This window comes from Cryptomeria japonica, chromosome 5 (assembly GCF_030272615.1).
Source record: "Cryptomeria japonica chromosome 5, Sugi_1.0, whole genome shotgun sequence".
Lineage (NCBI taxonomy): Eukaryota > Viridiplantae > Streptophyta > Pinopsida > Cupressales > Cupressaceae > Cryptomeria > Cryptomeria japonica.
The window spans coordinates 300,544,791-300,688,969 of record NC_081409.1 but is presented as its reverse complement, the minus strand read 5'-3'; the positions used below and the strand labels follow the sequence as shown (position 1 = coordinate 300,688,969).

General features: G+C 36.5%; 5 protein-coding genes across 7 annotated transcripts in view; 4 read left to right on the top strand and 1 right to left on the bottom strand.

Annotated features, from left to right (window-relative positions):
* LOC131045767 (GDSL esterase/lipase At5g03610) overlaps positions 1-22,811 on the top strand; it is a 90,745-nt gene extending 67,934 nt beyond the window's left edge. The window contains exons 2-4 of one of the 3 annotated variants that reach the window (XR_009372605.1): positions 21,402-21,960; positions 22,043-22,129; positions 22,430-22,811. The gene's annotated coding sequence lies outside the window, so the exon portion shown is untranslated. Of the gene's footprint in view, positions 1-21,249; positions 21,321-21,401; positions 21,961-22,042; positions 22,331-22,429 lie in introns of those variants that run through there. The other 2 variants (XR_009372604.1, XR_009372603.1) reach the window with 2 other exon arrangements.
* Positions 22,812-25,858: 3,047 nt separating this feature from the next.
* LOC131045826 (GDSL esterase/lipase At5g03610) lies at positions 25,859-27,573 on the top strand. Its single transcript, XM_057979483.2, has 5 exons — positions 25,859-25,983; positions 26,062-26,244; positions 26,324-26,613; positions 26,695-26,986; positions 27,083-27,573. The coding sequence occupies exons 1-5, from the start codon at positions 25,926-25,928 to the stop codon at positions 27,382-27,384; spliced, it is 1,125 nt and encodes a 374-aa protein (XP_057835466.2). The 5' UTR covers positions 25,859-25,925; the 3' UTR covers positions 27,385-27,573.
* Positions 27,574-33,499: 5,926 nt separating this feature from the next.
* LOC131045766 (GDSL esterase/lipase At5g03610-like) lies at positions 33,500-99,166 on the bottom strand. Its single transcript, XM_059220612.1, has 5 exons — positions 98,977-99,166; positions 34,689-34,805; positions 34,269-34,558; positions 33,896-34,187; positions 33,500-33,801 (listed from the first exon to the last, which is right to left on the bottom strand). Exons 1-5 carry the CDS (start codon positions 99,164-99,166, stop codon positions 33,500-33,502), a joined length of 1,191 nt encoding a protein of 396 aa, XP_059076595.1.
* Positions 99,167-104,098: 4,932 nt separating this feature from the next.
* LOC131045835 (GDSL esterase/lipase At5g03610-like) lies at positions 104,099-105,732 on the top strand. The gene is made up of 5 exons (XM_057979492.2): positions 104,099-104,181; positions 104,269-104,451; positions 104,542-104,831; positions 104,915-105,206; positions 105,305-105,732. The coding sequence occupies exons 1-5, from the start codon at positions 104,133-104,135 to the stop codon at positions 105,589-105,591; spliced, it is 1,101 nt and encodes a 366-aa protein (XP_057835475.2). The 5' UTR covers positions 104,099-104,132; the 3' UTR covers positions 105,592-105,732.
* Positions 105,733-130,830: 25,098 nt separating this feature from the next.
* LOC131045765 (GDSL esterase/lipase At5g03610) lies at positions 130,831-136,682 on the top strand. The gene is made up of 6 exons (XM_059220611.1): positions 130,831-130,891; positions 130,973-131,155; positions 131,251-131,522; positions 131,603-131,894; positions 131,995-132,235; positions 136,484-136,682. The coding sequence occupies exons 1-6, from the start codon at positions 130,831-130,833 to the stop codon at positions 136,680-136,682; spliced, it is 1,248 nt and encodes a 415-aa protein (XP_059076594.1).
* The last annotated feature ends 7,497 nt before the right edge of the window (positions 136,683-144,179 follow it).

Here is a 144,179-nt window from a genome sequence, read left to right as displayed (position 1 = left end):
TCTTTAAAAAATATTGAAAATAGAAAGTCTATTATTAGTTTTTTTATTAATGAGCAAATAAATATATTATTTTACACCGAAGAAAATTGAATTTTCTATTCACTATTTTCAATGTGAGCCAATAGAAATAAAGAAAATTGATATTGTTTTATAGATGTGTAAAATATAAAATAAATATGGATTATAGATTTTTTCAACTAATTGAAAAATTGAATTGCATGAATGCAATAGTCCTGCTTTGGAGGAACTAATAATATGGAAAGTTAACTATTGAATATTTACAATTAGCTTCCATTTAAAATTTGATCAAGCCTAAACAATACTAAACAATTAAAACTTTGCAATCCAATATTTAATTTAAGTTTGTATTCAAAATTTAGAAGTTTACATTTACTAATATTCCAATTTAACATTTTATAATAGAATAAAAGAATAAAAATAATATAATCCAATATTACTCAATCATATTAATTAATGTTCATATTTAATTTAAATTTCTTTATAGAAGCTCACAACAAAATCCACAACATTATTAAGCTTACATTTCATATACAAATTACATTTAAGGGCAGGTCCCCATGTTGTTGCTTAGTTTATTTTGGCTAGCAGCAATTGCTCAACTTTTTAAGGAGAAATTTGTGGAGCAGGGGACCCCATGAATAGTAAAATGGCTGCTTAATTTCTATACAATTTCTTAAAATCCTTTTCATAAATGAAATTATTGCTAATATTTCTTACAAATAAAATTTATAAGCAAAATTGTAGGCAAATAAAAAACAGAAAAAAATATGGTGAAGCCACGTGTCATTTTTTTCAATAAGCAGCCACTCTTATTTTCAATTTTTAAGAGTTGTTGTTCCACTAAAACAGGGAAAGATTCCAATTTATCTATTTCCCTTAATTAGAATTTTACTAGGCAAACCACAATCATGGTTTCTTTTTTTAAAAGATTGAGAAGCCCTTCAAATCAGAAAACATTATTTATTTGTGAATAAAAACGTGTCTCGACCATATAGCATTGCTAAACACTTCTTTTTCTTCTCAATTTAAGCAACTAGTTAACTAGTCCATCCTTAACATATATCTAGATTTAAATCAATATTTCTTCCACCAAAAGGCTAAAACTATGAATTAAAATCATAATAGTCAGATTCGAACACTACTTTCACAAGAAACCAATGAATCTAATTTTCACTACTTTGCATGTGGACAATCTACAGTCAAAATACTAAACAAAACATCATAACATAATTCCAAACAAATCCACAAAAAAAGAAACAAATGTGAATAGGCTTAATACAAAAGTCCCTATCTTTTAATCAAAAAAATATTGCTCATTCACAATAATGGAAAAGGAGCAATAAATAAATAAACTACAAAATAGACTGTATTATTGTTGAACACACACTCTTTTTAGGTCGAAGCTATTCTGGCTCCAAAATAGACCTTTTGTATAGCATGATAGTGATGCGTTAGTTAATCCACATAATACTCCTCTCCATATTGAAGTCATTGTTTGTAAACACCGAGTCAAAAGAGTCCTAATAGATGGAGGAGCCAGCCTTAATATATGTACTTTAAAGCTTATCCGTGCATTAGGCTTCTCAGAAGAATCTATTGACCCTTGCAAGAAAATTACCATAAAGACATATGATGATGAGGAAAGGTCCTCTGAAGGCACAGTGATATTACCTATTCAAGTAGGCCCAGTACAAAAGGATACTATTTGTCAAGTCTTAGATATTGATCTAACCTACAATATTTTGTTAGGACGACCTTGGATACATGAAATGCAAGTAGTACCTTCTACATATCACCTGTGTGTCAAGTTTCCTTATGATGGACAAGAAATCTCCATATCTGCTGATCACAATCCATTTCAACATTGCAATACAATGGGGGCAGCCCAGGACAGTTTGGTTCCTCATAATAGAGAAAAGCAGCAACCTTCAACATTAGATCCACAAACAGCAAAATCCAACTCCTTATGGGGAGACTTCAAGCAGAAAATGCAAATCAAAGACCAAGGCATGGGAGAATACTCTTTGGAGCCTTTATGTTTGGCAAAATTGCCAACCTCACCTCGATCGCATGGTTTTCCTACTACATCAACACAACTGGCTACTCAGCCCATCACTAAATTTGATGGTACCTTCATCCAATTGGGTACTCTAGCACATGAATCAAAAGACAAAGATATTCTTAGCTGGTTATACAAAGATGAAGAAGAAAATCATAGAGCAGCTGCTCTGGACATTGTTCTACCAACACACATGTATGGAAAAGGCTACTTAATCATGAAGCAAATGGGATATGACGGTAAAGGACCTATTGGCAAACGCAAAGAAGGAGTCACTGCACCTATAGATCTTCCTTCACAACCTAGCAGAAACAAAGCAATATTGGGTTCTAAACTCACGTTCCTATTGAAACAGCCGCCTCACCTCCCTATCAAACCTCAATGGAAGGAAAAGAAGAAGTACAAAGAAGAATCCTGGCAGGAAGCACTTTTTGAATCAGCAGAAACAATCCGCAAGGCACGGGAACATCAAGATCAGAAGTTACATCAGAAAAAACTTCTAAGTCATAAGAAGGCCCTATCTGCAGCAATAGCTCATATTCAAACACCAATATCTCAAGAACAAATCAGGTCATCTCCAAATACCGTTATTCCTCCCCGAGGAAGCACAGTCTATGAACAAATCCAGCAAGTAGAAGACGGATCTGATACAGAATCTACAAAAACCCTCAAAATGGTAACCATCATCAAAGATTTGTTTTCACCATACAACACACCTGTTTACAGCATAGATAGAATCTGGGATGATGCCTATGAGACAAATTCCAATGAATATGAATGGGGTACCTGCTCCAATGCTACTACTGATATCCTGGATGATACTGATTCTATATCCCTTTCTCAGGAAGAACATAACGCAGAGGATAGACCTCTTGAATTTGGACCGCAACATATCTATGACGCTTAGGAAAGTGAACAGAAACATTATGAACAAGTCTATGTGGAAGATGATACCATCGAGGACCTCGACAAAATCCTAAATTTCTTTAAACCCAATACCCAGCATGATGAAAACTCTATCCTAACACTTACGGTAGCCGAACTTGATCCACCCAACGATTCCTTACCACTTGTCTTTCCTGACTTCATCGACTAGGACGAACCTGAAACAAATGATATACCAATTTTCCCAGATGATGCATCTATTGTCCATTACCTATGTACCATAAATCTGGAAACAGGCTCTACCAGTGAACGAAATAATGATATCTGTCAATCAGGGAGTGCCAAGTCTCTCAGTCGCAAAAATGCACCAAATAACGAATCTAATGCTGAAAACCAGTCAATGGTAGCTCTAGATCATAAAAAAGTAAAAATAAAGGACGCATCGGAGGGTGAAAACCTTTTTAAGGCACCTAACGATGGGAGACTTGACACTCTTCCTGAGCACTTTCATGAGCGATCGCCCATATTGATTGAACCCACTCAATCAATCAACATTGGTACCACAGAAACAGCCAGAAATATACATCTTGCAGAATCTCTGACAGAGGAAGAAAGATCGACATTCATCATCTTCTTTAAAGAACATCAAATCAACTTTGCTTGGTCATATGCTGATATGCCCGGAGTAGATCCACACTTAATTATGCATCATCTGTCCATCTCTACAGGAGTTAAGCCAGTCAAGCAAAAGCTACAAAAGATGAATCCACAGGTGGCACTCATGGTCAAAACTGAACTAAAGAAATTATTAGACGTCGGATTCATCTGACCCATTGACTATGCAGAGTGGATATCCAATATCGTTCCAGTATCAAAACCTGATGGTAGTATCAGAATATGCACTGACTTCAGAGATGTCAACAAAGCTTGTCCAAAAGATGACTTTCCTCTGCCAAGTATCGACATAATTGTAGATCTCACAGCAGGCCATGCAATGCTCTCACTAATTCATGGTTTCTCAGGCTATAACCAAATCAAGATAGCTCCTGAAGATCAAGATAAAACAGCATTCACCTGTCCTCGGGGGACGTATTGTTGGAATGTTATGCCTTTTGGCTTAAAGAATGCAGGGGCTACTTATCAAAGAGCAATGACCACAATATTCCATGACATGATGCACACATTTATGGAAGACTATGTGGATGACTTAGTAGCTAAATCCTTCACCAGAGCAGAACATCTTGGCATCCTAACAAAAATCTTTGATCGATTGAAGAAATTCCAATTCAAGCTTAACCCTAAGAAGTGTGTCTTCGGGGTTACATCAGGCAAGTTACTAGGCTACATAGTCTCAGCTAAGGGTATTGAAGTTGATCCAGCAAAGGTACAAGCCATTATGGAAATGTCACCACCACAGAATATCAGTCAACTCAGATCTCTACAGGGACGACTTCAATCAATCCGGCGATTCATCGCTCAGCTAGCAGATAAAAGTCTACCATTTATCCATTTGCTACACAAAAATGTACCATTCAAATGGGAGGCTAAGTGTGCAGAATCTTTTTATCAAATAAAATAGTACCTGATGAATCCACCAGTTCTAGTACCACCAGTCACCGGAAAGCCACTTATTCTATATATCTCAACAACAGATATTTCACTGGGGGCATTATTGGCACAAGAAGATCAACAAGGAAAGGAACGCGCCATATACTACATTAGTAGAACATTGAATGGCTATGAGCTCAATTATACATTTATTGAAAAAGCTTGCCTAACAGTGGTCTTTGCATCTCAGAAGTTCCGACATTACATGCTAGCACACACCATCAAGCTAGTTGCCAAAATTGATCCTCTCAAATATCTACTCAGCAAGGCAGCTCTTACAGGCCAATTGGCTAAATGGGTCATGATTCTCAGTGAATTTGACATCCAATACACAGAAAGACGAGCCATCAAAGGACAAGCAATTGCAGATCAGTTGGCCGAAGCACCGCTACCAGGCAAACAAACTATGGAGGTTGAATTTTCAGATAGGGACGTCCTTGCTCTTTCTACTAAACAATGGACCCTATACTTTGACGGATCCTATACTCAACATGGTTCAGGTGCCGGCATTCTGTTCATCACTCCTGAAGGCCACACTATGCCAAAATCATACAGACTTATGTTTCCATGCATAAATAATGTGGCTGAATATGAAGCACTGGTCATAGGCATCAAAATGGCCATAGAATGAAAAATCACAGAGTTAAAAGTCTATGGAGACTCACAACTGGTCATTAATCAAATCAATAACAACTATCAGACAAAAGACGACAAGCTACTACCCTACAAACGAATGGTGGATGACTTCAAACAGTATTTTGTGCACATCATCTTCGAGAAAATACCAAGATTGAACAACAAAGCAGCTGATGCAATGGCTACAATCGCTTCGCTACTACAAATTCTTGAGCAACAGAGTCGTTATGAGTTCCTGGTAGAGCAACTATTTTCCCCCGCCTATGACCACTCTGAATCCCATGTTATCTATGCCTTGACTGGTTCAGATTCTCCATTATATGGACCAATATACAACTATCTCAAGCATAATATCTTACCCATTGACCAATCCCGTAACCAAAAACGTAACTTTATCCGACAAGCTGCCCGTTATACCCTTACTGCTGATACTCTATATCGTCGAGGTCTCGATGCTACTCTTCTTCGTTGTCTTGATTGTAATGATTCCGATTTGGCTTTACACGAGCTTCATGAAGGTATTTGTGGCACACATTCAATCGGCACTACTCTTGCTAAAAAGCTTCTAAGGATGGGATACTACTGGCCTACAATGGAGAAAGATTTATATCACTTTGCCAAGAAATGTCCTAAATGCCAAATCCATGGTAATCTAATACATGCACCAGCACAGGAACTGCAACCCTTTACAACATCATGGCCCTTTTGTCAGTGGGGACTGGACCTAGTTGGCAAAATTCATCTGTCCTCTTCAAATGGACACAAGTTCATTATAACAACAACAAAATACTTTACCAAATGGATAGAAGCAGTTCCCATGACCACGGTGACCGGGAAACAAATTGCCTCTTTTATCCTAAATTATCTGATTTGCAGATATGGTATTCCAAGTTCAATCATCACAGATAATGGACGACCCTTCAAAAATCAAGATGTCCAAAAACTATGTGAAAAATTCAAAATCCAACATAGGTTCTCTACACCATATTATCCACAGGGAAATGGTCAAGCAGAAGCATCTAACAAGACAATACTAAAAATCCTCAAGAAAATAGTGAATGATGCAGGCAAAGATTGGCATGTACAACTCAATCCAGCACTTTGGGCATATAGGACCAGCATCCGCACACTTACAGGAGCAACACCATACTCATTGGTATATGGATCAGAGGCTATTTTACCCCTGGAGGTAGAGATCCCATCTCTCAGAGTCTCTTTGAAAGGCTTAATCCCAGATGAAGAGTATCGAGTTAATCGTCTACAAGAACTTGAGCTATTAGATGAAAGATGCCAACATGCTTATACTCATCTCAAAGCATATCAGCAACGCATGTGCAGGAGCTACAATCACAAGGTCATTCCCCGCAACTTCAAGGTTGGTGACCTAGTCCTTAAAGAAAATCCAAGAAATCAGCAAGATCGAGAAAAGAAAGGGGAATTTGAACCTAACTGGTTGGGTCCCTATGTTATCATATCCGTTTATGGATCAGGTGCTTATCAGTTAACAAATTCTGAAGGAGATGTGCTCGAAGACCCAACTAACAGCATTCATCTGAAAAGGTACTATACTTAAAGTAGCCTAGTGCATGGAAAAAGCCCAAAAACAAACAAAAAAATCAAAAAATCAAGAAAAAGCAAAAACAAAATACAATAAAAACAAAGGGTGAAAACCTGGTGAATAGGCGCCCTTGTGAAAGAACGGCTCCTCTATCTATTTCCATACCATTTTATCCATACAAACACTATCGACCATCACCTGACACTTAGCAAATATCCATTCAGGACATACTTCGCATAGTCAATATCCTAATTTGTCTATATATATCCTCCTACCACTCATACACCATGGCTTGGAATCACTGTATGTATTCACATTGAGAGGCACACTCAGCAAGGGGCATGTAAATCGTATCAATCTTGCAAACATTCAAAACATCAAGACTAAATGCAAAACTCAACAGCATGACATCCAACAAACAACACTACGCTTCATCGCAAAAACCAAAACAAAAACAAAACACGAAAATATCAAGGATGGATGATTTTCTGAAGTACTAAATGTTGCACTATAGCATAAAATCTTAACTAGTTTTGCATTTTGAACTTTGTGCATTATTGGATTCTCTTCCTTGTCTCACTAAATGCTTCACAGCTAGAGATCGTGGGGAGCTTCCAATATTTTCTTAGTCTTCTTTCTGGGAGGCGATCACTTGTACTATATGAATACATGCCTCGAGACGTGATACGTCCAATATCACTGACGGCTTGATTTCACTTCATGCATACAAATGATCAAATCTTGTCTATTTACGCAATACGCACTCAGGTCGTCTTGGTTCAATTATACCTTGATGTTTGTGCTATCTTGCAAAATCAAATATCATATAAATTTTTCTCAGGTCATTATGGTTCAATTATACCATTATGCTTGTATAAATTTTCAACATATCCTAAACAAATCAATGCTCAGTGATGATATTTACAAAAAAAGCAAAAAAATGGTTATATCGGATGGCAAATACAGAATGAGGGATGCTCCAAAAACAATTAGTTGCATATCATTTTATAATTAGTTGCATATCATTTTACAATTAGTTGCATACACATCATTCCATATCATTTAACATCATTTACATATCATGATACATTTAGCAGCATAAATCAAACATACATCTCATTTTCAAGATACATCTTACAGCATATAAAAAACATACATCCTGCATCATAACATTACATCATATATTTAAGCATTACATCATCACATAAAATAAATGCATCCATATTAACACATCACATGATCAAAAATGGTGTTATATATATATATATATATATATATATATATATATATATATATATATATATATATATATCTCAAAACTGATCAAAATGTACAAAATGTGTCCACACACTGTGTCCAGTACAACAAATAACAAACTGCTCAAAAATACAACAGAGACCCTGTCTCTCAAGTATGACTATCTCCTGACGAAGATGATCTCGCTCCAGATACACCCGCCCCTGGATCTCAAGGAGGGTCCTGTCTCGCTCCAGATACGCTCACCCCTGCATCTCTAGGAGGGTCCTGTCTCGCCGGCCCCGTCACACCTCGGCTCTTAGATCGTGTCCCAGCAGTTCGAGATTGACTCGATCTCGACTGTGCAAAGCTCTCCACTCGTTGATCTCTGCGTACTGCAGCCTCATAATGCCGCCTATAATACTCTACCTCCTGCACTCTCCGTGTCAGCTCTCTAAGGGTGTCTCTCAATGGACCACCCGTCGCTGCTCTCTGCACACTCGCCAAGGCCTCCTCCACTCGTCCTCGCCACTCTATCTCAGTATCTCTCTTAGTGGTCAACTGAGAAATCTACCACTAATAGGTCAAAATCTGTGCCTGCAGCTGCTGAACGGTAATCTACAGGGTCCGGATCTGTGCATCCTCCACATGACCTGCACTCGAACCCGCAGTGGTACCTATGCTGGAGGAACCCCTCCCACTCACCCTATCCTCGGTACTGGAGGTGGGAGTATATCTACCCTCCTCCTCTGTGCTGGTCTAACCATCTCCTCCTCACCCCCCACTGCAGCCAGTACCTTCGTCACTCTCCCCTCTCTCCCGGCTCCGATAGCCAATCCTCCTCTCCCCCTCTCAATCCTCCCCTGCCGTACCGCTCTCTCCACACCTCTACCTCCCCGCCTCCCTCTAGCTCCTCTACCTCCTCCATCCTCTCCATCATCTCCATCATCTCCCCCGTCTCCCTCCTCCCCATCCAAGTCAAACACTGGCCTCATCTCCTCTGGATCTGAGATCCTCGCCACTGCCCACGCAGCAAACAAACGGGTGAACTCATCTGTCATCCTAGCGTCCTGAATCTCTGGGGCATAGTCCCAGATTTGCCCCGCTATCCCCACAAACTCCTCCACGGCCACCGCACTGTCAATAGTTGGCCCCCAATCGGCCACATCCTGTTGCCTCTGTGCATACAGGCACGCTCCCCGAGGAACCCCCTGCTGGCGCCCGAACTGTTGCAAAACTTGGGTCACCACAAACCACTCAATAACGAACGGGGTCCTCCTAATCAGATACCATGTCATAAATACAAAGGGCATCTCCAGCCCATCCTCCACCCATACCTCGCAACCTGTATACGGCCTTCAAGTGACCATATCTATATCATCAAATATCCTCCTCCAATGCTCTAGTTTGCCCAGCTTACGCTGGACAACTAGGCCTCTGTATCCGTAGGCATATGCTACACCTACGGGCCTGTCTCTATCTGCCAGTGGCCTAGCTACTAGAATGTGCTCCCAGCACCATACCTGTAATAAGGTCACTCCTACTGACAAGCTACTATAACCGAGGTATACTACCTCGTGTAAACTCCTGTATAAGTGTGCTAGCATCGTTGACCCCCATGCAAACCTCCTACCCTACATCACCATCTCCTCCAAAACCAGTCCCCATCCCACCGAGAATCCCTTTGACCTACGATCAGGACAAAGGAATCCCCTAATAAATCCTGCCAGTACAGATGGCAGCGGTGCATAACCCAAATCCAAAAACTCCTGCTAGGGAATCTCGTACCCACAAACTGTGTCATCCTAGAAAATCCGGCGCAGTGCCTCTGTGCCACCCTCCTCTGACTTCTCATAAGGAAGGAGTGCCCCTACAATAGGAATCTGCAAAATCCGGTAGCAATCCTTCGGTGTCACTGTCATCTCTCCCGTGGCAAAATGAAAGGTGTTCGTGTCGCTATGCCACCTCTCTGCCAACGCTGTCAAAAGCCCCCAGTTCACAGTGAACCGAGGCATATCCAAAAGCGAGGTCAATCCACATCTCTCTATGATGTCCAAATCTGCTTGTGATAATCTCGGTATCAACGTCCACGGTCTCGGGAATCTCTCCCTCGACTGTACGACACCCAATCGCTCCTGTCAACAAACAAAACAAATCCAATATCAGTTTCCACATCAACACAAAGATATCAAAATCAAACTTACATCAACAACATGAAACAATTCACTCATCTACATCAAGTTCAAAAACCTATCATTTCATATCAACATGTAACACAACTCAAGTTCTCAAAAACCATATCAAAACTTGTAAAACAACTCAAGTACCAGCATCACATAAACTTGTAAAACAACTCAAGTTTCCCACCCATATCAGCTTGTAAAATAACTCAAGTTTCCAACCCATATCGGCTTGTAACACAACTCAGGCTTTCACATACATTGAACTTGACACAGAACACGCAACTACATCATATTTTGATCAACACAATAGATTGATATCTATATATAACTTGAAAACTCGCAAATCAAAACAAGTTATGCAAACACTCATATTGGGTAAATTCATCAAAACATGATAGGCAAACAAAACAAATTTTCAACTCGGGCAAAACTGCAAATTTTTTTCAGATGCGCTAAAACAGAACTTCAATGCGCTAAATCACACCCACGCGCTAGGCTGTCTCTCCTACGCGCTAATTTACCTGTTCTATGTGCTAGACTCTGTCTATGCACTACTCTTTTCTTCCATTGCGCTACCTAACCCATCCTATGCGCTAGACTCTGTCTACGCGCTAATCTATCCCTCCTAAGTGCTACCCTTTTAGCCCTATGTACTAGGTTAGTCCTACGCGCTAAAGCCCCTTCCCTATGCGACCCTCTATGGTCCTTATGCGCTAGGTTGAACCTATGCGCTACTCCATTGATGCGACGTGCTACCTAATACCTTACATGCGCTATTATCCATACACGCGCTAACCTAAAAGTTTTATGCGCTAACCTACAGTTTTCGGACGCAACCCCTAAATATAAACTTGATGCGCTACTTCACACTTCGCATGCGCTACTGTGGACCTTAGACGCGCTAAAACGTAACACCCGAACTTTGAAATTTAAAAAGTGACCAAAAATGACAAAACAAAAAATCAAAAAGGGGTAAAAAATGTTGACTTACTAGTGGTCCACGCGCTATAGGTCTCCAGTACCTCCGAACGCGCTCAAAACGGTGTCTGTGATAAGGAATCGACATTTTCTCTCCAGAGAAAATTCTCTTTCTTCACAATCAACAAAGCACAAATGAACCTAAATCAACCCCTTTTCCCCTTTTATAGGAGGAAAATGAAATTAGGGTTAGCCATAGGGACCTGTAATATGGTCGCGGTCTCCCCTATACCAAAACAGTTGTAACTTATCGGGAGATGAATCAATCTGCACACTTTTTACATACACGAAATCATACACATCATACGAACTTCATCAAATTAAATCAAAAATTTTCAAAATTGATTCATCTCCCGAGGGGGAATCACACATCAAATCTGAGGCACAACTTGCAAATCAAAAGAGCGACACAAAAATTACATTTGATCATAAAATCACAAAAACACATCATTTTCTTTGAAATAACATGTGCACACACGTCACTTCAAAGAGGGGCAAAATGTAAACGTATAAAAATGACCACATTCCTAAATGAATATTTTATGTTCATTTCTCTATTTAATTAAATCTAATTTAATTAAACTATCCACATTCCTCTATTTAATTAAATAAATTATTCAATTTATTTAAATTAAATTCACTATACCCATTTAATGAATAAATCATTTTATTCAATTAAATCCCCCTATCCACTTTTAATTAAATTCAAATTTAATTAAATAGTTATCTTTAATTGAATAAATCTAATTTATTTAATTTCTCCAAATTACAACCAAATTGAATGAATTAAATTAATTCAATTAAAACCTATTATCTCTCCATCCACTTGCAAAATCCCAAACCCCTTTCTAATCTCTTCTAGAATCTTCTAATCGCTTCCAATTAACCCAACCCCTTCTCTAAACTTTGTCACATCCCTAAGCAAAGGGAAGTCACTTCTCAAATGGCTCAAAGTCTTTGATAACCATTAAAGGTTTTCAACCTTCAACCACCAAAACCCTTAAAGTCTTTGAAAACCATTGAAGGCTTCCAACCTTCAACCACTTAATCCCTAAAGTCTCCAATAACCATTAATGGTTAAGTCAAACCCTCCCACATGGTTAAAACATTTGTTTTGACTCAACCTCTATCCAACCCAAGGGTCTCATCAGGTCATTAATGCTTTGACCATGATTATCTCTTAATCATTTGCACAAAGGTTTATCCTTGGATTAACTCTTAATCCAGTGGGTAAGTCTAACTTAGACTTGACCCTTAGCCTTTAGATAACCATGAGGTCTTCTCAGGCCTTTAATGCCTCCAACCTCTTCTCTCAACCCAATCCTATGTTGACACTTGTCACCATTTCATTGGTGCCAATTGTGCGCATGGATCCCCAACTTTCAAACTTGGCCCTTGATTAAACCTTTCAATCCTGACCATCCATTGCCCTGTTTGTGCTATAAATAGAGCTCTCATTCCTCCATTCTTAACAATCATCTTTCAAATTTGAAGCATTATACTTATGCTCAAATAATTTCAAGCTTTTTCATATCATCTTTATGCTCCTCATTTAGCCTCTTTTAGATCAGGAATTAGACTAAATATGCATGTTTAGAATAAGTTCTTTATCATTTTAGCTCAATCATAGATTAAATATATCATGTTAGGATAGTATTCATACTAATCTTGTCATCTTATCATTTAGTTTATTGCATTTTTAGCATCATACATAGCTTCACATCTATTTCATACTAAATTTAGCAAAAGCATCTCTCGTTCTCATATTTGCCATCCCTAAACCATTTTGCTCAGTGATCTGAGAGCAAAAACATTGGTTTGAGGGACATTGTGAGATAGAGAACTATGGGACCCTCCTTGGGAAGCTGAGTAACACTACGTCACTCCATAGCTTGCATCAAGAAGTCCTCTGTGTGTGTGTGGACAAGTCATTTAACATATTTTCACATATTAAGTTTTATCATCCCACTTTTCCCGCATACAATATTTTTAGTACTTTTTTAAAATTGTACATTGTTTTTAATCATTTTAATATATATAAAATATTTTTTTAATTTTTAAATCATAATTTAAATATTTTTCACTTCATCATTAGAATAAAAATGATTATTTCCATTATAGTGTCTATACTATAGTATATTATAATTAATAATAGGATTTTATTGAGGTTTAAGTTTTAATTAATAGTACATAAACACAATTAAATAATGTAATCTTGAAATAATAATGAAAAGGTATATTTAAGATTAAACTTAAGATTAAGAAATTTTAATTAAATCAAAATTACTTTTTTAAGAAAAATATTTTCACTATAATATTCATATTATAATTAGTAATAATATTTTATTAAGATAAAATTAATTATTATTACATAAATATAATTAAAATAATAATGATTAAGAAATTATGTTTATTATTATATTTATTTCACCGAAGGCATCTCCTACTATGAAATGGACGGGCTAATTTTTTTGGATTGACAGTTCAACCTCGTCAATACAACATGCAAGACAATTGGGAGAATCGTGTGCATCTATTGTTTTCACTGTCATCTGCAGTCTCCTCAAAAAGTACTACTAGTCAGTTCAATTTTTTGTGGTGTCTGCCCACTATCTAAACCAATATTTGATCTCCTCTATATTCATGCCTCCTCCATGTCACAATCATTTGAACCACTAGATTTTCCTCTCTTTGTCCATGCAATTACATCAAATTATTTTTGTACTACAGCATCTATATTCAAATTACAAACAAATCACTGAAGACTTCAGTCTCTACATTAAATGCAAAGTAATGATGCTTATTATCTCCATTAATGTTGTAGAGTGTCGAAGTGTATCTGTCATGGAGGGAAGAACTACAATGACTGCGAACTCAACTTAAGGCTTGCAGCCATCAAATTGACAAAATCGTTGAAGCGCAGAGATGACCGTCAAAGTTAAGTTCCATGTTTTACGCGAGATCTACATGGTGATAGCGATTAGCGACATGTATGATGTCCAAAAGAATCATGTAGCTATTCCCTCCTTTACTCATTATATACAAAAATTAGTATGATTATTATAGGAGTAAGTTGTTTATTTAGGTTAAAATATACGATCATACATAATATTTGGAGTCAAACATTGAAAGGGAAACCATTAAAAATATTGTTAAAAATATATTTAATATTTCAAGGTAATTTTAAGAGGATATGATTTAATAAAATACTAAAAAAAAATTTAAAACGTTTATTTAAAAACAAAAATTAATTTGTATTTTATTATAGAAATATCTATATATGATCTACAATCAACATATTTAGGCTTAAAATTAGTGACAATGTCTCAATATTGTATTTGAGGCTTGTTGTGTAATCCGGGTCAGCCCCCTAGTTCTCATTGCTTCTTTATCAAAAACATCTTTGTAGTGTCAAGGTACAATATGCATGTGTACTCAAAGATTTAGTTCAAAACAAAAATTCATTAAAGTTATAGAAGGTCCATTGTTTAATAATTAAATGATAAAAGTAGTTAATATTTTTGTTTTAGTAAAAGTTGTCTCTTTATGTATCACTTCATATATTTTTGCCTCTCTCTCTCCCTCTCTTTGCCTTTTTATATGTTTATCTCTTCCATATCTATGTATAGCTATCTCCTCTCTCTTTATCTCTCTCGTTTCTCTCCTTTCTCACCTAAACCCCCCACCCCCTTTTCATATTTTTGCCAATCTCTCCCTCTCTTTACCTCGGCATAACTTATATGAAATGGATGAGTTCTATTTGTCCATCAATGGTACACAATTGTAGAGAGATAGTGCAAGACAATTGCACTCCCTATAACCATTGATTCGTTTTCTATCATCGTCATCTCCTGTGTGAATGATGGGACTACAAAAAAGTGATATTTTCTACCATTCGCTTTCATCGTTTCCCTCTACCTCTCATTCAATTCATATCTATTTCCGAACGGCCCATCTGCACGACTTATTAGGTACTTGCAACTTCATTTTAAATTCTACTATTTTCCAATGATTGTTTTCTTTTACTCACTGTTTTTGTCGTCTCTTTCTTTTTTTTTCCCTCCGTGCAATTCATATTTTCGATTTTATGCCTTCTAATATATGCTTTGGTAGGGTTTTGTACATCTCTGGCAAACATGCACCCAAAAAATCACATTAGACTTTTACACGAAAGATACATTAGAAACTTTGACAATCAAATGTCCCAGGAACAACCTACCCTATAACAATAAAGACAATTTTTTTCATATCATTTATTTTTGCCCTCCAATATATTATCCAAAGTATATTTAGTCATAATTAGATTCTTGTAAGTGGACGCATATTTGACTTGAAGCTATCACTTATTCATTGAGAACTATTTTATACAATCAATATCATTTGGTAAATGGCCTACCAATTCACATGATGAACTACACAAACATATGCAAACAATAGACAACAATCTTCCTTCTCTCTATCCATCCATATTTCACCCTATCTCTCATCCTTTACATCTTTCTAGACCTCTATATCTAGATTTATTCACCTCTTTGTCTCCATCTCTTCCATTATTTGGTTTTCCCCTCTATTTTGATCCATCCATATCTCTTCCCTTATCTCTATCTTACTATATCCTAATTCAAAGATTTTATTTAAATCATGTTTGGATCTGCTTAAGTAGATACATAGCTAATTTGAAGCTATCACTTCTCTATTGAGACTATTGTTGCACAAACAACATCATTTTCTAAAGGTCTTACCAAGTGCCGTCACGTATTACACGTGTATAGAAAATAGACAAAAGATATTTGAATTGACCTTCCACACATTTTCGACGTACCCATTGCACACAAGGTGCAATTGCTAGTAATTATTTTATGTGATTATAAATTCATAATAAATATTTTTATTATGAAAGTACTTACACTTATTAAAATATAATATTTACATTTCGTTGAAATTTTTCAATTAAAAAAGAAGAAGAGCAAGGTATCAAATTTTTTAGTCCCTGTCATAAACTGCCAATGATAACTGCCACATACAGATTTCTGAGCCATTGATTTTAAAAATCAACGAACAAAGTTATTCAATCGGCTTGCATTGGTTGTAAAGAATTCTGAGTCATTGATTTTAAAATCAACCTGTCCATTTCATATAAGAAATGCCTTCGACATAATAAATGAAAAAAAATAGTTGATTCTGCCACTGCCACTGGATAGGGATTATCTTATCTTATCTTATCTTCGTTTTTGTTTTTATCAACACAAATTTTCAAATTTCAACAAAGGATAAATAAATTAATTGTTTGTTTAGGTCTCTGATCGGTACTGGCCAACGCCGATACAAAAATGCAACTTTTTTTTTTAGATAATCGCGTGCGCTAGGCGTCATTCTCACGATTGACGGTTATTCTCGTGCCGGTTTTAAAAAAAGTTCTCTCCAGCAAATTTCAGGGCAAAATTCTGCGTTGAGAAAAAATAAATAAATGAGAAAACAGTGTGTTCGCTTGGTGGACACGTTTTTTAATATATAGTTTTTAATTATTAAAAAAATATTATTAAAACTGTTTAAAAAATATGACGTTATTTATATTGACAGCCCAACCTCATCGTTTTTGACCGACATCATCTGTATTGACTATGTATCTGTGTCCATATCTCCTGAATGCTTTTATAATTTTAAAATGTATAAACTTTATAATAATTTTAGAAATAATTTCATTTTGTTTAAAAAGCGATTTTAAAGTAAATTGTGTCCTTTTCCATGAATTGCATTCGGCAATGTATCCTAGCAAGATAAAGAGTAAAGAAAAGGATTCCAGAGCAAATCTTTTCTTTACTCTTTATCTTGCTAGGATACATTGCCGAATGCAATTCATTGAGGTATTTTTTTCAGATCTGAGGTCTTTATTTGCCTGCAGAAAGTTCAGAGCATCTATTTTTTCTCAATTTGTGAGTTTATTACAGGGGATGATAGATCTGGTGAGACCTGTGGTAAGCGGGACAATCGACGTTGTGAAAGAGTTGTACGAAAGCGGGCTTAGGAATTTTGCGGTGAGAAATGTCGATCGGCAAAACATCCTGTGATTCAAAGTACGATGACCTTTTAGCTCTTCATACAAGTGTACTGAGGGAGAGCGTAGAAAGCCTCAAATCGGATCTGAAGGAATTGTCCATCATAATTTTAGATTTGGTGTCTGCATTTAATCATATCTTCTCCAATCCTGCACAATTCGGTACTTCAAAATCTATGCCTTTTGTTATGTGTCCTGTAAATCTTCGAAATCTCTGCCTTGTGAATAATACATCTGTTCTTGAAATTGAGTGACAGGTTTGGTGGATTTGTTCGTCCCTTGATGTGCTGAGAAAGCGGGGGTTGAAAGGTGTGGAGAGGTGGACGAAATAGGCAGGCCTTTGTATAAAGTGTGTTCTAATGTAGAGGAAAGGTTTCGCTGGGATTTAGGGGATCCAACACAGCGAGGATGGCATGCGATAATGTCTCTGTATAGTAATGCAGCAAAAGTGGAAAATGAAACAATGAGTTTTGTAGAGGGGGCGCCAAATGTTACTGCGTGGCTACGCTCACTTGGATTCGTTGCTTACAGTGTACCCACACCATTTTCACCAAGTTAGGGTTTTTTATGTGCAATTTGTGGATCTTTTTTGAGTACTTTCAGAATTTCGAACATTTATGATGCTATGCAAGAGGCCGAGCTTTTAATTTTTTATTTTATTTTACACGAGGATGAATTTGAGGGCTCTGTTATGAATAATTTGTTCGGTACAACTGAGCAACCCTCAGAAACCTGTAGTAAATGTCGCTGCAAAATATTAGGGGTTGCTTTCAATAAGGACAGCTTTGGCATCAAGCATTTGCCACTTGTAAGATTCGTCCTCGTCGATATGTGGTGTTTGATATTTTAGTCGTTTGCATTAAACTGGAATTAGTAAATGAAAGATACAAATATATATAATGGGTGAACATTTTATATTTAAGTAAAGAAGATTTAAACATTCATATTTATTCATTATTCTACTTAAAAATTTATTATATTATTGTATTGTAATTAATATTAAATTATTATGATATTATCATTATTATTAAGATATGATTATATTATTTATTTTTTATATTTACATTTTCATTAAATTCTTTACAAAACTTTAAAAAAGTAATATCAACTTTTTTATTATTATTATATTTTTTATTCTTTATTTCTTCTTATCCGTATCCTTATCTTTATTCTTGAGAAATAAGTGAATTTTATATAAGGACACTTTCAATTCCTTATAACTAGCGATCTCACCTTAGTGTGCAATTTTGGTTTATTTTTCGCATACATTTGTGCAATACATGTGATCAATTGGTAGGTCATTTGGAAAATTATGTTTTTGTGCAAGAAAGTTCTTAATGGAGAAGTGATAGCTTCAAATTAACTATGCATCCACTTACATGATCCAAATATAGCTAAAACAAAATCTCTAAATCAAGAAGATAATTAGGATCCATTAGCAATGGACTCGTGTTATGTTTCCAATAGGGAGACATGGAGAGAGAGTAGAAAGGGGGATAGAAAGAGAGAAATATAGAGGGGGAAAGAGAGAGACAGAAACAAAGAGAAGGGGGGGTGGATAGATAATGAGATAGATATAGAGGGAGATATTAAATAAATATTGAGAGATGGAAATAGAGGAAAATAGATATAGATATAGAGCTCTAGAAAGAGGGAGAGGAAGAGAAAGGGAGACATGTCTTAAAATAGTGGAGAAGAGAGGAAGATAGAGGTAGATATGAGGATAGAATGAGAGAATAAGAGATACAATTAGATACAGAGATACTGAGAGGTAGAGGGAGAGATAAAGATAGAGAGAGATGAGGAGATAGAGAAGGAAATATAGAGAGAAAGAGAAAAAGAGAGATATAGGGGAAGATGGAGAGAGAGATATATATATATATAAATGGTGAGATAAAGTGATATAGAGATAGAGATATGATATGGAGAGGGAGAGTGACTTGGGAGTGATAAAGATATAGACAAACAAAGAGAAGTAGTTATAGAGGTATAGAGTGGGGGAGAGAGAGAGGGAGAGAGAGAGATGGGTAGAGAGAGAGAGGGAGGGGAGGAAGATAGATAGCTAGGGAAGGGGAGGTATAGATAGGAGGCTATATAGAGAGAGATAAATGGATAGGGAGATAGAAGTAGTGAAATACATGGAGAGAGAGAGAGAGAGAGAGAGAGAGAGAGAGAGAGAGAGAGAGAGAGAGAGAGATTGTTTTAAATATTAAATCATGAATATGTTTTAATATCAATTTAGAAACTTACTTTTAAAATGATCCAACTTTAAATGAATATTTAGATTTTTTTTATTTTAATAGTAAATTAAGATTTTTATTTTATGTGCAAGTTTTTTATATCATTTTATAATATTTATTAGAAAAATACATACTAAATTACAATATTTTAAAAATTAAATTATAGTAATTTTTTATTTTTTAAAGATGAGATATTGGATATTTTTTAATATCAATTTAGAAACTTATTGAAATGATCCAATGGTTCTAAACATTGCAATCATCTTGCAAGTCTCTCCATAGACATGGACCATTGATCATAGAAGTCAAAGGATTTAGTTCATGTATAGGGAATGCCTTCAGCGTAATTAGTAATATTAGGCTGAGATCATTACAAATTAATTGAGTGGTGAGTGAGTGGAAGTCAAGATATAGTTAGCAATAAATATTTAATTGATTGCATGAAAAGAAAAGAAATTAAATTAAATTAAAAAAGGTAATAATAAAAGGGTTTTTTTCTTTTCATACATACATTTAAATGTCAAAAAATATACCTTTCATGTAATAAATATTTTATTATGATGAATACTTTTTTCTTAATTTTGACAATAATACTTAACATTTTTTATTCCTTTTAATAAGATCATAGATGTGAGAATCCCTTTGACCATTACATTAGTTCTCTTTTATAACTATGTTTTAACCTAGCATGATTTTGTAAAGATAAGACAAGAATAAAGAAAATTTAATATATATGAATATAATTGAAGACGATAAACTATAAAGTTGGCAATTCTAGTTTCTATAATTAATATAATATATATACAAATTAGCTTAGTACAAACCTACTTGGATTATCATAAATATGACATAAATGTACCAAACTTTAAGAAATGAATCACACATAAAATAGTTGAAGTGTTTATGAAATGCGAAGCATGCAAATGTGAGTATGATCATCACATGGTGAAAGATAAACTAAATATGGTTAATATTATTCATCCTAATTTCCATCTTCTAGTTCTATAGGAAAGGATGATAAGTATTCAAGAGTTTTATGGAAGAGTGGATGGAAGACACGTTGTTTTCCAACCTACTAAGAATCATTACCTTGAGAGAAAATAATTTGAAGCAAATGATGTATGAAGCTCTTTAGAAGGTTTGAAATCTCAATGAGAACAAAATATTGAGAGAATTAGTTATGCAATAGTACAAGTTATTTGCAGTCGACCCAAGCCATGGAAATGTGAGAGTAATCTATATTAGAGGAACAAATAACTGACAAGATATGGAGGCATGGTCAAGATGTGATAATCTGATTGCGAGATATGCACCTAATGAGGTTAATAATGAAACCAAAGATATCTACGCAAAATTGTAAGGATATATTAATTCATAATAGAATATCAAATGATTTGTGACCTTTAGGAGAATAAACTATAGCCTCCATTATAAACAAGAAAAGAAAAAATAAATATAAAACAAGTAACACTATATGGGATGCCTTTATTGAAATAAATACTTTCATTCAAAGGCTGATTTAGAGGAACAATATCGTATATGGAGGCATGCTTTGAACATCGTTTATAGGTTACATTTTTGTCATGAGTGAGGGTAATAATCACGGTCAAGGATGCTCCGTAGACAAAAGTCTAAATAGATTGTTGTCACGATTTTTGACCCTCCCAAAGAAGTCTTTAACCAGCCCTTCATTTCATTCTGGAAACGACAAACTTAAAAAGATGCTCTAAACTCAAACGAGGACGACTTTACTGTAGCCTCTTTACCTTATAACCTTAATACCTGGTCGAACAGACTAGACTTATGGACGCCATGTTTTCTCGCCTTCTCTTTCTGATGACCATTCTCTGTTTATTTGCAGGTCAAGTCTACAAATTATCAGTTCAAACTTCCCTCATTCTATATTCTCGTATGGTTTCCATTTAAATTGTTTGATTTGCAGGGAGAGGAATCGCACAGAAGGCTCAGGCGTTGTTTGTTTTTGGAGACTCTTATGCCGACACTGGAAATAGTAATCCATACAATCAAACTGTAAACGAGTCATGGAGACGACCATACGGTTTGACCTGGCCTGGCTATCCTGCAGGACGATATTCTTCTGGAAAAATCCAGACAGATTTTTGGGATAAACCTTCCTTCTACTTAGAAACCGTGTAATACCAGGATTTAAGCATTATGGGGCTTATCAATATGTGGTTGTGGTGTGTGCAGGGGATATTTTAGGGCTTCCCTCTCCCATAGCTTATGAGCTGCTCAGAAGTCATGACTGTAAAGCAACTGCGAAGAAGATTAGACGAGGAGTGAATTTTGCAGTTGGAGGAAGTGGAATATTTCAAGCCTACGGTTTCATAACGTTAGCACAACAGGTGAAGCAGTTTAAGAAGGTGATAGGACAAAGTCATGAGTTCGACTCTCACAAGCTCTCGCAGTCTGTAGTTCTTATCTCTCTTGTTGGTAACGACTACCTTGCATTCCTTGATAGCAGAAACGGCTCCATTGAGGTGATTCAAAATCTGAGGCCTTTATTCACCTTAAAATTCTTACAAAATCTAAATTTTCCTAATTTGTTAGTTTTTATTACAGGGAGTGATGGATCCGGTGAAACCTGTGGTAAGCGGGATAATCGACGCTGTGAAAGAGTTGTATGAAAGCGGGCTTAGGAATTTTGCGGTGAGTAATATTGTTCGCTTTGGGTGCGGGCCTCAGATCGGCAGAACATCCTGTGATTCAAACTACGATGAAATTTTAGCTTTTCATACAAAATTATTGAGGGAGGGCGTAGAAATCCTTAAATCGGATCTCAGGGAATTGTCTATCATAATTTCAGATTTGATGTCTGCAGTTAATCATATCTTCGCCAGTCCTGCTCAATTTGGTACTGCAAAAATCTATGCCTTTTTCTACGAGTCCAGTAAATCTTCAAACCTCTACCTTCCGAATAATACATCTGTTCTTGAAATTGTGTGACAGGTTTTGTGGATTTGTTCGTTCCTTGTTGTGCTGCAAAAGGTAGGGTTGATATGTGTGGAGAGGTGGACGAATTCGGCGGGGCTTTATATGAAGTGTGTTCAAATGTAGAGGAAAAGTTTCAGTGGGATATGTATCATCCAACACAGCAAGGATGGAATACGATAATGTGGCTGTACAGAAATGGAGCAAAAGAAGAGAATAAAACGATCAGTTTTATTGAGGGGGCGCCAAACGTTATTGATTGGGTAGAGTCCCTTGGGTTTGTGGCTTACAATATCCCCACAAGGATTTCACCTAAGTCAGCTTTCGATAGGAAATTTGTGGTTCTTTTGAATAAATACCATGTACCTTTGTGGGTCTTTTGAATAAATACCCTAACGAATATACCGTTGATATTTCAAGATTGAATACATCATGCATAAGCAAGAGACACATTTGCGTCAAGTCCTTGTCATAATGTTTTTGCATTGAAGTTGGAGTTATTGTACGTAATAATATTAAAATCTTGATATCATTAAATGATATTTTATAATTGTTTAAATAATAATTATAGTAATAAATTGCTTTAGAAAATTGTCAATTTTATCATAATGACTTTCCTATTGGTAGCTATTTTATGTCTTTTTTATTAACTTGCTAATGGGTATTGTGGTGAGTTATTGTCTATCATCAGGTCAAGTATGATCTGTGAAAAGTATGACCAAACATTGCAAGAGATTGAAAGACTTTTAGACGATGTCAATGTTGACATTCTTGCAGAGGCTTTGGACTTCTTTGTTGGATTGCATGCTCCATTTGGTAATTCAGAACATGATGATGATGAGCTTGTGAAAATCAAGCCTATTGAGCAAGTATCTCCTATGGAGGATGATGTTGTCTCTTATCAGCAAGGTGACGCTGACGTTTCTTCACCTACTAGAACTTTGCCTTCGAAGGTTGGTCCAAGTAATTGGATTGGTTTTTTATGTGTATAATCTTTGTATCTAGGTTATATATATACAAATGTAATTGGGATAGGTTCTTCTACTATAAACACAATTATACACGGTATAGTTTAGGTTCTCCATATGAACCATTTTGATGGTTTCTCTGGATAGGGTTGTCTACGTGGTTTTGGTTAGCGTTTTTGTCTTCCTATTAAATTTGTAGGGTTATTTTTCTTTTGTAAGAAATTATTATTGGTTAATAAAAGTTTAGCGACTTTTGTCACTTTTATTAAAATAAAAGTTGTAGTAATAGTATTAAAATCTTGGCATCATTAAATAACAATTTGAAATTCTTTAAATAATATAGTAAATCTTTTGACAAATAGTGTCGAGGAAAGTTTAACATTGAAGAATCTATATTTAAATGTTAACATATAAAATGGTTTCCCTTAGTAAGGAAACAAAAGATACATTGCATCTAGTGTCTTTAAGACCCACTATGAACTTATTCTCATGGCCATAAAGTGAGTCTTGCGAAACGAATTGAAAGGAATGCCAACACCATAACAAGCCACATCTAGACTTCCAAACACTCCTCCATTTCTTGGAGATCAAGAATTTTTTCATTTCCTTAAGTATTCCCCACCCTTTATTTTTTCTCCACTCTTCACTTTCTCTTCCACCTTCTTCCTCCATGCATATCCATATTTAATATAAACAATTCACTGAAATGCCCATTCTATCATAAAATAGGTCTTTGATGGATATCCCAATAGAGTATATATGAAATGTTCACATTGCACCATACACATCTAATTTTGAAAAGCTAACAACCTGGTCTAGATTGCCAAGTTCTTGAACAAGAAAAAAAAAAAACAAGACATAAGACCTTGTCCCTACCGTACTACTCCAGGTTTGACATGGTACAGACTATTATAGTGCAAGTCCGTTCATGACCAATAATCTCCACAATGGCATGGAAAATATACTACTGCTTTCATTTACCAAGCCCATTTGTCAAAACTTGAATAGATCTCATATGTCTAGGGATATGATGACTACTATACATAAAAACATATACCATTTAATGGCCTTCAATCCAACTATAACTAGGAATCTTTTTAATTCCTCCATCTTTTACGAATTTCCTTAAAATTATGAGCCTCATCCCATCTGCCCATTTCTACATAGATGTTTGAGAGGTAAACATAAGTCTTAGCACTTTTAGGATTCAAATTAAAAAGCTACATCAATGTAAATACTCTAAGACTGTTGATTGGTGATTTATAGGCATTGAGAAAATGCATGCAACTAGTACAGGTCTAACTGGCATCTGAATGATAAAGTTTAGTGTGTAGCAGTCAGTACTGTCAACATGTGCACATAACGATCACCTTTAGATGTAATTAATAAGGGTTACTCATATAATTGAAGTATCCGCAGCCCTCATCCACTAAACCTGCATGGCTGCGTGCACATGGAAGGCTTTTCTTACAATGTCAGGATTTCAGAGTGCTTCATCAGTTCTAACATTTTCAAAGCGTCCTTGCAAAATCCACTTTGTGCATATCTTGCAATCCTTGCATTCCATGGGATGGTATCTCTTTGAAGCATTATGTTAAACAGTTCACGTGCCATGTCTATGCTTCCACATTTTGGATGCATGTCTACCAGGGTATTGGCAACTACATCTGACCAATGCTTTGATGGATATCCATACCATGTTTTAAACCTCCCATTTTGGGACAGGCTGGAAAGATTCTGGCAAAGATTGGGAAATTTGATTTTACACCTCTCATTTTATAAGTCAAAGAACCAAAATGGCACTATACAATAGAGATTGCAATAGCTTCAAGTAATCATTACTTTCAGATTGTAGATTTAATGTATAGTAACTTTCATATGTTACCATATTCAATTTGGATCTTGAAAATATCATTTGGCTTAGACAATTGAGATTGTAGTGTAATATTTCATTTAATCTGCATATATGTTATTCTTATATTTCCTATTTAATGTATCCTTTAAACATTCTATAGATAGAAGCATCAATTTAATCTAGAACTTGAATTTGATGATTGCACATATGTTGCTATCAAATACAAAAACATGAATAGAATTGTGATACTATCTAATTAGCATTCATGACTAGACCTTGACTCCATTTTCTTGTTTTCTATTGACATAATCCTTGAAACTCTTATAAATGTGACTACTAATTTTATCCAAATCTTAAAATTTGATAATTATATCATCTTAAACTACAATTAGAAATTAAAAAAAAAATTATCATATAAAAAACAAAAAAAAATTCTAAAAATAATATAAAATTGTCATATAATATATGTATAATCTATAATATATTATTAAAAATAATATATTTCCTCATTTTGAAATCAACTCTAAATAGATAGCTGTCACGATTTGACAGACAGTGTCGACCACCAAATTTTGGAGTTTTCGCTGACTAGCCCTTCATTTCATTCCCAAACGACAACTTGAAAAGATGCTCTACACTCTACACTCTACCCTTCCCAAAGGAGGAAGACCTTAGTGCAGGCTGTACAGATATGGACGCCATGTTTTCTCGCCTTTCCTTTCTGATAATCATTCTCTCTTTATTTGCAGGTCACTTTTACAAATTATCAGTTCAAACTTCCCTCATAATGTAGTCGTACGGTTTTCATTTAAATGGTTGATTTGCAGGGAGAGGCATTGCAGAAAAGGCTAGGGCGCTCTTCGTATTCGGAGACTCTTACGCCGACACAGGAAATAAAGATCCATACAATCAAAGTATAAACCAGCCATGGAGAAGACCATACTGTTTGACCTGGCCTGGCTATCCCGCAGGCAGATTTTCTTCTGGAAAAATCCAGACAGACTTTTGGGGTAAACCAATCTTTCCACTCTCAAACGGTCAAAGAGCAGGTGTTAAGGGCTTATCTATGTGTGGTTGTGGTGTGTGCAGGGGATATTTTAGGGCTTCCCGTTCCCATAGCTTATGAGCTGCTGAGAAGTCACGACTGTAAAGCAACTGCAAAGAAGACTAGAAAAGGAGTGAATTTTGCAGTTGGAGGAAGTGGAATATTTCAAGCCTACGGTTTCATAACAGTAGCACAACAGGTGAAGCAGTTTAAGAAACTGACAGCAGGAAGTCACGGGTTCGAATCTCGCAAGCTCTCGCGGTCTGTAGTTCTTATCTCTGTGGCCGGCAACGACTACGGTGCATTCCTTTCTAGTAGAAACGGCTCCATTCAGGTAATTCAAAATCTAAGGCCTCTTTTCGCCTGCAAAAACTTCAGAACATTTATTTTTTGCAAATTTGTGAGTTTAATGCAGGGACTGATCGATCTGGTGAAACCTGTGGTAAGCGGGACAATCGACGCTGTGAAAGAGTTGTATGAAAGCGGACTTAGGAATTTTGCGGTGAGTAATATTGGTCCGTTTGGGTGCACGCCTCAGATCGGCAAAACATCCTGTGATTCAAACTACGATTACTTTGTAGCTCTTCATACAAGATTATTGAGAGAGGGTGTAGAAAGCCTCAAATCGGATCTCAAGGAATTGTCCATCATAATTTCAGATTTGGTGTCTGCGGTTAATCATATATTCTCCAGTCCTGCACAATTCGGTACTTCAAAATCTATGCCTTTTATTATGTGTCATGTAAATCTTCAAAACCTCTGCCTTCTGAATGATACTTGTGTTTTTTGAAATTGTGTGACAGGTTTTATGGATTTGTTCTTCCCTTGCTGTGCTATAAAAGGTGGTGTTGAAATGTGTGGAGTGGTGGACGAAATAGGCAGGCCTTTATTTGAAGTGTGTTCTAACGTGAAAGAAAAGTTTTTCTGGGATTCAGTCCATCCAACACAGCGAGGATGGAATGCGATAATGTCGTTGTACAGTAATGGGGCAAAAGAAGAGAATATCAGTATCAGTTTTATTGAGGGGGCACCAAATGTTATTGAGTGGATAGATTCCCTTGGATTTGTGGCTTACAATATCTCCACAATGTTTTCATCGAAATAAGCTTTTCATAGGAAATTTGTGTATCCTTTAAATAAATATCATGTACCTATGTGATTTCAGAACATTTCTTTAAAGATTCTCTGCAATAGAAAAGAAGAGGCCGAATTTTATTTTTCATGAGAATGAAATTTATAATTTTTTTAATGCAATAGTGCAACCCTCGGAAATGTGATGCTGCAAAAGTAGTATGGGTTGCTTTCAATGGTGAAGAACTCCTTTGGCATCAAGCATTTGTTTTTTGTCCTCAAGATATGCCGTTGATATTTTAGTCTTGAGTACGTCAAACTGGAATTAATAAATAAGATACAAATAATATTTGTATATTATGTGTAATCATTTTTATATGTATAAATCATGTCTAAGAGTTTGACATTTATAAATAACTAATAATCCCATCTTGGTGTTCAATGGGTACGCCAAGGAGGTGTGGAAGGATAATTAAAAGAAATTGGTCTATTTTATGTATATATTTGTTTAGTACATGAGATCAATTGGTGGGCCATTTATCAAATGATGTTTTTTGTGCAACAAAGGTCTAATTGGACAAGTGATTGTTTCAAATTAGCTATACATCCACTTACATTGATCCAAACATGGCTAAAATAAAACCTCTCAATTAAGAAGATCATTAGGATCATGTTGTTTTTTTTTTTGTTTTTTTTTTTAGAGAGAGAGAGAGAGAGATGCAAAAATAGACATGGTGAGATAGAGTGATAAAAAGCTCGAGATACAAGAAGATATAGATGGGGAGAGGGAGAGAGATAGAAATACAATAGAGAGGTAGAGAAACAAAGAGGAATTATAGAATAGAGATGTGGAGAAAGAGAGATAGAGAGGGAGAGAGAAAAAGGGAGAGATAGAAATATATGAGAAGAGAAAGAGAGAGAGAAAAGGAAAGGATAGAGAGAGAGAGAGAGAGAGAGAGAGAGAGAGAGAGAGAGAGAGAGAGAGAGAGAGAGAGAGAGAGAGAGAGAGAGAGAGAGAGAGAGAGAGAGAGAGAGTTGTAGATAGATGGAGAGATAGCGTAATATGTAGAGAGGGAGATATAACTTAATTAATAGAGAGGAGAGGAAGATAAGGAAAGATATAGATAGAGGGCGATATAGAGAGATAAGAGATTGATATGGAAGGAGATAAAGAGATAGGGAGAGAGATAGATAGGGAGGTAGGTATAGAGAAAGATATGGATAGAAAGAGACACAAAGGACTGAATGGGAGATAAAGAGATATAGAGATATATTGGAAGATATGGAGGGAGTGTTAAAGTGAAAAAGAGAGGAGGGGGAAGAGGGAGATATAGAGAGATATAGAGGGATACAAAGAGAGATAATGAGATAGAGGTAGAGAGATATAGATAGAAAGAGATATATAGAGGAGCGAGAGGGAGATAGAGAGAGTGATGGAGTGAATAATAGAGAGAGAAGTAGAGATAATGAGATATATAGAGAGAGGGGGAGATAGATATAAAGGGGGAAAGAGTGAGAGAGAAAGAGGGTGACAAAGAAAAGGAATAAGGAAGTATAGAGAGATGGAGAGAGACATAGAGATAGAGATATAGATAGAGATATGGAGGGAGAAATAGTGAGTGTGTGTATATGAGTGGGAAGGAAAGATATGGAGAGGGAGGGGGAGGGATAATAATAGAGAGAGGAGAGAGAAGTATAAAGATATAGAAAGGTGGAGTGATAGGGAGAAAGGGAGAGAGAGGGATAGATAGATGGAGAGGTAGGGATAGAAATGAGCGATGGATATAACTTGGTAAAGATAGAGGGAGTGAGAGAGATGAATATGTAGAGTGAGAGTGAGAAATGGAGGTAGAAAGATATAGATGTAGAGATAGAAATATAAAGATACAAAAAGTGATGTATAGAGAGAACACGAGAGATGAAGGGACATATGTAGTGACTAAGAGAGAGAAATATATAGATAATGAGTGATAGATCTCATTCCAAGTGACACCCATTAGATTCAAGTTGACAAACCAAATCATTTAATTGCTCTCTAAATAACATAGATTTCATGTTATAAAGCTACATTACTTCTTTCCAAAAAGATGATGAGAACATTCCTTTCCAGCTTAAAATAATTAAAAATTCATTAAGAAAATAATTTATACATGCTTAATTTATTTACTATTAAACTCAACATTAATTATACTTATCTTGAAATTGAAAAACTACTTTTTAATATAAATAAAATATAATATAATTTCAAATCATATAAATTTTATTATGATATAAAATTGATTAAAAAATAATTTTAAATATAAATAAATTAATAACAAATATAATAAAAAATTCCAAGGGGTTGAGCTTAACTGGTTAAAACACTGGGTTCTCACTGTGGAGGCTCAAGTTCAATTCCCAATAGGGACATTTGAAGTGGAATTCTAAGTTGTGACTCTTGGCCTTCCGTAGGATGGGAAAGGTCTTGGGGTCAATCTAATCAATAATAATAATAATAATAATAATAATAATAATAATAATAATAATAATAATTCAAAGATATGTAATGGGGATGGGGCCCCCTACTGTCTCCCCACTGGTTCATAGCTCTAGTCAAAAGCTATTCAGGATTCGACCAATTACCGAACTATATATATATATATATATATATATATATATATATATATATATATAAAATAAAAAATAATATAATATATATTTTATATATTACATCTAATTTTCTTTTAAAATATAATATTATTAATATTAAATACTAAGCCTTTTCCTATCGATGTTATTGTTATTAAGCAAAAGGTTTAGTTAAAAATCTTGGAAAAGCAAACAAAAAATTTTAGAATGTGAAAACGTTACCCAAAAATTTGAACATTGATGACCACCATTGTAAAATTGTTATTAATTTTTAAATATGTTATTATTAAGCATTGACAAAAAAATAGGTAATACATGGTAACCAACAAATAATATGTGAGAAAGACAGTAAGCCCCCACCTTTATTGACCTTTATAAGGGGTGTGATATTTGTAAACCATGAAATGAAAACAACTTTAGGCTTACTCCTATTGTCAATGAATGGAAAATGCAAGCAGACCCAATGACACCCAGTATTTCGACTATCTTGCATTGCATTCAGACAATATCATCTGTGGATGGGCAAAGTTAAATTGCTAACTTCAAATAGGATATGTCTCCAACATAAATATATATATTTTTAAATGTTATAGTTATATTTATAATTATGTGTTATAAATTTTATAATACATAATTAAATATAAATATTATAATTTGATGTTTTCTATTTTAAAGAATATAGATTAATATATAATTAATGAATAATATTTAATTTTTTTAATTACTTGTTTAGTTTATACAAAATTTAAATTATAAGAATATTTTTTAATGTTTGCTATAATTTATTTTATTATTTTATACTATACAAATTACACATACACATATTATACACACACACACACACACACACAGATATATATATATATATATATATATATCTGTGTGTGTGTGTACATACACATACACATATTATATATATATACATATGTATTTTTATATATTAGAATGTTTTTATGTTGACATAACCCATACGGGTTTTGTTCTCTCTAAAACGTGTACGGGATGTTTATTTTTATAACCCCGTACACGCTTTTTTTTCTATGAACCCCATACACACTTTTGTTTCTACAAACCTTGTACGTGCTACTAGTTACAAAACTCATACGTGCTTAGTGTGTTTAGGCTTGGATGACAAGGCTGAGGGTTGGGATTTTGATTTCCCTCCATTTCCCTCCTTTTTGATGTGTTTTGTCTTATCAAATTGGTTTCTCAACTTTGTCATCATCTGGTTTACACCTCATCAACTAGGTATTTATAAAAGTGCCACCATATTTTCACCCATCTTTTGAGCTTTCTAACCATATTTTCACCCATCCTTTTGTTGTGGTTTGGTGGTTTTCTCAACATCTAAGAATAAGAATTATGCTCATTGAGGTGTAGATCTATACATTTAATTTAAATATTCTTGATAAGTTTTTTATTTTTAAAGGTGTGTAGCCTTGTTCTTCAAATTAACACAGGCATATTGTGTCATCAATATTGGGATACACTATGTAAAGGGTATAGTTTGTAAAGAGAGAAGTGCTCATATAGAGTAATATCAATTAATTCATTACTTAAAGATTTTTTTTTTTTGGTTTAGTAGAGTAAAAATGGGAGATCCTACCAACTTCAATAATTGGTCCTTGGTTGTCCAACTTAAATATAGGTTTTGTGGATTGGCACTCTTGACACTTTGAAGACTATCCAACCTTCGAGATTTGAGATCCACAATTTAGATCACCAACATAACCCTATAAAATGACAATTTTTTTTTCTTTTTTATCACTCATAATTATTTCAAAAGAGTTAAACACAATCACATCCATGAGGCATTTTCCAAGAAAAGAATATACACCAAGTATTGACTTTTTTACTTAATTAAATTCATGCTTATTAAAGTGAAATCAATGATGGTCGTGATTTAATATTACTAAATTTCTTTTTTAGGTAACACTTATGATTTATATGCAAATTTGAAGATGCAATCCTACTAATAGCATGAAGAAAGTACAAAATAGCAACATACTACATATCATTGTATCTACTTTCTTATTTTAATTACTTCATTTTTTCAACATATGTGATTCACGTAGATCATGAAAACATGAAACTAGAGGGAAAATGTAGACGATTAAAGTGTAGACTTCATCCTTCTAACCTCTTGTTTTACAATTCTTTCTTGTCCTATCACTAATTCATTGTCCTACTACTAAAGTTTACATGTTCTAGACATATAAGATAGCATGCATGCATCCACGACTCTTAATGTCAATATCCTAGGCATACAATCCTATTAGTATGTATTTTTTAGGGTTTTCCCCTACTAGATTAGAATACAAGCATAATTTTTTCACCTAAAGAAAATCAAATCCAAATTCTTACCCCACCTTTTAAAGTTTACTACTACCAATACTAAAAATTCCCAAAATTGATTGTTGCGTATCATCTTATTTGTTAAAAAATCACAAATTGAGCACCTAGGATTTTGTTTTTAAAGGCAAGCCCCAAGAGATTAGTGATCATGAATAATTATAGCAAAGGCTCCCTTAAACGCATTATCAAGTAGATTCATTAGGCTTGTATCTGCATCAAAAAATACTAGCATCATCGTAGGTGTTCTTTGTCATTGTCTTCTACATCTCCAATCTTTTACACATTGACAAAACCCCCACAAAAGTTCCATAATTCAATCTACTCACAACAAATCCCCACAAGTTGCTTTTTGATACTCATTTGTCTTAGATACAAGTACACCCAAGCTAAATATAAGGGATCAATTATAATGATGCTTAAAACCACATAGATACCTATTATTAATTAAATGTCTTACCTATTATTAATTAGTTGATCTATATTGTATAGATCTATATATTACCTCTATACCTCTCCTCCTAAACTCCCACCAACTAAGAATGATAACTCAACAAATGTAATATATTACATTTAATATTATATTAATTGAACTTATAATTTACCAAATTCGATTATATTCATATATTAAATTTCCTAATCTTATCTTATCATTTAAAAAACCATTCTATATTAAAACATTATCATAAAAAGGGACAAATGTAATGTTCAGATTTTTTTTGACTTATTTTAATATTTACTTTCAAAATGAAAATACTCGTCACTATCAAATATTTATTTATTTATAAATGTCACTTACTCTTACGCATGATATCTGTATCTTCATTTACTAATTCCGGTCTGGTGTACTCAAGAATAAAATATCAATGGTGTATCCCTGAGGACAAAAATCTTATAAGTAACCATTAAAACAGATGCCAAAGGTGTTCTTCACCATTAAAAGCAACCTATAATATTTTATGGCAAGACATTTACTTCTGGTTTCCGAGGGTTCTACTATTGCACCAAACAAATTATTGATTTCATTCTCATGAAAAATTAAAAAGATTACAAAAAAATTCGGCTCCTGCTTTTCTATTGCAGAGAATCTTAAATGTTTAAAAGAAAAGCTGTTGAATCCTTAGGTACATGATAGTTATTTAAAAATCTACAAATTGGCTATAAAAAGCTTATTCAGGTGATAACATTGTGGACATATCGTAAGCCACAAATCCAAGGGAATCTATCCACTCAATAACGTTTGGCGCTCCATCAATAAAACTGATTGTTTTATTCTCTTCATTTGCTCCATGACTGTACAGCCGCATTATCGCATCCCATCCTCGCTGTGTTGGATGGACTGAATCCCAGTAGAACTTTTCTTCTACTTTTGAACACACTTCAGATAAAGCTCCGCCTATTTCGTCCACCTCTCCACACAATTCAACCCCACCTTTCTCAGCACAGCAAGGGACGAACAAATCCACAAAATCTGTCTCACAATTTCAAGAACAGATGTATTATTCAAAAGGCAGAGGTTTTGAGGATTTACAGGACACATAAAAAAGGCATAGATTTTGAAGTACCAAATTGTGCAGGACTGGAGAAGATATAATTAATTGCAGACACCAAATCTGAAATTATGATGGACAATTGCTTGAGATCCGATTTAAGGCTTCCTACGCCCTCTCTCAATAATCTTGTATGAAGAGCTACAAAGTCGTTGTAGTTTGAATCACAGGATGTTTTGCCGATCTGAGGCTCGCACCCAAACGGCCCAATATTACTCACCGCAAAATTCCTAAGTCCGCTTTCATACAACTCTTTCACAGCGTCGATTGTCCCGCTTACCACAGGTTTCACCAGATCGATCAGTCCCTGTATTAAACTCACAAAGTTGGAAAAAATAAATGTTCTGTTTTTTTTGCAGGCGAAGAGAGGTCTCGGATTTTGAATTACTTCAATGGAGCCGTTTCTACTAGAAAGGAATGCACCGTAGTCGTTGCCAGCCACAGAGATAAGAACTACAGATCGTGAGAGCTTGCGAGAATCGAACCCGTGACTTCCTGCTATCAGTTTTTTAAACTCTTTCACCTGTTGTGCTACTGTTATGAAACCGTAGGCTTGAAATATTCCACTTCCTCCAACTGCAAAATTCACTCCTTGTCTAATCTTCTTTGCAGTTGATTTACAGTCATGACTTCTCAGCAGCTCATAAGCTATAGGAACAGGAAGCCCTAAAATATCCCCTGCACACACCACAGCCACAGATAAATAAGCCGCGGGCTGTTTTTGAGTAGAAGGAAGATTTTACCCAAAAGTCTATTTGGATTTTTCCAGAAGAAAATCTGCCTGTGGGATAGCCAGGCCAGGTCAAACCGTATGGTTTTCTCCATATCCGGTTTACAGTTTGATTATATGGATTACGATTTCCTGTGTCGGCATAAGAGTCTCCGAAAACAAAGAACGCCCGAGCCTTGCCTGCGATGCCTCTTCCTGCAAATCAACCAATTTAAATGAAAACCATACGAGTACATAGCATGAGCAAAGTTTGAAGTGATAATTTGTCAGACTGACCTGCAAATAAAGAGAGAATGATTATGGGAAAGAGAAGGCGAGAAAACATGGCGTCGATAAGTGTAGTCGTTAGTATAGTTTGTTGGAGTTGGGATTGTTGGAGTATATTTTTTACGGTGGCCAATCACATTGCAAAATTTAATATATTTCTTTGTTTTTCTTATAGTTAGAATTTATGAGTATATTTTTTATAATTTAAATATTACTATTTATCTGTTCATCCAGTGGCTAATTATGAAAACAGTAGTTGTATAATTTATTTATTTTTATTGTTTAAATAAAGAATTATTTGATATCCAAGCAAAAACCTTTGGTTGAGTGCATATTAAATATTTTGACAGCTAAGAAATATTAATATCATTTAATGCTCATTGAATGCCTAATTGATGCATATTGTCCTCCCCATTTCTTTTCATTGTTTCCAGATGATTCTAGTTTCCTCATGATTCTAGAAGCCTTGAAGCAGTCTTGAAGCAATTTGATGCATATTGCCCTGCTTGTTCCCTGTTTCTATTCATTATTTCTCGATAATTTTAGAAGTGTTGAAGCAATTTCAGTGAGATTTTCTTCTAAAAGAAATTAAATCGTAGCTAAATTTTCCTTAAGCCAGAGCTAACTTTCTGCTTTTTTATCCATTGTTTCTGTTCATTCCAGGATGTGCTTTTCTATCCATTGTTTTCGTTCATTCCAGAAGTGTGAAAGCCTAGTTAGTATATGTTCATTCTAGAAGCATGAGAGACTGGTTAAGACTAATTAGTATTCATTCTAGAAGCATGAAAGACTAGTGGTTAGTGTATACACCTAAAAATGGTCTGAAGATAGTTAATTAAATACGCAGTTATTTGATTAATTCCCCTTCCCAATTAATTGAATTCACAAACAATTTAATTAATTTCTCTATTCATCTACTAGTAAATAAATCTAAATGATTTATTTATATAGTTCATCTCACATCCCCCATTGATTAATAAATGTCTCCCCATATTAACCAATTCTTCCAATCCCTAATTAAGATTAACAAACTCAAGTTTGTTGAGATTAATTACCCATTTTCCAATTATTTGAATTTCTAAATTCAAATGAGCACATGGCTCCTAACTTTAACCACCTAACCTAACCATCTCCTAACCTAACCCATTCAATCTAATCTTGGGTCTAACTAACCCTATCCTATCTTGCACATTCTAACCTCCTTATCCTAACCTCTCATGGTGTGGATATTCTCTCATTGAGACACATGGCACTTTTGCCACATGTCTCCTCCCTTGGACACTTGCCCTCTCATGAGCAAGGCTCCTTGACACTTGTCACCATAGAGATGACAAGTGTCCCTTCCTCCAACCTTTTCTCCAACTTCCTCAATCTTGGCCCTTGATATCTTCAGATCAAATTTGGACCATCGATTCCTGCCACCTCAGCTTTGGCCTTGGAATTCCTATAAATACCCCTCATTTTGGAGCAATATGGATCCCATCTCATTTCATCTTATGCATTGTTACTATAGGTAGATCCCATCTCATATCAATTTAGGCATTGTTACTATAGGCATTTTGCATTTCACTTATCTAGTAATTAGCTTTGGATTTATCATAGCATGTTCATCTAGGTTATTAAATCATGCATTTCATATCATCTCCATAGTTAACCATGATCAATTAGCTACTCAACTCTTGAGTTGTCATTTTGGAGGTCATTGCTCTGCTGAGAGCCCATCAATCCAACACTTCCAAGGTCCTCAAGAATAGAGGAAAATGGGACATTTCAAGGAAGGCTTATGGTTTGCATCTTTGATTTAGTTTTCAATTAAGCTTTCAATTATGTTTTTATTGTCTCATTATATGTGTATGCTTCTTATACTAACCACACTTTTAGCATCACATTAATTGGCGCCCACCGTGGGGCCTAGCCCCTTTGATCTTTAACAAGTTTGCTTGTAGGAAATTTCATTGACAGGTTGATTAGCTCTTTCGAAGTGCAGATTAGCTCTCTTGGGCTCCCAAATCGCGTTCTTGGCATCTCTTGTAGCGTTCCGACACCTCAAATGGCGTTTTTGGGAGATTCCTCAACTCTGTTTTTATGCTTTTCTGTACTTTAGCGTTTTCAGTCTATACTTCAGCATTTTTGGTATGTATGGTGGCGTTTTTGGTAGATTTGGCAGTGTTTTCAGTCTATTTGACAGCGTTTTTGGTTTGCAGAACAACGTTTTTGGTTTGCAGAGCAGCGTTTCTGGTGTGCAGAGTACCGTTCTTGGCACATATGATGGCGTTCTTGGTCAATTTGATGGTGTTTTCAGTTTTTTATTTATTTTGCAAATATTGTATATTGCATTCCTCATTTCTGCTTCTGGACTGTCATTTTCCTGAACCTAATTTGCAGATTGTTGGTTTTGTAGGTACTTATTTCACTGTGAAAGACCAGAGTTATAAACTACTTCACCGCCAAAGAATTCAATATAAACTACTAACTTTGTTTGCAGCTACGGGATTTTGCACTTATATTTGTTAAATTAGGCACATAGACTAATTACAATGGAAATAAACAAACATGTCTTACGTGTCTTAATGATAGGTGAGTATGCTCTCACCTTTCTTAGGTGATCAGAAAGCTACACTCATCCTTTGCTTTCAATTGCATATCTATAGAGGGCCTATCACAGTGGGAAAAAGTAATCACCCTGTGAGAACGACCTAAGTGAGTACAGCTGGACCTGAGCATTCCAACTCACTATAATAAATAGGTCTCTGATGATTAAAGTCTCAGAGAATGGGATTATTTGAGTTTTCTCTTTGAGATCTCTCATATCGGGCATTTTGTAGGGCCTCGCAGTCTCAATCACGTTTACATGACTACAACTTGTTTTGGTACCTTGTTGGGCTACAGGCCTCAATCATGCTTGCATGACTTCAAGGGGTAATTTCAAATGGAATTCCTGACTAAGAACTTTAAAATAGAAGCTACCCGATTCACTTCCGAAAGGGTGATAATCTTTGTGCAAGAGAGATAGTAACTCTCCCAAGACACTTGCCATATCGTGCCCCCATTAGCGTTTGGAGTCGGATAATACAGCGTTGAGAATCCATTGCGTGAGACTCAACGACTGTATTCTGATTAGCTATTGGGTGTGTACCTAATTCACCAAGCAAAGGTTTTCATTCTCAGCCAATCTCCTTAGGATAGACTGATTGATGTGTTTTTAACAATTAAAAACCTTTTGAAACAAAAATACAATCTGATTTCTATGTTTATAAGTCAAGTCAAGATCTCATCCATTGAAATACAACAAAAATGGCAAACTCAAACCTCAAATTGTCAAATTTACAAGTTTCACAACAAATTAGCTCTTTCAGTCCAAACAGTCGCACATACAGTCCAAATAGTCGCACATACGGTCCAAATGGTTGCACATATGGTTCAAACAGTCGCACCTACGGTCCAAATAGTCTCACCTACAGATTAGCTCTTTTGGTTCAAACAATCGCACATACGGTCCAAACGATCGCACATACGGTCCAAACGGTCACACATATGGTTCAAACAGTCGCACCTACGGTCCAAATAGTCGCACCTACAAATTAGCTCTTTTGGTTCAAACAATCGCACATATAGTCCAAACTGTCACACATATGGTTCAAACAGTCGCACCTACGGTCCAAATAGTCGCACCTACAGATTAACTCTTTTGGTTCAAACAGTCGCACATATGGTCCAAATGGTCGCACATACGGTCCAAACGGTCGCACATATGGTTCAAATAGTCGCACCTACGGTCCAAATAGTCGCACCTACAAATTAGCTCTTTTGGTTCAAACAGTCGCACATAAGGTCCAAACGGTCGCACATAAGGTCCAAATAGTCGCACCTATGGTCCAAACAGTCGCACCTATAGTCCAAATAGTCGCACATACGGTCCAAACAGTCGCATTTTCAGTCCAAACATCATCTCTCTTGGTGTGAATGTTAACGTTCTCATTTTTCCACATAAACTCTCCAAGGTTGAGCATAATTAGAGTTTCTGGTCTAAACAACAGAGTTCTTAGTCTAAACAATAGCTCTCTTGGTCTAAAAGGTCATCTCCTTTGGTCTAATCAACAACTCTTATGAGTTGCATATCAAATTGCTCATATTGCAACATTAAATCTCCTAATTTTTACTTGTTAGGTCTTAATACCGATTGTCTGAGTCTGAAAATCACAATGTTGGAGAAAAATTGCAATCTCCTAAGTTGAAATACTCAATTTGTTAAACCTACATATCATTATTTGAACTTTAGAGTCATTGTATTGCAGGATAGAGTTCCTGGTTTGTCTGTTAGCGTTTTTGGTCTGTATGTTAGCGTTTCTGGTGAGTATAGTAGCATTTTTGGTAAGTCTGTCAGAGTTTTTGGTCTAAACAACACCGTTTCTAGTCCAAACATCAACGTTTCTGGTCCAAACATCAGCATTTCTGGTACAAACAATAGCGTTTCTGGTCCAAACAACAGTGTTTCTGGTCCAAACATCAGCATTTCTAGTCAGTATAGCAGCATTTTTGGTTTGTCTGTCAGGGTTTCTGGTCCAAACAACATTGTTTCTAGTTAGTATAGCAGCGTTTCTGGTAAGTTTATCAGCATTTCTGGTTAGTATAGCAGAGTTCCTGGTCATTTTGTCAGCGTTTCCAGTAAACCGCATCAAAATCAGAAAACAAAAACAACCCATTTCTCAAACAGTCAAACATAGAGCGTAGGTCATATTATTGGGTCATTCAATCAGGTTATCTTCACACAAGACTCAAGAACAAGACACACAAAGGTCTCAAGTATTCACCTCAAATAAGTTAAAGATCAAACACCTTAAAGTGCAACATCACACTGTCTTTGATAAACTGATCATTCAAACATAGTTTCTCATCAAGATCTATCATCCTTTAATCATGAAACTACAACGCTTGATCAGAATAACCTCGGTCTTTATCATAGGATATATCATTCCTATTTGAACTTGGTCATATCAAAAATTCACAAAATTTGCACTCCAAAACTAAGATCGAAAAACTTGCAAACAAGCAAATACTTAAAAAAAAAAAATCATTTCCTCAACAATTGATCACTTATTGTGACACATTAAGCAAGATTTAATCACAAAAACATTCAAAACACAATGCCCATTTTAATTAAAGCGTAGAGACATAAGATCGCTGAAACATTGGAAATACCTAAAGATCATAGAAACATGGCATACCAAAGCAAAAGACAAGAACACATAACAAGCCAACATATTAGAGAAATCAAACAAATCTAGAACCAAAATCCAACCATGTCAAAACTTAACAGGGATTCAAATACATATCCAAAGAAAGGTGGCTCTTTTATGCAACTATTAAAAGGATCCTTAAAAGATTTGGATGAGAAAGATCACAATCGCACACCTATATCAAGCAATGGTTCATCCCCCCATAAGAAAATTGACTCTCCAAAGGCATCTATTCTGACACTTCTTAAAAAAGTGCAAAAACCTTCCATAGCATCCTCACCAAATAATACACGCAAAGATGATGCTCCCCAAGGGATATCCATAATGGCCATCAAACCTATTTCAAAGGATCCTATTCAAAGCCCATCTACTTCATATCCAAGCATTGATTCCTTACAACATCCCCATAGCGTTTCCTTGCAAATTGAAGTCCTCATTCATAAAACGCTCATTAAACGTGTCCTAATAGATGGGGGAGCTAGCTTAAACATTTTCTCTTTGAATCTTGTTCGTGCTCTAGGTTATTCTGAAGATGCAATTGATTCCCGAAAAAAGATCACTATCAAAGCACATAATGAAGAAGTGCATTCCTCTAAAGGAATTGTGATGTTACCCATCAAAGTGGGACCTTTGCAGAAAGATACACCATGCCAAGTTCTAGACATGGAATTGCCATACAACATACTCTTGGGAAAACCATGGATACATGATATGCAAGCTATACCATCAACATGTCATCAGTGCTTAAAATTTCCCTACAATGGGGAGGAAATCACTATCTCAACAGACTCAAATCCATTGTAGTGTTGGAGCAATCTAAAACCGGCTCAAGAGGTCATAGTTCCACATAACAGAGAGGCAACATATTCAAGCACACAATCCAAAGAACAATCATTTGCATCAAATCTATCAAGCATGGAAAAACAAATACAGCTAAAAGATCAAGGGAACAAAGAATATTCATTATCATGGAACAACAAACAAGAGCAACTTGAAATTGAAAGGGAAGAAGTAGATGTGGGTGTTGATGTAGTTCACACGTATGCAGAACAAACATTAGGAACTAGCCTACTTGATCAGAATCACATACGGCTAACATGGACTTAACCGAGGACGATCAGGATTTTCTTGTACGAGGTCATTCTGATGAGAGTATCGTCCTAGACATGGAAATACCTACTGAAAGCTCTAACATCTCTATTAGGACTCCCAATATCTCTAAAACATATCAACTTGAAGATCTTTTATCCTTAAGCTATCCTGGACCTATGGACTGGGAAAATGAAGGACATACTGACATTGATACCTTACCTAATGACCATGCCATATCCTTATGTCTTAATGAAATCCAACCTGCAACAACTTTCACTAGGGATTCTGCTAATGTATCTTCTAATCAAGTGGGTGCCAAATCTCCTAGTCGCAAAAGTGAAAATCAAGAAAACAATATCAGGTCTAATGCTGAAAACCATTTATTGGCAACATTGGACCGAGAAAAAGTAAAAATAAAGGACACATCTAATGGTGAAAACCTCCTCGAGGCATCGAAAGATGGGAGATTTGACACCTTACAGGTGTACTATCAAGAGAAGTCATCTATCTTAATGGAGCCAACAGTTATCATTGACACAATTGATCTACATCCAACAGCAATATCTTTATCAGAACCAGCAAGGAAAAGATATTTGAAATCCTTCAAAAGATGGCAAATCAATTTTACCCGGTCATATGCAGACATTCCAGTCTAGGAGAAAACATCAATAATAGAACACAACATGGATCAAAAGTAGACATCAATAGAGGAACACAACATAAATCAGGAAAAGACATTCTATTTATCAAAATGGCTACAAAATGGAACATTAAACAACTCCAAGTCTTTGGAGAGCCTCGGCTCATCATCAATCAAATCAATGATGACTATCAAACAAAAGAGGAAAAGTTGATGCCTTACAAAAAGATGGTGGATGATATCAAGAAATATTTTGTTGAAATCACTTTTGAGCAGATTCCCAGAAATGATAACAAAGCAGCAAATGCCATGGCAACACTTGCTTCTTTATTACAAACACAAGAAAATCAAGAGTGTTATGAATTCTTGGTTGAGGCGTTGTCATACCCTTCTCATAATTGTTTGGATTCCCAAACCATCTACCAACTTATTGGACACGATTCCTCCCACTATGGCCAAACTTACACATACCTGAGAGATGACACCTTACCTCTTGACCTATCAAAGAACCAAAAGAGAAACTTTATTCGCCAATCCTCCCATTATACTCTCGTCATGGATACCCCATTTAAACGAGGTCTAGACGGTACTCTCTTAAGATGTCTCGAACAAGAAGAATCTGAGAAGGACTTAAATGAAGTCCATAACGACATTTGTGGCACTCATTCAAGTGGTCTTACCCTTCGAAAAAACTCATACGCTTGGGCTATTATTGGCCAACTATGGAATGAGATTCTTTTCAGATAGCTAGAACATGCAAACAATGTCAGATCCATGGAAATTTGATCCATGCACCAACACAAGAACTTCATGCTTTAGCAACATCTCGGCCTTTATGCCAATGGGGACTTGATCTATTACTAAAGGAAAATCCTCGAAACCAGTCAGATTGAGAAAAGAAGGGAAAATTTGAACCAAATTGGTTAGGTCCATTTGTGGTCACAGCAGTATTTGGATTAGGAGCATATTAGATATCGACACAAGACGAAGATCAGCTCGAGGAACCCATCAATAGCATGCATCTGAAGAAGTTTTATGTCTGAAAAATCCAAAAATAGGGAAAAATAAAAAAAAATCAAAAACAGTGAAAAATTAGAAAAATCCTAAAAAGTGAAAAAGCAGAAAATAAAAAAAAATCAAATATAAGAAAAAGTGCAATAAAAACAGATGGTGAAAACCTGGCAAACATGCACTATCTGTTGGCTAGCTCTGCCATCTATTGGTTCGTGCTTTCTTCCACTTGCATTCATTTCCATCAGCATTGTTCATATTCATCATAAAGCCTTTTGTACATATGCAGGCATCCTAGGTGATTTCTCATCATGGTTTGGATCATTGAATATATCATAATAAGCCTTGTTTCTAGACTGGGGCAAAATCCTAAACCTAGCTGGGGGCAAAAAGTTTTGATCATTTTGAGCTTAATCAAAGCAGGTAGAACAACAGTCAGACAACGCTTGTCAAGTGAAAAACTAAGATACATCCAACATTGAACATAAGATCACATTGTCAACCATTAACTATCACATATCAATCTAAACATGACAAAACACATATCAGTGGATGATATATCTTGACTCATGATATTAACACTTTTGCAATAATGGTTCAACTATTTTATTTGGATTTTCGCTATCATGATTTCTGAGTAACTCCAAGATGTCTTTGACTAGAGGAATGAGGAAGGAACATGATATTTTTCTTGTCTACTGTCTATAAATTAATCATTAATATGTGCAAAGTTGTCTAAGGAAAGATCATCAGAATATCATGGAAGACATTTCGGACTTGCATATAGAAATGGTTAATACTGCCTGTTTTACGCAAGCAACACTTTGGTCATCTTGGTTCAATTATACCTTGATGCTTGTGCTAACTTGCAATATCAAAACCTAGGAAAGTAGTGCTCAGGTCATCATGGTTTAATTATACCATTGATATTTTCACTCACTTCCCACATTTTAAAGGCTCAATGATGAAACAAAGCAATGACTTCATGACCGGTCCGATCACTGCATTGCATTTCATTTTTTGCATTTGCATTTAGCTTGCATTTCATTCTTGCATGGGATCACAAAAGCTCATCTTATCCAAGGCCAAATCTATCGCAAGAATCATCAATGTATCATCATAGGTGTATACACAATCAGAACAAAGGCTCTCATCTCTCCAAATATTGTTGACCCAATGCAAATCTTATGCTACCCCCTCAAATATGAACCCACATCAGCATCTAAATCTTCCTACAACAGGATATCAACAAAATGTCAGTTCTCCATCTCATCTAATCCTATCTATCAGGTTTTATATAGGATGAATCTTTCCTGGAACCAGACGTTTTGATCAAGTCTTATACAGGATATATCATTCCTGAAACTAGATGCTTTGATCATCTTTGTCTTATACAGGAGGTGCCATTCCTAAAACCAAACTTGATCTTGATCTCATCAATCCTATCAATTCAATCAAATTCTATCAATCATCACATCAAACCACATCAAAGTGATCGAAAAAATCGCACTTTCATCAACCACAGCTGTAGGAATCATCCAATAGTCTATCGGGAAATCAATTTCGCAAAGATCCAAAAAACTCCAAAGGTCAATTATCTCAATTGATCTCCCGAGGGGGCATCATCGTACCACATATCTATCAATCAGCGTCTGGGGCATCATATCGGCATCATACCATCTCAAACATCAAATCCACATCATATCGGCATCCTATCATCTCATCTCAAACATCGAATCAACATCATATCAAAATTTATCATCTCCAAGATCGAAACAACATCATATCGAGATTTATCATCTCCGAATCAAATCAGTATCACATCAAAACCAAATCCGCATCCAATCAAGATCGAATCTGCATCCTATTGAAATAAATATCAACAACATCATCAATCAAGTTTTCTTTGAACCAACACGTTGTCACACATCGCTTCAAAGAGGGGCAAAATGTATACACCTAAAAATGGTCTGAAGATAGTTAATTAAATACACAGTTATTTGATTAATTCCCCTTCCCAATTAATTGAATTCACAAGCAATTTAATTAATTTCTCTATTCATCTACTAGTAAATAAATCTAAATGATTTATTTATATAGTTCATCTCACAGCCCACATTGATTAATTAATTCTCAATTAATTAATGTCTCCCCATATTAACCAATTCTTCTAATCCCTAATTAAGATTAACAAACTCAAGTTTGTTGAGATTAATTACCCATTTTCCAATTATTTGAATTTCTAAATTCAAATGAGCACGTGGCTCCTAACTTTAACCACCTAACCTAACCATCCCCTAACCTAACCCATTCAATCTAATCTTGGGTCTAACTAACCCTATCCTATCTTGCACATTCTAACCTCCTTATCCTAACCTCTCATGGTGTGGATATTCTCTCATTGAGACACATGGCACTTTTGCCACATGTCTCCTCCCTTGGACACTTGCCCTCTCATGAGCAAGGCTCCTTGACACTTTTCACCACAGAGATGACAAGTGTCCCTTCCTCCAACCTCTTCTCCAACTTCCTCAATCTTGGCCCTTGATATCTTCAGATCAAATCTTGACCATCGATTCCTGCCACCTCAGCTTTCGCCTCAGAATTCCTATAAATACCCGTCATTTTGGAGCAATATGGATCCCATCTCATTTCATCTTATGCATTGTTACTATAGGCAGATCCCATCTCATATCAATTTAGACATTGTTACTAGAGGCATTTTGCATTTCACTTATCTAGTAATTAGCTTTGGATTTATCATAGCATGTTCATCTAGGTTATTAAATCATGCATTTCATATCATCTCCATAGTTAACCATGATCAATTAGCTACTCAACTCTTGAGTTGTCATTTTGGAGGTCATTGCTCCGCTGAGAGCCCATCAATCCAACACTTCCAAGGTCCTCAAGAATAGAGGAAAATGGGACATTTCAAGGAAGGCTTATGGTTTGCATCTTTGATTTAGTTTTCAATTAAGCTTTCAATTATGTTTTTATTGTCTCATTATATGTGTATGCTTCTTATACTAACCACACTTTTAGCATCACAGTTAGTATCTATTTTCATTTTGAAAGAATATTTTTCCTTGCTTGTTGTAAACTAGAGCCAACTTTCTGTTGTTTGCTATTTTTGTTCATTGTTTCAGATGATTGTGAAAGATTGGTTAGTATCTAATTTCATTAAAGAATTTCTTTTCTTGTAAGCTAGAGGAAAAATTCTACTTGTTTGTTGTTTTTGTTCATTGTTTCTGGATGATTCCAGAAGCAACTATTTTTGTTGACTATTTCTGGATCATTCCAAAAGCAACTGTTTCCGGATGATTCCAGAAGTGATTGTTTCTGGGTGATTCCAGAGCGACTGTTTCTGCTGATTGTTTCTAAATGATTCCAGAGCAACTGTTTCTGCTGATTATTTCTAAATGATTGAAACAACTGTAGTGAGAATGAGAGAAACTTGTTATTAATATTTGTTTTCCTTCTGAAAGAATTATTTTCCATATTTTCTATTTGTTTTCCTTATCAAAGAATTTTTTTTCCTTCTTAAAGTAAGTCTAGCTAAATTTTACAAATGTCTAGTGCTTTTTGTTTCTGATTTCTTGATTTTCTGAAATGAAGTATTAGATCTTAATCTATGGTCATCATATTTTTTTGTTTGTGTGGTACATAGAAAAAAAGAAATAAGATTGAAATGTTGGGAGAAAATGGTGATTCCCAAAATAAAGGCTGTTGTGGGGAAAAGCATTATAACAATTTTACTTCATTTCAAAACCAAATTTATATTTGAACAATAAATATATTTTGTTGCTTCTAGAAGGTTTTAGTCCTCGTCTAATTTTGTGTCCCTAGGGAGTTTCTTCTTGCATAATTACCATTACATGGAAATACACATTTATCTGTAAAAGAATTTGAACGGCTTCATTTTGGTTTATTGACAATTCCTCCATTTTTCTAAAAACCAAATTGCGAACAAGAAGGGCAATGGCTCTCCATTTCTACAGGATATCATGAATTGGCAAGAGTTATGGGTACTCTGTAAACATCTTTTATGGAGACAAAATAAATGCAAGAAAATTTTCCTGTTTTATACCATGATATTTTTGACGGTATGCTTTGTATTACAGATTTTTGATTTTACTAATTTATACCATGATATTTTCTAGGGTATGCTCTGTATTACAGATTTTGGGTTTTAATTATTTATATAGATTAGAATAACTAGTAATTTAGATGGAGTCAAGTTCCTTGTGAATTTGAGAGATCTCATAAATCAAAATATAAAAAAATCTTTAAAGTTTGTTAAGTTCAAGGCTGAGGGAGAGCTCTATCATGGTGCAGGACCATGCAAATGAGAGACCTGGTTGGATCTACCTAATAGTGGTCGCAATGGTTCCTCCTTTCTTTTATTTGGAAATTTGGGCTTCTAATCAGGTAAGAATGACAATACTAATTTCTAAGAATGCCATTTGGAATTATCATTTGGACTATGTCATCTATGGCCACTTGGCTATCTAGGGCTTGCAATTTAGCAATAAATCATGATGTCATTGTGGTCTATTAGGACCCATTCTCTTTGTTTACATCAATATTGGTACATTGATTTATGATTATAATGTTCAAGGGTACGACATAAATAATAACTCAAATAGAGTGGCACTTTGATCACAGTACAAGCCTATGTTTATGATATAGAGATTTATCTGATAAGTAGGTCTCAAATTAAATTATACCCTTTTCAAAAGAAAAATAAATAAGAAATAGTGAGTTTTTTTAAGCTTTGAACATACATATATAAAAATACAAATGCCATAAACAAAGTATATCACTTTGGAAAGTGGATGTTGCTTTTAAGGCATACATGAATGAAATTGTAGTTATAGTCCAATAATACAAAATGGGTACTCAAATTCAAGATAAAACATAAGTTCATTTTTAGAAGTGCATATTGAACTTACCAAAATGGGAATAGGAATCAAAGTAATAATCGACACTACTCTGATCAGAGCCAATAAAAAATGTTGTCCTTTGATAAATTTTCAGTGGTAGTAGCAATCATGGAAGACTCATCCTGGCCTTGTACTATAATTCTCATACAATTGTGAATTGGAAACCCAAAATTCCTCAAACCAAATTCAATTCTGTTACAGAAACCAAATATTCCTCATACAATTCTACAGTGGAAATCCAAAATTCTTCCTCATACAATTCTATAGTGGAAATCCAAAATTCTCGAACAACTCTGAATTGGAAACCAAAAATTCCTTGATCATATACATTATATAATGCCCAAATAAAAAAATAATAGAGATTAATTAAACACTTTAAAGTAAAACTTTAAAGAATTATCATCTTTGAAGCCTTGACAATTAATTCTTAAACATAAAATCTAAGAAAAAGGATGAAAGATAGACAAAAAATTCCCGCCTTTTTATCCCTGGCATCAAAAGTCCTCATATCCATGCCAGTAAGAGATGCACACATGACCATTCTAGGCCTCACCTTTTCATAATTTCTATCAATCAGTTCTCAAGAAGGCAGCCAAAATGCTACCTCCAGCTCCAACAAATCTCTCGAGTTTCAGCAAAATCTCCTTCAAAGTGAATTATAAGCTTATCATTTTCAAGCTTCCATGAAACTTCATAACACACATCATCCACAGAGTTGCATTCTAAGCATGGGACATCACATCCTCTATCCATTTTCATGTGCAGTATGTTGCTCTAGAATTTATAAAACTATGGTAAAATTAAACTATTTTTCAGTCGTTCTCCATGTCAGTTGGCTTATGCACATAAAAGTAGAAGAAAATGTCCATGTGCAAGATAGAAAAGGCATGCAAATGAAGTACATGAAAAATGTGGAAGCATAGACAAGGCATTGCTTGCATGTCTAGCTAAGAGTTCTTTTTAACATGCGGAGAAACAAACATGCCTTTTGAACATGTAATAACACATTAAAATTTCAATGTGCATATATTCATATTTTTTATTTAACTTCACAATTTTAAATTCATTCTTTATGTATATTTCTTACAAGTTATCAATTTTAAATTCATTTTTTCTGTATATTTCACACAAGTTATCAATTGACATACATAATCTATGTTATGTTAATCATATATTTACTTTATTTCCAATTCTTTCCAAGTTCTTCAGTCTCTATCATGTTACATGCCAATAGTCCATGAGTATGTTAAAGGCCATGCTCATTAAAAATATCAACATAAAGACATCCATGCTCATCTTTTCATGAGTTAAAAAATTTCATGATTTCTTTACATTTACTCTATTCACTTATGTGCAACTGTTGAAATATTTGGTACAACATAGCAATACCTCTCCAACTCATGAAAAAACTAAATAAAGTAATTATTTTAATTTAATAGTCTTTTTTGTATGAATGATTTTACTAGTTGTGCTAATTATTAATAAGGCAATGCAAAATCTAGAGAAGCTATCCCCAAAAGTGCAAGAACATATGAACTTAGGAGGTTCTTTATCTTTAACCCTTTTGAAGTATACAACTCTAAAGTTGAAATTACTTAATTTGTAAACATTGTATGTAAGTTATTTGACTCGTTGTTTTCTAAATATTGATGTTCAATTCTTAGCATTTTGGAATATTCACAAGCTTTATTTTGAAAATCATTTATTTGAGTAGTATTGACCTAATCTTGTCATCTTTGTCATGGACATTAATGGTTGATTGAAATGTGTGCCAATTAGGTTTGAATCTTTGCCAAATGGATTTCATCTCAATGTTGAATTGCCCAAAATTTGTTGTGCAACAAATCTTGTGAGCTATATGTAGTTAGTTACAACTTCCTCCTATTAGATTTTGCAATGATTACACTTGCTGCTAGGATGGGATTTTGTTGACTCACTTCAACCATGGTTTTGATTCCAATACACAATTTGGCATTACCTTACAATTAGTTCAATAGAATGTAATTGTGTGACAAATTTAACAATTGGGACCTATATCATTGCTTTAAGTTGGTTGTCTCAGGTTATTGCAGTATATGAACGGATTAGGATCACCGTTAACTATTACTTCCACTCCATTATGAGGAAACTTAATGCATTGGTGATATGTGGATGGGACGGCCCTCATTTCATGAATCCAAGGACGTCCTAGAAATATGTTATAAGTGAGATCTAGATCCAAGACTTGACAAACCACATCCTTTGTAACTGGCCCAACTCTGAGAGGCAAGGTGACTGTGCCCTTGGACGAACGTTCTTCATCATCATATGCCTTGATGGTGATTTGATTTGTAGAATTCACAGCTTTATCAGAATATCCCAATTGTTTAATTGTACTCAATGTACAAATGTTTAGACCAGCTCCCCCATCTATCAGGACTCATTTTATTTGATGTTTGTGTATGAAGGCTTCAACGTGTAGCGGTGCATTATGTGGCTGACTTACGGAGGCGTCATCGGCTTCTGTGAATGTAAGTGAATGTGGAACGAAAAGGTATCCCACCATGGCTTGAAACTGGTCCATGTTCAGATTAGTAGGAACGGTAGTAACTCTCAATATTTTGTCAAGAATGGATTTATGAGCGGGGGATATGAGTAAGAACTCTAGGATGGAGATGAGCGTGGGTGTCTTCCCTAACTGTTCTACAAGGTCATACTTAGGTTTGGTTGATGAAGAAGCAGTGTTTTTTGTTCGAGCACCTTGCAAAGTGATTTTACCTCGGCGGGTTGTGACATTACATTTAGAGTTAGGTTCGGAAGAAGATCCAACACTTTTTAGGACAATCCTGGGTCTCCGAGTAGAATTCTCAAACATTTTGTCCTTGATGATAATGGTAGAGACATAGTTGTCCATCGAGATGTGATTGATGGTTGAATCATAGTCATAGGATGCTCTTGTATAGTTGGTTTGGTCATCCGTGGCTTTAGCTTTTCCCTTGTCATGTTTTGGGAATGGTTCCTTAAACATTTCATGTTCTTGATTGGATGAGTGCCCTTCAATCTCAATTTCACCCCTATCAATGAGATCTTGTATGATGTTCTTCAGTCGATGACAATTTCCTGTCTTATGACCCTTGCTCTTATGAAATTCACAATACTCATCATCATTCCACCAATTTGGTTTAACCTTTGGTGCATATGGAGGAAAATCTGGAATTGTGATTACCTTGTTTGCCACTAGCTTTTCAAAAACTGACTCAAGTGGTTCTCCCAATGGAGTGTACTTCCTTCATGATCTGGAAGTTGTTTGAGTATTTACTTGATTGTTTGTAGAACTTGATCCTGAAAAGATGAATTTGGGTCGCACTGTGTTGGCATCAACAACACCATCATTGACTATGTTCTTGTTTTTATTCCAAAGTCTTCGCTTGTCTTTTCCTTTAAAGTCATCTTTGTTTTCCTTGAATATCTTAATGACTCCTTGTTCAATTAGGACCTTTTCTATTGCTAAGCCTTTTTCAATGACGTCCTTGAAGGTGGACAAACAAGCTTTCCTTAGATCATAACCAATCTCTTTGTTAACATTTTGGGTGAACATCTCTACCATTTGTTTTTGTGGAATTTCACAAGAGCATCTGTTGGCTAGATTTCTCCATCTTTGTAAAAATGATGCAAAAGACTCTCCCTCTTTTTGCTTGGTGTTGCACAAAGTAGTGACTGATATGTCTGTCTCTATGTTGTATGAGAAATGTTGAATAAATGCCTCTGCTAGATCACCCCATGACTTAATACCAGGTGGAAGTTGGGAGAACCATTCCATAGCTTGATCACCTAGGCTTTGTGGGAATAATCTCATCAAATATGTCTCTTCTGCTGCTACCTCAATGCAGGCTATGAAAAATTGTCTTATGTGTGCCTTAGGATCCCCTTTTCCTCTATACTTATCAAATTTAGGCATCACAAAGTGTGTAGGAAATGGAGGCATTGGAATGCTTTTGTCCAATGGATAAGGACATATGTCTCTCATTGTGTATGTTGGCTTTCGTGTATTTATGCCCTCCATTTTCTTTTGTAAGTCCCTGATTTGTTGCTCCAAATTGCTCTTAGGTGGAGATCGACTTCTTGGACCATACCCCATGCTTGAGGCACCAATTGGAGGAGGAGCATGTTGCATATATGGATGATATTGATCATACACATGTTCATATGGAGGAGGTCTATAGTGATGCTGAGTATATGGACCACTTGGTATAGATTCATTTTGAGGAACACAATATCTATTTTGTCCATGTATACCATACTCTACAGGCATGTCTTGTTCTAATGTGTTACCCCCAAATTTGACATGGGGTTTCCTTGTGTCCAAATTTTGAGCATGCCTTTGAATATCCCATTGCTTTGGTGGTTGATCCTTAGCATTGGTATGTGATTGAGCATATTTCTTTGCATAAGACTTCCATAATGGTCTGCGAAGGTGAGTATCATATGCTTGACCATGTGTGTATGGGACCTCTGGTTTTTGAAACAAAGATGATGGTGATTCAGGTACCATATGTGGTCCTCTATTGCCTCCACTATTAGGTCTCCTTTGATCCATGTTGGAGTGAGTTTGTTGCAAAGGTCGATTTTCCATTATTTGAGACATGTCAAAATCATGAGGTATCTTGGCTCCACTTTGTGCCATCATTTGTAAGAAGTATTGTCTATCCCTTCTCATTATTTCCTCAACCAATCGATTGAAATGGGGATTCATAATGGATTCTTCCACATTTGTTGAATGTACAGAAAAGTTGTCCATATTGTCATTGTGTGTATCATTGTTGTTTGTAGTGTCCATGTTCTCAACATTTGGAATGTTTCTATAGACATCCATGTCAGGTAATGTAGTATGATCAGAATTGAAAAAGATATCATTATCATACTCATAAGAACTCATGTTTGCCGACTCTTGAGCCTCTTTAGTTTCTCTCCTAGATTTTTGAAGATGGGTTTCAACCATGAACTAGGTATTGACCAAGATGTGTGAAACTAGATGAATATTGAAAAAGTACAGAAGACCAAGAGTTGAATGGAATGTAAATGAATCTGAGGTATACTTGCAATGTCCAAAGTGTAAGACCAAGTATGTATGTAGTAGAGTAGGTGTGACTTCCAAAGAGATGATAGTTTCTCTTGATGAGGTAAGTTGACCTTGACTCTAAGTAATACCAAATGAGACCCAAAGGTAAGAAACCTTGATGAGGGACCACTTAGCAAAGTGTTGTTGTATGTAGTGTGTTGACAAAGTATGATGAGGACAAGCAAGTGACCTTTTGACTCAAGTTTAGACAATTGTGAATGTAAAGTGAGGTGTAAAGCAATGATGGACTATGTGAGACCCAAAGACAGGTTGAATGCTAAATGAAACCTTGGACGAATGACCTAGGAAGCTCAAGAATTCTGAAACTGACTGTGTTTGTTTGCTGGACTGTAACAGTTTTTCAATTCTAAACATAGACGCGCCTGTATACTTCACAGACGCGATTTTCTGACACAGACGTGGCTCTGTTCAACACAGATGCGCTTCTGAGAATTTTTTTTGCAAAGTGTAATGTTGATTCTATAAACACAGACGCGTTTCTGCCCCTCACAGACACGATTATACAACACAGACGCTATTATGTCCGACACAGACGCATTTCTACAAAAAATTGTGCAATTTTTTCCAATCTGTGAAGTTGTTTTGTTGTGACCAAATCTGACTATTTGACTATTTTTCATGACAAGAGGACACAGTGTTGATGAAGACCCAATGTTTGCAAGTGTCTAGACTCAAAATGACTCCAAGAAAAGTGTGTTGTTTGATGTAAAAATGTTTTGCATACACTTGAAGACACAAAAGACACAATATTTTGCTATTTGGTCTTGAATGTTTTGAATGTTTAAAATAAGTCAAGCATAATTCTTATGGTTGTCCAAGACAATAGTTGTTGATCCCACATGGGGTTTTACCCCCGAGGCTATGCTATTCAGAGCAGATACTTAGATGCTTGACCTCATTGACTCTACCCTCGGCACTCACTTCTCGGGTCAGCCAAGCATCAGTCCCCACAAAAACTCCCCATAGTGAACTTTGTATCTCTACTAAGAACTGTATGTGTGTGGGCCGCTACCAGAGGTCCGACCTCCTACCCCAGCAACTAGAAGGATTTGGGCTTCTAAAACAAAAAGGTGCTAGTAAGGGCATTCGCTCGTGTGGCCATACATGTGGCACTTTCAACTCTATAAATATAGAAGGCTGCCAGTCGGTAGGGGTTATGCCCTACAACTGATCAAATAAATTTGATCAAATGGGTTTATGGGGAGACATAGTGTCAGTATGAACTAATCAGCACATGTTATCCATAGTTTTCACCATGAATACAGTTATTTATAGTGGTTCGAAAGAGGTGGGTTTTTCTCGCTACCACTTGGGTTGTTCTCTTCTCACTAGTAGTCCTAATGACCACACAGGAAGAAAGGCCCTCTAAAGATTAAACAAAAAGAGCCTATTGCTCAAGACACAAAAGACAATGATTCAATTTTATTGCACCAATTGAAGTGTTTGCTAGTCTATAAAAAGAAGGCACACAATAAAAATCCAAAAACCCTTGCCAAGGACCTGCAACAAAGAGTTGTTAGTAGTTTGGATTGTTTGAAATAATTACCCCTTCCTGCAAGTACACAAGTTAGGTAAATTTTAAATCCCAAAAGACTTTGTGAAAATAGGGGCGTTCAACAAAACGATTTTGCTTTCAAGACAAGTTGCACCAATTTCGTTAGCTAGATCTGAAAATGTTAGCTCCAAATAACCAGATCTGATACCCTAAATGCAAAATCCAAATTTGAATCAATAAACCCAAAATTTGAAACCGGTGAACACAGAGGCGACTTCCTAACGCAGACGCGGTTCCAGAACATAGGTGCGACTTTTGGACATAGACGCGGCTAAAAACACCGTAGACGCGACTGAGGAACGCAAACGCGATTTCCAGAATCTACAAAAAAATTAAATATTGTCGATAACACAGACGCGATTGTAGATGTCACAGACACGCCAGAAAATCAAAAATGCGATCCGAAAGTACACAGACGTGAAAATATCAAAATGCTGCCGAAAATGTCAGGTCTGCAACTTCAAAACACAAAATTTGCAACAAGGATGTTAAATGCAAAAGGGACAAGAGTCCCACTGGGCATGCCAAAATGTATATGGTGAAAATGGATAACAATAATAACGAATATTGAAAGGCTAAATGAATTCAACCACAAAACCCTAGCCTAACAACAACAAAGATCCACCATAACATATGAAGATTACCTAAGACAATGCATATCAAATGAAATCACAAAGATTATACCATCACATGTCTAATAGGGTTTGGATCTCCATTCTTCCTATCTCCATTGATCTTGGTTGATATTTTTGCTCTCAGATTTTATGTGCACAAGACCTCAACAAAGAATGGAATGTGGTTGCAAGTAGGATCGTAATGTAGTCAAGTGCATAAAAGATTATTAGAATGATTGATTAGGGTTGATAATGAAGGAAGCATCTCCTTATATAGAAGACACTATAAAAAATGGAGGGATAAGATTGAGAGGTGTAAAAGGAGGTCAGCTATGATTAGAGGGTAGGTAGAGAAAATAATAAAATAATGAAAGGGGTAGGTAGTGTATGAATTAAGAGATGAATGACATGTGTCATGGGTAGAAAAGGTTAATGAATTAATTAAATAAATTAAGATTTATTTAATTAATAGAAGAAGTGGGATAATTAAATAAATAAAATATTTATTTAATTTAGGAAAAGGATAATTTAAATAAATAAATGTATTTATTAAAATGAGAAATAAGGCTAGAAGCGGATAAATGAATTAATTAAATAAATAAGAATTTATTTAATTAATAGAAGAATTAAGCTTAGATAATTAAATAAATAAAATATTTATTTAATTAGACTGGACAATTTTGGGTGTCTACAGATACATATGTGCTCTCATATTTTTCCTTGTATGTAAGAATCTTTGATGGGGAATTTGATATTTGTTTGCATTTTAAATATCCATTTACATATATTTGTGTTAGTCTTTATTTTTGGATTTTATCAAATATTTTTTTAAATAAAATTATAGTGATCTTGATGTTAATAAAAAATATTTATAATTTTCATAATATAACTAGTTTTATGATGTGTTATATTGTTATCTTAAAATATAAGATTATCATGTATTCTATGAGGAGAAATGTAAGAATCATTTTATTCAAGTCAATCTCTATAATAGTTCTACTCAAAAAATTCATGTCCATTGCAAGCTAATATATATTTTTATTAATTTAAACTATGATTAATTAAAAAAAAAAGGTATTAGTGCTAGATTTAGGTGAATATTCGATAATGAGTTCAATTGGTTCTTTTAATAAAAAAGGTCAACTAATTTAAGGAAACTTAAGTTTGGACTGGTTTCAAATATTAGATAAAGGAAAAGACTTCAATGAAAGTGGCTAAGGCTAAGGTTCGATGGAGGGGGGATTCCTAAAAAAATTTAGTGGGTGTTGCTGAGATTTTTTTAGAAATGTTTTAAAGTTGGTGGTCCCATGATTTAGTAGTGCAAATCAACTTAAAAGTTTAAGGTCTGAAATTTATGGATGCTGGTGATCTCATGAAGAATGCTGCAAATAAAAAATTAATAAGTGAACACCATTTTACTTCTATTTCTTTTCTATCTCTTTCATATCTGGATATCCAACATGAACTTTCTCCCGAATCATACTTTTGTTTCCCAGATACACAGGCTTTGAATGCAGTCTTAGATTTACCATGTAATTCTCCAAATTTACTCTGAAACTCAAATGCAACAAGATTTCCAACTAACATGTCTCTAGTCACTATAGTCACACTCCAGATTTCATCAATAGCGGCTACTTTATGCTTGTAAGAAGGAGGCAATGATCTCAACACCTTTGCAACAATATCATCTTCTTCAAGGGTTCCATCAACACATCTAATGTTCATGACAAGACCATTCACCTTAGCCATAAGAGATGTTATGTTTTCATCTTCTTCCATCTTCAATGCTTCATATTTTCCTTTCAAACTGTGCAACTTAGCAACTTTAACTTGCGCATGTCCTTGATACAAGGTCTCTAGCTTCTTCCAGAGCTCATGTGCAGTCTTCAAGCCCATTGGGTTTGTCATCTCTAAGTTGGTCAAGGCAATCAACAATGCTTCCTTAGCTCTCATTTTATGTTAAGCATCCTTGATCTCAACAGTAGTAACCAATCCATTATGAGGAACATTGTAGACATTCTTTGTAATCTTCCAATACTCATCTCCAAGACACTTCAAATGAACTTCTGTCTGGTCCTTCCAAATAGTATAATTGTTTCCATCAAATCTTAGACTCTCCTTCTTGAACACATAAGCTTCCATTTGGATCACCTCAAGTGGTCAAGATTCTTTTGGAGGATCTAGCTCTAATACCAATTGTTGGAAACAACAATGAAGGAAAACTCAATGGGGGGTGCATCAGTTTTCACCAGATTAAACCAATTAAGCACAATTTCAGATTTCAATCAACTACAACAAGAATAAAGATAAAGACAATAACAAAAACACACATAACACCAAGATTTTGATGTGGAAAACTCGATTAAGGGAAAAACCACAGTGGTAACCTACCCACAATAAGATGATACTTTGTAATAGTATGTGTAAATATTACAATGGGGAATGCACATGCATTCAGACACATTGCCTAGAGCTCACTGCTCATAATATAATGACCTGGAAGGCTCCAACCCTCAAGAAAAGTTCACTACCTTACAATAATGATTGGAATACAATCTGGATTACATGAACTGCAAAAATAACATATGCTAATAACTGATGACAGTTCTTGTTAAGCTCATTTGTCTTCTCTGCAACAATTTCTGCTCAATACACCATACCAAAAGATAAATTCACTTATGCACACATACACCACTCTTTGATAATATAGACACCACAACCATACACAAATTACAAGAATCTAACACCTATTTATACAATTAATCAACCTGGACTACAAGGTCGGCCAAACCCTCAAACCTTAACTACATAATTACATCACACGATACATAAATAAACCACCAGGCCAATATAAGGTCATAGATGACATAGCTTGGACTTAAACAAAATCTCCAAACATGCATCACCACCAAAAATCTTGCCAAGATCAACCACAACACGCTACACCACCAAAAATATAGCATAGCATGAATAATATCACTAAATTAGCAAAATCACCAATATCATGCACAAGGATCAATGTGGACCAACAAAATAAATAGAACACAATCAAGAAACACCAACAAACACATTAGAACCATCCATAATAGCTGCACCAACACCACTTATTCAAATGTTCATTGATCAACACACTAACTCTCAAGAATACCAAAACAACGACAATTTGGACTAGAAAGCTGACTTGCACAACACCAAATCATGAACCATCTGAAATGAAGATACACATGAACATTCAAAACATTCTCCCATATCCACAACCAAAGATCTGATCATACCAGAGCACAATGGACTAAATACCAAGCTCTACCAACCACTAAACAAAAAGACTAAACTTCAAATCGGATTAGATAATACGATCAAATAAACTTTCGGATAACTGAAATCAATAGGGAATGGAGTATTCCAGCATCCCAAATAGATAAACTAACAAGATCAATTCAAAGAAAACATTGGAGCATCAAATAGCTCTCTGCAACACCAAAACACAAGAATATGTTGACATCAATGACAACAACATATCCTAGCAGCAGCAATATCCAACACATCTACACTACCTCAAGGCACTTCATTTTCCTTCATAGCTCTAGGTGCTACAACAACAGACTTGTTAAAAAGCCTTTAGAAACTTTAAGAAAATGCTATTGTTATATGTAAGACTCGACTGTGCAATTTTTAGCCCACATCCCTTCCTCTTTATCGATCATTTGCATGAAGAGCCACATCATGCGGAGAATACAAGAGTTGTTGTTGTACCAAGGCAGCCAATAATCATGCTCTCCTCTATCCAAAGAACATACAGATCGCTACTTCCTCTCTTTACTCACATTTTCAAGATCATTCTCTAGTTCCAAACAATTAATTCTTTCCAGTGTAGCTGCAAACCCTTCTCTGGCCTTACTTTGAAATAGACATGAATCTTTCATTCTGGTAGCACGCACGAAGGATAATACCAAACAATGAAGCATTTTTGTCAAACCGTTCAAATACCTCGCCTATGCCTCCACATCGTGGTCTTTACATGGTGAATCTCTACCTACCAATGCCCTTGTAACTATAAAATTGGACAAATCCTTCTATTCTTCACACTGTTATGGATGACCATCCCTCATTTCCAAGATCCCCTTTTCCATACAACTTGTGAATTCGGTCCCTTGAGGGATAGGGATTCCATACCGAATTAATGGCACAATCCCCCCTTATTTTGGTTGTACATTAAATGTGAGTGAATGAGGAAATGAGAGGGGCACCATGCCTTCATGTCGTGCCCGTATTGGCACCTATATATATAAATTATTTTCCAAGCCTATACTACTTAGCATGGGTGTCACTAATGAGTGTATATGGTGAAAATGGATAACAATAAACAACAATATTGAAAGACTAAAATGGATTCAACCACCAAACCCTAGCCTAACAATGAACAAAGATCCACCATAACATATGAAGATAACCTAAGACAATGCAAAATAACTCAATAAATCACAAAGATTATACCATCACATGTCCACTAGGGTTTTTGATCTCCATTCTTCCTATCTCCATTGATCTTGTTTGATATGCTTGCTCTCAGATTTTTGTATGCACAAGAGCTCAACAAAGAACGGAATGTGGTTGCAAGTAGGATCGTAGTGTAGCCAAGTCCTCCAAAATTAGTCATTAGGGTCCTTGGTAATGAAGAAAGCATCTCCTTAAATAGAAGACACAATAGAAAATGGAGGGTTAAGATTGAGAGGTGTAAAAAGAGAGGTCGGCTAGGATTAGAGGGTAGGTATAAGAAATACCAAAATAATGAAAGGGGTAGGTAGTGTAGGAAATAAGAGATGAATGACATGTGTCATGTGTAGAAAAGGTTAATGAATTAATTAAATAAATAAAGATTTATTTAATTAATAGAAGAAGTAGGGTAATTAAATAAATAAAATATTTATTTAATTTAGGAAAGGGATAATTTAAATAAATAAATGTATTTATTTAAATGAGAAATAAGGCTAGAAGAGGATAAATGAATTAATTAAATAAATAAAGATTTATTTAATTAATAGAAGAATTAAGCTAAAGTAATTAAATAAATAAAATATTTATTTAATTAGACATGACAATTTTAGGTGTCTACATTTTGCCCCTCTTTGAGACAATGCGGCTTGTCGCGTTGTTTCAAAGAAGATAAGATGAACTGATACAGAGTTGCCCCAGGATGGGAATGATATGCCCCCTCGAGAGATTGGATGAAAAAGTCTGGAAAGATTGCAGACAATCTCGCGATAAGAAAGATGGGAAAGAATGGACTGATTGGATAAAGTGACAAGGTCACGGGATGAGGAAGACTGACTCGGGAAAATGAGGGCGAGGGCTAGGGTAGGCTATAAGATAAACCACGGGCAAAAGACATCCTCATTGTCATCCACACCCATAGAAGAGCACAGTGCAGAGCGAGAAAAGAGCAGCAGCAGTCAGCAGCGATGGCATTCGTTCATAGATTCGATCGTGTCCGCCGATTCCAGCGACCAGCCGATGCAGGAGAGCCGGTAAGTACCCGAAAACCTCCTCGTACTTTCACGCATTTCAAGTTTTGTCATTAATGCATGTTTAGGAGCAATAAATGCGCTAGAAATAGGGTAGTTTAAAAGTGCAAAAACGCGCAACCGCGTCTGTGTCAGCGCCAGGCGCGTCTGTGTCCAACAGGCGCGTCTGTGTCGGGTCCAGGCGCGTCTGTGCCTGGAACCGCGTTTGTGTTGAATGCGGACGCGTTTGTGAAATGTAGTAGCGTCTGTGCTTTTGAATAGCGTTTATGTCATGCAGGGACGTCTGTGTTCCCTGGTCGCGTTTATGTCTGGAATAGGCACGTTTGTGTTTAGAAAGCGCGTCTGTGTTGCAGAGGCGCGTTTGTGCAGTCTATAAGCGCGTTTATGAGTTAAAAGCGCGTGTGTGTTGAAAAAGTGCGTTTATGTGTTTAAATGCATGGTTTTAGTCCTTTAGGTCAAATCGGCAGTTCTGTGATGAACATACGCTGTCGATTGGATAAGCTGCCGAGAGGATACACTCAAGCAGGTCCTCTAGGAATACTAGGATAGATCAAGGCACTTTGTGATGAACAGGGAGCACCAGGATAAGCAGCACTTTGTGATGAACAGGGAGTGCGAATGTGAGTGACACTTTGTGATGAACAGGGAATGTCACACACGTAGTACTTTGTGATGAACAGTGAGCACTACTAGGATAAATAGCAACACTTTGTGATGAACAGTGAGTGTCACTAGGGTAGATAGCCATATGCATTTGGGTAGCGAGTAGCATTTTGTGATAAACAGTGAATGCCACAATAACTGACAAGATTGATTTGCTTGACTGCAGGAGTATTTGCCGATGTTGGAGTCACGGGAGAGATTCCCATCGACTCAGAGACTGCGTCCCGAGTTGTCCATCCAGGACATGATTTCCATTGAGGAGATGGGTCTCACATATATGCTCTATGTGCCTGAGTTTCGGGCAAACATGGGGTTGCTGACTGCATTGGCCGAGAGATGGCACTCAGAGACATGCACGTTTCACCTGCCGATGGGTGAGATGACAGTGACACTAGAGGATGTCTACAGGATACTGCATGTCCCTATTGATGGAGAGTTGATCCCCTACGACCGTGACGGTGACAGGGAGGCCTTGAGACGGGTTTTTCAGGATCCTGAGTTGGAGATGAGAGCAGGGCATGTAGCCTGGGACACCATGACTGCCACAGGATTGGCATTGCCGGCAGTTATTGGGGGAGTTATCAGTGGATACCTGTGTCCAGACAGGGCCACACGAGGATTGGCAGTGGGCTGGGGAGGGGCCTTGGAGACGCTGATGGCAGAGCACACTAGGTATGCATGGGGGCCATGTGTCCTAGCACATTTGTACTATGAGCTGCATCAGTTTGTATACCACGGATCAGTGGGGCTGGGCTGCGGTGTGACTCTATTGCAGGTGTGGGCCTATGAGCACCTTCCAGTGACGAGGCCGATTCATTTCAGAGGCAGAGGACAGGGACAGAGTTTTGTTCATTTGTATGCCATGATCACATCCCAGCCTCGGATTGGGAGATTGGAGCACTGGAGGAGAGTCATTGATGACATTGATATGGTGATCTGGAGGCCGTACCTGGGGTGCGAGGAGTGGGGTGATGATGCACTGGAGCTACCCTACACCTTCCGGAGCAGGTACCTGATTGGGCGGACGCCCTATATATTAGAGAGACAGCTGGTGGATAGGGTATGCAGGCAGTATGGCCGGATTCAGAGGATGCCCCGAGGCTCGGGTATGTATGCCCGTACTGTTAGAGATCAGGTGCAGTTTGGCCCACTGCTATCTTATGATCAGGCAGTGATGCAGCTAGCAGAGATGATGCCGATGCCATGGGACATGTGGCCAGAGGTAGATGATGCAGGTATGGACGCAGAGTGCTCTGCGTACTGGGCAGAGCATCCATTTCCGAGGTTGACAGATCCGGCAGAGCCAGTGGATGGAGAGGGTGGAGGAGATGATGATGAGGGAGGAGGGGATGCAGGTAGGGGCCGGCGGAGGCGGAGGGGAGTGGTGGGAGAGAGACGGGTAGCACCTCGGAGGGAGGGAGGTCAGGAGAGAGCAGCTCCAGTGGTGAGAGGACGGGGTGGACTGCCCCTACAGGTGCCAGCAGCACAGGGTCCTAGAGAGGGACAGAGACAGGTACAGCCAGAGGGACAGAGACAGGTACAGCCACAGGTACCTATACAGGCACAGGGACAGGTGCAGGCAGAGGCACAGGGACAGGCACCTGTAGAGGGGGAGCCACAGGCAGGGGCGGAGAGCGGAGACTCCGAGGAGGATGAGGTGGTGAGGTTGCGGGAGATCTGCCAGGGCCAGGCAGATGAGATTGAGGATTTGGTTCGAGAGAGGAACCACCTCAGGATCAGGGTCCGAGACACAGAGCGGGAGAGGGATCAGGCCATCCAGAGATATACCGAGGCCGAGACAGCTCTGAGGGCAGATAGGCGGGCAGCAGAGGATGCAGGGGCAGGCTACGCCTATGTTTTGCGAGCGGGAGAGGAGATCGCCTACTGGAGGGATCTATATTATGCAGCCGTGCCAGCAGAGCAGCGGGCTAGGAGCTTCCAGAGGTCGTCGCGCACAGCGACGGCTACGGGAGGGAGCCGCAGGAGACAGGCATCCAGCGGTGGGGTTATGGGGCCTCCACCACCACCAGAGGGACAGGGGGATCCAGGGGCAGGGCCATCTACAGCTCAGACTCCGTCGAGGCGAGGTGGCTCCGAGGGAGGGAGTTCCTCATAGCTATAGTGGGCTCCCATTGTATCAGTAGATGTATCATTGTTGTATTGTAGACACCTGCGGGTGATTCTTTTGTAGCCATATGATTCTTTTGACATCATTGTATTATGACACATTTGATTGATTATATATATGAGATGATTCATCTTTTGCGGCAGCTATATGCATGTGTACCTTGTGTGATGAGATGTTCTTATGTGATGCATGTTTTATGATATGGATGCTTATATGATGCAAGGCCATATATTTTTGTTCTTTTATGTTGTATATGTGATGCATGATGCAAATGAAAATGTATGTGATGCAAATGATTATTTATATAATGAAAATGTGAGATGTGCTAACATGTGTTGTATGCAGGATGTGATGCCATTATAATATCTATATGTATGAAATGCTTATATGTGGTGATGCAGGTGCAACTACATGAAATGCACATGTTTTTGGTGTGTCATTATACTCAGTCATGTGATAGCGGGCTACGCGGACTCGAGAAGGACAATGGAAGTCAATCAAGAAAGGGGGATGGAAGACAGAAGATATGAACGTGAAAGAGCTTCTTGTGCGTTATCATCATTGAGCTTTATTATGGCAGAATAGGTTATGACAATCGAGGCATATGTTCGGCCCAGAAAGTCATTGTACCTGTTTGCATGGAGATAAGACAGTCACAAACAAGGAATGCCCCAGTTCACACTAGACTCACAGTGTCCTCATATCCTTGGACAAGTCATAGTATTACTAAAAGACAATCCACAGACAGCAAATGCAAATAAGTGACGATACCCCATCCTCGCCTTTCTAGTCAAAGACATCCTGGAGATAGAATCTCTAGTCAAAGACATCCCGGAAAAGCTAAAAGACATGTCACCAAAAAGATAAAACCAAAAGAAAACCAAGACTCGACACCCACATCCACTGTAGTCTTCAAGTTTGTGTCTCTTGTCACTTGTTTAAGTCAAATTTTGATTGTGGTCACAATGTTCACTTTCACAAAAAGGATAGATAGCACTGAACCATATGTTGTCTGAGTCTGTTAAAAGATTTGATTTTGTTGAAGCCCATTGTTGCTGCTGTGTCTCCTTGGAAACTGACTGAATCCATGAAACTGATACCTTATTGTGGAGAAGATGGAACTTTATTGCGGATCTGCGATGCAAAATGTTGCTTTATTGCGAATTGTGCGCGGATAGACTGAAGAGAGCTGAAAGAAACTGTACTCCTCGAAACATGTGATGTTCTCAGTTCCACACCCATTACTAGACGCAGGAATTGGCCGTAGTCACAGATAGGATCTGATTTATTATGAATGGCTAACCAATCTCGGGTAGATCAATAACAAGCCATGATGGGAATGGGTAAGTTTATTGTGAGTGAATTGGTCGTGATTGTGTGCGAAGTGAAAGAATGAAAGGGAATCCTGAAAGAGGGAGGAGCAAAGTCCCTACGCATGGCGCTGGTGACCCAGTTTTCACCATGGTACTTGCCCAGGGCGCCACCGAAGTGGTTTTCACCGTTGGACGAAATTATTTCTCTTTACTTTCTTGGATTTTGCAATTTTTTTGTTGTCACAAGGCGCCTGTTTGCCAGGTTTTCACCAAGTAACAATTTTTTTGTTTTTATAATTTTTTTTTTGTATTTTTGAATTTTTTTGATTTTTTTGTATTTTTGCATTAGGATACTTAAAAAGAGCTTATGTGTAGAACCTGCGAAGGTGCATGCTATTGATAGGGTCCTCCAAAGATTCACCTTCTGTAGTTGAGAGCTGATATGCCCCAGATCCATATGCTGCTGTGATGATGTAAGGACCAAGCCAGTTGGGTTCAAATTTGCCCTTCTTTTCTCTATCTTGCTGATTCTTGGGGTTCTCTCTGAGGACTAAGTCACCTACCTCAAATGTGCGAGGCTTGACCTTGTGATTGTAACTGCGACTCATTCGTTGTTGGTAAGCCTTGAGATGATTAAAAGCAGTGTGTCGTCGTTCCTCCAACAGTTCTAGTTCTTGTAAGCGAGAGACCCTGTAGTCTTCATCGTTGATTATGTTTCTCAAGGAGACCCGTAAAGAAGGTAACTCGACCTCAATAGGCAAGATGGCTTCAGCACCATAGACAAGTGAGTAAGGTGTAGCTCCTGTAGGTGTGCGGACACTGGTACGATATGCCCAAAGTGCGGGATTGAGTTGGACATGCCAGTTACGGCCAGCGTCGTCGACTGTCTTTTTAAGTATTTTGAGGATTGTTTTGTTAGACGCCTCAGCTTGGCCATTACCTTGGGGGTAATATGGTGTGGAGAAACGATGAGAGATATGGAATCGCTCACAGAGTTCATGAACATCCTGATTCTTGAAAGGACGCCCGTTGTCGGTAATAATGGAAGTAGGAATCCCGTATCGGCAAATGATGTAGTTCAGGATGAAAGTAGCGATTTGTTTCCCAGTAACTTGTGTGAGAGGCACGGCTTCAATCCACTTTGTGAAATACTCTGTGGCTGTGATAATGAATTTATGTCCGTTGGAAGAAGGAGGGTGAATCTTGCCTATGAGATCGAGTCCCCACTGACAAAAGGGCCAAGGAGATGCAAGTGGCTGTAGTTCTTGTGCTGGTGCGTGTATGAGGTCTCCATGAATTTGACACTGCTTACACTTCTTGACAAACTGATATGCATCTTTTTCCATAGTAGGCCAGTAGTATCCGGTCCTGATGAGTTTCTTGGCCAAGGTAGGACCACTAGTATGCGGACCACATATCCCTTCGTGCACTTCTCGTAACGCAATCTGAGCTTCGTCACTCTCTAAACATCTAAGGAGGGTGCCATCTAGACCTCGCCGGTATAGGATATCAGCTAGGATAACGTATCGGGAGGATTGGCGGATGAAAGTGCGGCGTTGGTTGTTCGATAAATCGGGAGGTAAGATGTTGTCGCGAAGGTATGTGAATATGGAACCATATAACTGGGATTCAGGACCAACAACACATATCATTTCTGTGAGAGTGATCTCATATGACGGAATCAGCAGGTTGTCAACCAGGAACTCATAATAGGTCTCATTTTGTGGTAGGTCAATGAGTGAAGCAATTGTAGCCATGGCATCAGCAGCGCGATTCTGTTCTCTTGGTATCTGCTCAAACTCTATCTTTGCAAAGTGTTGTTTCAGATCATCTACCAGTTGTTTGTAAGGCATTAGCTTTTCATCTTTTGTTTGATAATCATCAGTTGCTTGACGGATGACAAGTTGAGAATCGCCAAAAACACGAAGTTCCTGGATCTTCCACTGAACTGCAATTCTTAACCCCGTTGTTAATGCCTCGTATTCCGCTATATTGTTGGTGCAAGGAAATGATAAGCGGTATGACTTTGGTATAGAATCGCCTTGGGGAGTTATAAAGAGTATACCCGCTCCTGCCCCGTGCTGTGTGTATGAGCCATCAAAGTATAGTTGCCATGGCTTTGCAGGTGATATTGTTAGAATGGACTCATCTGGAAATTCTGACTGTAGAGGAACATCATCTATCATGGGAGCATCTGCCAGTTGATCTGCAATGGCTTGTCCTTTGATTGCTTTTCTGTCCACGTATTCTATGTCGAATTCACTCAAAATCATTACCCACTTGGCCAGTCGCCCAGTAAGTGTAGCTTTGTTGAGCAGATATTTTAGTGGATCAATTCTGGCAATCAACTTGGTCTTGTGAGTGAGCATATAATGTCGTAATTTTTGTGAAGCGAAGACCACAGCGAGACATGCACGCTCAATTGGTGTGTAGTTGAGCTCATATCCCACCAATGTGCGACTGATATAGTAGACTGCTTTTTCCTTGCCGTCAGGTATTTGTTGTGCTAGTAGTGCCCCCAGTGCTGTTGGAGTAGCTGATATGTAAAGTAGCAATGGTTGATTCGGAATTGGTGGCATCAAAACTGGCGGGTTCAAAAGATAGTCTTTAAGTGCCTGAAAAGCCTGTTGACAGTTCTCGTCCCATTTGAACTTAATGTTTTTGTGTAGCAGGTGCTGGAAAGGATTACACTTATCTGCAAGTTGTGCTATGAATCTTCGTATGGACTGGAGTCTCCCTTGTAAAGACCGAAGTTGACTGATATTCTTGGGTGGCGGCATGTCCAAGATAGCCTTGACTTTTGCTGGATCCGCTTCTATTCCTCTTTTAGACACAATGAATCCTAGGAGCTTCCCGGAGGTTACTCCAAAGACACATTTCTTTGGATTTAATCTTACCTTGTATTTTTCCAGCCTATCAAAAGCAACTGAAAGTATGTCCAAGTGTGTATTTCTGTCTATTGATTTAACCAAAAGGTCGTCGACATAATCTTCCACCTTTACATGCATGAGATCATGGAAGATAGTAGTCATGGCTCGTTGATACGTGGCACCTGCATTTTTCAGCCCAAAGGGCATGACATTCCAGCAGAAGGTTCCCCATGGACAAGTAAATGATGTTTTATGTTGATCTTCAGGTGCAATCCTGATCTGATTATATCCAGAGAATCCGTCCATTAAAGATAACATCTCATGGCCTGCTGTGAGATCAACAATTAAATCAATGTTTGGTAATGGGAAATCATCCTTCGGACAAGCCTTGTTGATATCCCTGAAATCTGTACATATTCGGATGCTGCGATCTGGTTTGCTAACAGGCACTAAGTTGGAAATCCATTCAGGATAATCAATTGGGCGTATGAATCCGACATCTAGTAATTTCTCCAGCTCTGCCTTGACTAATAATGCCACCTGTGGATGCATTTTTCTCAATTTCTGTTTTACTGGTTTTGCCCCCGGTTTGACTGTTAAATGATGCATTACTAAGTCGGGGTCTAGTCCAGGCATATCAGCATAAGACCATGCGAAGTTGACTTGTCGTGCCTTAAAGAAGCTTATGAACCTTGCTTTCTCGGCCTCTGTCAATGATTGAGCCAAAAATATGTTGTGTGGAACCTCGGCTGTACCAATGTTTGTCTTTATAGTCTCCTCTACCAACATGGATGATTTTTCCTCGTATGATGCTGGGAGAATGTCAAGCCTTCCATCTTCGGGCGCCTCAGAGAGGTTTTCACCCTCAGATACGTCCTTTCTTTTTACTTTTTTAGAGTCAGAGAGCGCCACAGTGTGGTTTTCGCCATAAGACCCTTGTTTTGTCTTTATTTTCACATTTTTGCGACTAGAAGGCCCGACACCCTCACCAAAGTATGCCATGTTATTTAGCTCTATGGCGTATCCTGCTTTATGGTCTCCAAGAGGAAGATCATCGCGAATGCCAAGATAATCAACAATAGCTTCGTCATTTTGAAATGTATCAATCTGTGGTGGTCCATCCTGATCCCAGTCAATGAGTTGGGGGTGAACGAGGGGAAGGTCTTTAGTGTTTTTAGAATCCGCAAGGCTAATAGTGAAGATGTGGTTATATTCAGGTATGTCAAGGTAGTCATCGAGGTCGTCAATGGCACTCTCCTCATCAGTGTCGATCGTGAGTGAGTCCAAATTATCATCACTAGTAGCACCCTCAGGGACAGGTGTCCTCATCCTATGTGATCCTGACCTAGGGCCCTGAAACGAAGCTTGTGCGGGATCCTTATGGGTCGGTTCTTGACCAACTCTGAATTTCTTGTAAAACTCCTCCTCCTCTGTAGGTTCATCTGGCTCTCTAAATGTCTCATTAAGTTCATAATCGCTGGAGGATTTGTCTGAACCCCATTCCCACTCATTGGAGTCTGTGGAATAATTATCCTCTTGTTGAACTTCAGCCACTTTGACTTGCCATATCTGTTTTGTTTTCTTGTGTTGAATCTTGGGGTTTAGAAAACCAAGCCCCTTAGAGCGTTCCCTTCTTGTAGCTAGCTCAGGTTGTAGAGGCTCCATGACACCTTCTTTGCGTAGTCCGAGAGGACTTTTTCCATCATACCCGAATCTCTGCAGAATTTTGAAACCTTTACCATAGTTTTCACAGGGTATTATAATTTGATCATGTGTATCATCTTCAGCGTCCTTATATAGCATTTTATCTAAACTTTCTTCCTCTAGTTCGCCCCATTTTTGAAAGACGGTAGGATCCCATTTGAGGAGCATGATGGAGATTTGCTTATTTGGATGTGGTCGCCCATATTCCTTGGGGGAGTTCATGACTTGTCGTAAGAACATTGTTTGATTCAGAGTGTATTCTCCCATGCCTTTGTCTTGAAACTTGGCTCTAAGTTCACCCTGTTTGGATGTCGAGGGCTTTAATGACTCAGGATCAATATATGCTGAAGAAGGAGTAGCCTCACGATTGCTGGGAATGATAATCTCAGTATGTGATCTCAAGTTATTGCAATATATGAATGGATTTGGATCACCATTGACCGTTACCTCGACTCCATTATGAGGAAATTTTATGCACTGATGGTATGTTGATGGGACCGCTCTCATTTCATGAATCCATGGACGTCCTAGCAATATGTTATACGTGAGGTCTAGATCCAGGACTTGACAAATCACGTCCTTTGTTACTGGCCCTATTCTGAGTGGTAAGATGACCGTGCCCTTGGACGAGCGCTCTTCATCATCATAAGCCTTAATAGTGATTTGGTTTGTAGCATTCACAGCTTTGTCAGAATATCCCAATTGTCTGATGGTGCTCAATGTACAAATATTAAGACCTGCTCCTCCATCTATCAGGACTCGTTTTATTCGGTGTTTATGTATGAAAGCTTCAATATGTAGAGGTGCATTGTGAGGTTGACTTATGGAGGCGTCATCGGCTTCTGTAAATGTGAGGGAGTGTGGAACGGATAGGTATCCCACCATGGCTTGAAACTGATCCACGTTTAGATCCGTAGGGACAGCAGTATCTCTCAAGGTTTTGTCAAGGACAGCTTTATGTGCAGGAGATATACGTAAGAGCTCAAGAATAGAGATGAGTGCGGGTGTTTTCCCTAATTGCTCTACAAGATCGTACTCAGGCTTAGTTGACGGAAGATTGGTATTCTTAGAAGAGGTTCCTGGCAATGTGATCTTACCTCGACGAGTTGTAACATGACATTCAGAGGTAGCTTCGGATGAAGATCCCACACCTTTTAGGACAATTTTAGGTCGCTGAGGAGGATTCTCAGGATTTTTATTTTTGATAGTAATGGTAGAAATATGATTGTCCATTGAGATGTGGTTAATAGTGGAATCATAATTGTAAGATGTTCTGGTGTAATTGGCTTGATCATCTGTGACTTTGCCTTTTCCCTTGTCATGTTTTGGGAATGGTTCCTTAAACACCTCATGCTCTTGGTTAGATGAATGTCCCTCAATCTCAATATCTCCTCTGTCAATGAGATCTTGTACAATGTTTTTCAATCGATGGCAATTACTTGTCTTGTGACCCTTGCTCTTATGAAATTCACAATATTCATCATCATTCCACCAATTCGGTTTTACCTTTGGTTCATATGGAGGAAAATCTGGGACCGTGATCACTTTGTTTGCTACAAGCTTTTTGAATACTGATTCAAGTGGTTCTCCCAATGGAGTGTACTTCCTTCGTGGTTTGGAAGCTGTTTGATTGTTCACTTGATTGTTGGTAGAATTTGATCCAGAAAAGATGAACTTTGGTCTCACTGTGTTAGCATCCACAACACCATCATTAACTGTGTTCTTGTTCTTGTTCCAAAACTTTGGTTTGTCTTTTCCCTTAAAGTCCTCTTTGTTTTCTCTGAATAGTTTGATAACTCCTTGTTCAATTAAGACTCTTTCTGTTGCTAGGCCCTTTTCAATGACATCCTTGAATGTAGACAAACAAGCTTTTCTGAGATCATAACCAATAGCCTTGTTAACATTTTGTGTGAACATTTCCACCATTTGTTTTTGCGGGATTTCACAAGAGCATCTGCTAGCTAAGTTCCTCCATCTTTGCAAAAATGACGCAAAAGATTCTCCTTCTTTTTGTTTCGTATTGCACAAGGTAGTAACTGAGACATCTGTTTCAATGTTGTAAGAGAAATGTTGAATGAATGCCTCTGCCAAGTCACCCCATGACTTAATACCAGGAGGTAATTGAGAAAACCATTCCATCGCTTGATCTCCTAAGCTCTGTGGGAACAACCTCATTAAGTATGTTTCTTCTGCCGCTACCTCAATGCAAGCTGTGAAGAATTGTCTTATGTGTGCCTTGGGATCTCCTCTCCCTCTATATTTGTCAAATTTCGGTGTTGCAAAGTGCGGAGGAAACGGAGGCATGGGAATGCTCTTATCAAAGGGATAAGGGCATATATCTCTCATAGTATATGTGGGTTTTGATGTGCCCATGTCTTCCACTTTCTTTTGTAGATCTCTAATTTGTTGCTCCAAATTATTTTTGGGAGGAGATGGATTTCTTGTAGCATATCCCATGTTTGAAACACCCATTTGAGGAGGAGCTTGTTGCATGTATGGATGATACTGATCGTAGACATGTCCATATGGAGGTCTATATTGTTGCGACATGTATGGAGCACTTGGCATAATTTCTTGTTGAGGAACCCCATATCTGTTTTGTGTGTATAAACCATATTCAATGGGCCTTTCATTTTCCATTGTGTTGCCCCCAATTTTGGCATGAGGTCTTCTTGTGTCAAAATTTTGAGGAAGTCCTTGAGTATCCATTTGTCTTGGTTGACCTATATCTTGAGCATGTGTTTGAACATAAGGCCTCCATGATGGTCTTTGAGTGTAAGTATCGTGCATTTGAGCTTGTGTATGTGGGATTGCTGGTTTCTGAAGCAAAACTGATGGTGACTCCGGCATCATATTATTTGGTCCTCCACTATTTGGTTGAGTTTGTTGTGAAGGTCTACTTTCCATAAGTTGAGATAAGTCAAAATCATGTGGTATCTTAGCTCCACTTTGTGCCATCATGTTTAGAAAGTATTGACGATCCCTCCTCATTATCTCTTCAACCAATCTATTGAATTGAGGATCCATTATAGATTCTTGTATGTCTGCTGATAGTATTGAAGAATTGTCCACATTATCATTGTGTGTAGCGTTGTGTATAGCGTTTGCGCTTTCCATATTTGGATTGTGTCTATAAACATTCATGTCTGGTAATGTAGTGTGCTCAGGATTGTAGAAGACATCATTGTCATACTCATAAGAACTCATGTTTACGGGTCCTTGAGCTTCTTTAGCTTTTCTCCTAGATTTTTGAAGACGGGTTTCAACCATGAACTAGGTGTTAGACCAATATGTGAGAGACTTAGACGAAAATGACAAGGGTATGTAAGACCAAGAGTTGTATGGAGTGTAAATGAATCTGAAGTTTACTTGCAATGTCCAAAGTGTAAGACCAAGTATGTATGTTGTAGAGTAGGTGTGACTTCCAAAGAGAGGATAGTTTCTCTTGATGAGGTAAGCTGACCTTGACTCTAAGTAAGACCAAATGAGACCCAAAGGTAAGAAACCTTGATGAGGGATCACTTAGCAAAGTGTTGTAGTATGTAGTGTGTTGACAAAGTATAGTGAGGACAAGCAAGTGACTTTTGACTCAAGTTTAGACAAGTATGACTGTAAAATGAGGTATGAAGCAATGATGGACTGTGTAAGACCTTAGAACAGGCTGAATGCTAGATGAACCTGAAGAGATAACCTAGGAAGCTCAAGTGTGCCGAAACTGATTTCTTTGTTTGCTTGACTGTTAAACTTTTTTCAAATCCTGACACAGACGCCTCTGTATACTTCACAGACGCGGTTTTAAGACACAGACGCTATTCTGTTTGACACAAACGTGATTCCGAGATTTCCTGTTGATGTTTGCTAAGACTGACAGATTTTTGCAATTGTGTACACAGACGCGCCTGTATACTTCACAGACGCTATTTCCAGACACAGACGTGTCTCTGTTCGACACAGACGCTGATAAAAACACAGACGCTATTATGTACCTCACAGACGCGTTTATCAGACACAGACGCGGTTTTAACAGACACAGACGCATTTCTGTAACCTTAGTGCAATCTTTCCTATCTGTGAATTTGTTTTGCTGTGACCAAATCTGATTTTTCGACTGTTTTTCGTGACAAGAGGACACAGTGTTGATGACCCAATGTTTGCAGACTGTTTAGACTCCAAAAAGTGTGTTGTTTGATGTAAAAAGTTTTTTGCATACACTTGAAGACACAAAAGACACAATGTTTTGCTGTTTTGTCTTGATTGTTTGAGTGTTTATCATAAGTCAAGCACAATTCTTATGGCTGGCCAGGACAATAATTGTTGATCCCACATGGGGTTTTACCCCCGAGGCTACGCTATTCAGAGCGGATACTTAGATGCTTGACCTCACTGGCTCCACCCTCGGCACTCACTTCTCGGGTCAGCCAAGCATCAGTCCCCATGAAAACTCCCCATGGCGAACTTTGTATCTCTACTAAGAACCGTATGTGTGTGGGCCGCTACCAGAGGTCCGACCTCCTGCCTCAACAACTAGAAGGATTTGGGCATCTAAAACAATGAGGTGCTAGTAAGGGCATCCGCTCGTGTGGCCATACATGCGGCACTTTCAGCTCTGTAAATACAGAAGGCTCCCAGCCGGTAGGGGTTACGCCCTACAAATGATCAAATAAATTTGATCAAACGGGTTTATGGGGAGACATAGTGTCGGTATGAACTAATCAGCACACGTTATTCATAGTTTTCACCATGAATACATTTGATTATAGTGGCTTGGAAGAAGATGGCTTTTCTTTTGCTACCACTTGGGTCGTTCTCTTCTCACTAGTAGTCCTAATGACCACACGGGAAGACAGGCCCTCTAAAGAATAAACACAAAGAGCCTATTGCTCAAGACACAAAAGACAATGGTTCAATTTTAGTGCACCAATCGAAGTGTTTGCTAAGCTATGAAGACAAGGCACACAAATAAAATTACAAAACCCTAGCTAAGGCCCTGCAACAAAATTGTTAGTAGTTTGGGTTGTTTCAAATGATAACCCCTTCCTGCAAACACACAAGTTAGGTAAATTTTAAGAAAAACCCAAAAAGACTTTGTGAAAAGGGGCCTTCAACAAAAACGTATTTGCCTCCAAAGCAAGCTGCACAAACCAGGTTAGCTAGATCTGCAAAGGTTAGCCAAAAATAAACCAGATCTGAAAACCCTAAGTACAAAATCCGAAAAGCCGAATCGAAAAACTTGAAAAAAATTTGCAAAAACAGAATGCACAGACGCTGTTATACCAGACACAGACGCGTCTGTCCGACACAGACGCGGTTATGTGATTTGCAGACGTGATTTCAGAACACAGACGCCTCTATATTCTTCAGACGCGATCAGAGGGTTCACAGACGCGATTCGGGATCACAGACGCGACTTTCGGAAACCTGCAAAAATAGAAAATGACAGAAACACAGACGCGATAAAAGATGTCACAGACGCCTCTGAAATACAAAAACGCGATCCGAACACTCGCAGACGCGAAAAAAACCTAAAATGTCGTCGAAATCGTCCGATCTGCAACTTCAAAAATGCAAAATCTGCAACAAAATATTAAATGCAAAGGGACAAGAGTCCCACCGGGCGTGCCAAAATGTATATGGTGAAAATGGATAACAATAAACAACAATATTGAAAGACTAAAATGGATTCAACCACCAAACCCTAGCCTAACAATGAACAAAGATCCACCATAACATATGAAGATAACCTAAGACAATGCAAAATAACTCAATAAATCACAAAGATTATACCATCACATGTCCACTAGGGTTTTTGATCTCCATTCTTCCTATCTCCATTGATCTTGTTTGATATGCTTGCTCTCAGATTTTTGTATGCACAAGAGCTCAACAAAGAACGGAATGTGGTTGCAAGTAGGATCGTAGTGTAGCCAAGTCCTCCAAAATTAGTCATTAGGGTCCTTGGTAATGAAGAAAGCATCTCCTTAAATAGAAGACACAATAGAAAATGGAGGGTTAAGATTGAGAGGTGTAAAAAGAGAGGTCGGCTAGGATTAGAGGGTAGGTATAAGAAATACCAAAATAATGAAAGGGGTAGGTAGTGTAGGAAATAAGAGATGAATGACATGTGTCATGTGTAGAAAAGGTTAATGAATTAATTAAATAAATAAAGATTTATTTAATTAATAGAAGAAGTAGGGTAATTAAATAAATAAAATATTTATTTAATTTAGGAAAGGGATAATTTAAATAAATAAATGTATTTATTTAAATGAGAAATAAGGCTAGAAGAGGATAAATGAATTAATTAAATAAATAAAGATTTATTTAATTAATAGAAGAATTAAGCTAAAGTAATTAAATAAATAAAATATTTATTTAATTAGACATGACAATTTTAGGTGTCTACAATGAGGATGTGAAATTTTGGTATTTCTAGAAATTTGTCATAGTGTATGCAATAGACAAAAATAGATTTTCTATGTAAGGTTTTTTTTTTTTAAGTACTTGTGAATTTTGAGGATTTATTGTAGATTTTAAAAAAAAAAATGTTCTGCGCTACCAAAACAATTTGGTAAGTCTATGCTACTTGTATGTTTAAAACTAGGTTTTTAAACCATTTCTTAATTTTTACAACTATTTGGTAGAGAAGCATGGGAAAATTCATATTTTTAGGATATCCAAGAAGACATTTATTCTTGATTTGTTTTTATTTGTCAATATAATTTCACAACATTTTTTGATCAATGGATTCAACAAAATGAACATGCATATGAAGCATATACTAAAAAGTATTGATTATTAAATTTCAAGATACATAAATTACTGGCATAGATTTCATAAGATAAAATATGCAAGTTTTAGAGTCAACTCATTCACAATATCCATAACACTCTTTTCCCATTTTTGAATATAAGGCTTGATCTTTTCCTCTATACTAGCATTACTCTTGTCCTGAGCATTAAGTAGGAACATCCTATAACTTGCATGCATTTTATCATGCTAAAAAACAATACATATACTTGCATGATAATGAGATTTATCACACATTGTTCTTTCACCACCCTTGAAAGATCATGGAAGCTTAGTGTGTACTGGTCTAGTTTCCAATACTTTTTTTTTCCTTATATTAAAGATGTCATGTGGATTAGAACATCAATTTCTACTCATACTGCAAGGCAAAATGTGGTGAATTTTTGCCAAATGTGAACAAGAAGATCTAATATGTAGAGATGACAAAACTTACCAAACTACAAGAGCATCCTAAAAAATAGTAGTTTAAAATTTCTCTTGCTCAACAAAATAATAAAAAAAGATTTAAAATGATCAATAAAATTTTACATTGCTAAGTGATTGACACATAATTGTACAAATATCATACATACAAATGATATTCAATTCTTCATTTAAATATAGAAACCTGATATTTTGACAAGATTGTTTTCCTAGCTTTTTTATAATCAAATTTATGACCTCTAATTATGAATAGTACTATATAGTAAAAGTATTGTATCTAACAATGAAATAATATAATAATGTGTTGTATTTCAAATTGTACAAGTATAATCTTTATTTGTCCTTATTCTTAACCATGTGTTGTACAAAAGTACTCTCAATTCTTAGACTCTACAAAACAAGGTTTTATTTTTAGCTTGAATATCAAATTCATGAAATTATTACATAATTAAATTTACATAAAATGATTCTCAACCAATCATACATTTTTTAATAAGGGAAAAGCGGGTTTTGAGGAGACCTAAAACCCTGCACAACAGGTTTTAAGGGGACCCAAAACCCCCTGGATGAATCAGCATCCATCTCCCAGCAAGAAACAGTTGATCAAAAGATATATAATGAATTCATATAGCCAACCACCAGTGAAATGCCAGCCACCGGACAACAAAGAACATTACAAATCAGGCTGGTCCACAACAAGACTCTAAGGGTTTTGATTGGCACCCACAACCATAGAAGAGGGTTTTAGATAGACTACATCAACCTAAAAGACACTAAGGGTTTTGACTGGCAACCACAACCATACAAAAAGCTTTTAACTAGAATCCCACAACCTATCCAAGCATCAGGGATTTTTTGGGATCCCCTACCCATATACAAAAAAATCAAGTAGCAAAAGGCTATCCTATCCCTTACCCAAAAACAAACACAAACTAAGTTGGGCCCTTCAAAACTGCCAGCATCCAGCCAAAGATAAGCAAGAGGGTTTTGAAAGGCTCCCCTAACCTTCACATTGGGTTTTACAGTGGCTCCCAAAACCACAAAGGGATTTTGAAAGGCTTCCCTAACCTTAAAACTAGATTTTGAAATGGTTCCCATAACTGCATCAAAGGGTTTTGAAGTGGTACCCTCAACCACCTTGAGCTGAAATAAAGACCTAAATAAGATAGTACTCATACAAACAAGTCTCACCATGCTCTCCACCTCTATAGGAGAAGACACATGAACGAGCTTGAAAGAAGAGATCCAGCAACCAAAAAATCGCTTGCCTCAAGAGAAAGATCTGTTGTTCACTAAATCTGGTTAACCCAAGTTCACTTGCAATCCTTCTATGAAATGGCCAATTTCAATCTATAGAACACATCAGGACTTGGACAACATAACATAGGACCCTAATTGATCCTCCTACACTTCAGGTTCTGCTAGACCTAGGGGGGGTACACCCTTTTGATGCAATAAATACAATAGTTATAGACATATGGTAGCATCAAACAATAAGCAGATAGATCATTCCACAAACCCACCCAATTAGAAACACACCACAGATTGGCTAAATCTGTATAAACAATAGATGAAACAAGGCTTGGAATGAATGAAACACAACCCCTAAACATAAAGGGAAATAGATTTTCTCTAAATGTATAAATCTGAAAATATCCCCAAATCTTTCAAAAGACCAGTGCCTTGTTCATTGGGCATGGAGTCATACACAGAACTGTAAATGTGTATACTAGCTACAAATTTTTTTTTCTTAAACAATATTCTTGCATTAAAACTTCATATCAATGCATAACTTAATTCATTCACAAAACTATCAGATCTTGAATACATATTCCATTGTTTATGACTGATTATAGAATTTAAACTCTTTACCGAAGAATGCCTATAAACAATCACACAATCTCCTTGAGATGACAAATTCTAGCCTCCTTGAGGATTTAATTTATAACAATGCAATACATGCCTAGAGACAATATTGTGTGAAATTTATTCATGCCTGACACAAGTAAGACCTGCAACTAAAAAAAACATCTCCAATACTGTAATGTAGTCTATACCTTGAACAGGAACCAAAGAGTTTTACAAATTTGCGTCAAAAAATTCAGAACGAGAAGCCATGAAATCTGGAGCACTTCCTCCAAAATTATGGAACCCTTGCAATTGAGAAGAAAAGGGAATATGAAGGAGAGGGAAAAGGATCAAATTTCATCAGAACATGCCATGTGTCTTCTTTCCCTAACTGAATTTCATTTCCTTTCTCCTTCTCGTAGAAAGTGCTCTCAAAATATCTAATTTTTGTTGAAACAAACTTCACAAATGGATTCATCATCTTGAGAGCTTTCCAATAGTATATGATGCTTGCTATTTCGGGCAAAAATAACCTCTCAGGCAAATTAAACTTTGAAAGCAAACCATCATTTAAATTTTTGAATTTATTCTATAGTTGAAACTATGTCATTAACTTTAATTTTTCATCCATTTTACTCCTGACGCCCTACCATGTGGCGACCTATGATTCGCTAATGGGGTCCACTTTTCGTCACCTCATTCATCTGCCACTTGTCCTCCTCGTCACCGCCACTGGACTGCCACTTGTCGACCATGTCATCGCCACCTTTGCAGGATCCACTAGCTCACTTGCCACTCGGACTTGCGACCTCATCTTTCGCCATTTCATGATGGTTAATGGGAAAGCAACTTCGGCTTGCAAAACAATGCCGACCATCGGATCTTCTTCAACCTACGCGATCTTTACCATGCCCTTTTCTGCATGTGCTTTTTGTCATTTCGCAATGGTTAATCTTCAAGCATCTCTGGCTTGCAAAACAATGTCAATTGTCCGATCGCAATGAACCTACTCACTCATTAATCCTCTCTTTCTCTGCAAAATTTGCTTGCCTCGGGATCCGTGCATACATGGGGTCCACCTGGTCGCCAGCTATCTCTTCGGCCGCCTTAGGATTCGCACTCGCGTGCGTGGGGTCTGCTGGGTGCCCAACCAACCATGCATCAAAAGCATTCAAGGCTTTGACACTATTGTAATGTGGAGCTTTACTTTTAAACATTAAAATTTGCCCCCGCCCAGTCAATGTGGGATAAATATTTATGCCTGGGACTGCACTTTTTTAAGAGTTTCTGAGTGTTTTAATGTCTTTACACCTGCTAATGTAATTTATTGAAGGCTTTTGTTGGTTGCTACCATGCGGGGAAGGGGATGTTTCAGGCTTTTTTGCCTGCTACTTGCACTTGCTTTAAAAAATTTAAAACTTCCTTTTACCATGATGTTGCTGGAGGATTTGTCTTGGCTTTTACCTGCCAATGGCATTTGCTTTGAATTTTATTGCTGCCTCATTAAAGTCACACCACGCAGGGAGGAGAAGACTGGTTTTACACATTCTATCATTGCATTAGTTTTAAGATTTCCAAACAATCTTTCATTTCCATGTGCCATAGGGAGGATGGAAAATGGCTACTTGCCACAGAATTTGCTTGAAAGTTTCTGTGTGTTTTGCAAAATACCACACGTAGAAGAGGAGGTAAGTAGAAGTCGTGGGCATAAGACCTGCCATTGCATTTGTATGAAGATTTTAAACCCCTCTCCAAACACCACGTTGATTTCTATTGCTATCATTTGCTGTAGGTTTTGAAGAATTTCTTAGTTGATTTCAACACAAAGAGGATGTTGGTAAAATCTTGGCACTTTGGCAATGCATCTACCAGTTTCATTTTTTGGCATACAAAGTCAAAACCAGTGCAAACTATAGGCAATTATAACTTTCACACATGGATTGCAAAGAGGAGTTGCTGAAGTAATTTGGCCATTTGGATTTGCCGGTAGTCTTGGTTAATCAATTTCACCAGCATCAAGTTTCAGATTCCATTCTTGTACAACCTCAAATACTATCTTTCCTTGATCATGAATATACCTTCTTGTTATATCTTGTTCAATGGTATTGCCTCCATGAGTTTGCTCCCACAAATAATAAATACCTTCTCCAATAGAAAGGAACACACTATGGACAATAAGCTCCCATTTTCAAAGGCAATTTGTTCATCCTTTGCCAGTAATTTGCCCATCAATAAGCACCTCAGAAGAATTTAGATTTTGAAGCTTTACAATCCCTAGGGCCACATTTCTATATATTCTACAATAATTTAAAGTAGTATGATCTTCTTTAATCTCCATACCTTTATGCATCATGATGCCACATACTAAGAACATTTTCGCCATAGAACCAACACTGCAAGAGCATGAGCCAGGTCAGGTCGCAAAGTAGGTCCGACTAAATATTTTTTTGTTTTCATGCAACTGACCTTCGAAATGTCTCAAGAACCTTAAACATACCTTTGGAATCAATTGGCACCATTCTTGGATCATTAAACTAAGTTTCACAACTTTCAAGTGCTTGCGCCAAATTTTCGCATTTAATCGCAAAGATGTAATTTTCAAACTAGTGAAGAAACATGAACTCTACCAACTAACAAGCATGTACTTTGATATACAAACATGAACTCTGCCAAGCAGTTTTTCAAGATGAATCCCGAGTGAAAAATATTAATGTGTTAGGTCCCAGAGACAACTGAGAGGGAGGGTTGAATCAGTTGTCAAATGAATTTAAACCAAAAACAACTTAACCAACTTAATGCTTAATACCGATAAACTAGTTCAATATGCTGGTAGACAGTTTTAATAGTTAATTGCTATACCGGTAAGGATTAGTGCATGAAACATAAACACAAAGTTATCCACAACACATAGCACCAATATTTGTACGTGGAAACCCTGTAAGGGGAAAAACCACAGTGGGAAACCTTACCCACACTCAGATGATATTACTACAGATAGTGAGTGTACATAAATGGGGTCTACACATGCAGAAAGGCCAACCACCTAGAGCTCACTACTCAATCACAAAGTGGGAGTCACACTGACTACAGTTGGTGGTTAAATCCAATAAGAGTGTATTGCATAAAATAGCATCTTCATATGCTGGATTCAGTACCGGTGTAGTTCTAATTGTCTTCACAAAAACCCTCCTTCAATCTTCCAATGATGTCTGCATGTATAGCTCTACTTATTGTCGCATATACCTTCACACAATCCTTTTTCGCATTCCACATTTGATCTTACAAATAAAATCTTACATTTATACCATAACCTAAGATCAATTTTAGTAGGTCGACTCTACAAGATACTACAATAAAAACATTTTACAAACAATATAATATCCGATGCAATAACCAATTGAACATGTCGGTTTAATGCATTTACAACAATAATTAATCATCTCCATAGCATGCCATGTTGATCTGGAAAAGAAAAACCTGCTGGTGTAACCCTAGACCTATTTGTCAGTAATAGCAAATATGCAACTATGAATATACCAATGAACAAAACTCCAGGACAAGATGTCCAAATGATGTCTTTGACATAACCATGTGTTTTCCATATCATTCCAAGTGTCGGTGATCATTATATCTTGCCAGTGTGCTAGATACCGGTGACTGTGCATGAGTCGCTTGCCGGTGAATGTTGTTGATTCTCCAAAGTACTAGAGTTGATAAGGGGTGAACTCACAATAATGGTTCCCACTTTTTTGCCACTTTTGACACTGAGATGTACATTTTTAAAATAATCTTCAACTTCCGAGAACTATAACTTTTAAACTATTAAAAATTTGAAGATGATGTAAATTAGTGATTTCTAGCATTTTGTTTGTAGATTCTATATACATTTTTTTCAAATTTTTTTGAAAGATTTTTTTAAAAATTTTCCATCTCCCTCGAAAAGTAGTTTTTTACAACAAACTACATTTTTTAAGAGTGATGTGCCTCCCGAAACGCATAACTTTTTTTCTATAAATGATAAAAACTCAATTCTTTCGAATTTTGGTTTGTAACATCAATATCCAGGGCTTGCATTTGGTTTTATAGCGATATGTTCAATATTTTTCATTTTATAAAGTTTTGAAGTCCGACTAGTCATAATTCAAACATAGGTTTACGTTTGAACACATAACTTGTTCTATATAAATCGAAATTCAATTTTTTATTTTTTTTTTAGAAAGAAGACATCAATACCAAGGGCATAGATATTTTTCAAATTTTTTTTGAATTAGTTTCTTATTTTTCTCAATGCGTTGAACAGAGAAGTTCATGTTCGGTGAAAAACCAATTTTTAATAAAATTAAAAAATCAAGAACATAATAAATTCAAAATATTACAAAGTTATATTCGTTGGAAAGCTTGCTTCGAGTACTACCATCTAATATTTTTGGGTTGTCAAGATTATTTCATTCATGCATTGAACCAGAGCTCCGAAGTCATTAATTCTTCAGAACTCTGAAATTTTTTGGGAGAAACTTTTAATTTTTGGGGTTCGAACAAACACGAGTTCGATCGGATTGGGTTCGAGCGAACCCCCATTCGCTTGAACAAGTGAGCTTGATTTTGGCACGCTCGATGTTCGAGCGAACCCACTCGATGTTCGAGCGAACCCAACTGAACAGTTTGGTTCGCTCGGACTCCCAGGGGTAGTCCGAGCAAACATTTGTATTTCGCTCGAACACTGGCAAATCCGAAATTCCCACTTTCGCCAAATTCCTTCGTTGGCAAAAGTGGGAACTATCTTTGTGAATTCACCCTATAAGAGTTTAGTATGTGTTGATATCAATAACAAAACCATACCAAAATATCAACAATCTACCCCTTTGGCATTTGATGGCAACACAAGATAGAAAAACCATCAAAGTGGCAAAGCAGAAATGCCAAGTACCAAAAACCAACAATCTCCAAAAAGATCATAAACAAAAATCAAAATACAGATACAGAGAGTAATAACCTCTCCTAAACAACAATCTCTCCTCCTGGGAGCAACATGTGTTTTCCTTGTGTTTTTCAAAGTTTTTCCTTACCAATCTCTCCCCCTTTGACATCAAATGCCAAAGTTATAATAAAACCAAGTTCATATACAAAATACCAATCAATTCAATATACCAACTACTCCCCTTGAGAAGTAGCTTCCCATCAAAGACCGGAATAAAAGATTTCTCTGTTAATTCTACCGATTGATGACAATCATCAACTGTCTAAGTCTCTACCGGTGGTGGTATGACTCCAAGCTGATCTCTGAGATATTCAAAAGTCTCCTTAAGTAAAGGTTTAGTGAAAATATCTACAATTTGTTCTTTAGTATTCACATAAACCAGTTTTATCTCCTTTGCTTCAACATTTTCCCTTAGAAAATTCAGTTTGATAGAAACATGTTTGGTTTTAGAATGTAATACCGGATTCTTAGATATATCAATTACTGCAGTGTTATCACAATAGATAGTAATAGGTTCCTTGCATTTTACCTTTATGTCTTTCAACATTTGCTTAAGCCATAGTACCTGTGTCAAGTTAGTTGCTGCTGCAACATATTTTGATTCTGCTGTTGATAAAGATGTACAACTTTGTTTCTTACTCAACCAAGAAACTAGTCTGTTTCCAAGAAAGAATGCTCTGCTAGTGGTGTTTTTTCTATCATCCACATCTCATGCCCAATTTGCATCTGTGTATGCACATAATTCAAAGTTTTCATCTCTAGGATACCATAATCGAAGATTTATAGTGCCTTGTAAGTACCAGAAAATCCTTTTTACTACTGATTCATGATTTTCTCTAGGATTACTTTGAAATCTTCAAACAATACATACTACATGCATAATATCAGGTCTGGTTTGTGTCAAATACAGTAAACCTCCTATCATAGATGTGTATCTAGTTGGATTAACAGGTGTAGATTAATCCGTTTGTGATAATTTGTCATTTGTTGTCATAGGTGTGCTTACCAGTTTAGAGTTCTCCATCCCAAATTTCTTTAGTAACTCTTTTAAGTATTTGGATTGACTCAAGAATATAGGGTATGTGCAAGATCAAGGGGGGCCAAAAAGTGGCAATGGAGAAAAAAAATGCGTTTTCAACCTTTCCAAACATGCCAAAATCCGCTTTGACTTTTTGTTTGGGTCGGGAAAAATTTGAATTGGTTTGGTAATATCAAACCAAATCAGATATCTGATATGTGATGTCATTGTTGTGATGTTACCATTGTGATATCATACTTTTCAAATCGGATATCCGATTTTATCAACATAAAAAATATAGTTTAGTAAAATGGCCATAACTTTTGCGTTTCTTATCAAAATTTTGATTTTTTACAGGCGTTGGAAAGGTAATTCATAGACCTATAAAATGGATGAGGTAGTTTGATGATATTATAGACCAAAAATTAATTATAATCATTTTAATTTAGTCCTTCAATTTTAAAACTTCAAATACTCACAAATTTTGCATACAAAGTCTCTTTTTTTTTTTTCCTATCACCTACTTTATCTATCACTTGTCTATCTATACTTATATAATATATTTTATATATCTCTTTCTTCTCTACTTATGTCACTTATTTTCCCATTCCATGTAGATAAATAAATTCCCAAGTTACATGCATCTCTGCATATATCTCCATCTTTCTATTCATATCTCTCCCTCTCCCACTCCATCATTGTCACTCCTTATTTCTATATTTCTCTTTAATAATCTCTCTTCTCTCTATTTATCTCCCTCCTTTACCTTATCCTACCTATACTTATATATTACTTATCTCTATCACCTCCTTTCTCTCCCTATCTTTTCCCCTCTCTCTCTATATCCTTATAGATCTATCTTCATGTATATTTATATCTCATTATCTCTAAATCTCACTTATTCACTCCATCTCTCCCTCCATTTGTCTTACTCTCTCTATCACATTCTATACATATCTATCTTTATCTCCATCTTCACATCTCCATATCTTTCCATATCAATCTCTCTTTTTATATGTTCCTCTATCCATTTTTCTCCATCTCTTCATATATTTATCTTTGTCTTTACCTCTCTCTTTCTCTATATCTACTTGCCTCCCTCTCCCTTTATCTTCATTTTTTATCTCTACCTTCCTCTCTACTTTTCAATATCTAGATATGTCTACCTCTTTCTATCCATCCTTGTCCTTTAGTTTTTCTCCCTCTCACTTCATACTCCTTAATATCTATATCTCTATTTATGTCCTTGTCCTTTAGTTCTTCATCTCTCTTCACCTTTATATCTCTCCTTATTTGAAAATTAGTATATATGGTCTCCTAAGGGGTTATATCATGTCCTATGGGGTCATAAGACATCATATGACCCCTTAGGACACAATATGACCCCTAACGACACCATATGGTCTCCTAAGGGGTCATATGGTGTTATAAGGGGTCATAACACACCATATGACCCCTTAAACACAATAAGACCCCTAATGACACCATATGGAGTCCTAAGGGGTTATAAGACACCAAATGACCCCTCAGGACACCATACAACCCCAAATGACACAATGTCACATCCTAAAGGGTCATTTGTGTCCTAAGGGGTCATAGGACACCGTATGACCCCTTAGGACACCATATGACCCATAGCACCATATAGTGTCCCAAGGGGTCATATGGTCTCTTAAGGGGTCAAAGAATGTCATATGACCATTTAGGACACAATACGACCCATGATGATACCTAAGGGGTCATAGGACACCATATGACCCCTTATAACACCATACAATCCCTTATGACACCATATGGTGTCCTAAGGGGTCATATAACACCATATGAACCCTTATAACACAAGAAGACCCATAACGACATGATATGGTGTCCTTGGGGGTCATATGGTATCAGGAGACACCATATGACCCCTTAGGATACAATATGACCCCTAATGATACTTAAGGGGTCATATGGTGTCCTAAGGGGTTATATGGTGTCCTAGGAACCTTTAGGACATAATATGACCCCTTAGCACACCATACAACCCCTAATGACACCATATTGTGTCCTAAGGGGTCGTAGGACACCATATGACCCATTAGGACATAATATGACCCCTAACAACACCTAAGGGGTCATAGGACACCATATTACCCCTAACGACACTATATGGTGTCTTAAGGGGTCATATTGTGTCCTAAGGGTTCATAGGAGACCATATGACTTGAAATGACAAAAAATGACACCTAACAATACCTAAGGGGTCATATGGTGTTCTAAGGGGTCATAAGACACCATATGACCCCTAAGCACACCATACAACCCCTAATGACAAAATATGGTGTCCTAAGGGGTCATAGAACACCATATGACCCCTTAGGACACCATATGATAGATACTGATACTATATAGTGTCCTAAGGGTTCATAGGACACCATATGACCCCTTAAGAGACCATATGACCCATAACAACATAATATGGTATCATAGAGGGTCATAGAACACCATATGACCCCTTAGAACACCATATAACCTATAACAACGCCATCTAGTGTCTTAAGGGTTCATAAGACACAATATTGCCCCTTAAGACATAATATGACCCCTAACGACATCATATAGTGTCCAAATGGGTCATAGAACACCATATGACCCCTTAGGACACCATACAACATCATACCACCCTTTATGACCTCATATGGTGTCCTAAGGGGTCATATGGTGTCTCATGACACCATATGATCCCTTAGAACACAAGAAGACCTATAACGACATGATATGGTGTCCTAAGGGGTCATATGGTGTCATGAGACACCATATGACCCCTTAGGAAACAATATGACCCCTAACGATACCTACGAGCTCATATGGTGTCCTAAGGGGTTATATGATGTCCTAGGAACCTTTAGGACACAATATGACCCCTTAGCACACCATACAACCCCTAATGACACCATATGGTGTCTTAAGGGGTCGTTGAGCACCATATAACCTGTTAGGACACAATATGACCCCTAACAACACCTAAGGGGTCATATCGTATCCTAAGGGGTCATATAACACCATATGACCCCTTATAACACAAGAATACCCATAACAACATGATATGGTGTCCTAAGGAGTCATATGGTGCTAGGAGACACCATATGACCCCTTAGGACACAATATGACCCCTAATGATACCGAAGGGGTCATATGGCATCCTAAGGGGTTATATGATGTCCTAAGAACCTTAAGAACACAATATGACCCCTTAGCACACCATACAACCCCTAATGACACCATATGGTGTCCTAAGGGGTCGTAGGACACCATATGACCCGTTAGGACACAATATGACCCCTAACAACACCTAAGGGGTCATAGGACACCATATGACCCCTAACAACACTATATGGTGTCTTAAGGGGTCATATTATGTCCTAAGGGGTCATAGGACACCATATGACCCTAACGACACAAAATGACACCTAACGATACCTAAGGGGTCATATGGTGTTCTAAGGGGTCATAGGACACCATTTGACCCCTTAGCACACCATATGACCCCTAATGACACTATATGGTGTCCTAAGGAGTCATACGGTGTCCTAAGGGGTCATAGATTACCATATGACCCCTTAGGACACCATACGATGCATAATGACACTATATGGTGTCCTAAGGGGTCATAGGACACCATATGACCCCTTAGAAGACCATAAAACCCATAAAAACATAATACGGTGTCTTAAAGGGTCATAGAACACCATATAACCCCTTAGAACACCATACGGCCCATAATGACACCATGTGGTGTCTTAAGGGGTCATAGGACACCATTTGACCCCTTAGCACACCATATGACCTCTAATGACACTATATGGTGTCCTAAACAGTCACATGTTGTCGTAAGGGGTCATAAAACACCATATGACCCCTTAGGACTCCATACGATGCATAATGACACTATATGGTGTCTTAAGGGGTCATAGGACACCATATGACTTCTTAGAGGACTATACAACCCATAACAACATAATATGGTGTCTTAAAGGGTAATACAACACCATATGATCCCTTAGAACACCATACAACCCATAATGACACCATATGGTGTATTAAGGGGTCATAAGACACAATATTACCCCTTAGGACATAATATGACCCTTAACAATGTCATATAGTGTCCTAAGGGGTCATAGGACACCATATGACCCCTTAGGACACCATACGACCCCTTGCAACACCATACCACCCTTTACAACACCATATGGTTTCCTAAGGGGTCATATGGTATCCTAATGGGTCATATAACACCATATGACCCCTTAGAACACAAGAAGACCCATAACCACATGATATGGTGTTTTAAGGGGTCATATGGTGTCATGAGACACCATATGAATCCTTAGGACACAATATGACCCGTAATGATACCTAAGGGTTCATATGGTGTCCTAAGGGGTTATATGATGTCCTAGGAACCTTTAGAATAGAATATGACCCCTTAGCACACCATATAACCCCTAACGACACCATATGGTGTCCTAAGGGGTTGTAGGACACCATATAACCCGTTAGGACATAATATGACCCCTAACAACACCTAAGGGGTCATATTATGTCCTAAGGGGTCATAGGACACCATTTGACCCCTAAGGACACTATATGGTGTACTAAGGGGTCATATTGTGTGCTAAGGGGTCATAGGACACCATATGACCCCTTAGCACTCTATAAAATCCCTAACAGAACCATATGGTGTCCTAAGGGATCATATGGTGTCCTAAGGGGTCATATAACATCATATGACCCCTTAGGACACCGTACAATGCATAATGACACCATATGGTGTCCTAAGGGGTCATAGGACACTATATGACTCATTTGGAGACCATACGACCCATAACAACATAATATGATGTCCTAGAGGGTCATAGAGCACCATATGACCCCTTAGAACACCATACGACCCATAACAACACCATGTGGTGTCCTAAGGGGTCATAAGACACAATATGACCCCTTAGGACATAACATGACCCCTAATGATGTTATATAGTGTCGTAAGGGGTCATACAAAACCATATGACCTCATAGAACACCATATGACCCCTTAGAACACCATACGACCCTTTACGACACCATATGGTGTCAAAAAATAGCATATGGTATCCTAAGAGGTCATATAAAACCATATGACCCCTTAGAACACCATATGACCCCTTAGAACACAAGAAGACCCATAACAACGCGATAACCTTTTAGGACACAATATTACCCCTAATGATATCTAAGGGGTCATATGGTGTCCTGAGAGGTTATATTATGTCCTAGGAATATTTAGGACACAATATGACCCCTTAGCACACCATACAATCCCAAACGACACTATATGGTGTCCTAAGGGGTCGTAGGATACTATATGACCTGCTAGGACACAATATTACCCGTAACAACACCTAAGGGGTCATATTGAGTCCTAAGGGGTCATTGGACATCATATGACCCATGATAACACAAAATAATTCCTAACGATACCTAAGGGGTCATATGCTGTTATAAAGGTCATAGGACACCATATGACCCCTTAGCACACCATACAACCCTTAATGACACCATATGGTGTCCTAAGGGGTCATAGAACACCATATGACCCCTTAGGAAACCATACAATGCATAATGAAACCATATGGTGTCCTAAGGGGCCATAGGACACCATATGACCCCTTAGGAGACCATACGACCCATAACTACATAAAAATGGTGTCCTAAGGGGTCATAGAATACCATATGACCCCTTAGAACACCATACGACCCATAACAACACCATGTGGTGTCCTAAGGGATCATAAGACATAATATGACCCCTTAAGACATAATATGACCCCTAACGATGTCATATAGTGTCCTAAGGGGTCATAGGACACCGTATGACCCCTTAGGACACAATACAACCCCTTAGGACATAAAATAAACCCCATTGACACCTAAGGGGTCATAGGACACCATAAGACACATAACAACACCAAATAGTATCCTAAGGGGTCATATGGTGTCCTAAGGTGTCATAGGACACCATATGACCCATAACACCATATAGTCTCCAAGCATATGGTGTCCTAAGGGGTCATACAACACCATATGACCCATTAGGACACAATAAGACCCCTGGTGACACCTAATGGGTCATATAGTGTCCTAGGGGTTCATAGGACACCATATGACCCCTTACGACACCATACGACTCCTTGCGACACCATATGGTGTCCCAAGGTATCGTATGGTATCCTAAGGGGTCATATAATGTCCTAAGGGGTCATATGGTGTCCTAAGGGGTTATAGAACACCATATAACCCCTTAGGACACCATAAGACCCATAACGACACCATATGATGTCCTAAGGGGTCATATGGTGTCCTAAAGGGTCATGGGACACCATTTGACCTCTTAGGACATTGTATGAGCCCTAACAAAACCTAATGGATTATATGGTGTCTAAGGGGTCATACGATGTCTTGTGACCTCTTAGGACATAATATGACCCCTTAGCACACCATACAACCCCCAACAATACCATATGACCCGTTTGGATACAATATGACCCCTAACAATACCTAAGGGGTCATATGGTGTCCTAAGGGGTCATAGGATACCATATGACCCCTTAACACGCCATACGACCCCTAATGACACCATATGGTGTCCTAAACATAGAACACCATATGACCCTTTAGGACACCATAAGACTTATAACAACATCATATGGTGTCCTAAGCTATCATATGATGTCCTAAAGGTTCATGAGACACCATATGACTCTTTAGGACACCATATTCTCTCACATTATTTCTTTTCTTGAATTACCCTTGATCACCTCTCTCCTCCTATGGGTTTATAGATACTTCCCTCTCCCCCTCTACCCACCCCCTAATTACTCTTTATGTCTCTCTTTACCTTTGTCCCCATCTATCTTCTCTCTTTGTTGATACTTTCCCCTCCTCCTCTCCTCCTACCCCCTAATAATCTCAAACTCTCCCTCTCATTCTCTCTTCACCCCAATCACCCCCTCCCTCTCTCTCTTTGCCTCCCACCTAATTACCTATAGCTCTCTCTCTCTCACTCTCTCATCTCCCCAATTAATCTCTCCTTCTCACCTATCTCCCCCTCTCCTTTTTTGATACTTCCCTACGCCGCTCCTTTTCCACTCTGAATTTTGTTTCTCGAGATGAGAAAGAAATATAGAGAGACTAGTCTAGATCTTAGGGAAGAGACAGTGACATAGAGGAGTAAATTATGAAGAGGTAGAAATATAAGCACCTTGTAGAGCTTAAGATATTTAATGAGGTATTCATTGATAGTTAAAGATATAGGTCTAGAGAGAGATGTATAAATATGGACGAAAGAGAGGGTGGAAGAAACAAATAGGTGGAGTGATAGGTTTAGGAGAGAGAGGTGGAGAAAGGAACAAACATAGATAACACGGTTTATCAAAATTTATCGAACTCAATAAAATTCATAAAGTTTCTATTATTAATTAATTACTTATTTAGTTTATTTTGAGATGACTGTTACAAAAATTCATGCAATAGGGAAATCATATGAAAAAGTCATGAGTTTTTTATGTTTTAAAAATGAAGGATGAATTTAAATGAATTATAAATTTTTTTAAAATAAATAATTGAAAATATATATATTATATATCATAGAGATTTTAATTACCTTTCCAATGCCTGTAAAAAATCAAAATTTTGATATAAAACGCAAAAGTTATGCCCAATTTACTAAAATATTTTTTTTTATTTTTTCAAAAATCGGATATCCGATTTTATCTAATAAAATCTGATATTCGATTTTATCCGATATCCGATTTTATCTAATAAAATCTGATATCCGATTTTATCCGATATCCGATTTTAAAACATAATTTTTTCCCTCCATAGTTTGCTTTGGGTTTGCTTCGGGATTTGACTTGGAAGTGACAAGCCTGGAAAGTCAACTGAAAAAACTTGTTTTTCAGTATTCCTTGATTTTCCAAACTTTACACTGGTGGTTGACGACTTTTGTTATAGCCAAAATTGATAAAATGAAAAGGGTTTTTTAAGGATGTTCTCAGCTTTCCAACAATATAAGGCTTGTCTTATTTTGACTTTAATAAATAATTATTATTTATTTTCTAATTGAATTCTGACAAAAGTACTGATTGATAGATTGATTGAAAAATACTCATAACTTTCAAACCGCATAACATTTTTTGAATCTAAAACATGCATCATATCCTATGCTTCGTCTACTATAGGTAAAAATTAAAAAAAAATGAATTTTATAAGGTTTTGACCAAGTTAAGGTGGTCAGACGTAGGAGTTTCTGAATTTTTTGAAAAGCTGTAGTAAAAAATTCATAAATAATTATTTACTTTATAAAAAATTATAAAAAAATAAGTGTCACATCCGGATATGAGTCTAATACTTATATTATAAATCTTATATAAAAATATTATGATTTGATTGTGATTAGGGTGGTCAGACATACACCTACTTCTTATCTTTTTCCTGAAATTTTTGTACCACTACATTGAAATTTGAAATTTTCATCAAATAGGATTCTTTTTTTCAAAAAACAACTAGTAGCTTAGAAACTAGATTCAATTTTCTATAAATTATCTTCTTACATATTTTAAAAATAATGTTCATAACTTACTTAATTTTTCATGTCAAGTTGCATAACTCTAATTTTTTGAAATTTCATTGCCACTTAAGGGGTTGTTTTGGCACACCATGATCTTGCACATACCCTATACCTTTATTAGTCTATGAAATCTACAATCCTAAAAAGAATTTTATTTCTCCAATCATAGACATTTAGAATTCTTGCTGCATTTTAATAGAAAATTCCTTACATAATCCATCTTCTCCTCCAAAGATTATATCATCAACAAATACTTCTATAATCAAGATGTCATCATTAGTTAATTTATAATATAAATTGTTGTCTACATTTCCTTTAGTAAAACCAATCTTTAAAAGATACTTATCCAATCTTGCATACCAAGCTCTTGGAGCTTGTTTTAGTCCATACAGAGCTTTTCTTAACCTGCAAACCATATCATTGTCATCTGTCAAATAAAAGCCATCAAGTTGTTCAATGTATACTTCCTCTTCAAGATCTCCATTCGAAAATGCACATTTAATATCCATTTGATAAACTTTGTAGTTCTTGTGTGCTGCAAAAGCCAAAAATAATCTAACTACCTCAATTCTAGCTACTGGTGAAAAGGTTTCATTGTAATCAATTCCTTCTTTATGAGAATATCCCTTACACACTAGTCTTTCTTTATTTCTGACAACTTTGTTTCTAAATACCCATTTGGTTCCAATTACATTTTTATCTTTAGGCCAAGGAACTAATGTCCAAGTGTTGTTTTTCTTAATTTGTTCTAATTCTTCTTCCATAGCTTTAATCCAAAATATATCTTCACATGCCTCATTAATAGATGATGGTTCAATTTGAGAAATAAGACATACCTCTTCATTTGCCAATCTTCCTCTTGTCATAACTCCTATAAACTTGTTTCCAATTATCTGATCTTTATAATGATTCAGTCTTACATACCGGGGTGTCTTGGTTTGTTGTCGTTCCTCAATTATTGTGGAATCCTCAGATGATACCGGGGTAACTGGATCTTCATTCTGTACCAGTGGATTAAGAGTAGGTTCATTTGTCAAAATTTCCGTTGTCAGTTCAGAGTCTATATACCTTGAAGTTCCTCCGAATTGTTCATCAATCTTTACATTTGTACTTTCAACAATTTTCTGCAATCTTTTGTTGAAACATCTATATGCCTTGCTCTTAGATGAATAACCAAGAAATATTCCTTCATCACTTCTAGGATCAAATTTGCCAATATACTCATCTCTTGTGATATAACATTTACTTCCAAAAATTCTGCAATACTTAAGAGTAGGAGTATTACCAAACCATAGTTCATGAGGGGTCTTACCGGTTTCACCTTTGATGTGAACTTTGTTAAATGTATAGACCGCTGTACTGACTACTTCTCTCCAATATACATGTGGTAGGTTTGCTTCTGATAACATACTTCTTGCTGCATCCAAGATAGTTTTGTTTTTCCTTTAAACAACTCCATTCTGCTGTGGTGTCCGAGGTGCTGATAGCTGTCTTCTAATTCCATTCACTTCACAGAATGTATTAAATTCCTTAGATGTAAATTCACCTCCTTGATCTAATCTTAAACATTTGATTTTCTTACCGGTTTCATTTTCTACCATTGCTTTGAATAGTTTGAACTTTTCAAGTGCTTCTGATTTTTCTCTAAGAAAAGTAACCCAACACATTCTAGAATAGTCATCAATAATTAGCATGAAATATCTATCACCTTGTAAGCTTTTAGTTCTAGCTGGACCACATAAATTAGTGTGAATCAAATCAAGAGCATTATTGGATTTTTCTAGAATACTTTTGAAACTAGCTCTAACTTGTTTTCCAAATTGACATTCCTTACATATTGTACTCTGAGGTTTGACTATTTTAGGTTAATCTCTAACTGCCTTAGTAGTACTGATCTTTACCATGCAATCAAAGTTTACATGATAGGGTCTCTTATGCCATAACCAACTTTCATCTATATGTGCAATTAAGCATGTCTTTTCATTGTTATTTAAATGAAAGATATTACCTCTAGTCTGATTACCAGTTGCAATTTCCAAACCAATTCTATTCATGATTTTGCATTTTCCATTTTTAAATTGTAACCGAAATCCTTTCTCAACTAATTGACCAACACTCAAAAGATTATGCTTTAATCCTTCAACATAGTAGATATTGTCAGTGTTATGCTTACCATCAAGAGATATTGTACCCTTACCCTAGATTGAACAAGCTTTGTCATCTCCAAATCTCACTAAGCCTCCATTATATTCTTAAAAATTCAAGAATTTACCTTTGTCTCTTGTCATATGATGTGAGCATCTTGAATCAATGATCCATTCATCCTTTACTTCAACTTTAGCTACCAGGGCCTGTACTATCGATTGACAAGTAGGTGTCGGTTGATCTTATGTTACAGAAACAAAAACTGATCCATTGTCTGTTGGATCCTCATTAGAATCATCAATCACACCTTCATCAACAATGTAACAAGATTTGTCTTTATTCTTCTTAAATTTGTATCTCTGATATTCAGGGTTAGGCTTGTATGTTCTTCTAGCTTCTTCTCTTAGTCTAGCATGTCTATCAGGGTATCTTGAAGCCATATGACCAATCTTATTGCAGTTAAAACATTTAAAGGGTGCTTTACCTTCATACTTACTTCCAATTGGACCTTTAGGCATTTTCCTTGCAAATAGTGCTTCAAGTTCTTCAAGTTCTCTTGCATAAAAGGCTTTCCAATTAGATTTGTCAAATGATGGAGCAGATGACGTTGATGCTTTAAAGGCCAAATCTGTCTTTATAGTAGCAATAGGACCAAATTCTTCAATTTCAAAAGCTAAAAGTTTCTCAATCAAGGTATCCCTCGTAACTGATGTATTAGGCATTGTTCTTAACTCATTTATAGCAATGACTTTCATTTTATATGTCGGTGGCAATCCTCTTAAAAATTTTGAAACAATTTCATCTTCACTTAAGGTTCCTCCACAATATTTAATACCCAAACCAATTTCATTTACTCTTTCCATAAAAGAAGAAATCCTTTCATCTTCTTCCATTTTCAGATGTTCATACCTGACTCAGAAGCTTTCAAGTTTTGCAATTTTGACTGTGGAGTCTCCTTCATTCAGTGTTTCCAAATGATCCCAAATAGCTTTAGCAGTAGACCTATCTGATAGTCCCATGATTTGTTGATCTAATAATGTGCTCAAAAGTGCTTCTCTTACTTTGCAATCATTTTCTTCATCTTTAGTCAAGTTAGCTGGACTAGGCTGACCTTGTACAGTAGCAGCATAACCATTCTTTGTAACATCCCAGATGTCTTGTCCAATGCAATTTAGATGTGTCTCCATTCTGATCTTCCATATGCCATAGTTGGTTCCATCACATTTAGGACTGTCATTCCTAAAATAATTAGTAGACATTAGATCTCCTCAAGCTGTTAAACTTCTGCAAAAGAGTACTAGGCTCTGATACCAATTGTTAGGTCCCAGAGACAACTAAGAGTGAGGGGGTGAATCAATTGTCAAATAAATTTAAACCAAAAATAACTTAACAAACTTAATGGTTAATACCAGTAAACCAGTTCAATATGTCGGTAGATAGTTTTAATAGTTAATTGCTATATCGGTAAGGATTAGTGCATGAAACATAAACACAAAGTTATCCACAACACATAACACCAATATTTGTATGTGGAAACCCTGTAAGGGGAAAAACCATGGTGGGAAACCTTACCCACAATCAGACGATACTACTGCAGATAGTAAGTGTACATAAATGGGGTCTGCACATGCAGAAAGGCCAACCACCTACAGCTCACTGCTCAATCACAAAATGGGAGTCACCCTGACTACAGTTGGATGGTTAAATCCAATAAGAATGTATTGCATAAAATAGCATCTTCATATGCTGGATTCAGTACTGGTGTAGTTCTAATTGTCTTCACAAAAACCCTCCTTCAATCTTCAAATGATGTCTGCGTGTATAGCTTTGCTTATTCTCGCATATACCTTCACACAATCCTTTTTCGCATTCCACATTTGATCTTACAAATAAGATCTTACATTTATACCATAACCTAAGACCAATTTTAGTAGGTCTGCTCTACAAGATATTATAATAAAAACATTTTACAAACAATATAATATCTGATGCAATAACTGATTGAACATGTTGGCTTAATGCATTTACAACAATAATTAATCATCTCCATAGCGTGCCATGTTGATTTGGAAAAGAAAAACCTACCGGTGTAACCCTAGACCTATTTGCCAGCAACAACAAATATGCAACTATGAATATACCAATGAACAAAACTCTAGGACAAGATGTCCAAACGATGTCTTCAACATAACCATGTGTTTTCCATATCATTCCGAGTGTCGGTGATCATTATATCTTGCTAGTGTACCAGATACCGGTGACTATGCATGAGTCACTTGCTTGCTGGTGAATGTTGTTGATTCTCTAAAGTGCTAGAGTTGATAAGAGTTTAGTAGGTGTTGAAATCAATGACAAAACCATACCAAAATACCAACATAATGGTCAAAGATGACCAACTGGCTTCGTCAGCACTGTGGACCTAATGAAGTCAATGCACAGGCAACTCATGATGCCTTTCTTAAAAATATCAAACGATCTCCGTAGACCCTCAAATCTGAGGCATAGGTACCTTGAAGTACATATCAAAACTTAGAAAGCTCAGTTCGACCAAAAGGCTGACTGGGTGCAAATGGTGCGCTCATGAAAATAGCTACTTTAACTGATGCAGCAATGAAAGTACGGAACACTGAATAAGGTGGCTCAAGAAACCCTTTTGACAACTAATCAAACGGATTGGCAGGAGCTTGAAATTTGAAACATAGCTTGTCTTTTATACTAGAAATAACCCAGAAAAAACATTCTGACATGACATTCACCAGGGCATCTTTTACAAATGTGCAAAAAGGGCTCTGACTAGTTGCTGAAACAGGGACTTGTCAAACAACACAAACTGCAAACGGGTTGAGCTTACTAAACTAAGTAAATGGATTCATAAAGACATGAAATTTTGCACGGAGGTACACTTTTATGCATAGAATTGAATCCGTTTTGAATTTCACCATGATGATCAATGGGGAAAAATTCATAGGAGCTCAAAGTAGGCTACTTAATAAAATCTGCATTTGCACCTAACATGCACTTTCAGCTCACCCCTTGAAATGGGTACCTGATAAATTGATCCAAACTAAATTCTGAAAGTTGCACTACACTTCATTAGCTAAATTAAAGGTGTACAACAAGTTTCCAAAGCCTTACCCCTTGATGATTAATTGGCTTCATTTTACCCTCTCTCTAACTGGGCCACTTGAATGAGATTAGGTGCCTTTCTGAAAATGCAAAAGCAAAATTTTGAAATGGGCCTCTCAAATTACTCAAATTTAATGAGTCCCAACAAGACCCTCCAAAACTGAAGAGGGAATGTTAGGATCTGAGAAATCGCTGTCCCCCAATGTCACTATCTCAATAACGAGCAAAGGGGTGAAGAAAACAATGATCCCACACTCAAATCCAAGCCAAACAAGAGCCTAGAGCTCCAAGGCCTCCCTCCAACTTCCACCAAAAAGAATCACAACCACCATTTCCACCTCAATAGGAAACTAAATATTTCCAAAGCCGATCATCTCAACCTCAATATGAGATGGGACCACCTCAAGAGGAAGTATTGAAAATAAGCCAAATGGGTGAGAAAAAAGTGATGGAAACAAGAGCAGGAGGGAAAGTGCGAACCCTTTCACAACACCTTCAACCTCAACCATGAGCATCTCCACAAGAGTGGTAGCCATCAGGCTAAAACAAAACACCAAACCCTGGTTGCACTAACACCAGCAGCATTGCAGAAATCCCTGGTATGAAATCTCCAGGTTGAGAGAAAGACCTAGTCAGAGGAAAACTGCCCATCAACCAAACTGAAAAGAGGAGGAATCTCACACCCACCTGGGACAAGACCCAAAATCCCCAAAGAATAAGGGCCATGACCCTCGAACCACTCAGCAATGAAATCTCCAGCAGGGCTCAGAGAAAGACCTCCAACCCTACTGCACACCCCACCGCACTCCCCAAGCATCCCATGACCCAGCACTAGCAAAGCATCACATAGAAAGCCAACTGCAAGGGACATGACCATCGCACACAGACCAAGGGAGGGAGATCTAGAGACAACCCATACACCACCATAGCTATAGAGGGCAGAAAGACTCTAGGCCTTTCTACTCCCAAACACCCATGGGAACCCAGTCGCATTAGCCACCAAGGCCCGATCTGCCCCAAAAACACTGTCATCAGTGTGGGCCAGAGAACAACTCACCGAGGCCAGAGACCCATCAAGGGTATTCACAACAAAGCCCAACGAGCCTTGTAAGGAGAGAGGCCACCGAGCATCAAAACCTACAACATGACCATACAGGGGACGACCATGGGAATCTCCTCTCTCATCATCATCACCATTATCATCTGCCTCTCCATCATCACATTCACCAGTGGAAACCTGTTGTGATGTATTCACACATAGCCCCATTGCAAATGGGGACCCCTACTTTTTTTGCTTTCTGGGGTTTGTTTTCTATGTCTTTTAGGGTTTTGTCTATTAGCCTTTGCAGGATGAGTGTTGTCGAGGGGATTGTTGGATTACAGGCTTTGCTTGAGCCAGGGTGAGTCCACAGGGCCCCAGAATTAGGGTTTCTTTGAGAGTCTTCCTTAGGGCCTGGTTTTGCTCTCGTTGCTAATTGTGTCTTGCTTTGTGAGTGGGTATCATTCTTGAAGGTCCGAGCTAGGTCGAGTTGGTGAGTGATGAAGTCTGAAATGTCATCTTGATCTTCAAATGCCCTGAAATTTGGCTAAGTCTAGAATGTCCTGATCCTGAAATTTGGCTAAGTCTAGAATGTCCTGATCCTGAAATTTGACTAAGTCTGGAAAACTGAAGAATCCTCCAAAACCTAGATTTTGCAATATAACTCCTGGAGGTCCGAAACCACTCTCAAACATCTTGAAAGTATATATGGAATATAACTTAAAGTATAAGAATTCCTTATATCTTTCTTCTTTCTTATACATAAATGTTATATTCCATAAAATGATCCTGACGAAGAGTCCAAAATGTCAAATTTCACTCTGGACCCTTTCGAAGGGTCAGGAGCAAAATTCTTCATAAGCCTCATTTGCTCCCTTGTTTTGGATACCAACCTTGTTCCATGGGCGAATTTGGGAAGGAAATAACATGTCTCTGCCTTTTGAGGTGATGGAACGTAGAAATGTGAAGGATTTTGGCCAAGATGAGGAATTTCGCTCCTGACCCTTCCAAAGGGTCCAGAGTGAAATTCACTATAATCCTCATTTGCTACCTTGAATGGGCTTAAAACCTGGCTCCTCAAGTGAAAAACAATCTATATTTGCCTTCAGGAGAAGATTGAAGTTTGAAAAATGAGCAATTAAAGCTAAATGAAGAAATTCGCTCCTGACCCTTCCAAAGGGTCCAGGGCGAAAATCCTAAAAAATCCTATTTTGCTTTACAAAATCAAATCAAAATTAGATTGGGTGAAAGAGGAGAACTATTTCCTAGCCTTATGAGGTGGATTGAAGTTGGAATGATGAAAAATGAGCTACAAACAAGAAATTCGCTCCTGACCCTTCCAAAGGGTCTAGAGCGAAAAATCCTAAAAACCATCTTTTCTCCAAATTTTGTGCTAAGTCAGGCTTGGACTAGGATGAGAAAAGCTATTTGGAATGCCTTGAAAAGATGTTTGACCTTCAAAAATGTGAATTTTGAGCTAAAGTTGGAATTTCGCTCTTGACCCTTCCAAAGGGTCCAGGGTGAAATTCTTATAGGGTTTGTTCCTGGAGAAAATCTTGGGCAAGTTTCATGTTAATATCTTTTTGTTGATGATTTAAGTTGAAAATACTATGTTGAAATGAATTTATCATGTGTCCTTAATCATCTTTTGGTTTGTTTTGGCAGATGAAAGAAGACCAAGCCAGGACAAGGATGACCTTCTCCATCCCAGCATCAACAAGGATGACCTTCTCCAGCCTAGCCTCATCAAGGATGACCTCTTCCAGTCCAACATTTGAAGGAAAGACAAGGTGGCATCCCAGTCATCACTCCTCCAATCGGGTTGGTCCACTTCAGCATGTCCAGATTCAATGTACCTAACTCATCAAAGATGGCACTAACTTCGATGTACCTACCTCGGCTATCCATTGGTCAAATATTCCAAAGAAGACATGTGTCCAAATAATGCAATTATTTCATTGGTCAGAATTAAGTTTGTTGTAACTAACCCTAATTAGGGTTTTTATTGTAAAATCTCGGCCATTGATCTTAAATTGATCTGAGCCATTGAATTGTATTGAGGGTGCTATATAAGTCATGGCTCCTCATTTGTAAAGAATAATAGTTAATGAATAATAGTTAGTCAATAGTTGATAGTAGGTGAATAGTTAGCTAATAGTGAATAGTTAGTTGATAGAATAGCAATTAGAGTAGAATAGAAAGAGAAGGCAAAGATTGTTGCCAAGATGTTGTTGTAAAAGACTTGTAAACTTCATTGAAGAAATGGTGAAATCTATGGGTCGATTCAACAATTTGCATGGTCTTTATACTTCTCAGATTTGATTTCATGTTATTAGATGAGTGGAAGAAATGTGTTTGATTGATGGTGAAATTTGTATATCCATACTACTAGCAGTTTGTTGATTACAGACTCGCCTTGTGTAGTCAACTAGAATCATTCAACTTAAGCTTAACTTCAATTGTCGCTTCTTCACTGATATGCATCAGCCTAATGGTGTCTATGCCTTTAGCGATGATCTGACCATCATAAAGCTTTCCTTCGAAGATCGCACTAATCTTGTGGAGATGGTCCTGGGATGTCAAAACAAGACTTAGTTAGAATTTCATCAAAGATCAATCATTGCTCCTACATTCTTAGTGTCAGAATTAAATCCTTTCCTCCCCCTCATCCTTTTCCTTTTTTTTCAAAATCTAGGCTAGTGAAATCCTATGTTCCAACAATATTCAAAGCAAATCAGACGTTTAGTCATCAAGTGTAAGTCCCCTTGTGATTCCAACAAAATCACATCATACCACAAAGAGCTTATCCACAAGTAGAGAACCTACATACAAGAACCTTGGAGTTGCCTTGACTGATCCTTCAGCAAGATCTTCAGTAGTCGGGAAACTTTGCTCAAGAGAGGATAAGGTACCTTTAGGTATTTTATTTTGTGTTCGCTTGTGCATGAAAAACACATCAACAAAACCCTACCTCCTCCGCCGCTTCCACCCAATATGCTCAATATTAGTTTATACACAACCAATTATACGTTAATATTAAATATTTATTCAAATTAATAACACATACTTTCAAACAATTGTAAAGATAATTAGTCTACAATACAACCATTACAACTTTAAAAATGAAAATGACATCTAAAGAAAATTAAAAATTAAAATAACATCATTCAGTACTTATTTCATAGAAGTAGAATATAACACATACTTTTAACAAATAAAGATCAATATTGATGATGTCATCAAAAGTATTAAGGCCATAATTTTTACATTGAACATTGAAATAATTAAATATGAAAGCATAATTACGTTTCAAAACACGAGTAAGACACTTGCATCTTATCAGGGAAGTAATGAAAGTGTGATTTTGATAATGTTAATACATTCATTATTTAATTCTTGCATCTTATAAGGGGAGTAATTAAAAGTGTGATTTTGATAATTTGGCAATACATACATTATTTTATTCTTATCGAAGTAGAATTAATAAAATCATGATTCGTGAATCTATAATGTCATAAATGATGTCTAAGTAAGTTTGATAATGTCAATATATTTGACATCCTTGACTTATTATTTAATTATTACAATTTTGTAAAATATCTCACAATTTTGTAACAAGCTACTTAAATGACTTTTAAATATAGGTATGGTAATATGTAAGAATTATGGAGTACAACCACAACTTCATCTCTTGAGGTCATGGACTCACATTCAACAAGGTAATTCCTTATAAATTCAAAACTATTTAATTTCATTTACATACCAAAAAAGCTTTGACTTTAAATAAACTTTAAAATCATAGATTTTTTTTTAAATATATACTATAGAAATACAATATATAATTATTATTAATTCATAATTATTTCTAATATACGATTATTAAGGTAAGATGATTAATATTAAGGTTATGGTTGTGTTTATAATGTAATTAGAGTTACAATTATAATTATGATTAAGGTTATGATTATAAGTTTAATTAAAAATATGGGTATAGTTACAATATCATTTTTAAACATTGAACAACTACAATATCATTAATCTCAAACTATCTCTCACTAATCTTTAAATTAATATATCATGCCAACTCATCTATCAAATACTTATATTGCAATACTATAAGACAATTACTTGTCACTACAAGACACTTGTTTCTAGTCAAAATTGCACTTTCATACGAAACCACATACCCATTAAAAATAGAAGCCACATACCCATTAAAAATAGAATTCTCTAACTGATCAATGACTTATGTTACTAGGTGACACTTGTTTCTAGACAAAATTGTCCTTCCATACTAAACCACATGAGGATTAAAAATAGAATTCTCTAGCTGATCAATGTTTGATGTCACTAGGTGACACTAGTTTCTAGACAAAATTAGACTTCCATACAAAACCACATGCCCATTAAAAATAGAATTCTGTAGCTGATCAATGTCTGTTGTCATCTGTATTAAGCGTGTACTCCTCCATACCTGTTCGATGATTTTATAATTTAAATGACTTATAATTATCCGTTAAATAACTTGTTTTTATTAAAAATTTACATCATTATATCTTTTTAGCCTTGGCATACACAGTGAGTCAATATGCCAGCTCTTTACGTGTGTAATCGATTAACGAAAGTTACAAAGGTAGGTAAGAAGATTAGTAGGAATTGATTTTCAGCGCCATGTGCTCCTGTATTTTCAAATAATCACAGCAGCAATATTTCCAGAGCCTATATATACATCGTCTCCCGCAGGAAAGCTCAAACAATTTGTGAGTTGCAGTTACAAATTTCGTTGACCAGAGATATCGATGCCATGTTTTCTTGCCTTTTCTTTCTCATAACCATTCTCTCTTTATTTGCAGGTCAGTCAGACAAATTATCAGTTCAAACTTCCCTCATTCGTTACCTTCCAGCTAGTATGATTTCCATTTAAATTGATTTATTTGCAGGGAGAGGCAATGCGGAGAAAGCGCAGGCGTTGTTTGTGTTTGGGGACTCATATGCCGACACAGGAAATCACGATCCATACAATCAAAGCGTAAACCAGCCATGGAAACGACCATACGGTTTGACCTGGCCTGGCTATCCTGCAGGCAGATATTCTTCTGGAAAAATCGAGACAGATTTTTGGGGTAAACCTTCCTTCCACTCTCAAATGGTGAAATTTAGGGTTTAAAGCTGCAACCTTTGTCTTATAAATTATGTGCCTCTGATATGCGCAGGGGATATTTTAGGGCTTCCCGTTCCCATAGCATATGAGCTGCTGAGAAGTCATGACTGTAAATCAACTGCAAAGAAGATTAGACAAGGAGTGAATTTTGCAGTGGGAGGCAGTGCAATATTTCGAGCCTACGGATTCATAACAGTAGCACAGCAGGTGAAGCAGTTTAAGAAACTGATTCGAGGAAGTCAGGGGTTCGATTCCCACAAGCTCTCGCGGTCTGTAGTTCTTATCTCTGTCGTTGGTAACGACTACGGTGCATTCCTAAATAGTAGTAACGGCTCCATTAAGGTAGTTCTAGATCTGTAGGCCTTTCTTCAATTTCAAACGCTTACAAACTATGATTTTTCCTAATTTGTGAATTTAAATTACAGGGACTGATCGATCTGGTGAAACCTGTGGTAAGCGGGATAATCGAGGCTGTAAAAGATCTGTATGAAAGCGGGCTTAGGAATTTTGTGGTGAGTAATATGTTTAGTTTGGGGTGCCTGCCTCAGATCGGAAGAACATCCTGCGTTTCAACCTACGATAACATTACAGCTCTTCATATGAGATTATTAAGGGAGGGCGTAGAAAGCCTGAGATCGAATTTCATGGAAATATCCATCATAATTTCAGATTTGGTGCCTGCAACTAATTATGTTTTTTCCAATCCTGCAAAATATGGTAATTCAAAATATGTCTTTCTTCTGTCCAATAAATATTTAAAATCTACATCTTGTGAGCAATACTCTGTTACATCTGTTATTGTAAATGTGTGATAGGTTTTGTGGATTTGCTCGTTCCTTGCTGTGCTGCAAAAGGTAGGGTTGATATGTGTGGAGAGGTGGACGAAATAGGCAGGGCTTTATTTGAAGTGTGTTCAAACGTAGATGAAAAGTTCTACTGGGATTCAGTCCATCCAACACAGCGAGGATGGGATGCGATAATGTGGCTGTACAGTCATGGAGCAAATGAAGAGAACAAAACAATGAGTTTTATAGAGGGGGCGCCAAATATTATTGCGTGGCTAGACTCAATTGGATTCTTTGTTTATAATGTCTCCTCCTAAGCAAAACCACCCAATGTTACTACCTAAATAAGCCTTTGTGGGCATGATTCAATGAATGGTTCTCTAAAGAAGCTAGAATTTTCCGAGAGCTGAAATCATAAATCAGATTGTTTTGACCCGTATCTATTGAATTGACTTTTTATTTAATTTTATGTTTATTGTGAGGAGTGTCTTGATACATAAATATATTAGCAAATGATATAATTTTGTATAAAATTGTTTGTTTTATTATCTTATTTCATATGTCATTTATATAAATATATCATTCATTCACATTGTATATTTGTACATTTATATACATTCATCTTATCTATTTATTTATTATACCAATGCATGTGTATATCAACGCTCTCATGTTTATAGACTTATCCCACCCAAGTCTAACTTTTGTTAATACTCACTATTACCATTCTCACTTACATTGAAGTAAATAACTCAACATTACCACCTAAATGAACTTTTGTAGCATTTTTTGATTCAATAAATAGATTTTAAAAAGGGCTAGAATTTTCTAAGAAGAAGAGGAGCTAAAATTATAATATGACATTGCATCCACTCATACATTTTTTTCTTCCAACTGAGTATTATTTAATATCTTTTCATTGATTTGCACTCTCAATTCAAAGGTACAACAAAAAAAGAATGATTGAATCACATGTTTATTTGGTTTTATGTTTATTGTGAAGAGAGTGTCTCTATAAATGAATATAGTAAACAAATGTTATAATTTCATGTAAAGTTGTTTGTCCTTTACCTTATGTCATATGTCATTAATATAAAAAATATCACTCATTCAAATTGATATGTTTTCACACCTCTATACATTCACCCTATCCATTTATTTATTACACCCATGCATGTGTACATTACTTACACGTATCACCAATATCAATGTGGACCCTTTAAACACTCTAGACAAGTTCAAAGTTACATTAACACCCTCATGTTTATGGACTCGTCCACACATGTTTGAGTTTTATTGATATATACTAGCACTATTACCATTCTCAACTACAACTAAGTAAACACAAAAATGTCCAACGCATTGGTATACCCTTATATTCAAAGGAATTCAATCAATCCATTTTACCATATGAGGAAATTTATGCTTTGAGAGCATTATTTGATTATCATTTTCTCTACACACTTGCACTGATATACTAAAAGAAACTTTGATCTCTACAATCTTATTGAAATGTATGCATGACTGATGGTTTGATAATGCTTAACCCCTTCTACCCATACCATTGGATTGGATATTTGATTAGTTAATTTATATTAGAGTATAGCATTATCATTAGTTATAATATTTGGTTAGTTAAGTATTAATATTTTTTTGTATTGAACTTTTATTGAAGGTCCTTTCTTCTATAATAATCTTTTTATTTCTTTAAAGAGACTTCTTAAGAGTTTTTAAATCCAAGTACTCTCAAAAATCAAATAAAGAGACAAAATTGTTGCATTAAAGATCTAATTGAAACTTTATAAATGGCAATCTACCACCCTATAGCCAATATGTAGGCCACTTAAAATCATCTCTTCCAATTTGAAACACGAACTTCCATTCCTCAATTTGATGGTGAAAGAATTAATTTTTCACTTCAAAATGTTGAGGCATATTTCAAGATATGGAAGATTTGACTAACCCCCAAAATTTATAAATTATTGAGCTATATTAATCAAATTTAGCACTAGATTGGTGAAATATTCATTAGATAATGCTTATATCTATAGAGGGTAGAAGATCATTGATTGGTCATAACTATAAGAAGGCATAAAGGAACTATTCTAGCCCCCAAATATCTACAAAAAATGTTAGATAGATGGCTACAATTAGAAAACCTATAGGTCAATTAGTGCAACAATATATTCATAACATAAAAAACTTTTAAGTCAACATCAACATTTTAGATGCAAATGAGGTATTTGTTATTTTATTTATTTCAAGTCTAATTTCTTTTTTGTAAGGAGTTAGCTATGTTGAAGATAAATATTTTGATGTGACTTTTAAGCCTGTCATGACTACGAAACGTGTGTAGATATAAAAAAAATTGAAGATGGATCATGGAGTGTGATTCAAAATATTGATTTACAAAAAAGACTGATGATAGATTATGAAGTGTGATCCAAAATACTGATACAAAAAATTCAGATGATGGATCACAAAGTTGATGAAAATAGGGCTGACAATTGAGAGCGGGGGTGAATCGGTTGTCAACAAATTTTATAGCAACTTACTTTAATCTTAGATATGATAATTAACAGTGAAAGCACAAATCAACAACACAACATGAACACACATAACACCAAGATTTTTGACGCGGAAATCTTGGTCAAGGGAAAAACCACGATGGGAACCTACCCACAATATGATGATACCCTGTTAGATGTATATGGAATATTGCAATGGGGAATGCACATGCATTCAGGCACACTACCTAGACCTTACTGCTAAATAAAAACAAAGGGCAACAATCCTGGGAAGACTCACTATCTTACAAACACATTAAGATTACATCTGGAAGATCATGAACTGATAGAATAGTATCTTTTCACGCCTCGTTACAATTCTGATTAAGGACATATAAGCTCCTCTTCTCACACTTCTGCTCTACCTCTGAAAGATCAGTACATTATTTGCGCATACACTCATCCATGGCACATGAATCTCAATTACAAAGGTTTTACATTTATCTATAGATGACATCAACCTTGGATCAATATCATCAAGGTCAGGTCAACACATATCTCCTAATTACAAAAATATAACCATACATAATATCACATGCAAACCAAAATAATGTCAGCTAAGAACTAGAATGGAAGTAAATCACCACCTCAAATATGAAACATCTCCAAGAATAATGCCTCAGACACCACCGCAACATGCTAAACACATGATGTCGGCCAAGAACGTGAAGAACACCACTGGATAAAAAAAAATCATCAATAACACATTCATCAATCAATGTGGACCACCAACACAAATAGAAAATGATCTAGAAACATCCACAAGCATCATGAATTACCATAGCAACATCCACACCAACTCAAATTACTAGAATCATCGTTATTATCATACCAAACTTCAAGAACAGTAACTGAATAAATTGTCAACCTAGAAAAATCACTGCAGAGCTACAAACCACAAACCAATTGAATTAAGGACACACATCAACGTCTCAAACATAATTCCAAATTTTCAAACCAAGATATTACAATACGAAGCCATGCAGATCAAAATACTAAACACTGGCAATACTGACCAACAGAGAAATTGGTCACAACACAAATACTTATAAATAATTCAAATCTTCATATAGACCTCTAACACTTGCAATGAATCAACTAGATATATCACTCTACAAATCCTTTAATCTACAAACATTGATCATTAATATACAACATAAACAAACAAACTAAACTTCACTGCATCACTGCACTAGACAGAGAAAATATGTTGGCATCAATGACAACACATTTCTCATATATCATTAGAGCACATATTTGCAGTAGACCAATAACAATATCCAACAATCTCCCCATAGATCCAACAAAAATATGATTCGTTCACCGTTGATACAAAAAATCCTTGTGGAAATGACGGATCACATAGTATGATCTAGAATATTGATACAAAAAATATTGATGATGAATCACAGAGTGTGAACTAAAATTTTCATACAAAAAATCCTAATGATGGATCACAGAGTGTGATTCAAAATGTTGATACAAACTATATTGACTATGGATCACAAATTGTGATATGAAAACATTTATACAAAAAATGTTGATGATAAATCATGTAGTGTGATCTAAAATATTGATACACAAAATACTTATGATGGATCGCGAAGTGTGATCAAAAACATTAATACAAAAAAATAGACACAGTTAAAACCAGAAACATTAGAAATTAAATTATGGATTGTAGAATATATTATTATTAATCGATGCCCTTCATGATTGAGAAACATGTTAAAAACCTAAAAGGTTTGAGATGTTGAGGATCAAACTTCTCTTTTATTGTGATGATGGATTACATAGTCTTATATGAAACATTGATACAAAAAATGACACACCTCATCAAAACCAGAAACACTAGCAATTAAATTCATGCATCTTGTCATGTTTGCTTTGTTTCTATTTTGCCTCTACTTGCAATTAAATTAATGCATCTTGTCATGTTTTCTTTGTTCTTATTTAACCTCTACTCTAAGTGTGAAGGTGGAAATGTGGAAATAGGGTTACACAAGCTTATCTATGTAAACTTGGAAAATGTTGGCATTAGATTGTCATTGATTTTCATATTTTGAGTAGAGCGCGTGCTATGACAGATTTCCCATCAACTAGTGTTTTATTACACTTTTTGAAAGTTCCTAACTATCCTAATAGACACTGGTCAGTAAATAGTGGATGGGAATGGGCAAGTTGTCTTGCTGAGGTTGAAATAGAAGATGTACAGGAAAAAATAAGAGAGTCAAACTTCATTGCATTTTCTTTAGACAAAGTTACGGCAGTAGAAAATACTTCATGGGTATGCATGCATGTTTATACTATAGAGAATCATACCCGCCAACCTCATCTACTATCTGCTGCTAAAATGAAGGAGAGTGCGGTAGTGGAAAATTTATTTCAACTAGTAAAGAGAAGTTTAATTGAATATGGAGGTATGGATGACATGATGGTAGCCAAAAAATTGGTTTGTGTTGGAGCAGATGGAGCTTCAGTAATGCAAGGTCACAGGAACGGTCTTTGTACAAAGATTGAAACTTCATTTGCACCGTACATTACTGCAATTCACTGCATGGCTCACAGAATGAATCTAGCTTTTGGAATTGTGAGCAAGTTTGCTTCAGTTAAAAAAATTGAAATTTTAATCAGAGAGCTCTACTCACACTTCTGTCGAAGTCCCAAGCGATTTATGGAATTTCAACACTTTGCTGATGGATTAACTGATGGGAACAAGCTTCTCAAGGATAATGATACCAGATGGATCTCTTTGGATGGTCCAGCGCATCGAGTATTTTCAGAATATCCATCCTTGATTGGACTATTTTACACAGCTCGTGATGAATCAGATCAACCAAAATTTCCTGAACTTCTTGGCAGGTTAAGTAATTTAGAGACACTCTTAACTTTAGCAGCACTTCTGCCCATGCTAGAGGAAATGAGGAATATTATGAAGGCTGCCCAAAAAAGAGCTTTGTATATTGCAGAATATGCTACGCTGCGTAAGATGACATACATGACCCTCGAAAATCTCTATCGAAATGAACCAACACTATCTGATGAAAAATTTGTTAAGTGGCGGACACTCATAGATTTGAACAATCCTGATAACTTTTTACAAATTGGTGTAGACGGGGAGGTATGTGCCAATGTACGGGGAGTTGAGATGCCAATGCACTTCTATGCCACGGTTGACCCCAAGGAACCAGGAAAGCGCCCCAGGAAGAAACTAGCAAGAGTTACAAAGGAAGATTTCGACAAGATTGTTGAGATTGTAACTACTTCTGTGAAGAAAATTGCATATGATCTTTCCTTAGAAATTAGAAGCAGATTCCCTCCTGACAACCTACTTGAAGCCATGTCTATTGTGTTTCCTCATTATTGGAGCCTCAACAGTGCATCTGATTTTTGAAGTAAGCTACTGACTTTGATAAAACAATTTTGCATATCCAGATAATTGAATGGAGTAACTATAAATGGAATATTAGACGAAACTCATCTTCAAGAGCAATCATCTCGTTTTGCATACACTATGAAACAACAATATGCCAAAATGGAGAACCCCCGCAAAGAGGGATCAGTAACAAGGGTTTGGAAATATATAGCTGAGAACGCATCCTTGCGTGATTCGATGCCAGAATATGTGAAGCTTGCTGTTTTATGTCTTACCATGATGTTGGGTTCGGTGGAAGATGAGAGAGTTTTCAGTGCTTTGGGGTTCCTAAAATCAAAGCTAAGAAACAAACTAGACAAAAATTTGGAAAATTGCTTGAGGCTCTATACATCTAGGTATGATGTCCACACTTTTCCTTACGATAGGGCACTGCAAATCTAGAGGTCCAAATGTGAAAGAAGAGGTTTGGGCAACACTTCAAACCAAAGTGCCAGTGGGACTAGTGGACCTATTGGTAGCATTGAGATGCAGTTCGACGAAGATATGCAGACTCAGTCTCAGAGTAAAGAAACCACAGACAAGAATCAAGAAAGCACTGAATTTGATGAGGATGAATGGCAACTGTAAGAGATTGGTATTTATTAATCTTATTACTGTATCTCATCATTCATATTACAAAAGAATATTACTTTTTGTAATTAGAATTTAATATTGATTTGTAATTTTATTTTTCAACTTTCTATTTCCAGATTTAAAATAGCATAATAAAAAAAAACCATAATGTGTTTATTGATACAGAGATGTTTATTGTTTATTTATACATGCTTGAGTCTCAAATCTGTGTGATATATTTTAGAACCATATGATAAATTTCATTCAATAGTAATACACATATCGAGAACTTAGATTTTCATTAATTCTTTCAAAATATAGCCATATGATACATTTCATTCAATAGTAATACACCAATCTGTGTGATTCTACATGCCAATTGCAAAAGTGAATACAAAGTTTCAGAACCCTTTGCAAAATTGCAAATGACCCTGAATTCCCTTTTATAGAAACAAGAGAACAACAACAACTCCTGTGTGATTCTCCAATGTCCATGCAAAAGTGAATACAAAGTTTCAGAACCCTTTGCAAAATTGCAAATGACCCTGAATTCCCTTTTATAGAAACAAGGGAGCAACAACAGCTTTAGGTCGAATTGCAAGTTTGCAACATGTGAACACTGAACATCAAAATCACAAACTCGGCACATATTTATATGGCCATCATAGGCCGTATTAGCAATTTAACATCTGCTATATGTTTGATGTCTCCTGTTCAAAAACCAGAGTTCAAAATTAAATATTAATTCACGCCATGAGTCATGACAAATTAAACATAGATAATAGCTATAGGAGTGCCTAAAACCCACTAATCAAAAATAGAGAAATGCATAAATGTTAAAGCAAGGGAGAATTTGAGAATACAAATTTACTGGCTGAAGTTTTGCAGTGTGCATCATAGATTCATAGGTTGGATTAGCAAAATAGCAATAGCACATGCTATTTTTTTCCTATTCATAAATTAGATTCATAGGCTGGATTAGCAAAATAGCAAACAGGAAAAAAAAAAAACCTTGAAATTAAGAATAAAAGAAGAAAATTGTGCAATACATACTATGATTCTTAAGAATTCTGTGCCAGTTTTTGTAGGGTGCTACACTCTTCGTCTGATGGAAGGTCAATATTCTGTAAACTATGGAAAGTCAACTCCAACTTCACCAACTTTCCATATTTAGAAGATTTACTTGACATCACTGTTTCATCCAATAGAAAATTTAGAGTTGTAAATGGTTGGATGAATTCCAGAAAGCTTTTGGGAGTTGTGTCCTTTGGAAGCAAGTCTAAATCAGACTTCATTTTTTTCTCCATGATTTCTTTATAATCTTCTTCTCCAATGAATTTATTTTCGGTGTCAACAGACTTAGGCAAACCAAGTTTAATCAAATTATTTTTCTTTTCTTGTAGCTTCATTATCTTTTTTCCACAACTGTCCATAACTTCTGATGTTTCCCTTAGCTTCTGGCATTTTTGAATGATAGATGATGTCTTAACTGTGGCATCAATGCGGCTCTTAATTCCCTTAGATGCCAAGTAGTTGTCACTGGAATTGTAGACTACTTTCAAAATCTTTTTTGCCATTTCCTCTTTTGAATAAACATGTGTGCTCTTCTCATAGTGCCATTTGATTTTTAAAAAAATTTGTCTCATACTTTCAGTCAATTGAAACCATTCACACAACTTCTCACTCCTCTGCATTATTTCCCGCCAAATGTTTTCTTGTATATACTTCATTGTATTTTTCGTATTATCTTTGAATCTATCATCCAAAGTTTTTATTTTATCATTTGCATTGTGCAGGTCTTCTTTCATTTGTGCACATTTTTTTTCTTTCTTCCTCTACTTCCTCTTGCAAATGTTTTTCTTTTACCTTCCCATGATCCAATAGGTCATGTAATTTTTTCATTTCGGCAGCAGCAGACTCATAACTTCTGTAAAATTTTTGAAAACTGGCTTTTTCCTCAACAATTTTTTTACTGCTTTTAGCCAGTTTTTCTGTCAGGTCCTTCAATTCTGCATCCTTCTTGTCCCGCTCTGCAATTTCTACTACAGAGCCTAAATTTTTTATTCTTTTCTGTAATTCATTGCACTTGCTATCTACTGCTTTCCTCCTTGATTTCTCGTTTTCTAGGTCTGCCTGTAACTTTTCTATTTGTTTCTCCAGTTTATTTTTTTCTCTCTCCACCTTTAGCAGTGAAGTGTAGACCACTTCGTTAGTCCTTTTTGACACACTAATTTTGTCCACATTATGTACTTTGGAGAAATCCATTTGGAGGGTGCTAACTTGAAATTGAGAGGGATCTATCTGACTGTGTGGTGGATTTTTATCTTTAGATGGGCCCAGGGGCATAACAACCATGAACTCCATCATATCTTTGTGTGGGTCATATGTTGGAAATACCATGTTCCTTGCAAGTTGTTCGTTTACAACTTCAGACACGAAATTCATATGAAATGCTTTCTTTTTTTCTTTGTTTGCTTTTGTCGTGTGTTCAAATTTTTTATAGTAATCACGAAATTGAAAATCTGGGGTTGTTGAAGCAATTGAATGTTTGAAAGGTGACATAGGAATACTATAGGCTCCAGTTCCACTTATTCTTGTGGTTTTAACTAATGCTTGACTAGGATTAGGATTACCAACAACAGTTCCTGATGTTGTCCCACTCCTACTGACACTTTCATGTGTAGTTTTCATAGTCTTTTGAGGTGTGTGATCTGAAGCTGTAAATGATTGATTTGTAGTGTCAGTGGCACTTGATATAGGATTCTCAATAGTATGAGATTGAGTATCTACCTCTAGTGGCCTCTTGCAAGAGATATTTTGTTGTTTCCCTTGTCCAACACCAATCACAGTGGCACTTGACTAAACAATAATAGGAATATTATCCCCAGATTCCCCACCAGTGGCAGTGGCACTTAATTCACCACCAATGGGAATACCATGATGTGGTGGTGGTTGTGGATTTGAACCAGAAACAAATGTAGGTGGACCCTGAGGGTAATGAGTAGTACCTATCCCTGATGAATCTAAAGAATCAAGTCCAATGACTAGTTTATAAGGACCTTTTGATTTTGACTGTGATGGAAGTTGTACCTGAAGTGGATACCAAATGCCCTCTCCTCTAGGACCTAGACCACCACCTTCAAAACCCATTTTTTCCACAAGGTTTGCCCCTTTTCTATATTTGTCTTTCATGGACTCAGTGACTCCACCTAATATTTTAGGCGTTGTAGTAGTTGTTGGAGGGAGCTCAATGACAACCTCATGCTCATCATCATCACCTTGAGTCCCACCATGCTCCATATCCCACAATTTGCTAAACTCTGCATCCTCGTCGATGCTCTCAAATTTTGCACTTGTCTTTGGTTCACTGAGATTCCTCCTCATAGTCCAAAAATCATTTTTTTTGGTTTGAGTCCAGCAATTCTCTTTACATTCATGCAGAATTGATTTGGGAATAGTTTTCTTAGATGGATTAGCAGATTTTATGTAGAAATTGTAGGACCTCCTATTTTGGATGCCCTGGCCCTCCATAATTTGTGATGAAATTTCTTCTATTGAAATGTTATTGTCAGCTGCAATTTTCTCCATCTCTTTTTTAACCTCATCCCAGGAGTCCTTGTTTCTAAGCTTTTTTAGCAATGGTTTACTTTCATGTTGACATAACACTAAAGAGTTCCCATTTTTCTTAAGCCTTGCTTGAACTACACCAATTGGATCATACTGCCAGAGACCCTCGTCACCAAAGTTAAAAACTGTCAAGAAATCATGTGCCACAATGAATGCTTTTCTCTCAAATGTGAACCCTCCACATGAGAAAGGCAAGGAAGGAAATATGCTCTTCTTTTGCTGACCATGGAAGTGCCTATCTGTGCTCTCCAATTGTCGTACATACTATAATGCAAATACCCTCTCTGTCACATGTATTGGAAGTCTGTATGGTTTTACTATCGATTTGTAAAACGTTAACACAGTGAATTCTTCCATGAAGAACCAGTTAGCCAATTCTATTTGACTTCCGAGTTGAATGCAATCTCTACAAGACATAGGCAACCTAGGCATTGGAGTGCTTGTAATTTCATTATACATTGGTGCCAAAAAGAAGTCTACAAAATGGTTGTAGTTCTTTCTATTTTCATGCATCCTTATCTTTGGGCTCCAATCATATATTGGACAGTCTGTTCTCTTCCCAGTCTTCTCATCAATCTTATAGCTCACAATTTGAAGCTTGTTGGTCTCAAATATTGCACAATACTTGGATAGAAGGAGATAGCACAAGTAGGATGAGAACCTAAATGTCTTATAGGAACCTTTTTTGATCATAAGTAATTGTTTTTGCATGGATTTTACAATGTGATCAATAAAATTATATCTTACTGGCTGACTTGCACAATGGATATTATAAATCATTTCAAGAAGGCTTGCACCCACTTCCCTATCATTTTCCAATCCCAGGCAAAATGACAGCAAGGAAATAGTGTCCTAAACCCATGGAACAAAAATTTTAGAATCATAAGGAGGCTTATGATTTTGATCCAACACAATACCAGTACCAATCTTTATTAGACATTTGATAAATGAATCTCTGTGACTTGGATCGAGACTCTCATAATTCCCTGCTAGATTTTCAAGGTCAATTTGGACGTTTGAATTTTGGGCTTCAAATTCTAGGTTCAACAAACGAGCAAATTCTCCCTCGTTTATGGATAGAATTTCCTCTTTTGTATTTTTATTGACAATTACTTTTTTATCTTCATCATAATTTTCTGCACAGACCATGACAAATCAGGGCAAGGGAATAATTCAAGTAACACCATGCTTCCCAATCCAACATCCCACGATGCGATTTTATTTGTTATTTTTTGTAACATTGGGTTGAAAACAGTAAATTTTGCCCTAGATGCATCTGTCGCCTTACTAGACAATGTATATCTAATATCTATGATATGCTTTTCACCATGGATAGCAGGGTCATAAATATCATGGTATTCATAAGTGAAACCTGGTGTTTTAACCAGTTTGGATAGGTTAAGGTACATTTTGTTTTTCACTTGGCTTCTTGTTGAACTACTGCTTCCCGTTTTCCCCATCACTATTATTGTTAATAATTCAAAATAATGCTAGGCAGCTAGATAAAAACCTGAAAATGCTAACCCTCAAATTGGACCACGAGATTACCAAAAGTAAAAAAGGTGGGATGTAGGTGTTCTAGATTTTACCCGGAAATTGGAATTTCTGTTTCACTAGATTGGCGCAGATAGTCTCTGTTGCAACTTGCATTCCTCAATCTAGTAGCTGTTTCTAAATCTCCCTCGATTTACAGGTTTATCCAAGAAATGAAAGATGATTATGATTTACGATATTTTGAAAACTCTAAAAAGTAGAAAAGTAAAACCTAAAGGGAAAAATATCAAGAATCATGTTGTAATTTTATTAATTACTATTAATAACTATTTGATGCTGAAGGACAAAACATTCATTACTTCAGTATAAATTCTGAGGACATTAAGAATCATGTTGTAATTTTATTAATTATCATTAATTATTCAATGCTGAAGGACAAAACATTCAATACTTCAGTATAAATTCTGAATTTCTGAGGACATTAAATGTAATACGTTCAATTCTAGGCGAAGTTCTCCCAAATGTGTTCACTTCCCACATTCGAGCCAAAATCCACCCTAAGCCGTTGATCTTTGCTCATCCAACGGACGAGGGACCAAGGTACCTGTTGTGACTTTACGGGTGTGTTTTTTAGGTCTGTTTAATAATTTTAAACTTCCCTCCGAAAAAGTGCTTTACAAACTTACTTATATTTAATTAAATTTAAAACGTTTCAATTTTGGACAACGTTCTCCCAAATGTGTTCACTTCCCACATTCGGGCCGAAATCCACCCTAAGCTATTGATCTTTGCTCATCCAATAGACGATGGTACCTATTGTCAATTGTCATGGGTCCCATCACATCTGCCAGTTTTTAGGCACATCACCATACTCATGTCACTTTTCTGGTTTCATTTTTAGTCTATTTAATCATTTTAAACCTCCGCCCGAAAAAAAGCTTTATAGACTTAATTGTATTTAATTACATTTAAAATGTCCAATTATGGGCGAAGTTCTCCCAAATGTGTTCACTTCCCACATTCGGGCCGAAATCCACCCTAGCCATTGATCTTTGTTCATCCAACGGTCGTGGGTCGATGTTACCTGTTTTAAGATGTAGTGGGTCCCATGACTTCTGCCATTTTTCTGGCACGTCACCATACTCGTGTCACTTTTCCGGTTTGATTTTTAGTCTATTTAATCATTTTAAAATTTCGCCCAAAAAAGAGATTTTTAGACTTAATTATATTTAATTAAATTTAAAATGTCCAATTCCGAGCGAAGTTCCCAGAAAGGTGTTCGCTTCCCACATTCGGGCTGAAATCCACCCTAGTCGTTGATCTTTGTTCATCCAACGGTCGATGGTACCTATTTTTTGATGAAGTGGGTCCCATGACTTCTGCCATTTTTTCTGGCACGTCACCATACTCGTGTTACTTTTCTGGTCTGTTTTTAAAGTCTACTAAATCATTTAAAAATTTTGCCCAAAAAAGAGATTTATAGTCTATAGAGTCATAGACTATAAGTATTAAGTATAGACTTTCACTTAATTCTATTTAATTAAATTTTAAATGTTCAATTCTGGGCATTGGGCAATAGTTTGAGATAACTATTAAAAATAATGTTAATATTATTTGTAAAAATTTTAAATTCAAAAATAGTATTAAACATGAAACTTAGTTTCTAGAATAAAACAAATAACTAAATAAAAATATAAATTTTGATATGCAATTTGAAAGGTAAAAGTTTAATATTAAAAAGAAAACATTTAATATTAAATCTAAAATATTAATTTAACGTTTAACAAAATTCTTTGAAAATATGTTTACGATATATCATTTTCAAAAATAGTTTAAAAATATATATAAAATTTCAACATAAATTTAGTCTATTAATTTAAAAAAATGTGCAACTACAGTCCTCAACCTATTAAGGCGAGAAAATTTGGAAAGTACAAATGCCAAGGTGGTGATTTATTGTTGCACAAGGAGTTGTCTATGGCATGCCGCACGAAAGGAGGAAGGGGAGGATGGCAGGAAATCTTTTTCCTGATCTCATGGCATTAATGTCTTATTGTGCACATTCATTACCCAGCCTATAAGAGTTAAGACAGAGGCAAATTTTTTTACCTTTTCATCTGTGTACCACTTTTTGCTTTGAAGCAGTTGCAAGTGTAGAACAAATCTGTAGTTCGTAGTTCATAGAATCATACCTTCTGTAAGACAATGGAGGCCAATTTCACACTTCGAACAGACAAGAAGTTGGTGCCCTTTTTGGGCAAAGTATCTGATAAACGAATGCAAGGACTATTCATGTTTAAGGAGGACAAGTTGTGGGCGGAAGCTCGATTGATGCTTGTGGAGGAGGTGGCACATATCAGTCACGGGTATCGAACTAACATGGAGGTTTACTCTCTGATTATGGCGTGGGCCTTTGAATTCGAACCAGAGCTGGAAAAGGTAAAACTCACATTGGTCAAATTGATTGATGGGGAGTTTTTGATTAAGCTGGATTCAATCTTGGAGTGGGTGGTGCTAGGAGTTAGCATTGGAATTATGGAAGGGGACGACCAGGAGAAATTGCTTCCTTTTATTCGTGGCCCAGAGGATGAAACCAAATACCAGTGCCGTGAACGAGCCCGAGTGGGGTGGGAAGCGATGAAACTCTTTGTTAAATTAACGAGGGTGGATGAAGTCTTGAATGCTTTGCATGTGGTGGCAAGGATGGAGGTTGGTAGGGCATTGAGAGATAGGGCTGAAGAAGGAAGGGCCATACAGCTACTGGCAAGCTTGGAGGGTGACCCTGACTTTGGGTTCCTAAACTACATTCCAAAAATGAAAGTTGAAGTGGCAAAAGGGAAAGCCAAAGCCTCGATCTCTGAGGAGGGAAGGGACTGGGAGGACCAGGGGGATAGTGAAACTGAGTGAGCGGCCTATCGGCAATGAACTAGTTTTTTTGTCTGCTTGCTATAAGCTGTGGACAAATTTTGTATCTTGAAACATTTCAATTAATTGAATGAAAAAACCTTGATCGATAAACTTTTGTATCTTACAACTTTTGAAATTTTGTATTTTGAATGACTATATAGTAATAGTATATATTTATAAAATTATAATCAATCATAATTAGTGTACAAATAATTAATGGAACGAATTGAATTTTTTTTTTTATAGCATTACATAAAAAGATCACGGTATTAAATTTATTTCCATTGTTTAGCAAATAATTGAAATAACGTAGCTCATATACAAAAAGCATTTGAAAGAAATTAATTAATAAAAATGAAATAGAATTATAGAAAGCATTTTTATATCCATAAGAATGTAAGAGGCAAAGTGAAACAAACTGGAATTTGAAAAATTATCATTAAATTATTTATGCTTTTGAAATTTACAATTTTTTCGTCAGAGACTTGAGTCCCCCAAAAAATTAAAAGCCAAAATGAGTGAGCCTCTGGCACTCAGCCTGTTAGGGTTCAAGGACATAGGAAAAAAAAACTACAGGTAGTGGAATTGTTTACAATTTTTCCCTATGAATCTGGCCCTCCTTCCATGTAGGACTCTTCAGACAGCATAAGATGAGAGTATTCTTCAAGGCACATGTAGTTTGGAAAGTCATCCAGGAGGAACCATTTCTGGAGGAAGTCCCTGCCAATCCACACCCATTTTCTATTACGCGTCAGTTGCTCCACATTCAGGTTTAGGAGAAACAGTTGCCTAGCCACTGGCAGTGTTTGGTCAGGGAGGAGAAGCTTGGATAAATCACTCACCCAAGGGATCCCCACCCCTACTTCTACAAGAATGACAAAAGTAATGTCGTCTCTGAGGAAGTCTTCCTTAAAAACCTTCCTCAATAGCATCAGCATATCCACCTTGTCTCCTCCTAAGTCCAGAAGAGACGCTAAGAAGCGGGATGTAAGGTTCGTGTTAACACGGTACTTATTTTCATTTCGCAGAAATTCTCTACCCAGCACCATCCGCACAGCTTCATTGGTGAATGACCCAACCTCCTTGCAGACTGATTAGAGGGTTGGGTCTCTAACAGATCCTAGAAAGGCCCTCTAGTCCTCTGTAGAAATGCTTCTCAAGCGGATGGGAGTGTCCATCTTGAGAAAATAGATTATTAAATTAAACAACCTGAGCAGTGAGCCTGTAAACCTAAAATACTATGAGCTCTAACGATTTATCTACTAAATGGCAAAGGCTAATTGAAGATGAAAGAAGCAAAGATCGTATATAAATTGTTGAAGCTCTTGATTGTAATAATTACTTCTTTAACAGTATTAACTGCTATAAATTTTTTTAAATCTTTCGTATCTCTGCAAATCTTTCCCATAAATGCACGAGTGTGTGAAATTGGAAACAGCTATGAAGCAGTACCAAATTGGCAAGTATCACATTGGAAGTCATGGGGACAGAGTGGATTGCCATAAGTGAAAAGATATATATTAAATGAACGAAATTATCGATCATGATTCGTGACATTTGATACGTTTCTATTGAATCCAATTCCATTCCGGGCACTTTCGGGTAAGCTATGTTCTCTTTAGAAAATTGGACCAAAATAAAACTTCAGCCATTGATATACGATCATTGAATGGTTTAAAATCACTGATAGATTTTAGGTATCTGTCACCCTTTATGTGTCAAAGAGGCTGCGCTTATTGATACATCATGCAGAGTCCTGACTCAATGTATTATGTGATGTGATGTACTGATGTGATGTGATGTGCCTTGTCTATTAATGGCAATGAATTTATGAAATCGCCAATGAATTATATATTATACCATAAATAACGAAATATTCGCCAAAACATTTAAATAATTTTCAAGCGGTGGATAAAAATTGCCAATACATTTAAATAATTTTCAAGCGGTGGATAAAAATCACCAATACATTTAAATAAATTTTCCTTCGGAGTAAAAATTTTCACTCATACAATTATATATTTGTTCCTTTTAACAATAATTATTCGCCTCCCACAATAAATATTTTCCCCATAAAACAAGGTATTATTCGCCAGAAATTTATGGCATTTTCGCACACTAGAAAAAAATTCACCAATACAAAATAATTTTTTCGTCATTTAAAAAAAAAAATTCGCCATCGATATGAAAATTTCCCCCCGAAAATAATGTCTGATTCGCCAGGATTTTACACAGTTTCCCGAGGAGGGGGGGGGTTTCTTAAAGTTATCCCTGACCCACAAGAAGGAAGTATGATCTAAAATGATCTCACGAGATAATGAAAGGTTGGATGGTGCGCTTCGTTTCCTTCCCATAGATATATTATGCAATGGAGATGAATTGGTGAATGAGTTACAAGTGTGGAACTATCGTTGAACCAAAAGATCAACCTATTAATGCACAATACAACCACTAGACTTGTATAATCCATAGGAGGTGGTTAAGCCATGTCACAAACCGGAGCGCTATGCGGCACAACACAAGGAGACCAAGGGAGAACACCTTGCAACAATCCCCCTAGCACAAGGAAGGGGTTTGAATGTGTGACCAAGCTCCGATACCACTTGTTATAAGTGTTGTTGTCGTTGCACCAAAAGATCGACCTATCAATGCCAGATACAACCACTATACTTATAGAATCAATAGGAGTTGGTTAAGACATGTCACAAACCCGAGCACTGCACTGCACAGCACAAGGAGACCAAGGGTGAACACCTTGCAATAGAATGACTGACATGTTTGGTGGCATGGCACATGGAACTATCACAATGGCACCTTTGACCAAATCTTTCTGGTCATATCTTGTAGATCAACGGTCCAAATTCAAAGAGATTGAAAGAAGTGTTTTGGCGGATCAATAGAGTGTTTTGGGAACTTAGGAAAATCAATTTAGATTTCTAGTTGTTTGATAGATACAAAAAGTGGTAGATTTCCCATGGCAAGTTGATAAGATCAAAGTGCAAACCGATCGTATGGACAATTCTCAGGTTTCTTAGAAAATTGTCTGGACTATGTTGTTGATAAAATCAGCAAACTAATTTTGTCTGATTTGTGATGAGCTATGGTCTAGCCAACCTTATGGAGGTGAATGTAGAATACATTAAGAGAAGTTGAGTCAACAAAATGGATTGTGTGAGTTGTTGTGTGTAAGTGTTGCGAGTGTGGATGAGCAATAAACAAAGTAGTTGAGGAAAACAGGGTTGTAGAGAAGAAATTTTTGCAGGTGTGTATAACACGATGTTGGTGTAGGCATAACATCATAGAAATAATTGCATGTAGAACCATCAAAGAGAAGACATCAGAGAGAAGAGAATAGAGATTGAGAGCTGAGAAGAGTCAAGTCAATCTCAAAGAGTACAACTTGTGAGTTACATAATTTCATTTGTTACAAGGTGCATAGCTGTAATTGAATATTTTCATATTGTATGTCATCTGAGTGGGTGCTCATATAGGGGGTCAGTGCTCCTTTGGGTTGGTGCACATAAAGCATGGGGTTGGTTCTCCTTTGGGTTGGTTCCCTTAAATGTATAATCAAAATATTTTCATTATGAGACTCGATTAGAGTAGTAGACTCTAGAAGCATTTATCATCGAGGTTTTTCTCCACCGTGGGTTTTCCTTGATCTTACATTATGGGTTTGTTGTCTATGTGTGTGTGAAAATAAGTTTAATGAATTTTTCTCATAGTTCCTTGACCTTGGTTATTAGAGCTTTAATCTTTTGGAGAGTGCAAGTTTTTAATTATGATAAATTCACCCCCCAACTCATTTGTCTATTTGTGTGTTCAACAAAAAATGCCTATTTCACATGCCTTTACATTTAAAAGGGAAGTAAACCCAATAGAACCCACCTCAATTATTTAGAGAATAGGGTTTGGTGCTAATTAGTTTGAGTTTTCCCTTTTTTGAGTTGAGTTGATATTTTATTTGAATTAGAATTAAATTTCAATGCTAGATCTAGTACAAACATTACAAAATTGGAATTGAAGAAACAGGCTCAATCTTTGAAAAGTTACTTAGGTAATTGCTCCTTTTTCTCTCCTCATGTGGATGATGAATGGATCTAGCACTTCAACCTCTCTACTGCCTTCTTGGTTAAGAATTTTATCAAAACATTGTTAAAGATCCTAAGGACAACTTCTGTTGGAAAAAAATTGGATTAAAGGCCTCTTACGTAAGATCAATTATTTCTAGTGGCCCACTTCTCATGGAAGAATTTTTATGAGTGACAATCTAAATTGAAGAGGTTTCTCATTGGTTAATAGATGTGTTTTATGTTGTAAAGACCTTGAAAGAATTAATCACTTGTTCCTACATTTTTAATTTGCTAAAGAGATTTGGGACAAGCTACTTGGGAACCTTGAGATCTAGTGGACCCTCGTGGAGTATATGAAATTTTATTGAACAATGGTTCCTCAACCCCTATACCCACACAATCATCAGAAATATATGGCTCTAAATTTCCCCTTTTATGGCCTACAATTTGTTGAAGGAACCAAATAACAAGGTGTTAAGAGTTGAAGCACGAAAAAATAAGGTGTTTTTTCACATCATAAAGTAGCAAGTTAAGGAGAACATAAATGAAGCTCAACCAAGGAACTCCAAATTTGATGCCAAGCTTAATGGACCTTAGACTAAAAAATAGTTGGGGAATTAACCACAGTCTTTTGAAAATGAATTGGCACAATTTGATCTTAAGGAAAAACTGGATCTGGAATCCTCCGGAGGAAGGCTAGCTAAAGTGAAATTTTGATGGTTGTTCCAAAGGGGACCTTGATTTATCTGGTGTGGGTGACGTCATAAGAGATTGCAATGGATTTATGTTAGAAGGATATTGTATGAATCTAGGGAAAGGATCAAATAATAGAGCTAATGCAATGGCAACTTCGTAGAGTCTCTCACGCCTCCATTATCACAATGGCCAAAATGTTGTCCTCGAAGGAGATTTGAAACTTGTTGTGAATTGCTTGAAAGGTAATATGAAGATTCCTTGGGAGATAAAAGGCATTATAGAAAAATGCAAAATATTGTTGGGCCTCATTAGCAAAATCAAAATTCAACATAATTTCAGGCAAGGAAATCATGCAGCTAACGAAGCTACTAATGTAGGCTTAACTCAAATAGATTGGTGCTTCTTTAACTATATGGAGAGCTCAGTTGGATTAAAAAATATTTTGGCCAAGGAATGGGTTAAACCTAGCTTATGTGACTCAATCAATTATTTGAGGACTTAATGGCTCTTTGGCTGCTTCCCCATACCTATTTTAGTGCATGCGAATATTTTTCAAATTCAAATTTTTGACTCAACGACTTGTGAGAGGGTGACTAGGGTGTTGATTGGATAGCTGATTTGGGATATCTATTGGATGTCCATTAGGCAAAGTTGTGATGAGTATGTCATTAAATCAATTTGCAAAGATAGAAGTACAGTGCCTTTTCCTTCTCACTTTATTTTAAATATTAAATATGGCAAAATTATTTGATGGAAAGGCAGTGGGCTAGTTTCCCAAAGTAGCTTAATTTCCGATAATATGAGTAGCCCGCTCACATGACAGACGATGAAAGAAATCAAGCCAAAGATATAGTTTATTTCTCGGTCACTTTCAAAATTTCAGTTTTAGCACTATGGAGAATTCTACCGATATGGGAGCCCTTTGAAGAGAATAGAGCCAAAAATATACGAAGAACTTCAGAATAATGAAGAGGTGTGGGATCTATTTTGCAGAGTGGGAATGACTTCCTTCTTTCTAGCCATGAAAGGTTACAATAGGGATTTATTGGCAAGATTCAACAATTCCTAGTAGAATGGTGAGGTGTCTATTGGTTGTATCTGCTTTGTTGTGTCACCAAAGCTAATTGTAGAGGTGACTCAGTTGCAAAATGAAGGAGAGAAAGTGGAAAGACGAATTTGTGGAGATTACAAACCCTACATGAACAAATTCTTCAAGAAAGGTGAGCAACTAGTGTTGGTACAAAATGGGTATGCCCATTTTGTTTTCGCTAAGCCCTATCCTATTTTTGGTTACTTTGTTATGAAATATTTCACTTTAGAGAGTATCTATACCTCTGTCCATGGTTACCATTTCCCCATTTTGAATCAAATTAGGCATGGAGATAGGATTAATTTACCCTAATATTTTTTACTTCTCTGGAATCTAGCATTGCCAATGGTACAAATCCTTCACTACGTCAAGGGCTCATCTATATCATGTATAAATATGCCTTTGACCACTCCCCTTAGATTTTCATTAGATTTTCTTATGGAGGAAGTCAGGGCAGTCAAGGTTTTAGAGGAGTGGGAGCTTAGGGAAGAAATCTACTAGAAACAAAGAGCTTGTAATGATTGGCTTCAAGTGAGGGATAAGAATACTACGTTCTTTTTCAGCTCAATGAAAGCAAGAAGACATGGCATTTCCATCCCTATTCTAGTTAATGATAGAGGTGAGAAGTGTTTATCCTTGCAAGATATTTCTCGGGAGTCTATACAATATTTTTTATCCCTTTTTAGTGAGGATTCTCAGGGGAATCGGAAGAGGAGAATCAGGTTCTTGCTTGCACTTCTTCTCTAGTTACTAGGGAGATGAATGAGTAGCTTCTGGGTCATATTTTATTGGAAGAACTTGAGAAGATTTTTTTCCACATGAAGAAGGGGAAAGCTCTTGGACCGAATGGGTTTCCGATTGAGTTCTATCAAGAATTTTGGGATATTATCAAATTGGACTTATTGGAGTTGGTCCAAGAGTCCCAAAGGAATAAGCAGATGCTTTAGACTTTGATTGTGACCTTGAATGTGTTCATCCCCAGGTGTGATGGGGTTGACCGGTTAGGCTAGTTCAACCCTATTTCTCTCTATAATGTGATTTATAAGATTATTTCTAAGCTAATAGCAAAAAGGTTGATGAATTGGCTTGGGAATATCATCTCTGAGGAGAAGAGTGGGTTTGTGGAGGCTCGTAAAATCTTGTATGGAGTGGTCATTGCTACTGAGACCATTCATTCTATAGAAACTTCCAAGGAAAAAGCTATGTTTATCAAGCTGGACATGGCAAAGGCTTATGATAAAGTTCATTGGTCATTTCTCCAGAAGATTCTTAGGGCTTTTGGTTTTATTGATGAATGGATCCAATGGGTAATGAGTTGTGTTTCATCTACCTCATTCTCTATGCTAATTAATGAAGATCATATAGAGTTGTTTGGTGCGTCCAGGAGTCTTCGTCAGGGGGACCCTCTTTCCCTGTACTTATTCATTCTTTTGGCTGAGGATTTGGGGAGATTGATTAAGTATAATGTGGGACTGGGTATTATTCATGGTTGGAGTTGGGGTAATGACACACCTCTTCAGTCCCATTTGCAGTTTGTGGATGATATGGCCCTAATGGGACTTTCTAGGATCAGAGAAGCTATAAATCTATGTAAAGTCTTAGATGTCTATCTTGCTGCTTCTGGCCAGTTGATCAATGAGGATAAATCTTCCATTCTCTTCTACAACACATGTGGAACTATTCAGATGAGGATTATCCATACCTTGAGATTATAGGTCGGTTCTCTTCCCTTGACTTACCTGGGTATTCCTATCTCTACTGGTAATCCTCCCGGGGACTCTTGGCAAGCTATTCTGGACAAATTTCGCATGAAGGTTGAACATTGGACACACAAATGGTTATCCTTTGCTGGGCGGGTTGAACTGATCTAGTCGATGGTTCATACTCTTACGATTTATAGGTGTATGCTCCACGTGGCCCCAAAGAGGTCTGTGCAATTATTGGATTCTTTGGCAAGACAATTCTTATGGGCAGGCAACTTGTCCTCCTATAAATGGAGTCTTGTCAATTGGGACTTCGTGTGTAGCCTGAAACAGTTGGGTGGGATTGGCTTAAGGTAGTCTACCTTATTTGGGGAAGCATTGGCGGAAAAATTATACTGGAGGTGGTGTGTTGAATAGGATCAAGGTTGGGCTAGAATCTTGTCTTGCAAGTATATGCAGAGGATCTCGAAGGAGGAAATCCCAAGATATCCTCTTGCAGGAAAAGGCTCTATGATTTGGAGTACTCCCAAGAGATACAATGATAAAAGAATGTCTTGTTTGGATCTGTAAGAGGGAGGAAGAGGTTCTTTTTTGGTTTGATTCTTGGGATGGCACCCACCCCATTATTGATCAGTTTCCTAATTTAGTGAATCTTTGCCAGAGGTTCCTAGAGGAAGGATGGTCTAGAGTGGGTGACTTTAAGTATGTTTAAAGGTGTGGGCAATTGGAGATCGTGTGGTGGAAGGTTCCTAATGAATGGCTAGTTTTTGGTATGGAGGAAGACTACGCTGAGCTTCATGGCATTTTGGCTAGTAAACACTGTAGTTTCCTTAAGGATAGGGATAGACTTGCTTGGTCCTAGAATTCTAAGGGGGTTTTTATTGTTTCCAATGGGTACTAGGAGTTGTTGTCCCATAGATTGGAGGGGAGGGAGGTGCACTAGTGGAAATATGTTTGGAACAATTTCTCTTGGCCAAAGTGTAAGTGTTTTGCTTGGACTTTGGCTTTGAATAGATGTCTAACATGGGACAATATTCGGAAGCATGGGTTACATGGGCCTTCCATCTATGTTTTTTGTGGTAATGGGGAGGAGGACTCTTCACACCTGTTCTTTAGATGCCCTTTCTCATTGTTGATTTGGCATTACTGGTTGGGGGTGTGGAATCTCCCATGTGTTCACGTGGATTCTTTGGTGGAGTGTTGGAGCAATTTGGGTAGGGCTCCTATTTCATCCTCTTTTCTCAAGGTTGTCTAGCACATTAGGGCCATTTTCATACTTTGGCAGATCTGGCTAGAGAGGAATACGAGTATCTTTAGGGAAGTCAGACTGCTAGTTTAGCAAGTGTAGAATAGAATTATTGGAATGATCCAGGAGACGGTGGAAGCTAAATGTGAGGTGAATTTTCCTCTGGACATAGGAGAGGCTGATATAGTGAGTAGGTTGGGTTTGCAAGAGATGTCTCTTGTCTCAACTTGTCTCAGGAGAGGTAGACGTGCTATGAAGAAGGTTCATAGGTTGGGAAGATGGTTGCCCCCTTAGGATGAATCCATTAAGATTATCACTGATGGCTCCTCTAGGGGTAATCTGGGTCCTGCTGGGATTGGTGGTGTTGGTAGGGATCGTATGGGGGAGGTGGTTTTCTTCTTTTCAGTGCATAAAGGGCAGCAGTCTAATAATTTTATGGAGGGATTAGCAATTTTCTATGCCCTAGAGTGTGCATTTGAGTTGGGGTGGCGTAAGGTTATCTGCGAATCGGATTCACAGATTATGGTTAATCTATTGATTGAGTAGAAGGTGAGTGGGATTAATTGGCAACTGGCAGGGACTATTCACCAAATTTTGCAAATTAGTGCTATAATGGAGAAGGTATCTTTCATCCACATTCCTCATGAATGGAATAGAGAAGTTGATTGTTTGGCTAAGTGGGCCTCGGAACATGGTGATGATTGGAAAGTTGAGAGTTGGAAGCATCTTTCCCTGGATTATTGTCAAGAATTGCATAAGACCTTGGTTGAGGATATGGATAGTTATGAAGCTGGTTGATATTCGGTTGGGTTTGTTGTTCTCTTTTGGAGCTTTAAGGCTCTGGTTTTGTTATGTAATGCTTGTGTCTATTTATTAATAAAGTTTTTACCCCTTTATTCAAAAAAAAAAGTACAACTGTGCATTAATAATAATACAGCTGAGAGGCCACTAAAAATGTATTTCTTGAAACTTATTTAATTTATATTTATCTAAATTATTTTATTTCATTTAAGTTATTTAATGTATTTTTCTTTAAGTTATTTAATTTAATTTTTCTTATTTATTTTAATGTAAGTTATTTAATTTATTTAATTTGATTTAATTCATTAAAGTCATTTAGTTTAAAATTAAATTTACAAAACATTTTTTAATTTCAATATATATTGAATTTTAATTATTTAATTTAAGTGATTTAATTTAATTTAAAACCAAATCTACAAATAGTGTATCTCATTTATAATTCATTTATTTCATAGCGTATTTAAGTTACTTCAAATTTATCAACCATTTTTTTATTATTAAACTAATAATTAATATTAATAGTAAAATTAATTTTAAATATGACAAGTGTCAATTTTATCATAAGAGGTCTTATTGATGATTAATTTATTTAATTTTAATAATTTTATTCAATTTTATTTAAGTTATTATTTTATTTATTTTCTAAAGTTCATTTCTTGAAACTTATTTAATTTAGTTTAATTTTAATTTTTTAATTTCATTTAAGTTATTTAATGTATTTTAATCTAAGTTATTTAATTTAATTTAATTTATTTATTTTAATTTAAATAATTTAAGTTATTCAATTTATTTTAATTTGCTAATTTAGTTTTAAGTTATTTGGTTTTATATATGTTATTTTATTTAATATACTTCTAATTACTTATTGTAATTTATTTATATATTTTAATTTAATTTAATTCAGATTATCATTTAATTTAATTTAATTTAATTTAAAATTAAATCTACAAATTTCCTTAATCTAATAGTAAAATTAATTGTAATTATGATGGTTGTCATTTTTAATCATAACAAGTTTTTATTGACAATATCTATCAATCCATTATGTAATTATAATAGACAAAACGGATGTAATGATAGACTTTAGATATAATAATTACTTTTTAACAAGATTGATTTAATAAATATTTTCCATTTAATAAATATTTTATTTATTTAGCAATCTGCCAGTTGTTTACATGTGAAATCGCCTACTGACAATTGATTATAAGCGCACTAGTATCAAGCCATGTGCTCCTACATTTAAAATTTATCACAGCATTTTCTTCACCAATAATATTTCCAGACCCTATATATGCATTGTCTATCGCACAAAAGTTAAAACAAACTGTGATTTTTACTTGCAAATTTAGCTGACTAGAGATATGGACGCCATGTTTTCTCAAGCTCTCCTTCTGATCGTAATCATTCTCTCTTTATTTGCAGGTTATTTTTTCAAATTATCATTTCAAACTTCCCTCATTCTATATGCTATTTTGGTGTTCATATAAAATGACTGATTTGCAGGAAGAGGCATTGCAGACAAGGCTCAGGCGTTATTTGTGTTTGGAGAGTCTTATGCCGACACGGGAAATCGCAATCAATACAATCAAAGCGTAAACCAGTCATGGAGACGACCATACGGTTTGACCTGGCCTGGCTATCCTGCAGGCAGATTTTCTTCTGGAAAAATCCAGACAGATTTTTGGGGTAAACCTTCCTTCCACTCACAAATGGCGAAATTTAAGGTTTTACGCAATTTCTGTCTTATTATTATGTGGGTGTGGTGTGTGTGCACTGTGCAGGGGATGTTTTAGGGCTTCCCGTTCCCATAGCTTATGAGCTGCTGAGAAGTCATGGCGGTAAAGCAAAGACTAGACAAGGAGTGAATTTTGCAGTGGGAGCAAGTGGAATATTTCAAGCCTTTGGTTTCATAACAGTAGCACAACAGGTAAAGCAGTTTAAGGAGTTAAGTCATGAGTTCGATTCTCACAAGCTCTCACGGTCTGTAGTGCTTATTTCGGTTGCTGGCAGTGACTACCGTGCATTCCTTTCTGGAAGAAATGGCTCTACTGAGGTAGTTGATGATCTGAGGCCTTTCTTCGCCTGCTTAATTTTAAAACCTATTTTTTATTAACTTGTGAATCTATATTACAGGGACTGATAGATCTGGTGCAGCCTGTGGTTAATGGGATAATCGATGCTGTGAAAGATTTGTATGAAGTCGGACTTAGGAATTTTGCAGTGAGTAATACTGGTCATTTTGGGTGCGAGCCTCAGATTGGCAAGACATCCTGCAATTCCAACTTCGATGAGCTTTTGGCTCTTCATACCAGATTACTGAGGGAGGGAGTTGAAAGCCTCAGATCGAATCACAAGGATTTGTCTATCATAATTACAGACTTGGTGTCTGCAACTAATTATGTTTTCTCCAATCCTCAACAATTTGGTACTTCAAAATCTGTGGCTTTCTTTTTTCTGATTAATCTTCTAAATCTATAACTACTTAACAATACTCTTTTTCTTTTGTTATTGTAATTGTGTGACAGGTTTTGAGGATTTGTTCGTTCCTTGTTGTGCTCAGAAAGGCGGGATTAATCTGTGTGGAGAGGTGGACGAAGTAGGAAGGGCATTATATGAAGTGTGTTCTGACGTAGCTAAAAAGTTCTTCTGGGATTTTGTGCATCCAACGCAGAGAGGATGGCATGCGATTATGTCGCTCTACAGTAACGGAGTGAAAGGGGAGAATACCAGAATCAGTTTTATTGAGGGAGCGCCAAACATTATTAAGTGGGTAGAGTCACTTGGATTTGTGGCTAACAATATCTCCACAATGTTTTCATCTAAATAAGGTTTTTCCAGGCAATTTGTGGATCTTTCGAAAAAATACCATGTACCTATGTGGTTTCAGATAAAATTAGTATTTGTGTTTATAAGAGTTTAGAGGGATATGACAATCGAAATTAAAGATAAAATTTAACTTTATAATTTCTTAACATTTAATATAATATTTACAGTAGAGTATCTTTTTTATTTTTTTGACTTGTAATAACATAAAGAATTTGTAAGTATAAGTATTATTAGTGCAAAAAAATTCACTAAAATGACATGAAAATTATATTAGTGCAACCTTGTGCTCTAAATGAAGATAAGCTTCTCCAAAAACCCAAGCTCATTTTTTCTCTATTTCAAACAAATATATCAAATGTCTAAACTACACATGCTAAGGGAGTATACAACCCTCATAGAATCTAGTGCACTAAGAAAGATGAAAGAGAAAAATCCAATCAACCACCAAAAAGAATTAAAATCAAGACACATGAAAAAATCAAGATCATAGTTGAATGACTAGATTTTATTCTTTTGTGAAATAGAGGGAATATTTAAGCTCTATATCAGTCTTAATTGTCTAGACACTTCAAAGAAAATGGAGGTACTTATATAACTAATAAGAAAACCATGTCAAGGCCTAGCTATGAAAAGTTGTTTAGATTGACAATTCAACTTAGATTTTGGTATTTGAAAGTAGTATATATGTCACTAGACCTCAATACCAAAGAAATTAGATCTAGGGATAAATGTATTATTTTTGGCAGAACTTTGACTCTAGAATTACTTTATAAACAAGAATTGTTGGTCTGAAAATTAACATATTTAACATCTCATTAGTTTCAAGTTAAGATTCTAATCATCAACAAAGAAAATTGTAATGTAAAGCATAGAAAAAAAAGCATATTCAATAGTGGAAGGAAAATTTTGATTAATATGTCCATATAATTCTTACCCTCACTTATGGAAAAAAATGTAACCTATTCACATGAGAAAATAATGGATCTATAAAATATTCCTATTACCTAGTCCAAAATAATTACCCTTTTAACCATTCTAAATGCTAATCAACATAACTCATTTTTAAAAAATTTTTGACATAAATCAATGAAAAATCATTCTATTATGCAAACAAGAATGATTTCCTTATGCTAAGTCTCAACCTATCACCATAACAATCTTGGTTAGCTTGTGAATCATCAACTTTCACAATAACTTATATTTGATATATTTTTATTTTTGATTATGTAAATTTCATGTCTTTAATTTTGTAATTACCTTTTTCACCCTAAAAAAATATTTGAAATATTGAGATAATTAATTTATTTATTGTTATTATGTCTTTAAATAATATTTAAAATAATTCTAAAAATAAATTATTTAATATAATGATAGATGAATTAACCCTACTTTAATATATTTTTTTAAAATAACATTATTATGTAACAATAGAGGGTCATAACGGAATGTGATGGTAATGTCACGAGCCCTGGAACAGGGAAGTCTTCTATTCGAATCGCTTGCCTTGCAGGTTGTTAGGAGAAGCACGTTTCCCATGGTTACCCTGGCCCACACATAGGAAGAGACCGATATGCGATGCAAAAGAGTGGAGGATGCTGACGGCCCAAAGAATGGTTGTTGGTGAGCTGGCTGCCAGGTCACAGATCTTGACAAGAAGAAAGAAAGGTGTTGAAGAAAGAAAGCACACAAGGCAGCAAATAGGTGGCAGGCGTTGGAGGAATAAGGAGGATACGAATTCCTGCCATGGTTGACCAGACCATCCTACACCCAACATAGTGGAGAGATAAGGGGAGAATGTGTTGGCGTGGGAAAAAGTGGAGAGATAAGGAGAACAAGTAGACATAAGTTGGACGGAGTGATAAGGGGTCTAATTGGCTGGTCAAACATATCTAAAGGAGAGAAATAGATAGGATGATATAAAGGAGAGATAAGTGGTTAATGTTGAACAAATTTGAAGATGAGACCCATCAAAAATGTGGTATCATTGGTTCAAAGTTCCGAGAATCTTTATGAAGCATTTGGACACATATTCTATGCCCCTTCTCCAATGCGCAATGCCTAACCATAGACCTTAACTATTACCTCTTTTGTGTTGTCCTTAATTATTCCTCCTTTTGTATTCTTTCTTTAGTTATAATCTTCATACGTCCTGTTTTTTTCAATTCCCACATAAATGAATTATATGTCTTAAGGGTTGGTTTTTCAAACCATCACACCCTTTCATGGAGGTTTTGTTTATCATTTGATAAATATAATTATTAATTTGTTTTAAAATACATTTGATAAATTTATTTCCACTCTAGGAAAAAGTCCTATAACATTTCTCTCCTGTAATTTAGCTACTGTCCTCAGTAGAAAAAATGCATTTGCATCACAACTTCAAAGAATATGTAATTAGTGAATGAAATTACCAACATTCAATATTCACATGGTTGATTATGTTTTTATTTATATTTTACTTTACCTACTTTCTTTTTATCTTTTAATTCATAGAACTTCTTTCAATAATTCCTTTTATTTCATTTTTAAATTCACAATTTCAATAATCATTTTTTATAGATGTTCCATGAAATATATCATGCATTTTCAAGAGCTAATTATAGGTTTTTTTATGTTTAATCACTTTAATCATTCATGTAGCTCCTTTCCTTTTATAAAATTATCATCACGTGATCACACAAAACTAACCATGCATGTCATGTATTATATTGCCACTCATAATTTATAAAAGTAAAACTTATATACTCGACATGCTTTACAAGGGTGATATTAATGTATTCTAGATTACATGAATATCCTTCATAATTCAAATGCAAAACATGTACAAAGTTATTGGGTTGATCAGATTCAATAAAAAAGTACAATAAAACAAATTATGGTAATATTGCCAAGTATCTTAACAATATCAAAACAATATCAATTTTTAAAATGTATTAAGCAGTTTATAGAAAAACATTAGGTTTAACCTTTCATTTATTTTGATCCAAGGATGAAGGCTGGTTTAAAAAGATGATTTGTCTAGAACAATGATGATATGCATAGACCCCTATCCTATGAGACTTCACAAGAATATGAGAACTTCTCATGACGGTTAGAAATTATTGTTTTATAGGAAAATCATGATAAAAATTACAATAAAGTTGTATAGTACTGATCACTAGGAAGATTTATGATTCAAATCGACCATATAAACTTTATTTGTAGGTTTTCTCATTTCTTTCATAATGTAGTACAATATTTTTCAATTTGAGTATACAAGCACCATCTACCAAAATATGATTAACCTTGAGATGATTTATAACTTGCGAAGATAAGCCAAGGCCTTTCTTACATTTTTGTTTTGTTTTGTTGCAACCATAGAATATTCAAACTATATATCATTAAATAAAGTTTAAAATATGTTTGGTTGCTACCCCACATATATGGAATAACTAAACATAACCTTTTTTTTCACTATGAAAGATCAATGAGTATTTGAAATTTTAGAGGTGGTTTCTCCCCCTATGAAAAATATAAATGTCGTCATGTCTAAGACTATGAGAAACATTTTAGTTCTGAATCTAGTAAACTATTGTATTATTTTAACCAATGTACTTTAATAGAATAATATTTTGCTAATTTTAGGAGAAAAATGATCTTTGGACCTATGGGTTATGGCCCCATGATGTAGCCTATAGCTTCATGGACATCATTTATACATTATACAAAATAAGAGGGTTCACAAGATGTGGAGCATCTACTAAGAAGATACAATTTCTAATTTCAAAGTGGGTAGGATTATTTGCTTTACTTTGACTCTAGTGATCTATACTTCCATAAATTTTACCATGTTTACAATATCCATCACTACAACTTCATGCATCTCTTATATACAATCAATTAAGGGGGCTTATAGGTTCAATGAATATTCCATTTATCGGTTATGTTTTGGCATGATATCTTCATAGTTACTTCAATACTAAAGGGAGTTTAATAAACCATTTTGAATAGTAAGAACCTTACACTTGAATGGAATCTCCTTTCATGTTTTCGCATAGTTGAAAATCCCTATCATATTTATCTTGGACATAATCTCTTACACTTTCTTTAATTCTATTTTATTAAAGGTATTCTTCAAGCAATTTTTAGTCATTTTATACTTTTATTGTGTGACAAATTGTCTTTATAACATTATTTTTTCATTACCAGAGCAATCAGTAATGTTGAGGAGATCATCAATGCCCAACGTAATAGCTTCCAAATCTTGGAAAACAGAGTTGGGGCTACTAAGAAAAGGCTAGAAGAGGTTGAGAATAAGCGTAAAAATATTGGGGAGCAGAGTCATAAGATCTTAAAGGCCGCCTCTGAAAGCATGAAGGTTTTTTTCAGCAAGCTTGATAGTGATTAAGGGGAAAAGGCCTCTGGGTATATCATTGAGGTGAAGGAAGACACGCCTAAAGATAAGGAGACCGGTCATGGTAGAAGAACACATGCGAGCACCAGAAAAAAGAAAAGCCAAAGCAAGGAGATTGAGGAAATTAAGCGAAACAACTGAGAACATGGAGCAATTGGAGCTAGAAGCTACCAAGCTGCTTAAGAACTCTACATAGCCTTGGTTTTTTTTTTTTCATGTAGGTCCTATTTCCTGTTTGTTGTCTTTCTATTGTTGGCTTTTTGTTCACTGGTCAACTGTCTTATCTATGTTTGTTGTCTCTTGCTTTTTCATAGTTCTTTAATCACTATCTTATGATCTAATGTTGTAAGGGGTTCCAGGGGCCCATCAAAACCCGTTTTCCCTTAATCAAAAACATTATTTTCTCATTTACAAGTTTCTAACGAAGCAATCATTTTAGAGGGTACAACACTTGTTGCCCTTATTTTCTTGAGTATTTAAAAAATGTTCTCCATGTTGATTGCTAGTTTTACTATAATGTATAAATTGATAATAATTCACATGTACATCAATGTGGAGGGAAAAAATATATACTAGTGAAAATTTCATACTTGTATACTTTATTATTATTATGGTCATCATCGCTCTCCATAAGAATTGATTTGAATCCTCAAATTTTCCATTTGCTAGCCTAAATGTGAAATTATACCTATTCATCTCTTGAACATAAATATATTCTTTAAACTCAAATTTAATCCATCCTTAACCTTTTCATTTATGTTATTGTACATAAGGGCATTCCCTATTTTATTTGTACAATATCATAGTGGCATCATTGATCAATAATATTATTATCTAAGCCTTCATAATTTAATGCATTTTTATATTCTTATCTATTATTGTAATCATTATTTCAATGCCATTGAATTAGTTTTCTGAGGAGTTTGATAAATGTGTACTATTATGGATAAATTTATGCCTAATAAATTTTTTAATTGGGGCAAGATACATTTGTTATGATCATCTATTGACTTGAAAGCCTTGTTTCAATTCTACTTTCTATATCATAACTTTGCATTCACCGAATTCAAAACCATAATAAAGAATAATTATTATATCTAAATCCTTGTATATATAGTTCTCATATATATTAAAAAGTACAAATATATAGTTCTCATTCTATTGACCCTCATGCATTCCCATGCACAATTGAAAATTAGTATCAAAACCTAAAGAGACCAAACTTTTGAAATCAATCAGCTCATTCACTCATAGTTAATAAGCTATAACTGGTGCTTCTATGCTACATGCTAAATCATCTTAGTCAAATATAAGTCAAACTAATAAAATAAGACCATGTATACATAACTATTAACATCACTCTTAGAAGCATACTTAGTGGAATACAATTGTTCATGAACATTAGTATGAACCATTGTAGATATTTGAGTACCAAGGTTTGAGTTTAACAAAGAGCCTTATCATACTGACAATTTTACTTTTCCAATCTGATAACTTCATAACCTTTCCCTAAGTGGAATTGGTTTTGGTTTTTTTATTATTTCTAGATGGTTAGACCAACCAAAGTACAAAAACTAAACCTATAAGACAAGGGATGAAATAGTTGATTATTATATGATGTGATCAAATCAAAGCCATGGTTAAATATCCTTGATAAAGTAGTATAAGCACAATGTCAATGCACTGATATACACATCATCAACCTTGCCCATTCCAATACCTTCCTACTCTTTTTAGACTCATTATATTTTACGTGTACCCTTCAATTCTTAACACAATATTAATCAATCATCTAACCATTTTTAGAGGAAAGGATAATGAGAGTGGAGGATAGTCTTTTCACATTTCAATTTATCACAAAAGAGGGGAAGAAATGAAAACAATATTGTATTTGACTTGAAATTTTGACGAATGTTTGGTGACATATCGACAAAATATTGTTGATTTACTGATGAAACCCTGGTTTAAATTTTGTCGGTGGAACGACAAATTCTTTTTCATCAAAATGACGACCTAGAATCGTCAGTTGGTGGCAAGGGAAATGTTTGCGGTGTTCGTCACAAATTTCCATTCATCTATCGACAAAAAATGACCAAAGAACATTATAAAACGCCCGTTTGAAATTATCAAAAAAACACCAAACTGTCATCCATTTTCTGACGAGGTGGAGAAAACTTTCATTCTCATTACAATGAAATCAATGTTGCGTGTACAACAACCTCGTCACCATTGTCTATGGTTCTTCGGGCTCCGTACGTTTAAAGTTCGATGACAATAAGTGATCGAAATAACTTTTAGAATTGGTGTACCCCTTTCAATTTATTCGGATAGTATTAGCTTGGCCAATGTGTTGTTGTTAAGGATAGCTATTCTGATGTAGTGTTTTTAGATTGACTTGTGTTGTCGGGATACCTATTCCGATAGAACTATCCTTTTGGTGACTGGTATAGCTATGTGAAAAAGGTCATCTCTAAGGAAGTTTGTTTATCAATATAAGAAATGGCGATATTTATTTTCATCAAAATTGCAATGAAACCCTACAGTTTAAAAAAAAAATTAATTCGTTCAAAAAGATTTTTGGAGTCAGTGGAAGCATATCAGGATAATTTACTGATGGTTAGTTTTTGCATTAACAAGAGTTATCGGAATAGCTTAGCTGATGGCCAAGTGATAGAAATAGTTTCTACTATCGATTTAAAGTTTTCATACTATTCCGATAGTATAAATCTAGCCAATGAGTTTTGATCGGTATAGATATACCAATATTGTTTCAAGGTGAAATTTTGGAACAAGTCTATACTACTGGTTTATCCTTTTGGTGCAATTCTGATAGTGTTGGGAGTTCTGATGGGATTGAATTTTGGGATACCAATATTGATAGAGGAGAATTGACAGTATGTCATTGGAATGACTTATATTGTCATTTTAGATAGTTTTAATTATGTTGATAGTGTAATAATACATTGCCACATGATGGAAGCTACAAGAAAAATCATTAATTTGCATTAATAGGACAATGTAATGAAAGCAACAACAACTTAGTGCTCAGCGATTAAGAATCAAAAGTAGAGAGTCAAAAGTTTCAGAGCATTTATATGCACACCAAGATAACATGAATAATGAACATTGATCATTAATACATCAGCAGAAAACATACAACAAGCACCTCTTAAAGATGTCGATACATTAACGGAGATGATACAGACTCGCATTCACTGGTTGTTCATGGGGCAAGAAATATTTTCAAATAGTGTTGAAATGATGAAATACATACTGTAAGTACAAGAATGGTATCTTGGTGCAGGAGAAACCTTCCAAGCTCTTCCTCCTTCTTTGTTTTGTTGGTGTTATGCTTCTTTTGAAGCCATTGTTATATATAAAATAAAGAGCCATGTGCTCATTGGTCCTAGTTAGGGTCCTAGTTGAGGTCTTAGGGTCATGAGTCAAAATTGAGGATTTCTTGGAAATAGGGCGTATGTGTGCATTTGAGGTGTTTAGGGGTCCCTCATAGCATGGTTGTGCCCTTAGATTAGCCCAATGTGGGTCTAGGAGTCAAGAAAAGCAACATTGGGAAAGTTGCTCAAAAGTTGCATGACAACTTTTAAAAGTTGTCAAGCAACTTTTTCACCATGAGGTCAAAATCCTTAATGTAGCATGGAAAACCCTAATATGGGCACACAGGCTGAGGCAAAGGTGGTATAAGTAATTGAAAACCCTAATTTAATGGAGGGGATGTCAGACATTGTACAACCCAAGCAAAGTGACTTGATTGAGATTGCAATTTTGTTGCTAGTCAGCACAAATGGAGTAAAGGAAGATTGTTAATGGATTGATTTGCATGCAAAACTATGTGGAGTGTCTTCTATGGTGTAAATACATTCATTTTGAGCAATTATATTAGGTTTTGGTTTTTAAGTGTGGTGTGATTGTAAATATTTTATAAGTTGTCTTCTCACTATCCAGTTTTGGAATGGTTTGTCCGAATGGGACCATGACTCCATTCCTCATTGTGGAACCACCATGAAACCATGGGGAATGAGAGTGTAGACCTTGTACTATACTACAAAGCAAGAAGATCCCTTGAAAATGCAGGGAGGCCATCAAAAGACCCAATCCTAGGCGAGACTAGACAGTGCCTAGCTAGGAAGGGTCAAGTTGCAGAGGTCTTGGAGAGCAAGGTTGGTCAGAGGAGAGTGCACCCTTTGGAGGAGGTGTAGAGGAGTGTGTGAAGCACCACTGGTGTGAAGGAGGAGCCTCCACCAATCCAGACAAGGTGGCTAAAACACAAAACATACACTGTGACCCAGGCAGACCATAAAACCCTCACAAAACCCTTAAAAACCCCAAAATTCGCCCAAGGCATTGTACGGCCACTTGAAGGCCCAAAACCAGAGAAATACTTGAGCCCTTGCCAAATGAATGGTAGTCCATTTTTGGAGTTTGGGTAGTTTGTGCATCATTTGTGAGAGGGAGCCCTAAAGGATCGGGTAGGAGGCCTAATTGGTCAAAATCCTTGTAGCCCTATTTTGTAGGCAAAAACACAAAATTGTGAAATTAGTAAGGGGTTCGAATCTTGAAACCTCTTGGGGGCACATGAATGGGTGGAAAAACCATGAAATAGACCTAACCTAACCTTGCTAAGACCTAAGAAGCAGTAGGACAATCCAAGCCCTTATTAGCCATAGTAAGGGGTTTTGAGTCTCATGAGTAGGTGAGACCTTAGGAGCATCATTGCAACTCATTGGTGGGTGGATCGGGCAAGGTCAGGGGATTCCTCAAGTAAGGGAAGTCCTAGAGACCCTAGGGTGTGAAGAGAACACCAGGTGATCCAAGGGAAGGATCCAAGAGCGTAGACAAGGCTAGTCTATCCCATACCCCAGCCCATCATATTGTTATCAGAGCCAAGTTAAAGATTTGTTGGACTGTGTATGTCTCTATATACTGGTGAATCAATAGGGGAGAGCAGAATGGTCACTAATATAGAGTTGGCTAGGGAGGTAGAAGAGCAGAATTAGAAGAATAGACTCCTTGAAGAAGCTATGAGCGAGATAAGGGATAAGTTGCAAGAAGTGGTGGATCAGAGGACACAAGAACCTTGGGGTGAAGACACCAAGGATAAAGGCAAGAAAACCATTGATATAGATGACATTATACCTGAACCAGATCCATTGTTTAATGAAGAACCATTTGTAAAGGCTATCAAGGCTTTGAACACCAAAGCTTTTGAAGGATTGCCACATTTCAGTGGAAGGATGGACATTGACACTGTCATGGAATGGATTGAGGGCATGGAAAACCACTTTGAGTTTGAGGGAGTGACAAAGGCTCAAAAGGTTAAGGTTGCCAAATCAAGATTAAGGGGAGCAACTTTAACATGGTGGAAGTATCTGCAAGAAGAGAGAGTTAGCATGGGGAAGCTACCTATTGCCATTCGGAAGGCCATGGTGAGTAAGATCAAGGAGAACTACTTACCAGAGGATTATGAAGTCCAACTTCATAAGAAGAGATAGGATTTGAAGCAAAAAGACCTTGATGTGACCTCCTACACCAAAGAATTTCAAAAAATTTGTCTTAGATCCAAAGTCCAAGAAGATGAATCTATTAAGGTGGCTAGGTATCTAAGCGGCCTAAAGTGGAACATTCAAGAGGAGATAAGCCTATGGACTCCTACTACTATTCAAAAATTTCATCAGCTTGTTGTCAAGGTGGAAGAGAGGAACAAAAGGAAAGGAGACTCCAATGACATGGGTAGAGGTAGAGGTAGAGAGCAAATGAATCACCGAGGTTGTTACCAAAGCAAGTCAAATGAGCAGAGGAACCAAGGAGAAGCCAAGTTGACTGAACATGGCAGTGAAACCAATCTTAGAGGGGGACATTCTAGTGGAAGAGGTGTACAAGGTGGTCCAAGTAGGGGTAGAGGTACCGGCAGAGGTAACTCCTACTTTGCAACTATGAAGTGTTACAACTGTGGACAATTGGAACACCCGGCATATAGATGCCTTTACAAGCCTACCTCATCAAACAGTGGAAAGAGGGTTGCTTATGCTCATGAAGACTCTTCGAGTAGCAAGACACCAGATGTGGACTAGATTGAATCAAAAATTGGTGAGAATATGATGTTCAATAGAATTTTGATCAGACAGATGGTTAAGGAGGAACCCAAACATAGGAGAGCATTGTTTAGGGTGAGATGCAAAGTTCTTGGTAAAGTGTGCAAGGTGATAGTTGATTCAGGCTCAACTGACAACATCATATCAGAGGAGGTAGTTAGGAAGTTGAAACTCACAATAATACCCCACACTAGCCCTTACAAGGTGACTTGGTGGAACAAAGGACAAAATGTGCTTGTCAATGAATAGACTTGGGTAGAGTTTGCTATTGGAGGATATCACGATAAGATCCTTTGTGATGTGTTGCCTATGGATGCTTGCCATTTGCTGCTAGGAAGACCCTGGCAATTGATAGGAAGGTGATCTATGATGGAGAGGAGAACTCCATATCATTCAAGAAGGATAGAAAGACCTTCAAGATTCAGTCTTTGATAGAGAATGAAGAGGGAACTTCAAGAACACCTAGTGTCTTATTGGCTACTGGTAAAGAGTTCTTAAACTTGCTACATGAGGAGGAGATAGTGAAGTGTACCATCTTTGTGAAACCAAAGGAGGAGGAAGACAAGTTGCACGCAAAAGTACCCAAGGAGGTGAAGCAAATGTTGCAAGAGTATAAGGACATAGTGAGTGATGGAGCACCTACAACACTCCCACCTAGAAGGTCTATAAGCCATCAAATAGACTTTGTTCTCGGAGCATCCCTACCTAACAAGGCACCATATAAGCTCACACCTGATCAGAATAAGGAGGTAGCAAGGCAAGTGTAGGAGTTATTGGAACAAGGACTGATTAAGAAGAGCATCAGCCCATGTGCAGTCCCGGTAGTGCTAGCATCAAAGAAGGGAGGCAAGTGGAGACTTTGCACTGACTCAAGGGCAATCAATAGGATCACCATAAGGTATAGGTTTCCTATTCCTAGAATAGAGGATTTGATGGACTGTTTAGGAGGTGCTATGTATTTTACCAAGTTGGACCTTAAAAGTGGTTATCACCAGATTAGAATCAAGGAGGGTGATGAGTGGAAGACTGCTTTCAAGACCACAGAGGGATTGTATGAATGGCTTGTGATGCCATTTGGACTCACCAATGCCCCAAGCACCTTCATGAGGTTGATGAATGAGGTGTTAAAAGACTTCACAGGTAGGTTTGTGGTGGTGTACCTAGATGACATACTCATCTATAGCATAACCAAAGAGGAGCACCTTGAGCATTTGAGGTTAGTCTTAGAGAGGTTGCATGAGGAGAAGTTATCCATCAACCTAGAGAAGTGTGACTTCTTGAAGCAAGAGCTAGTCTACTTAGGATTTGTGGTGTCTAAAGGAACCTTGAAGATGGATCCAAGCAAATTGGAGGCAATCTTGAATTGGCCTGCACCTAGAGC

Bases quoted from the DNA above. Each gene is read 5' to 3' on its own strand.
- LOC131045826 (XM_057979483.2), top strand. From the start codon at position 25,926: ATGGACGCCATGTTTTCTCGCCTTTCCTTTCTGATAATCATTCTCTCT. The intron at 26,245-26,323 runs GTAAACCAATCT...TGGTGTGTGCAG, and splicing joins AATCCAGACAGACTTTTGGG to GGGATATTTTAGGGCTTCCC. The intron at 26,987-27,082 runs GTACTTCAAAAT...ATTGTGTGACAG, and splicing joins CTCCAGTCCTGCACAATTCG to GTTTTATGGATTTGTTCTTC.
- LOC131045766 (XM_059220612.1), bottom strand. From the start codon at position 99,166: ATGGTCATGTCCCTTGCAGTTGGCTTTCTATGTGATGCTTTGCTAGTG. The intron at 34,559-34,688 runs GTTTGACCTGGC...TGGTGTGTGCAG, and splicing joins GATATGGAGAAAACCATACG to GGGATATTTTAGGGCTTCCT. The intron at 34,188-34,268 runs GTAATTCAAAAT...AGTTTAATACAG, and splicing joins GTAGAAACGGCTCCATTGAA to GGACTGATCGATCTGGTGAA.
- LOC131045835 (XM_057979492.2), top strand. From the start codon at position 104,133: ATGTTTTCTTGCCTTTTCTTTCTCATAACCATTCTCTCTTTATTTGCA. The intron at 104,452-104,541 runs GTAAACCTTCCT...TGATATGCGCAG, and splicing joins AATCGAGACAGATTTTTGGG to GGGATATTTTAGGGCTTCCC. The intron at 104,832-104,914 runs GTAGTTCTAGAT...TTTAAATTACAG, and splicing joins GTAGTAACGGCTCCATTAAG to GGACTGATCGATCTGGTGAA.
- LOC131045765 (XM_059220611.1), top strand. From the start codon at position 130,831: ATGGACGCCATGTTTTCTCAAGCTCTCCTTCTGATCGTAATCATTCTC. The intron at 131,895-131,994 runs GTACTTCAAAAT...ATTGTGTGACAG, and splicing joins CTCCAATCCTCAACAATTTG to GTTTTGAGGATTTGTTCGTT. The intron at 132,236-136,483 runs GTGGGTAGAGTC...TTTCATTACCAG, and splicing joins GGAGCGCCAAACATTATTAA to AGCAATCAGTAATGTTGAGG.